Source organism: Nelumbo lutea, chromosome 3 (assembly GCF_056320005.1).
Source record: "Nelumbo lutea isolate HS-2025 chromosome 3, American lotus-T2T, whole genome shotgun sequence".
Taxonomy (NCBI): Eukaryota; Viridiplantae; Streptophyta; class Magnoliopsida; order Proteales; family Nelumbonaceae; genus Nelumbo; species Nelumbo lutea.
Window position 1 is genome coordinate 75,338,272 of NC_142686.1, and position 114,202 is coordinate 75,452,473.

General features: G+C 38.1%; 1 protein-coding gene across 3 annotated transcripts; it reads right to left on the reverse strand.

Annotated features, from left to right (window-relative positions):
* Nucleotides 1-4,694: 4,694 nt before the first annotated feature.
* On the reverse strand, nt 4,695-76,828 carry LOC148865505 (SIT4 phosphatase-associated family protein). 3 transcript variants are annotated; one of them, XM_088976130.1, is made up of 20 exons: nt 76,019-76,461; nt 69,180-69,282; nt 60,165-60,268; nt 49,819-49,905; nt 49,644-49,719; nt 49,422-49,496; nt 49,214-49,267; nt 33,496-33,555; nt 32,863-32,979; nt 26,178-26,272; nt 25,856-26,058; nt 17,742-17,839; nt 17,257-17,360; nt 17,008-17,173; nt 16,734-16,856; nt 10,179-10,261; nt 8,383-8,524; nt 7,002-7,031; nt 6,433-6,503; nt 4,695-5,941 (listed from the first exon to the last, which is right to left on the reverse strand). In XM_088976130.1, the coding sequence occupies exons 2-20, from the start codon at nt 69,240-69,242 to the stop codon at nt 5,308-5,310; spliced, it is 2,385 nt and encodes a 794-aa protein (XP_088832256.1). In that variant the 5' UTR covers nt 69,243-69,282; nt 76,019-76,461; the 3' UTR covers nt 4,695-5,307. The 3 variants fall into 3 exon arrangements, with proteins under 3 accessions (XP_088832256.1, XP_088832257.1, XP_088832258.1); XM_088976131.1 differs by lacking the exon at nt 76,019-76,461 and adding an exon at nt 69,439-69,544; XM_088976132.1 differs by lacking the exon at nt 69,180-69,282 and having other exon boundaries at nt 76,019-76,828.
* Nucleotides 76,829-114,202: the final 37,374 nt, after the last annotated feature.

The following is a 114,202-nucleotide window of genomic DNA, read 5'->3' on the forward strand; positions in this document are numbered from 1 at the left end:
CTTTTTGTTCTGTTTCCCACAGACAGTGCCAATTGATGGAGCACGATCTGGATGCTCCTAGTTGGAGGGCAGCTCAGATGTTGGTTGGCTTGCTGGCTAGTCGAATTGCAAGAGAATAGGGCTCAGAGGACTCAGGGTTGCTTACCCGGTGTGGTTGCTCCAACGCTTAAGTTAGTACTCTATGTGTTTGAGCTGAAAGCTAGATAGCAAGTAGGCTAGTGAGCAATGAATCATGTGTACCTTGTGTCATTGGGGTAAATGTCCTTATATAGGTGAGTTGTCATGGGTCTCATGAAACACCTTCGAGATCCTTGGCCTACGCTGGTAGGAGTCCACTCCGCACCAGGAGGTGGACTTTGTGATAGCCGATAAGGCTTATCGAGTCTGTCCGATCCGGGTGGGATGAGGACAAAGCCTATAGTCATGCGACAAGATCCCAAAGAGCTCGGAGATAGCTGACTTGCTTCTAGAAGTCTGCTACGTGTTACCTCGGCAAACCGGGTCATAACGAGCTACTTAGTCCTTGGTCCTGGCCGAGGTGCCCGAGGTACCCGAGGTGACCTGTCCTGTTGAGGTGGCAGGAAGTGCCTTCTCAATGTCCAGTCAGCTGGTCGCATCCACGTGTCTACCTAGTGTGTGGTTGCACAAAAAATAGCTGTGTGAACGACATTTTTATCAAGAGTATCCATATTGGGCTAGTGACATTCCTTCTAATCTTTATAAAGTGGAGGTCCATCCTCTTGATTCATGTGTTGCAAGACTTGCCTATTTTTCAATAATTTGTTTTCCAATTTAATAGAAACACTAATACAATCATGAAAATACTTGTTTTCCTATTGAATATCATCTTCGAAGGAAATTATACTATTTTCTTCATTTTACATGCAAACAAAACACAACCTCTTATTATTAGGGGAGTAAGTTGGGCTGGGCTAGGTGTGGTTGAGGTCAACCTTAACACAATCTAAGTTATGAAGGAAGGAGAAATCCATCATATGGATGGCCGAACCATGCTAGATGGTTGGACGAAATTTCAAAAATTTTCTTTCACCCTTCCGAGAATCGTATTCCTAGTTTTAGAAAAATTGCTTTTCCTAGGATCGTTCTTTTACCAAAACTATACCAGATCTGAAATCAAAAGAAAGGGAGAAGTATACATGATACAGATTCCATAAATGTAGCTCCCAAAGTGGTAGTTCATGCCCAAAGAGAGTTCCAAAACCATCTTCCACTAAAGATGGCGCAGCTTGAATTGAAGTAGGTTCAGCAACATAATTTTCAGCAAAACTGTGATCCAACGCGTTGGAACAAACAAGGGAGGTGATCACGAATTGGTTATGATATTTTCTTGCAAAAATCAGAAGTCATAACTGATCAATATCAGTCCAAGAACTAGAGGTTGAATTAGGGTCTCTGGGGTGACAAGAGCAGAGAAAGAGAACTGAAAGCATAATGATAACTGGAGTAGTTCGCCCTCCTCTTTTTATAAGCCTTAAGGATCACCACTCCTAATCGAATTAGGAGGTTCCTAATCCAAATATTTATTTGGATTTGGACTCTCTAAGTGGATAAAACTTATCATCTTATCCTAATGGCTAATCCAGACCCATATCCAAACCCAAATTCGCCCAAATCACACGACTGCTTAAGTTGTCATGTGATACCCTGACTAATCTAATTAATCATGGGTTTTAGGCCCAAAAAGCAAGTGGCTCACGTCCCTAGGTAGTTGCTGGCCCATTTGGTTCACTTTGTATAGTGTGGGACCCCAACAATGACTTCACATAAGCCCATATGGGTTCAACCTAGCTGAATTCTCCATCAAGTATAGTGAACCCCTGAGTCCATCAGTATGGGCTCTTAATGGGTCCAACATTTATAGTAAATGATCATTGAATTCAACCATCCTATGAAGGCCCAAGGACAATGGACTTAAATGAGATATAGCCCATCAGGCAAAACAACCCTTAATGATCTCTTACACTTAACCTCTCAGCCCATAATTATCAAACACTGCCTACAAGGAAAGACCTCTCCCCTTGCTACAAGGTGTAGTGTTACACTCTCTACTTGAATGGGTCACGGGAATTAAAACCTTTTGCAAATTTTTTTTCTCAAAACATAATATATATTATCATATAAATATATTTTGCAAAACAAATCTCAAACACGGTTGAAATTGATTGCCGACAGTTTTGGTTTCCATAAGAGAGAGTGCAGTCCCAATCATTCACTTTGTTTGACAAAGGGGCTGATCTTAGTCACTGTGATTACCCACTCGAGTGAATTCTCAGACTGCCCCAACATACCCAAGTTTTGACCCCCAAAGGATCTCACTGATTGGCATATCAAAAATAACCCAATCCGACAACCAATGGAGTACCATAATCGAGCCTAGGGGTTATGTGTAACTTTTTAGTTTTGCCCACTAGTCTCCAAGGTCCAAGGCATAACTGGAAAATGGTTCGGGTTCAGTGTTTTAAACAAACACACACTACATGTGCTTCTTGTCCAACCCTGTTAGTTGAGACAAGCTGCCATAATCTTCTTGGCAGCACACTAGTGTCAACCTTGGCAAAATAAACTTTCCTAAATCTACCCAACGACTAAGAACATTCTAAAGAACACGAGTTTCATAAGTGTCCAGTTTAAGGGTAATTACATAGAAACACACCAATTATAACATGAAACAATTATGTACTTTTACTCATTTACAATAAATGTATCAGTACATCAATTTGATTGGAGCTAAGGGCATACACTGTCTAACAAGTTATTGAGCCCTCAAACATAACCCTAATCCAATCTACCTTTTTAGATTAGGTTGGGCTTGGATTGGCTTCGGGTTTGGTTTGTTTCTTCGATCCATTTTGATGAAGTGTTCTTATTTCTTAGATTTAAGATTAGTTTTTTTTTTCTTCTTTTCTCCATATAACATACTCCACCTCAACGAGGAATCATGGGTAGGAGAGAGCAAGGTGCATGTGAGACCCATTGACCATACCACAGAGTAGAGGTAAGCATTCGGTTTATGCGGTTAAAAACCAAACCAAATAAACCAAAATTTAAAAAACAAAACTAAAAAATAAAAAACAAACCAAAACCGAATATAGAAAAACCAAAATTTTTTGTTTGGTTTTCGGTTATTTTGGTTAAAACCAAATTTTAATAATATATACTTTATTATATATATTATAACATATAATATATAATATATAATATATATTATGAAATCAAATTAGATTATATTATATACTATATCTTACATAGTCTATATTTTTTATAACATATAATAATAGAAAGTTTGGTTAATTCAGTTAACCGAATTTCTAATTCTAAAAACCGAAACCGAAAATCAAAATAGCCAAACTGATTTAACCGAAAACCGAATTGGAGGAAGTGCCAAGTGACCATCTTGACTACTGGGTTCATTGATTTTAGCAGTATTATGATGCTTTTGGAGCACCATAATTATATCATACTAGAAATTTTTTACCTTCAAATTAAAAATCATTAATATACAAACATAAATACATATGTAAGTACAACCAAATTTTTATATATGGTTGCGCAAATCGTCAACCCTAACCCTTACAATATACAGTATGCTTTTGAGTAGCTTGGTTGATTGGATAAAGGCTCTTTGTAAGTGGTTGTGGGAAGCAGAAGTCAGATGCTACAACGCAAAACAGAAGTTTTATTTGATTTTCTTTCTTTTTCTTTTTCTTTGATTTCCTCGTCGTGCTTACCATGTAATTAGTTCTATAGACATCTTATAACTTATTGAACGTTGCAGATTTCTCTGGCTACACTACCATTGCTGTTTGTAAGGTTAGAACTCCACCTTTGCTTCAGAAAAGTCATACCATCATAGAGAGGTATGCTTTATTTCACCTTGGCATGGCGTACGTATTTACTGTCCGGATGTTCAATGGAATGCTTCACTTAATCCTTTGTCAATCCCATGCGGTAGATTAGGGAAGATAATATTTCTATTAGAAAAAGGGTTTAGGTCTACATGGCATTTTTGTACAAATGAAAGGCCGATCATAGATGACAATCTTGAAAATCTTATTTGTACCCATCGCAACCAAGAAACGATACATCGCAATCAAAATCTTATTTGTACCCATCGCAATCAAAACCAAACCAAATATTGCAAATTTGCATGTCTTACCAAATGCAGCCTTATTACCCATAAATATAGACGTGGCCAAGTCCCAGAGAAACCCATTTCATGTAGTACCGTGATTCAAGTAGCAGTTCAGCCGGAGAAGCGGCTGCCCAAGAACCCAAAGCAGCAGATGTAGATTTGTATGATTTTGGAGCCCTTCCAAACCAAAGATATCACCTTATCAGTCGTCACAAAAGATATCACACAGACGGGAGCTGGAAGGCGTTATACTTCAAAACAAAGATATCAAACAAAAAGTTGTAACCTTGTCAGTCGTCACAAAAGATGTAGATATGTTTAGATTTTGGAATTTGGGCTGTTGTGAAGATTACGGATATGAATGCGAAAATCCATAATACTATACGCCTTCTAGTTTCCAAGACATTCTGAGGTTATCCTGCAACCTAGCGTGAAGAAAGCCACGAGGCAACGACGAGGCCTCGACACTGAATACCCTGAAGAAAGTAAACAACGCCTTTCAAACCAAAACGTCTAGGAACATCAAACTGCACTTCTAAACTTTGTAGTGAATGAATGAGAACTGCTATCTTGAACCTGGATTAGATTAAGATATATAATACAATGGTTGAGATGTTTACAATAACAGGTCGAATACCTGCAATCAAGACACTCAATTGAAAGGCAAATAAAAGACAATCAACCATACTCTGCAGTTTCTAAACAGAAATTTTAAAGAACGTAGAGGGTCCTTGTATCAAGGCATCCATTGACATCCGTTAAGTGACAGAAGCAGGATCACTGCCCATTTATGATGCACCAAAATGGAAGAGATCAAACAGCAAATGAAATGGAGAAGTCATCCACCAACCAACCTATCTGCGGTGAATCATGAAGAATCATATATTGCTCTGAAGCAGTATCAGAAACGAAACATGCCCCTTTTCCCCTTTTGCTCAAAGTTACACAGAGCACCATTTTTTTTTCTACTGTGCTTGCCGGAGTAGGGAAAAGAATTATCCACCTAGTTAACAATGAAGCCCTCAGAGATGTACAAAGGCTCTAAAGATACAGCAGTCACTAACTGACAAAGACCCCACCTGGCATCTTGCATATCCTTTTCCTGCCAGATCAAGCCCCTCAACTGGAGGTAGTCTACCAAATAAATTCATAAATTAGTTTCCTGCATTATCAACTGCTTTCTTCTCATGATCTGCAACCTCGGTGACACCCTTTTCGACTATGTCTACATCTTCAAATGCAGTTGAATCAATACTTGGATTTTTGTCAGCTGGTTCTGAATGCTCAGCTGGGCTAGAACTTGCATATGTGGGAACACCATCAACTATTACATCAGTAGATGATGGTGAGGGTCCAGTTGAATCTGTTTGGACACACTCAATGTGATCTTCTAAATCTGTTCCAACCTCGCCATTTGGTAAAGCCAGAGGTTGATCTGCATCAGATGGACCACAGGAGTCAGATGTTTCTCTCCACTGAACCCATTCTGGCTGTTTGTCACTTCCCAAAGGTCTTATTTCTTCCTTCAGATTCTCTAGTGAACCGTTTAGTGAAACTGCATTGCTGGGACCCTCTGGATTGGAGACTGGTTCAGTCACTTGAGTAGATACTGCTGTATCAACTAAGTCATCATCTTCACCAACAATGACTTCGTCATCACTACTACTGCTAACAAGACCACTCTCCTCAACATTCGATGATGGTGAAGCAAGTGAGCCAGTAGATCGCTCATTAGCAATTCTATCATCCTCAAAGGCAAACCAATTGGAGTTCGTAAAGAGAGAGGCACTGGAAGCACATGAAAGCAAGAATTGCAAAATTAGTCAAAACAGTTTTGGTTAAGCAGAAGTCTTGCATCACAAATGGAAGAAACAAAGAGTGCCAACATGGGCAAATTATCTAAAAGTTCAACATGTACACATTCTTTTATGAGTCTACTGAAGAATCCAAAAAGATACTAAGGCATTTAAGATCAATGCTTCAAAAACCAAGGCAGAGACCAAACCAGACAGATGGTTGGTTCATGATTGTCAATTTGTCATGGTTCAGTCACAGGTTAAACAAGTCAGAACCATCAAACCATTCCCCAAAATCACCAACCTGTATACCCTTCCGGTCGTTGCTTTTACCCATGCAACCATCAGGTCTGATCCAGTTTCAAAAACACCATTTTGGATGGATAAGCTCAGGCTGACAATTTATGGAGGCCTTCTGTCTGGAGCCCAGAGGTATTTTGTAAGTAAGAAGAAGATAAATTCGGAATAAGGGCTTTCATTTACCTGTCCTGATCATCACCAAGACGTAGAGAAGATATTACTACTTCTGCAGATTCGTCATCAAAGTAAACATCCTGCATAATATCCCACAGGGAGAAACAGTTTTTCTTATATTATTCATAGAATACCTACTTTATCTTTCTAAAGCAACCACATGCTGAGCTTAGAATAATTTACAAACTTCTTCCCAAGCTTTTCAAAGAAAACCTCTATTTTATGACAAAAATAGCTGTGTCCTGTAATGTACATATTCGGCCCAGTGACACAGATGGAGAGAGCACACTTTGAAGGCCACCCAAGAACCATATAAATAGGATGATCTCACCATCTGAGTACTCAGAGTACTGTAAACTGAACTTCTCTAGCCAGAAAAAAAATCAACATGGTAGGGTTCAAAGTTTATGGTTATGGCTCTGGCTAGATCTTCACGTTGATTGATATTTGAGCCATAGAAAGGATATAAGTTGAGTAAAGTTTTCATGAAGAAAATTGGATTCCAAATCCTCCAAACATCTCAATTTTTGTGCCAGCAATAAAATATCTGAAACTAAAGAAACCTACGTTGAACATACCTCATCATCTCGTTCAAGTGAACCATGAGCCTGCAAAAGATAACAATAAAAGTAAACTAAGGTTGTCAAAGCCTCCACAACTTGGTCAACTTAAGCTATGGTTATGTAACACTAAAACAATGATGGAAATGAAAGGTAACAAAAATAGATTTGATGACATTAAAGGACTGGATTATCTTGCATATCTACTGGTCAATGAACTAATGGATGGGTAGTCCGTGGTTAATGGATTAGTGGGTTAATGGTAATATTGCATATATTGAATTGAGATCCATCCGGACTATACAATATGGGGGCCCTTAATCACCAAAACATTGCCTAAATCAAGAACCCAGGTGTCCCTCTGATCTCTTAAAACAGTAATCATTGAGATGGTGAATCTTTTTGCTCTGCAGATGGTGAATCCCTACCCCATTTATTGATCTATTACCTTCTAGTGCTTTTTGTTTGCTCTCTCTTTGGTTGCAGGTGGAGTACTCCCAGGATGTAGGAAGCCTCTTCAATCCAAATTTTCTAAGGCAGCCAACAAAAAAGGAAGGGCTATGTAGAAATCAGTAAGGGCAGCAGTAGTGTAGACAATATGAGAGGAATGGAATGCAAGAATATTCAATGAGAAGTATAGGTCAAAAAGAGATCTAGTGGAGGCCATAAAGATAAAAGCTGCACAATGGGTAAAATCACTGTATCTCTTACAAAATTTCTCAATCACTGATATAGTACGAGGGTGGAATTAAGTGGCACACAGTGATGAGAAGAAACCCGGGGATGGCAAGAAATGGTGGTGTAATCAGAGATTCCAAAAGCAAAGTATTGCCAAGCAAGCTGAACTAATCTGCTATTCTGCTAGAAGGCTTAAAAATCGCCATGCAAGCAGATCTTAAGAACTTGGAGATAGAAGGGGACTAAAAATAGTGATATCATGGACCAATTCAAGTGGTAATGTTTCCTTGGATATCTATAGACATCCGTTAAGGAGGATAGTAAGCATAGAAAGGGAACTTAATGCCTCATTCACATGGATCAGGAGAACTGCAAATGGAATGGCTGATTCTCTAGCTAAACAGGAAGTTAAAGGGCAACAGCTTTTTTGGGCTTTATTGCAACTACTTCTGGTGCAATGTCTGCTTCTAGCTGCTGTAATTCTGTATTTATTTCACTTAATTGAATAAAATTATCATTTTTCTGTTCAAAAAAAAAAAAGGAGAACAGCTTACAGCCCCGCCAGTAATACAAACATTATATGGTAAAGCCAATTACAAATTGTATTAATTCTTATAGAAACGGTAAAGCACAAAGGTTTCTGGCTGGTATTGCATAGCCCTTCCAATTTTCAATAAAAAAATGAAAATGAAATGATATTTCATAAAATTTTAACTATTACCTCTTCAATGTCATCGTTACTGTAAATGCCATATCTGAAGGCCTGGCTCAAGTTATTTGCCAGTGCTGCCACATCATAGTCCCTGTCTCGGAAATCATCATCATCACTATCCCTAGTCCGGTCCTGTAATGCAGTTGGCCTCCTGCAAATGTCAATCAACATGCATGATTTCTTATCCCAGAAAAGTCCAAGATATAACAGAATGATTCTTATTTTGGTAGATAAAATAAATATCATAACATCCTCCTGAAAATGTCAATCGAGATGCATGATTTCTTATCCCAGAAAAATCCAAGATATAACAGCATGATTCTTATTTTGGTAGATAAAATAAGTATCATAACATCCTCCTGAAAATGTCAATCGAGATGCATGATTTCTTATCCCAGAAAAATCCAAGATATAACAGAATGATACTTATTTTGGTAGATAAAATAAGAATCATAACATCCTACAATACTTTATACAGTGACAAGACCATATAATTTCACATTTCATGTTGTACATACTTCAGTCACTTTCAAACTGCAGGAGAGAACCAAGTTAAATATCTTTATGGTACACCATTCAAATGCATACCTACCTTGACAGAATTCATTTGTTTTGACTACTCTACTAGCAGACTGAAGTGCATATAAAATAGAAAATTGCTTCAAAGTATGGAAGCCATGTCAAATAAACTACTGGAATGTAATCTGATGAGCTTCTAAACTTCAAAACTTTTTGATGTACAATCTCTCATTGTATATCAGATTGGATGCTCATGTCTAAGATCCTTGCTAATTATACTAATTTTCCACTTATAACAGACTTCTTTCAAAATAAATCAAGGGATTAATACATATTACAGCAGCTAAAAAAGGATAATACAAGTATGACATGTCATATATTGCTTCATGTCAGAATGGAGCAGACATGTGTTAGGGGTCCTGAACATTGTTTTAAAAGCTTAAGCCTCAAGGCGTGAGGCTTATCCTGAGGTATAAAAAGGCGTAAGCCTCAAGTATTAATGATTAATTAGTGATTTAGTGCAAAAAAAATGTATTTTATAATTTAAAACATATAGAAAAAGACACTTCAATAATTATGGGCCAAATAAAAAGGTAAAAATGAAAAATAGTGTTTCAAGAGAGTTCAATGCAAGAAGGACTAATCAAGTTCTTAGTTTCTTTTGGATAAATCAAGTGAGATTTTTCTTATTATTCTAAATGTAATGTCCCAAGTTGTTGCTATTGTTATTATTATTATTATTATTTACATGGATTAAATCAACTAAATTGTTTCCTTTCTATACAAGGCCAAATGGCACAAATCTTTGTGGTTTTATTGTGGGTTTTTAGATTGTTCTTTTTTCAACACAATTAAAGATATTGAAGATGAAAATAGGGTAGGAAGTACAGTCCTAACACCACATGATGTGGAGGAAAATATCCCTTAAAGGCTAAAACTCTCAATATAGCAAATCACATTGACAAGCAAGAAAAACTAACAAAATTTAAAATTCAATCATAGAACAATACAATTTGCTCAAATTAGGGAATGCATATGCCTCATGGCCCAAAAAAGACCTAGCATTGGTAGAAAATGCCGCTTTTTCTAGAGTACCATCTACTATGCATGAGAATGAAATAATCCTAGTTGCCAAATTCTAGATTTGTTTGAGATCCATCATCACCTTCTCATCCAGAGTGTAAGACTCAATTTCTGAAACAAAGCTATTGGAGAATCTTTTATTATGCATCCCTTATCACATCACATACCATTAAAAGTGAAAGCAAATTTGGGAAAAGACATACCCGCATGACCATTGGTAAACATTCTCCACAGCATTGCGCTTGATTAGGACATTTGCATGCCAATCTATCCACTCAGTGTTTTCCTGCAGAGGTAAACAAAATTAGAATAGCAGCAGACTCAACTCTGGACATAGCTAGACCTTTTTTACTAAGCTATGAGACTTTGTACCTAGAAGACATCTAATATCAACTTAGAAGTACCAACAAACATAAAAGTTGATGTAGTATAAAAGGAAAGAAATTAACAAGAAGAATGACTTTGTTCTTTTCCTCAATAAATGGCTAAAGATAACCATAGTACAAGCCCCTGAATAAAAAGGATGATGAAGGTACCCAAAACAACTTCTCACCAGAGCCTCCCTGGGAAGGCTGTCAGTTGTCAAGTTGATGACATTGAGAACCCAAAATGAACAAGGATTCCATATTTCAACCAGAGACCACACTTTAATAATCTGATAGTCAAGCCTCCAAGGACCCTTGGGCAAATTTTCCACCCAAGGATTCCACATTGCAGGAATGGTACAACGCTCATCTCTCAACAAGTTACTAGAACCCCATAGCATACAGTAGTAGCAAAATATTACATAATTGGAATCTCTGCATAATTTTCCAGTACCTGATGGACCTAGAATTCCAAATTAGTACCCATCAGAGACTAGCTTGTTTGTACCCTATCCAGGAGCCCACAACTGAGTTATCTTAGCTCTGGTAGGGCAACAATACACCACTTATTCATAATATCATCTATTTAGGTATCTCTAAGGTCTCCATGATCCTCAGTCTTCATTGATCAGTACACCTTTATAATAATCTTTCTCAATCCTGCTGATATCACTGATCTTTTTTCCAGAATGAACCAGTGTTTTAAAAGTGCAAGGCGCAAAATAAGATCTAAGGGAATTTTGCGCCTGCAGCATAAAATTTTAAAATAATTTCGAAAAAATGCAAAAAATGTAAAAAATCAAAATAAATAAGAAGTATTAATAATTATTAATTAAAAAAAGAAAACTTAAATTTTAAACAAAATGTTTTAAAAAGCCTATTAGTTCTATTTCAAATATATAAACATAACATGTAATACATATTCAAGCATGTCAAGCTTCCAAGTTCTCTATTTCTTTCCCAATTGCGTCATTTCAAATAACCAATATGATGTTAAACATCCTTCATTCCTAATTCTAGGAGAAGCCTCCAAGCATTACAAGACATAGATATATGAGGTGCTCAAGGGACAGGGGAGGCTGAGAGGCTACGGCTTTGATTAAACTGCTGCAAAGGCTGCACCTGTTGTCAGGATACCATGTTATGTATCCTTAACCCTAGTGGGTTTTTTTCTTTTTTTGTAACCTCTTTTTCTCCTTTAGATCCCCATGTGATGTTTCCAGTAGGACACCACATTGCATTGTCACCTTACAAATGTCCTCTCCGTAAATACAGTTTTGAAATCGCGTTTCACTTCATGATCTACTGCAGTTTTGGATATTTCTTCACTTTGTTTGGTGCTAGGTGAAGTGGCCTGTGAAGATGGACCAAAATTTCAAATGAGATTTCTTTCCCCTAATAACAAAAGGGGAAGTATCATAGTGAGATACACAGGGCTGCAATTGTTTGCTCTAGTTGGGAAGAAGGAAATAGTGAGATACACAGGTCACCTCTATTTGGGTTCTTTCCCACCAATAACATTATTAGAAATGAACAATTGACAAGAAGTGGCAATTTCTTCCATAAAAGAAAGGTCACTTCTATGGAATGGTGTGCCCCACCAACGGATTACTGATGCATTTAAATTGAACCTTGATAGCTGTCAGCTTTTGGGAGATTTCCTTAAGCTTCTGGACCAGTTCAGATCTCCTACCCACACCTCACTACAGCTGTACAGTAAGAACATCTCCTGTATTTGCATGTATTCATGGGGAGATGTTCCCAATGTACAGCTGTAGTGAGGGGTGGGTAGGGTGGGGGTAGGAGATCTGAATTGATTCTGGACATATGGTAATGGTAACTCAATTAGCACAGTGCTTCAAGGCTCAGGGTTGGCTCATTGCTAAATTCATCAAGGTTCAAGGTGGATGGAGATACAAAGGTGGTTATTCATAACTCAAGGTTGGTCCCAGCTATCTGGGGTCTTGGGAAGGATAGATTGTGTATGGTCCTCACCATTGGCATTTTTCCAGATGAAGTGGCTGCCTCAGACTCGAATCCTTATTCTCATCCTTGCCAGCCCACCTTAGTATCTTGTTAAGGTGGGAAAGGATAGCTAATATATTGGCTGAAACATATGCCAGGGATCGGGAAAACACAGATAGATTGTATGTGGAGTCTACAAATTAAGGCAGGTAGAAATCAGCCTTGCTCTAGCTAAAATTGATGAGGGAGTTTATGAGGCTGTACAAGTTTAGTTGTATAATCACATAGTACTTTCAAATTTTAATAAAAAAAGAAACTAAGAAAAGAAAAAAAAGGAGAAAAAAAGAGAGGAAAAGAAAAGAAAAGGTATAAGGAGATAGAAAAAAAAAGGAAAAAAGAGGAAAATATAAAATAAAGAAAAAACAAGCAAAAAAGAGAGAGAATGGACAATTTAAAAATTGTTTCTTAGAATATAAGGGGTTTATACTCAGGGTGGTAGCTGGGGGCTTTTTGAAGAAGTGCAAGCCTTCAGTTCTGTGCATTCAGGAAACAAAGATGGAGGCGATGACCAATAAGGTGGTGCGATCATTGTGGGGGGATGGGGACTGTGAGTGGGAGGCAATTCCGCCAGTGGGCACAGCTGGGGGTCTGTTAATTGTTTGGGACCCTTGCACTCACTCGATTCAGGGGGTGTGATGTTTTCAATGTCTTTGCTGTTCCAATCTTTTGAATGTAATTGCAAGTGGGTTATGACTGGGGTGTATGGGCCAACTGAGTATAGAAGTAGAGAGGACCTGTGGGCTGAGTTAGACGGGATAAGAGAGAGGTGGGATTTCCCTTGGGTAATTGAAGGGGGGTATTAATACAGTCAGATTTTCCTCGGAGAAGAGGGGCGGTAATAGTAAATGTAGGGGTAGACAAGGCTTTTCACAATTTCTGAGAAGATGGGAGTTGGTGGATTTACCTTTATTGGGGGCAAGGTATACATGGACAAAGCCACCTTTCAGATTTGAACACTTGTGGTTGGAAGAGGAGTACTCAGCAACAGGAACAGCAAGTCATGTTTTTTGTAAGAAACTTTCCTATGTAAAGGCTGAATTGAAACGATGGAAGAGGCAGGTCTTTAAAGGGGTAGAAAGGAGAAAACAGGATTTCCTAAAGGAAATAGTGGAGCAAGAGAGGAGTAAATTGGTGGAGAGACAGAAGACGGCAAGGGCAAAACTAAACTATGACAAATTATGTTTCCAAAAGGAAATTAAATGGAGACAACACTCCAGATGTTTGTAGTTAAAACAGGGGGATAAAAACACAGTTTTCTTCAATAAAATGGCAAATGGCAGAAGGAGAACTAACACTATGTAGAGGCTGGAGGAAGGGGGGAGGTGATTGAACGGGAAGAAAGGATCAGACAAACAACAACTAATTATTTCAAAAATCTCTATAAAGAAAGATGGAGAAGAAGACCAAAGCTGGATGGGCTGTCTTTCAAGAGTCTTTCTCAGCTTGAGGCCAGCCAACTGGAAGCAGTCTCAGAAGAGGAAGAGCCACAGTTGAGGAAATGGAAGGTGACAAAGCACCAGGTCTAGATGGATTCACAATGGAATTTTTTTAAAAAAGTTGGAGTTTCATAAAAGAGGAGCTAATTAAAGTTTTCCAGGAGTTCCATCACAATGGGGCATTTGAAATAAGCCTAAACTCTACTTTTTTGGCTTTAATTCCCAAGAAGAAAGGGGCGGTGGGCTTGAAAGATTTCAGACCAATAAGCATTGTTAGCAGTGTCTATAAAGTGGTTGCAAAGGTGTTACCTAAAAGAATGAGAGGGGTGATGGGTAAACTAATATCATAATCTCAGGGAGCGTTCATAGATGGGAGGCAAATTATCGATGGCGTTCTAGTGGCAAATGAACTCACTGACTCCAAAAGATGAAGTGGGGAGGAGGGGGTATTGCTCAAAGTGGACATGGAAAGGGCGTACGACCATGTAAATTTGGATTACATGCTTAAAGGGTTCAACTTTGGGAGGAGGTGGAGGAATTGGATAAAGGTGTGCGTAACAACAGCTAGCTTCTCTATATTGGTAAACGGAGTTTCTGCAGGCAGATTTCAGATCTCGAAGGGTCTAAGGCAATGTGACCCCCTCTCTCCCTGGTTGTTTATTTGTGTATCAGAAGACCTAAGTATGCTGGTGAATAAGACAGTGGAAGGAGGATTACTTGAAGGCTTCAAGGTGGGTCAAGAAGTGGAGGTAGCACTACTGCAGTATGCTGATGATACTTCTTTGTCAATGTGACAGAAAATCAAGTGGAAAAAATCTGAATGATTTAAATTTGGTTTGAAGTGACCTCTGGCCTGAAAGTCAATATGCATAAAAGTGAGCTAATGACAGTGGGGAATGGTCCAAATTTGGAAGTGCCAGCAAATATTGTAGGCTGTAAGGTTGGAAAATTGCCATCAAAGTACTTGGCGATGCCACTTGGGGGAAAATGTACTTTTAAATAGATTTGGAACACGGTGATGGAAAGAATGGAAAGGAAACTTGCCTCTAGGAAATCAAGATATCTATCAAAGGGAGGGAAACTTACACTTTCAAAAAGTGTTTTGTCTTCTCTTCCTACCTACTTGCTGTCTCTCTTCTTCATTCCAGCTAGTGCAGCTAAGAAGTTGAAGACAATGAGAGATTTTCTTTGGAAGGGATGGAAGGATGAGTTTAAATTCCATTTGGTCAGTTGAAGCAAAGCTTGTTAACCTAGAAAGGCGGGAGGCTTGGGTTTAAGGAATGTGAGAAAATATCTGGCTTGTCAAGTAACTCAAATTGGGACCCAAGGGAATCAAATTTATCTTTAGGATGTGTGGTCTGAAAGGGTATTCAGAAGTCAGAGAAGGATGTCAGACAAGGTTTAAGAGTGGAAGTAGGAGATGGTTCTAGAGTCAGATTCTGAAAGGAGGTGGTGTGGGCATCACCCTCTTAAGGACAGATTCCCAACCCTCTTTGATATTGCCATCAACAAGGTGTGTTTGGTGTCGGAGGTATTTTCTCCGGTTGGAGGGGCAGGTGAATGGTGTCCCAGTTTTAGAAAGAACCTGAATGACTGGGAAGTGGAGCAATGGGAGGAGTTGATGCATCCTGAGTGCGATAAGAGTGGAGAGAACAAGGGGGGACAGGAGGATTTGGGCAAAGGAGAAATCAGGTAGGTTCTCACTCGTCTTTTTACAGAAGAATTTGCAGGGAGGAGGAAGATAATTTTCCCGAAGACCTCATACGGAGGATGGTGGCTCCTCTAAAAGTCTCCTTTTGTCTATGGGTGACGGCCTTAGGGAAGTGCTTAACAGTTGACAATTTGACAAAGAGAGGTTGGGAAGTAGAACCAAGCAAATGTGTCCTATGTATCAACAATTCTGAAAATTTGGAGCATCTCTTCCTGCACTGCAGATTTAGTTGGGTAATTTGTATGAAAATGTTAGAGGTCTTTGAAGTTCAGCCATGCCTCCTAAGGAATGTATTGGATCTGTTACGAGGCTGGGGTCTAAGGGGTCTGTCCTCAAGGTAAGATTGTGTATGGAAGGTGTTGCCGGCAATGGTGGTGTGGTCAATCTGGTCGGAAAGAAACATGAGACTTTGAAAATCAGTTAAGATCAGAGGAGGAAGTCTTAAAGAGCACTTGGGGAAGGTTACATTCCTGGGTGGCAACACACAAACTGTTCATGAATTGTCCTTACAGTTCTTTTTTGGAGTACAGAAATCTTTTTGTATGAAGTTCTTTTTTGGTTTTTCTGAGTTGTACAAAGTGCTTGCCTTGCTCAGTGCCTTGGTGGGCAAGGCAGCATCTATTTGTCTTCTGTTAATGAAATACTTTACCTTTTCTCTCCAAAAAAAAAAAATAATAAAACTTTTGTATGTTAATAATCAAACAGATGGAATGGACTCAGTGTTACTGTTGAAATTCATATGGATGAGTAGCCAAGTTAGAAATGAGTAATAAAATGGAGGAAAGTGAACTGAGATACACAATTATGTGCATCGAGGAACAACAATGGAAAGAGCAAGCAGGGATTTTGGTACAAATGAAATGTTTCAAGAGGACAAGAAAAGAGCATAAAGGATGTGAAGAGGAGATGAAACAAGACTTTAGAGCTGACAATTTTACCAGAAAATAAGAACGTAGAGAACAATGGTGGAACAGGATTTGATCAAGTGATCCAATTGGAGAGGATGAGACTTTGACTTGAGTCAAAGGAAAGAAAATGTACAAACATATATTTAACTTGTTAGTTTCATTAGAATAACATGGCATTTGTCAGGGAAAATTAATTATCTAATTCCAGTTTCAAGCTTCAACAGCTCTCTAGAAACCAGAATAGTGCTTCACTTTTAGTAATTTTCTATGCAGATAATAGAAGAATTTGTTTGTAGGGATATAGGCATCTAACCTGCAGGTGCGCCTGAATTTGACTGTTATTATTTGCCATTTGAATGAGCTTGTTCGATATGTGTGTGAGGTGTCCAATATTCCCGATCCTTGGTGATGATTTTCCCTCAGCAGAAACTGTCGGCTGCAGAAATATGCCACCAAATAGTTGCATGTTTGAAACACACTTAAGACAGGCAACCGGCAGAACCTGTTGGTTTCAGAGCCCAGAAACCAACAGGGACAGGAAATGAGACACCAGAGACGTGATGAAAAGTACATGTAGAGGTGATTACCTTGTTAGGATCAGTTGCCAACGTGAAATTCTTTTCTGCTTCAAGTATTTTACCAACAAGATTACAATTTTGAAGAAGGTGTTCAATAAGTGGAGGTTTCTTGCTCTCCAGGCATGATATTATAATATTCTCAACATGATGATGCAAAAAGTTGTTGAATGGGTACCTACAGTCATCATGAGAAGCATAGAATAATGACTAGGAATTTTTGCGTTGTAAATATATAGAATACTCAGATATGTAGCTTACTCAAAGAACAAATCTAGAATGTGTTGTATGGCTCCTAGTCGAATCAATTCCTTCTCAGCAGCTTCACTCCCAATTGTCAGTAAGACAGAGATAAACTCCACAATCTGAAGAGTTACATATTCTTTTAATCAGACTATAGGATTAAAATAGTGTTTCTCTTACTGATAAAATAACAACCAGCTTTTATTTAGATTTCACCCACCTTAAATTTCTTCTCTTAATGTCAGCTAAATGATGATTATCATGAAAATGAAAAAAGGAATATAGCTTGAGCTACTCACAATTTAACAATGGATATGGCACTAAAAAGAATGGAATGAAAAAACAGGATTATAATGATGATGACGATAATGATATCGATGATGATAATGAGACATTCAAATTCCTAATAATGGTATTTTCAAAGGATCTACTAACTGAATCATAAATACAATATACCACCACATGTAAATAAATAAAATGCCAAGAATGTAAGATGCAAAAACCTTCAAACGATGTTTTCCAAGAGGTGGTTGCAATTTCCCATAAGTTGTTGGCAATGCATTATTGGCAGATGAGACATCCAAAAGCTTGAGTAAATCACCTGCAAGAAGTCAAATAATAGAGAGTAAACAATATTTGAAATGAAAACAGAGCTGTTACATAATTTTACAGAAAGAAAAGGTGGTTCTTTTCAAGCTTCTCTGTAGGAGACAGAAAGGCAAAATCCCTTTTATTGGAAAGTGAAATTAAAAAAATAAAAGTGCAGGTGGCAACTATAAATTGGAGAATACTTCAATACAAGGTTGGCAACACTGTTGATGATAGCTGTGATTGAACACACGACAAATCCAGTGGACCTCTATCAAATTCTTTTTTTATTGGTAGTGAGTCCCTATCAAATTAACGGTATGGATCAGCTACAGGATCCCTCCAAAAGAGGGAAATAGCTGAGGGCAAACAGGGAAGCTCCCTACCAAACTAGATTAGGAAACCTGTTTCTATGAACGTATCTTAAGCATAGTCCTCCAACTAGACAAAAAATGAAAATAAAAGCAAGGCTCCCCTTACACATATACTATCATAATCCACCTTTTCCTCAGAAACCCAACACCTCCATTAGAAGGCACAACCCAAAAGAACCACTAAAAGTCCCAAGCTCTACTCGCCACTGCCACATCTCTCCCTTTCCTCAAGTGTCTTACCACCGTCCTACCTCATCCTCCCTCCAAACAAGTAACCTGAGAAGTTTCCTCCAATTTGTTGTCACCAGCCTTGTTTTCTTCAATGGCTCCTCACTCTTTCTGGTGTGTCCTCATTAACCACAATCCTACCACCTACAGCCTCCAACTTGTCCCTATCTTCCAGACACTTGAAAATTCATTCAGTTGAGACCATCTCCTATTAAAAAGAAACCAATCCTTACCTAGTATCAATCATACATTTAAATGAATTTGTTACCATACTGTGGGCATGATTAATTTCAATAACCTTACCAAATAAAATATCCACTTTCATTTAGGACCTAATCTTGTCATTGTTAAAAGTACCAGACACGAACCCACTCTCTCCATCCACACCACACCCCCATTTCTCGACCAGTCTTATCAATTGTCACACCCAAAGACTGGCCCCAACCCACCCTCTTCTGCATGTGTATTTAGCAATCTAAGAAGAATTTTCCAAGTCACTGTCCAGCATAGATGCAGCCAATCCTAAGCCACCTATATTTCAAGGTTTTGTTTTGCATTCCACTTTCAGTGATTATGAAACACAAATTACTATAGAAAATCAACATTCAATATGCTTAAGGATTCTGAGTTCAAGGGATCTTGATTGCGAGCTACAGATAAGTTCTTGAAGCAAATCACCCATCCAACCCAGGTATTCCTCATGAAGATATCATTTTCTTTGATTCTTCATGCATTTAAACCCCAACTCCTACAACCTTTCCAACATCCAACTTATCTGATTCTTTTTTGAATCAGAAAGCTTCTCTTTTTGCTGCAAGGTGCCAACCAGATGGTTGGTAGCCTATCCCTGAAAGCTGAACTACTGTAGCCGAAGTAGCAGAAAAAAGGAGAAGAAGAGATGCTGGAATGTCGAACTGTACTAGCCAGTCAACCATACTATTATTTATATTTGAATGTAGTACAAGATACAAGAATTTACGGGAATGCCCCTGATTAGTGATGGGACACCCAATTAACTTAAAACATTAAACGGGCTTAAGCCCATTAACACAGGCCCAGTTACAGGATAACTCAAACTTAAGTATGGGCTAATAAGAAGACAAACACTCATACAAAGAGACATCATTCTAACATTCTAACATCCCCCCTTAAGCTAAGCATGGATATAAATCAAGTTTAGCTTGCCAAGTATGTCCCCGAACTTTGTTGTTGCCAGTCCTTTAGTCAATACATCTGCAATTTGCATCTCTGATGGAGTATAAGGCACACAGAGTTCTCTTGAAACAATTCTCTCTCTAACAAAGTGTTGATCAATTTCAATATGTTTTGTCATGTCATGCTGCACGGAGTTGTTGGCAATATTGATAGCAACTTTATTATCACAATACAGCTTGAGAGGACCCTCAGCCTTAATACCGATCTCATTAAGAAGAGTTCTGAGCCATAAGAGTTCAGCAACCCCATGTGCCATAGCTCGGTATTCTGCTTCTGCACTTGATCTAGCCACAACATTCTGCTTTTTACTGCGCCATGTGACCAGGTTTCCTTCCAAGAATGCACAGTAACCTGAGGTTGATTTTCTGTCTCCAACAGACCCAGCCCAAACAGCATCAGTGTAAGTTTCAATTTCAAGTTTGTTGTTTTTCCTGAATAGAATTCTTTTCCCTGGGCAAGTCTTCAAGTATCTGAGAATTCTTTCCACTGCTCTCATATGAGGGATTTTTGGTGAGTGCATGAATTGACTGACAACATGCACTGCATAGGCAATGTCTGGCCGAGTAAGGGATAAGTATATCAGTTTTCCTACCAATTTTTGGTACCTCTCTTTATCACAGTATTCCTCACCCATTGATTCTTGTAGTCCATGGTTCGGTTCTATTGGAGTGTCAGCTGGCCTGCACCCCATCATGCATGTTTCCTCTAGGAGATCTAGCACATATTTTTGCTGCCATATATAGATTCCTTCTCTTGATCTAGCAACTTCAATCCCAAGAAAATATCTCAGATTTCCTAGGTCTTTGATCTCAAATTCTGAAGCTAAGAACTCCTTCAGCCTCTTCATCTCTTCCACGTCATTTCCAGTAATCACCATATCATCCACATAAACAATGAGAGCCATAAGTTTGTCATCATGTCTCCTTGTAAACAATGTATGATCTGCACTGCTCTGAGTATACCCCACTTTCTTCATGGACATACAAAGTCTCTCAAACCATGCCAGGGGAGACTGCTTCAAACCATAAGTGCTTTCCTTAGTTTACACACCTTCTTTCCAACATCATAGCCAGGTGGAGGTTCCATGAATACCTCTTCATGAAGATCACAATTTAGGAAGGCATTCTTCACATCCAGCTGATGGAGTTCCCAAGAGAAATTTGTTGCTAGTGATAGTAGAACCCTAATTGTTTGAGCTTTGCTAATGGAGCAAAGGTTTCCTTGTAATCAATTCCTTCCTTTTGTGTAAATCCCTTTGCCACAAGTCTGGACTTGTACCTCTCGATTGACCCATCTTCCCTGTGCTTTATTGTGAATACCCACTTGCACCCAACAATGCCTTTCCCCTCTAGCAGGTCCACCAATTCCCACGTTCTTGCTTTCATTAGGGCTTTCATCTCTTCATTCATGGCTTCTTTCCACCTTGGAATAGGTGCCGCCTCTGAGTACCCGGAAGGGACACATATAGAGGAAAGAGTATACACAAAGGAGTGTTAGGCAGGAGATAAGTGTGAGTAAGAAACATAATCAGCTATGGGATGTCGGGTGGTACAAGAACAAACAGGCTTACAGAGAGCAATAAGAAGATCCAAATCCAAAGTGACCGAGTCAGAATTACCTTGGATTGCAGATACAAATTGGTTTGAGTTCAACTGGTTGCAATCATGAGGTTGAGGGCCCTTCTTCCTTCTGCCTATTGGAACCTTCAGGAGCATCTACTGTATTAGGAGAAGTATCTGGAACACTGGGAGCCTCGCTAGGTTGACTCGGAATGTCACAACTAGGAGTAGTGGAAGGTAATGAAAGGGGAACAAAAAATAAGGGAGAATGAGAATCCTCTTCCAACCCACTAGTCTCCCCTTGAAGAGGATTCTGAGAAGACTATAAATAGGGTTGAGACTCAAAAAAGACTACATCTCTGGTGACATTTTTTCTTGGAGACAGGATCATAACACTAATACCCCTTTTGTGTAGAAGAGTACCCCAAAAATATTCCCTTCCTAGCCTTGGGATCCAACTTGGTTTTCTTTGGATCCTTCACATGTATGAAGCATGTACAGCCAAAAACCCGTGGAGGAAGAGGAAATTTTGGAAGAGTGGGACACAAAACAGAGAAAGGAGTCTTCATACCCAATACCTTAGATGGCATTCGATTTATCAGGTATGATGCATTGACTAGGGCTTGAGACCAATATTGCTTGGGCCTTTGTGCTGGAAAAGTAGGGCTCGAGCTGTCTCCAATAGTGCTTGTTCTTGCGCTTAGCAACCCCATTTTGCTGAGGGGTGTAAGCACATGATGATTGGTGTAACATGCTTGCATCTTCCATGAATAAGTTCAGGGATCTTTCAAAGTATTCAGCTACATTGTCTGACTGGAATTGCTTAATCTTCTTCTCAAATTGTGTTTCAACCATCTTGCAAAAAATCATGGTTATCCGTGGAACTTCATCACGTCCTTTTAACAGATAAATCCAAGTGCACCGAGAATAATGGTCAATAAAACTGATAAAGTAACGGAAGCCATCAATAGAAACAATGGGTGAAGGTCCCCAAACATCAGAATGAACCAAATCAAAAGGAACTCGAATTTCATTACTAAAATTGGATACATTGTTCTACATTGATTTGACATTTGCCACACATCACAAATTAAACTTTGACTTGGAATTCCCTTACATAATTCGGGAAACAACAACTAAAGAAGAGAAAGACACATGACCTAGCCTAGCATGCCACAGGTGCAACCTAGCTATTGACTCCACACTTTCCGGACTAGTAGTAGCAGAAGCTTGTAGGGCTGAGCTGATGTCTGCATCAAAATAGTAGAGGCCCCCATACTCATGACCACTCACAATCGTTCTCCTCGTCAATCTGTCCTGGAAAACACAATGAGAGGGAAAAAAAGTTATATTGCAGTTCAAATTTTTTGTAAGCTTTGAAACAGACAACGGATTTGAGGTAAGATTAGGAACATGTAGAACTGATTTTAGAGAGAGATCCTTGCTTAGGTCAACCACCCCCTTTCCAGAGATGGTGGAGAGAGACCCATCAACCACTCTCATCTTATCCTGGCCAGACAACAAATGATATGAAGAGAATAAGGAGGACATTTGTGTCATATGGTCAGTGGCTCCGGAATCAATCCCCCAAGAGGTAGAATTAATGGAACTAGTTGCACTAAATGCATAGGATGTACCTGATTTGGCAGGAGAGGTGGAAGCTAAAGGATTGTTCTTCAGACGAGCTAATGCCCGGCTGAGAACCTCTACCTCACTAGTTGTGAAGCCCAAAGTACTTGGTCCAGAGGAGTCAACAGACTGCCCTATGGAGGAAGAGGACACTGTCGGAGTACTCTGTGAGTTGTCACTATTGTTGTTGGTGGCAAGATTCCCACTTGTTGTGTGACCCTTATATTGCCTTTTGTCCTTTCTCAAAGCAGTTGGCTTCGGATGAGGATACAAGACCCAACATTTCTCTTTGGTGTGCTTCTCACCACCACAATGGGTACACTTGAGGGACTTCTTGTTTGGATATCTATTTCCCTTAGTGGAGACTAGGGCTGAATGTTCTCCAGATAGTCCAGTTGGCTGTGTTTGGGAGTCAACTTGCATCTCCCTTCTCTTGACTTCTTCATTCCCCACCAGGTAATAGACATGGTGAAGCTCCGGGAATTCATCTCTCCCTAGAATTTGTGACCTTATACCCTCATATACTAGGTCTAGGCCAGCCAGAAACTTGAAGGCTCTGCTCTCTTCAATTTGCTTATCATGTCTCTCCTTGTCCCTGGCATTTTCCCAATCTAATATCAAGTGATGGTCAAGTTCTTCCCAAAGACTTTCCAGAGTTGCAAAGTATGTTGCAACTGTCATATCACCTTGCCTTAAGGCAGCAGTGTCTTGATTCAATCTGTAGATTATAGCATTGTTTTTCTTCTGTCCATAGGTCTTAGACACTTTTTCCCAAATCTTGGCTGTTGTAGGAAAGTGATAAACAATCTTGGCAACCCGAGGAGTCATAGAGGCAAGCAACCAAGACATAACTGTGGCATTCTCCTTGCGCCACACAGCATAATCTGCACTGCCAACATCAGGTTCCTTCTTGCTCCCATCTATGTAGCCTGTGAGGTCACGGAAAGTAATAAACAACATTGCAGAAACAGACCACTCCCTGAAGTTGTATTCGTCCGGTAGCACACTTGTAATTTGTAGGTTGTGCAGATTAGGGTTTTCCAAATTTGAAAACCTTGTCGCAGGTCTGTTATCCCTAGAAGAAACATCTCCGGATATTGAAGACATTTTGACTGCAACCTCTGTGTAGATGGCACTAATTTAAGACTAGCTGAAGCAGTTCTGAAGCAGTTCTGAAAGGCCGGATATTGAAGACATCATGACTGCAACCTCTGTGTAGATGGCACTAATTTAAGACTAGCTGAAGCAGTTCTGAAAGTTCTGAACCAGTTCTGAAGCAGTTCAGTTACAGCAGCAAATGAGGTGTTCTGGGCTGGTAACCGATCTGTGCTATGCAGACTCCACTTGAACTTCAAGTACTGCAACTGTAAAGAGGTTCCCCCTCCTTACGGCCAACACTAGGACTGCTGAAATCAGTCCTCAACTAGGTCTGTCCTATACAGACCTCTCTTAGTAGCCGAATAGCTGCTAACTACTAGAAACTAGTAGGACATCAGTTTCTGGGTCTTACCTCCCTTGCGCCCTACAACCAAGGGAAACCCTAGGTCGAACCTTGTGTTGTTCTCCTGCAACCCTAGGGTTTCACAGCAGCAACCCAGATAAAAAAAAAAAAAAAAAGAAAGACAGCAAGAGAGAGGAGATGGCGTCAACTGTAACCAGGAAGGTGCTCAATGCTCTGATACCAAGAAAGCTGAACTACTGTAGCCGAAGTAGCAGAAAAGAGGAGAAGAAGAAGAGATGCTGGAATGTCGAATTGTACTAGCCAGTCGACCATGCTATTATCTATATTTAAATGGAGTACAAGATACAAGAAATTACTGGAATGCCCCTGATTAGTGATGGGACACCCAGTTAACTTAAAACATTAAACAGGCTTGGGCCCATTAACACAGGCCCAGTTATAGGATAACTCAAACTTAAGTATGGGCTAATAAGAACTCTTATCAGCCGAACACTCATACAAAGAGACATCATTCTAACATTCTAACAATCCCCTCCTGCTGGGGGGCGGGGGGGATGGGCTACCCCCATTGTGTAGCCCCTTCAAAAAGATATTAAAAAAAAAAAACTTCTCCTTTTGCTTAGCTCAAAACCAGCCTCATTTCTCTTATCTCCTGCCCTACTGTACCATACATTCCACAGGTATCTCTTATAAGAATTACAATAGGACCCAAAATACCTACACTCATGGTAAATCAATTCTTTACCATCATAACTCTCTTTTCCCATTGTTTACGCTGCTTGAGTAAATTTAATCACCACCCTATTAATTCCACTTGACTCTTTCAACACCATGTCACCATTACTGTAGGGTGTTGTTCAAAGATAGATGATATTAGGTACACCATCAAATACTTACATGTGAACCATATTTCCACCAGCATAAATACCATAAATCAATATAGTAGGCATAACCGCATAATCCATCAACTGAAATCCAAACTTGGTAAAATAAAGATCAAGATAATACCCACTTACCCACTACATACAGAAGAAGGCTTGTTGTAATTTATAAAAGGTTTAAATTCTTGCAACATTTATCTGTATCTCTGCCCTTCTCTAAGTGTCTTAAATGCATAAGAATGATTGCAAAATCTTCAACAATTTTCACCATGACATACTTCATGGGGCAACAAATCTTCCCATAACTCATTAGTATATGGCAGGGATCAAGTACCGAACAACTCTAACATGAAAATGACAACTTAAACATGGAAGTGACCAAAGTCAAGTAGGTTGAGTCATCACTTATTGCTATATGCTCTGGTTATGATACTGACATCTCGTATACACCATTGAATCTCATATGGGTCTACTGTAGTTCCTATGCTTTGCATAATACCTGTATTATTGTACCTTACTATTACTTCCTTCTCCAATCTCAATTGCCTACAAAAAGCTGTTAGAAGATTTGGAGGTAACATCATGAAGCAGGAGTGGAAATAAAACTAGGCATTGGAATTTCAAAGTACAAACTTTCATGTAGGTGTGGAAATAGCAAATAGCAAGAAAGAGGTAGCTTACCAAGGCTCCCCAACATGCCTTCAACCGTCTCTGGATCAGCAGTTATAGCTGGTCCATGATTCATCTGGCGACTGTATGTGTGATATGGACCTAATGCTGACCTCTTAGGGTCTAATAAGGATATGCATACAGACAATGAATGAACTAAAACAGATTTTGGTCTTGAATCTTCCAATGCATGATGGAATAATCTTCCCACAAAACTGCAAGCAGACACACAAGAAAAAAAAAGATCTATTACCCGAAGGGGAAGAATGTACAATGTAAAATATCCTAACACCATCTCAGGCCACACAATTTGGTGTGAAAAATGAAAAAGTACCTTGGACTGGAGATTTTTGCAGCAAGTCCTGGAGGAGCACACCGAGTTATGGCACAGAGTGTTTCTGCAGCATTGGCATGCACTTCGGGAGAATCCTGTATAGATAATAATAATTAAAAAAAAAATTACTTGAGATGAGTCGAATTACAGAAATATTATCCCAAGCTTTACTCCATAACCACATGTGGTTATCACCATATGCATATCTTACTCTCTTTTTTCATCTCCCATTTGAGTGGGCATGGGGAAATAGAGGGAGAGAAACATCCAGCTCCCTCTAATCAACGATGATTAAAAGGTACCAATCCAAAGGAGCCACCCAGAAATCTGCAAAAAGACCTAATTTGGAGAGAAGTATGCTACATCTATATTACTATTAAAAGTGTGAGTGTGAGAGTGGAACTTTTGTTTGTTTGACTAAAATACCTCAATTTTTAAATTTGGTTGCTATCCAATTATAAGGACAAAAATGTAATCTGAACAATCACTTTTCTCCACATTCAAATCCCTCTCATTGCATAGTTTTCAAGGCGCCAAGGCAAGGCTAGGTGACAGAGGGGCGCCTTGTCGCCTAGGTAGGCACCTAGGCGTCGCCTAGGCAATGGAATTTTTATGTTAAAAACATAGATCCTAGGGTAGTTCCCTAGGTACCATAACCATATCTCCTTAATAATTATTCATAATTTTCAAAAGAAAAGTATAAAGTTCTCATCAACATGTTTATGAGAAGAAAAAGAAGAAGGAAAATAAAACTCAAAAAATATAGGGGTTGAACCCTTATTTTTGTTATAGGAAAAGAAGAAAAGAAAAAGTATTGGTGGTAGTAGTAGTAGAAGAAGAAGTAGAAAAATATATGGAAGCAGAAAATGTACTGATTAAATAAAATTTTTAAGCTCTTCCTTATTTGCTCAGGTTTTGAAGTCTTTGAGGGTTCAATAAAGCATTTAGCAATGTTTGTGTTGATTAAACCCTAATAAATAAGAAAATAATAAAAAGAAATTAGTATATAAAACACAAAATGCTTAATTTAATTTAATAATGTCTATTTTATGATTATAATCTCAAAAAAGAAAGAAGAAAAAAGTATTCTATAATAGAAAGTAAAAAGTACTTGGCAATTAGGCAAGGCAAGCCTCAAAGGGCGCCTCGTCACCTAGTGTCGCCTTGACAACTACGATTCATTGAATCCTATTCTTGACTAGAATACCCCTGTTTTTGAATTTGATCCCTCTATAATTGTAAGAGCACAAAATGTAATTTGAATTTGATCCCTCTCGTTAAGTCTTATATTTAGGGTATTAACTCTCATTCTTATATTGGATCCTATTTTAATTAACCATATTAAAGAAAAAAATAGTGTGATAAAGAATAATTGTTTTTATTGATGATAGTAATAAAATACAAATTTAAAATCATCATAAAAATGGAGTTGTTCACCTGTTTGGTGGTGAGTCAACAATTCAACCTTTTGGGTCATATGTGTAAACCATTGATGTCATAATAATAATAATTAAAAAAGATGAAACACACAAAAGTATACAAATATAAAAAAAAATGGAGAAAACTTTGGAAACATATTATTTACTATCATCATGTGCACACTTACTAGTGCTTGACAAATGGAAGAAACAATACTAATGTGTTTAACAGTTCCTGTTATGGCTATTGTGGTGTCATTTTTCAATAACCATTGAGTACTAATAGATAAGTCCAGGAGAGGTGTTGATTTTTCCATGGCAATGGAGGCCTTGGAAGTGGGGTAACTACAAGATGCTATGCAAAGCTATTATGCAAGTTATCATGTGGACATTGTTAACAGAACAGGATCTAAATTTTCGAAGGAACAGATGATAACCTCACTTGTTTCATGGGTTTTAGTCACGAGGTATTTATAGAAACTGGTTCTGGCTGGTCATCTCTGAATCAACTTTTTTGAAGCACTCCATCCTTCTCTCTTCACTGACAGGTAGTAGTATTGGATCAGCTTCAATATCAAGACCATTGATATTGCAATTCGCAACATAGTTGCAGTTCATTGAAAACCTTGGAGTGTCATCATTTAAGTATACAGCAGTTCCATCAGGAAATTAGGTTTGTCACAGGCTGAGGTTGCATCCCTTCTGACTGGATATAGGATTACTGGATGCCTCCACTTTTCCACTGCTTACGGAAGGGGCTACAACTTGGAGAATGCAGTTGGTTCAACTATAAGACTTTTTCAGGGCCCTTAGAAGGTAAGCTTCTGTCTCTCTTGTTTCATGTTTAACAGAGGGAGCATAGATGCATTTATACATAGTGGCATCCCACTTTGCATATGTGACATATACTAGGAATGGGTGTTACCCCTATGCGAAATACTTGATGGTTACATGTTTGAGAGTAATGAAGTCCATTATTTGAACAAGAAGTCTACTGTGACACATAGAATGCTGGCTCCAATTCCTTGGATGCTATTGTACAACAGAGATAAAGAGGTATATCCCTTCCCAATTAATGTGCCTTCACCATAACTGATGTGAGCTGCCCTCCCCTTTAAACCACCATTAGTCCCATGTATAGAGAATCTGGAGCCACTATTAAATGGGTCCAACAACATCACCAAACTAAAATTCAGAAGCAACATACAAGTTCCAGCCATTTGATATTGAATTATTTTTCGAATTCTGCTAATAGGCTTATTCACTTGTAGAAATCTAACTTTCTAAGATTGTTTAGAGTGGATCCATCTGATTGTGGACCCCTAATGCAAGGAAGTTTAAGGGTTCAATAAGGTCTTCTATCTAATGGAGGTGTTTGAGAATTTTTTTTATTTCTTTTTGAAGGGCTACACAACAGGGGGGTAGCCCATCCCCCAACCCAGGTGCAGGTGGGATTCGATCCCAAGTCTCTGCTACGACCAGCAGGTGACCTTACCAACCAACTAGTTGGCACCTTGCAGGTGTTTGAGAAATTTCATGAATGAGGAAAAGTTAAACTGGGAGTGAATGTTACTTTTATTGCTCTAATACTGAAGAAGCTTATGCATGCCATCCAAGACATGTTCAAGGTAGCTTGCATTGAAGAAAGAATGTGATGGTATGCTTCGTACTTGCAGAATGTTGGAAGAAAGAACTGCAGTTGGAGAATGTAGAGAACACTGATGTGGGCCCCACTGCAGTGGTCCCCACTGTGTTCCTAGGACAGCAGTGTAGTTATTTGTTTCAGTTATAGTAGTGTCAGTTTGAGTCAGTTTGTTAATTCAGTTGTTATTTATTTCAGTTTTTATTTACTTTATTTATTATGTAAGTACCAAGGGCAGATGTGTCCTTTCCATTATGTACTAAACATAACCTATAAATATTAAGAGAGTGGCGGCGGCAGATCTGTGAGAATCTGTCCCTCCTTTCAACAACTTGTGTTCTCTTGCTTCTCTTCTATTCTCTCTCCTTTCTCTCACTTTCTCTTCTGTTTTGCAAACCTAAAACCTTTTAGGATTCAAAACTGATTACAGTCTTGATCTTCTACCGAGAAGAATAGATTTCTACTGGAAGAATCAAGAAGTAAAGGAGCTATAGTCCTGAAAAGCAGAGTACAGCAGAGCAACAGTTCTGTTGGGATCGGAAGCAGCAGGTTTGCTCAAGGGATTCATGGATGGAGCAGTCCTAAAAGTTAAAAAGCAGGGATGGAGGAACAAATTGGTGAGGTAAGGAAAGAAATTTATAGTTGAAAAAAAAAGTAACAAAAACGGTTGGCTCATCATTCTCACAGAAAGCTATGGGTGAGGAAGAAGACAGTTGATTTGTATTCCAGAAGGTAAGGAGAAACAAGGTTGGGTGCTGACAGCTAAAATGTTAGAAGATTTTCTGATAAGATGTTTAGAACCAAGGAAACCAGAATGCTCAGATAACAGTGGCAAGAAACAACAAAAGGTTAGTGAAGGGAAACAAGGAGATTTTCTGATGGTCTCCACTTTAGTACCCAAATTGATTGGGGGAGGTAAGAAAACCGATTGGGAAAGGAAGAAGGTAGTCTCAACAAACCAGAGAGAAACTGATTGGAACGAAATCCAGGGGATAATTATGGAGAAGGTTCATAAGGAAAGACCAGAGCTTTTCCCCTTCGATGAGAAAAAGGCTGTTCTGGATTTGGGGGAAATCCAAGCTGAAATAGTGAACTTTGAATCAAGAGTAGGCCTGATTACTTTGGAGAACTGGGCGCCCTACTGTAATGAAAAGGAGCTTCCAGAAGGAATGATTACTGTCAAGATATTGGGGTTTCCATTCAACCTGTGGCAGGCAAACATCTTCAAAAAAATCGCAGGAATCTGCGTAGTACTGGAGGCCTATCACTTGCAGGATCATCATGCAGCAACAATGAAAATTTTGGGAACCCGAGAGAGGTCACACCGCATTCAAGTGATATCTTCACAGATGAAGGGTCATTCTGCTTAACAGGAACGAAGGAGGAAGGAGCTGACCTGGTAAATGGAGTACCAACTGGAAATCTTTGGCTGGAGCAAGAAAGGCTCAGGACAGAGGAAAATATTTGTGGAAATGGGACAATGGATCCAAATGCATTGTTGGGCCGACTTCCTTTCAAGGCTAACTATTTGAATAATTTTGAATTTCATCCAACGGTGTCAAAACCCTCTTAAATGGAGATCTTAAATTCAAATCCATCAGTGGGTGGTCAAATGTCAGTTGTTGAAAAAAGGAACCCAATGGGGGTATGCAGATGTCACTTAGTATCGAGGCTTAAAGGGGGTTGGCCCAAAGCTCGGACTAGGCCGGTAAGGTATGGGCCGAAGGAATTAGAGACTGAACCAGATATTGCTATGAATCACGTGACCAGCTTAAGCCCTGTTGCTTCGACAGACCCATTTTTTGGTCTATCTTTGTCTTCTCATGGGAGGCCTGACGAAAAGAAAAAAGAGAAGATTCAATTTGGGCAAGGTAAGACGGCCCTGTATTTGAGGTCCAGGAATTCAAATGGCCGCAGAATATCGATCAGTAGGAGGAATTTCAAAGGCAACGATTCAAAAAAAAAATAGGAATGCTGATGAGATTTGGGAATGGGTGGTAACAAAGTTCAACCAAGAACACAAGGCAATTAGTATGAATCTCAGACAGGAAAGTTCCCCTTTTGAGGATGGATCTCTTCAAGAGACCAAAGTGGCCAGAATTCACTCACAGCTTAGGAAGGGTTGGAGCAAGGGTATTTGGGGTTTGACTGCAGTGAAGAGGTAGAGCCTGATCTTCCATTGCCTATGTTTGTAGAAGAGATAGTGCCAAAAAATCCAGTTTTTGTGAAGCTTTCTCGTGGGAGCTTGAGGCAGCTTCTTTTTCGTATGCTACTGGGCTCTCAATGCAAGGTTCTGAAACCCTTGACAGAGACATTGTAAGTACTCGAGCTGGTAAGAATTCTGAGGAAAAAGGGATAGTTTTCTCTAAAGCCATTGTGGGGAAATTATGAAGAGATCTTGGTATGAAGACACAGGGAACAAGGAAACTTCGGTTATTGAAACAACATACTTCCTTGTCGAATCCATCAGTAATTTCTAAGAAGACGAAGAACACCAATACCGGGCATCTAATTCACATTATCAAAGTCTTCTCCAGGCTGAAAGATGGGTTCATAAGTACAGGCCCAAGTAGCAAATTCAAGGGAGTGTATAGAAGAAAAAATTGAAAGACAAAAATGTGTTTGATCAGAAGCACTATTGTTGAGAATCTACCTAGCTGCTTCCCAGTTGGTGGTGAGAAGGGAAAAGAAAGGGTGAATGTGGAAAAGGTGGTGGAAACTGGTCTCCAATTAAGTAAGAAGTTTGGTTAATGGTTTTAGGAGGGGAAGAATTCACTAGAAGAGCACTTCAGGAGTTAGAGCGACAGTACCCGCTGAATACTAAAAGCCCTTGATATGATTAGTGTCAGCTTTTGGGCTTTCTGTTTAGGGAGATTTTCAATTGGGTGGGCATATTGGCATTAGTTATCCGAGGGGCTGTGCACTTCGGAAGCAAGTTTATGGGTTAATTTTCTGAGATTTTCAATGTCAAAGTTTCTTTTTTGTCTCTGGGTTTGGGAGTTTTGGTTCTTCTCTTGGGTGCTTTGTCATTCTTATTGGGTGAAATCTCATAATCTATATTGCACCTCTTTCTTCTCTTAATAAATTTCCTTTTTTATCTACTACCAAAAAAACTGATGAGAGCACCCTCATTGTAGAATGCCTCTGAAAAATAGTGAATAAGAAAACTGAGAATTTACATTACAAGCTGATCAAATGTTGGTAGAAATGAGAGATACCTGGACCAAAATCACATTTATATGTTTTTCCATGTCAATGTACCCGATCTGGCTACCATGGATATTGTTTTTGTTTCCTCCTTAATCTTGCTATGTTAATTATATGTGGTTTTTTAATTTCTTAGGATTTTGGTATTATCCATGTATTTAAAATTTTCATTGATCATTTATCAAAAAAAAAATTATTGATCCTACCACAAGATTTCAAAATTGGTAGCGGCCCCAGTAAATTAAAAAATTTTACGCAAGTCAAGATATCCTATGAATACTCCTCAAAATTGAAATTGTGAACCTTCATGACAACTACAAACCCATATTGAATACTTCCAAATTGGTGTCCAATTATGTATATAAAATACGTAGTTGAATCTGTTTTCAAACCAGAAAATGACACTTATGATACTTACAGATGAGCTAAACTTATCCACAATCATCTCAAGCACATTTGTATCTTCCAACCACTGCATTGCATCCATGTAGTTTGTGTACATTTGTTCATCCGCACCAATTAGACGAATTAAAACCTGCTCAACAAGGGAAAACATAATGAGGCATAGGTTTTAGAGAAATTAATAGGTCATAAAACAACTGAATGAGTAGTAGTCTTTTTTCCTACTTTCTTGAAACGGTAAGATGTTGCATTGTACAACGGTATGGTTCATGTTTATAGTGACAATTATATGTCTCATGATCAAGGATATTTAAGATTTTTTGCTTATATGAGTTTTTCCAATACTTCTATGTTGGGATTAGTTACTAGTTCGGGGGGAATCCAAGCTCCAATGTCATACCAAAATGGTGTTTCTCCTAAAGTTAGTAAAAGAAGAAAATGAAGAGAAGATAATGTTGAATAGTTGGAAAAAGGGTATAATTATATTCTAGAAATATATAGAGAAGTATGGATACAAGGTTTTATACTAGGAAAAAAGGGTATAGGAAGGAAAAAAAAAACAACATTGAAAGACAAAGGCTGGCATATAGTGTGTCTCCAACAATTAGATCAAGAGAAACATAATACAAATAAATGATACAATACCAACCTCCATTATGGATGTAATCCCAATAAGATCAACAAGCTGGTGGAAAATTTCCTGATGAGCCTAGATGATCGCATAATATCAAAAAATAAGTTCACAAACATATAGAAAAGGGGATATTTTGCAAATTGTGTTGCTTTGCAGCATATGAATGAATAAACACAAAAAAAAAAACAACATTTAAAGTAGATTAACTGTTGAGTTTTAGAATGCAGCAGATACGGCTAAATTAGATATGACACAGACTTTGGTGGCTGAAAATGGCTAGAAGAATAAGTTTAGGAGTAAATATCAAGTAATTGGGCAGTAGTAAATAATTATAAATCCAAGTACAGAATTTAAACAAAGAACCTAGAACCAACTTATGGTTTTTTAATAAATACTCAGAAGAAGATTTCTTTAAATTAAATAAAAATGCACAAGAAGTAGTTGTGAAGGTTACAAATATAAACCAACTGTCCAACCCCCAAAATTACAACTAGGCGCAAAATATAGTGTCTGTGTACCCATGTTGGGCTAAACTATCCGCCAAACTGTTGGCCGATCTTCTAATCCTATTAATTTGAATCAACATATCCCTTGAGAGCCTTTTGAACCTCTTAAGGTCACTCCTTAGGAGCCATGAAACTCCTTCACCTTTCTTTCCACAACTTTTGAATCACCTTCAATAATTAGCCTCTCTAGATCCAATTCCATTGCTTTCTCAAGTCCATAGACAGCTGCTTAGAATTCTGTTGATGCAACACCATTTTGCCCAATGGACCCGAGAAGAAGGCACATATATTACCTTCATCATACCTGATAGCACCTCCAATTCCAGCGGGGCCGGGATTACCCACACTACTTCCATCAAGGTTCAGTTTAGCCAACCACAAGGGGGGGGGGGAGACCAGTTCACCATTGCAATCTATCTTTTAGAAGAGGATGATGCTATAGCCCCCCATGCCCTGAACAAATCATCAAATTTGAAGTCTGAAAACAAGTTGAGAGTCTTGACCCAGTGAGCCACTCTTAGAGTTATGACTTCAATCAGTGCTTCATAGTTCCTCTCCAATCCCCAAAAATTCTAGAATTTCATTCCACAACAGCTTACCCCATTTAGTAGAACACCTACAAATAGAAGGGTTGAACACCCCTTCCAAGCTAATAGGAGAGAACCACCTGCAACCAAAAAATGAAGCAAACCATTCCCAAATAAAGCTAAAAAGGACAGGAAATTAGAAGATGGACTGCAGTCTGACCATTAAGCTAACACAAGCTGCACCAGTTGGGTGACAAACACCAATTTGGCCTCTTCCTTTGAAGCTTATCACAAGTATTAATGCAACCATGATACACTTCCCAACAGAAAGCACCGACTATAGGAGGGATGGGAGAACACCAAATTTCTTTACAGGGAAAGAGGAAGGTGAAGGAGAGGAAGCTACAAGAGAATAAAAGAAGGATTTACAAGTGAAAGTCGCAGAAGACTCAAGGCTCCAGAACCAACTTATGGAGCACAATCCAGATAAATGTGATCAAAGGAATTAAAACAAAAGGGAGGTACGATCCAGATAGGGTGACAAGACAACGCCACTCATACAGCACAACCTGAAACTATTGAAACACACAATGCATCAGAAGAAGAAACAAGGGGTAGGAAGGGGTAACTTGTTTTGGGCTGTGATGTAAGATTGTGTTTTCTGCTGGGGAGGGTTAAGAGAGCTTACCCCTCCCCTCTTGTCTTGTATCTTCTAATTAGTTATTAATGAAATTGTTCTGTTATTGATCAAAAGAAAAAAGAAAGACACTGTCAATGTCACAACTTTGTGATTCTAAACCTCCCATAATCTTTCCCCTAAGTCTTCTTTTTTATTTGAGCAAATTCAGGATGCACCAATACCCAATCTGGAGAAACCTTGCCAATAGCCACCAATAGACTTCTTAAACTCCGGCACTGGTCTTCAAAGCATCTTCTATTTCTTTCCTTCTAAATACACAAATACACCAACAAACCGGAAATGGGATGCAGCTCCAAAACACATTAGCCTTCTTACTGCCTCTAATCTTCAGCCACATGGAGAAAATCCATGAAGGAACAAATACTGGCCAAATTGAATGATTAGGTGTTCACAAGGAATGAAACCAGCCACTTTACAAAGAATGAACAGATGATTCACAGATTCCTCTCGTTCTTTGCATAAGCAACAAATACTGGCTAAACTAAATCCTCTACTCTTGTATGATTAGCAGTTAACACACTATCCATAGCAAAAAGCCAAGCCAGAGCTTCCACCCTCAGGGCACAGAATTGCACTGCCTCCAGCCTGATTGAACTCCATTTGACTCTCATAAAGCTGAGTAAAGAGATTTAACAGAAAATTTACCATTGGAACATTCCTTCCACCATAGCTCATCTCTCAAATGGTCTGACACCTCAACTCTGTCCAACTTTTCCAGAAAATCAATACATTCTTCAACCTTTTCTTCAAGCAGTTGATCTCCTAAACTTTGGACACCAGACCAGCTGATCCACACATCTTTCATGGAACTGATTGATTGTGATATCATGATCAGATAGTCTGTAAAGCCTTGGACACAACTCATTCAGCTTACCCACCCCACTCCACTCATGTTTCCAAAACCTTATGACTACTCCTAAACATTGGACACCATACCAGCTGATCCCCACAGCTTTCATAGCACTGGCTGATGGTGATATCATGATCAGATAGTCTGTAAAGCCATGGACACCAATAATTCAGTAATACCCTTCCACACAAACCCCATAAGATGATCTAGCGTCCCTCAATTCCCAACCAGACCTCACCACCCCATACTACCCCACCACCACTCTCCTCCACAACGAATGTCTATCCTTCTCCAACCCAAACCTCCACAACCACTTCCCAAGTAGCATTTTATTAAAAGATCCCACTCTTCTAACCCCCCCAAACCCCTCCCTCCTTTAGTCTGCACACCTTATCCCATTTGACCAAGTGAAACTTCTTGGAGCCCCCTCCACCCACACCCTCCCTAAGAAAATCCCTTTGTAAATGTTAAAGATCAAATTAAAGGACAAAAGGAATTGACATTCCCTTTTCTCGCTATTTAGCCTCTACCTGAACAAGCAATAGCATTATACTAAAAGCAAAATATCAAAGTATAATTGACAAATTCTCTTAAATTAAGCACAAAATTTCTGAATATAATGAGGATCTTGCTTCTTTGTTTGGTTCAGCCAACTATAACTGGCCTATTCTCTAATGTTCTATTTAGCTCCTCTACTCTTCTCTCTTGTAAGATTCGGTTTATTGCACTATTAGAGTTTTTTCTCTTTCTTTTTTTTTTTTTTTTGATGAATTGCCAATAATAGAGTTGAGCAGATGCATCTTGGCAGAAAATGGAGGATTGGAGGAGAGTTTGTAATGACAACTCAAAATTCTCAATTATATAAAATGGGGGAATTATCGGGCTTATTCAGCAGCTCTAGGGGACTCAAACAAGGGGATCCCTTGTCCCCATTACTTTTCATTTGCATGATAGAAGCACTACCTCTTATTACAAAAGGAGCAGTGAAGGTTGGGGCATTGCACAGTTCCAAAGTAAGGGATCAAGGAAAAATGGATACACTATTACAATATACTGATGATACCCTACTCTTCTTCCTGGCAGACCCAAATCAGTTGCATCAATTCAAAGAGGTATTGGTATGGTTTGAAGCTGTATCTCGGCTGAAAGTAAACCTGAGAAAAAGTGGAGAATATTGAAGACTTGGCTGGCATTCTTGGATGCAAATGTTAGCAAAGAGCATATGGGACCTAGTGATAGAATGGGCAAAAAGACAGCAAATGGGACCATACCCCATACAATCTTCCCTTGCTTGCTAAGACCCCTGGTTTCCAGCTCCTAAGAAACAATTCAATTGTCTTTGATGATGCATGAGAAGAGTGAAATGGAGAAGAGAAATAGTTACGAAGAATAGCTCTCCTCAACAGTGAAATGGAGGAGAGAAGTGGATATCGAAGCTAAGAAGTTCTGTTTTGAATAAGACAGAAACAATGGAAGGTGGATGTTAAAAATCAGAGAGGAAAGGAGAGCTACCATATTAGTAGTTGAAGAGATGATTGGATGGTTTAAGGGTTTTATGGATGGAACAGCATTCTCCATTAAAAAACAAGGATGGAAAAGTACAATGAGAGTGGTTGATAAAAAATTTGAAGCGGAAATGAAGAGGAATGTGAAGGGTGGGTTTGTGGAAATTGTAGAAACAATTGATGATAACAGAAGACAGTTGTTGTGTGTACCAGAAGGAAGAAAGAGAACAGGGTGGTGCTTGTCTGCAGACTTATTACAGGAATTCTATTCATTCTGCAAGAAATACAAACTCCATAAATCTGCAATGGTACAGTGGGCAAAGTTACAGAGAACAGTTGGAATAAAAAAAAAAAGTATTCCCACAAGCTATCATCTGTAACACTACCAGAAGCCAGAGGATGTTCTTGGAACTGGAGAAAGGAGCCTGCAAGAAGAATGTGATCCTATCATCAGATAAAAGAGTTACTGATTGGGGAAGGATCTTGGAGGCGATTGTGCAGAGATTTAGAATAAAGGGCCCTGCGAGTATCAAGCCCTTCGATGACTCAAAGGCTGTGTTATTTGGAGTTGACGAAGACATTGAGATTTCCACTGCTGAAATGGTGGACCCTCCAAATGGCTTGGTAAAGGCGGAGGTCTGGCAAATGTCCTGTAATTAGATCCCCATCTCAGTAGGAAATCTTGCCATCAAGCTCATGGGTCTCCTCTTAAAACTCTGGAACGCAAAAACCATTGAAAGGTTGATACAGGTTCTGGGTGGAGAGTTGGTTGCTTATGATTTTCAAGATCTGCACACCACAACACTCAGAATTGTAGGATAGAAGCCTGAAGATGTTCCTAGATGAATCAGTCTGCTCACAGATGGTCTCTGGTTGAAGATATGAGTTCTGTTGGAAGTCAAAATGTCTCTATGGAAAAAATTCTCTAAGGTAGAAGACGGTGACTCTCTAGAGGGATGGTTCAAGGGCTATTGGCCAACGCTCGAAGGAATCTGTAGCGTCTACACGAAGACCTGATGAGAAAGAAATGCCTAATGAAGTCTGCAGTTCAAATTTAAGTGAATTAGGTGCAAAATCTTATGCTGAGGCTATTATGAGTGGTGCTACAACACCTAAAGTTTTGGGACCACATAGCTCTAAATCTACTGAAAGGTGGCCTGATCAAGTTTGAGTTCAGAAAACGGACTCGATGTCGGGCCCGGTCAGGCTAGTAAAAGAAGGCCATGTGATTACTTTAGTAATTACGTTACTCAAGGGGAAAGACCTTTGAGCAGGTCGACGAGGTGCCTCGTCTATCATCATCTCTCTCCGCCTTGGGGACCCGCTTGAAGATCGCATCTTGTCCAAGTGATGCTCCGGGCAAAGCTAAGGCTCGTAGTGTTGCACTCGGTGTTTTAAAAGCGCAAGGCACAAAAAAGGCGCAGGGATCAATTTGTGCCTGAGGCGCAAGGCACAAGGCGAGGCGTGCGCGTTTTTAAGCAAGGCACAAAAATTAAAAATAAAAAGGCTAAAAAACCAAAAAAATATATTAAACAAAATACTAATAAAAATACAAACTTTAATTTTAAAATAAATGTTTAAAAAACCTATTATCTAATATTAAAATACATAAATATAACATGTAAAGCAAATTCAAATGAGAATTTAAAAATAAAATCAAATATATAAAACATTTTCAAGCATATAAAACCCATATTCTCTTTTTCTCTCAATTGCATTACTTCAAGTAGCTAATGTGATGTAAAACATATTAGATTCCTGATTCTACAAGCTACCTTTGTACCACACCCCTTGAGGCAAGTTCAAACAAGTCCACGTTAGGTATTAAATTCTTAGTTCTCACACAAAAAATAATGATTATATAGTTATAATTGCTTTTTGAGAAGACATTTTAGTAGGATGACTGAATGAACAACATTACCAAATTGGCGTTTCTCGAAAGCATCAAAGTTTCAAAAGGTGCACGCCTGGGCTAAGGCACAAGGCGCAACAGGCCTGCACCTTTTGAAAGGGCTGCGCCTAGAACCTACATGAAGCACCTACCCTAAAATGCGCCTCGCTTGTCCACCTAGGCACGCCTTTTAAATCACTGGTTGAACTGGTTTTAGGGAAGGAAGAAAGATCAAAGGAGGAAGGACAGAGGTTAAAATAAGTGGGACGCTGATCAGAGTGCTTCAAATGAATGCAAAAAGAGTAAGGGAGAAATGTGGATTTGGTTGACCACCAAGTATGACAAGAGTGGTAAGAAGAGTTTTATTGGTGAAACAGGCATGAATCATGTGAGTAGCCCAACTACTTTAGTGAACAAAGAGTCCGATAGCTATCCTCTGGGTGGCAGAGGTGTTGAGGTACTTTGCGATTTCGTTGTGTCCAAGATTACATATGGGAACAGACAGGACTCTAGAAAGCCTGTTGCATTGAATTCGGTTGTGGATTTCCCTGTAGGTTTACAAAGGTTGGGAGGGGGGACAAGGAAGTTAGGGAAGGACGTGTTTCTGCTGGTGAGGAACATGAGAGAATGTGAGAATAAGAGGTAAGGGGAAACAAGTGATGGCGAAGGCATGGGGAGTTTGGAAGAGAGCTACACAGGACAATTTTCAATTCGAGGTGACGATAGGAAGATTGGGTGTTGATCTGGACCGATGGAGAAAGCTTGATGAAAAGGAAGAGAACCTGATAAACGAGGCGATCAACATAAAATCACGTAGCTTTAAAAAACATAACGCAATGCATGTGACGAAGATATTCTCCAGGCTAAAAGTTGGTCTGTTGGGGGTAGGACCTATGAAAAACTACAAATGGGTTTATAAGAGGATAAGAATAAGAGGCAATAGGACATCTAGCACTAACAATAGGGGGACAACAGTGCTAAGTCAGCCAGTATTTAAGGAAGGAGCAACAGAAGAACAAACTGAGTGATGTTGACACTACTTTTGGTAAGAGCAAGACAATGCAAAACAACGATGGAATCAACAACAAGACAAGGTGTGGACCTCTCCAAAATCTGGTGGATAGACAAGTCACGATTGGAAAGAGTCTAGGTTTGTGTTTCTGGGGTGCTGAGGAGTTTGCTAGAAGGGCCTTTGGGGAGGTTGAAAGAGAGAAAAGGAAAGAGAAGGTGAACAAAAAACTCATCGGGAAGGTGACACACGTTGGGACGAAGATGTTTCAAGCCAGGAGGATGGGTTCGTTGAGAAAGATTGAGGTCTTGGTCGTGGGGCAAGGACGGATTAAGTTTCACTTCAGGGATTGATTTGGATGTTTTTGCTCTCATAGGGATTTTCTGTGTTGTTTATTTAGCTTTTGCTTGAGATTGTTTTGAGAGAATCTTAAAGTTGCCAATTTTGGTTTTTTGGGTTTGTATGGAACTCTTGAGATCTTTGTTGGGTTCTTTGGGTTTGTTTCCTCTTCGGGTAATGTCTTATCACCTTCCTATTGTATTCTTTTTTTCCTTTTTCTAATGAATTTTTATTTTATTCTTCAATAAAAGCTAGCAATTTGCAATGCAAATATCTATCGACAAGGGCTTGACCATTGAGGATGGCAAGAGAATGACAAAATACATTCAGTGTAGTGGAGCCAAGTATGCATGACTGGATCAAAGGGAAGTGTAGGGATCAAGATAATGAAGTAAATGAATATCGCTTTAATTGAAAAATGGTTCTGCAGATTCAGTCCACAACCTCAACTCCTATGGAGACAGATCATTTTGAGAAGTTTGGTGCTAGAAACTTCAACTGGGATCAAGGTATTTTAGAAGGTCTTTACAACTGCTCCATCATTTGGAGAATAATTAGGAAATACTACAATAAATTCTTCCAAGGCATTCAATTAAAAGTGGGCATGGAGGATAGAATTCATTTCTGGAGAGATGTGTGGTGTGAAGGTAGAGCTTTGATGGAGAGGTTTTCCTCCTTATACATTCTGGCAGAGAATAGAGATGCTTGAGTGGCTAGCTCTTACGAAATCCAAGATGGCATTTGTCTTGGTGCCCAACACTAATAAAGAACTTAAATGACTGGGAAATAGAGTAACTGTATTCTCTGCTCAAGCTACTCGATAGGACTTGTTGAAACCAGATCAGGGGGATTCAAGAAGCTATAAGCGGGAGCAGTCAGGAAACTTCTCTGTCAAATCATTTTACAAGCAGTTAACCAGCAACTAAAATACAGTTTTCCCACACAAGGATGTCTGGATAATCCACATCCCTACCAAGGTTGCTTTTCTTATGTGGTCTGTGGTGCTAGACAGATGCCTCACTTGAGACAATTTGCTCAGAAGAGGAATAAACATACAATCAGAAATTTGTTTTGATCTGTTGAAGAGACAAAGAAACATCTAATCATCTATACTTGCAGTGTACAGTGGTGAGATAGATATACACTCACTTCTGTAACCTCTTCAATCTCTCCTGATTATTTCCAGAAAGGGTGACAGGTCAATTGTGCTCACAGAAAATAAGGGGACTAAGTGGAAAAGGAAGAAATTATGGAGTATTATTACAAAAGCAGTTACTTGGTGTATTTGGATGGAGAGGAATCAGAAAATATATCAGGAGCAAAGCTGTTCAGTTGATGAGTTACTCAAAGATTATGGGAACTCCTCATTCTTGGCTGGCTGCAATTGATCACTACAGTAATATTTCCCATAAAAAATATTTTGAACCTGCCACTTTATTTTTGTAATTCCTGGCAGAGTTGCTGCAGCATACATATACTATTTGTACAGTTGCTCACTATATATGATTATACTTGTACAGCTGTACTTGTTTACATCCTTTGAATGAATACAATACTTTTTGCTCAAAAAAATAAAAAATAAAAAATAGAGCCTCCCCTTGATATTAATCTTCAAGGACCAACGGCTAGATGTGATGGAGATTATAACCACAAGAATACCAAGGTTCCACCAGTAGATCAAAACTGAACTATGACTATGAAAGAGGATATTGAGGGTCTACAGAAGCAAATTGCACAGCTTTGTGCTAGGTTAGGATAGTCAAGGATCTTTTGTCCACCTGGTGCAGCTATAAGAGGAGAAAAAGACCAGCCCCACATTTATCAGGATCAAAAGGATATTACATTATGCTGTAGGGAGGAACCAACTTTAGCTCTCAAGGCATCACCTAGGCAACAAGGTGCTCTTGGTAGGGAACCAAGCCTGATATCAAAAAGGCTGCTATCAAAAGGTAGTCTGCATTTTATAACACACAGTATATAAAAGAGATTTCTTTTTTTATACAACTACTCTTTCTAACTCTTACATTAAGTAGAACAGGGGTTCGCCAATTGTCCTTTTTCTATATTAATTCCTATCTTAAATTTCTATTGGCGTACAAATAACAGCCTTCTCTAGCTTCTAATTTGACATGATATTGCTCTATTAAATATTCATTATATTACACCATTATGTTTGAATTTTTAAAAATATTGAAATTAATGTTATTAGTAGAGAGCATTGTTATTTTTTCAATTTATACACATACTGTTGGCATATAAAACTAAGAACTGACCTATAATTTAGTTTTTATCTTGTAAAATTCTATCACCTAGAATTAGACACTTCCTAAGAGACTAGCTGAATAGGCACTCCACTGTAACCTAGAATCACCTATGCAACTTAACTTCAGAATCAAAAGCCCAACAGTGAGTTGTTAGATGGGAAAAAATGGTTGCTATACTCTGAAAAGCAGCCTAGGATGAATCCTTGTGTTGACTATGGTAGGGATCCACAAGGGAAAGTGGATATTACAGAGTAAAAGGGAGCCAGAAGAAGCCCTGAAGTGTTTCCAAATGAAGTGCTCCTGTGTTTCCTACTATCTAATTGTTCATTGTTCTCACAGCCACTTTTACAATGGAACAATTTAACAAGAAAAATCAGGTTAAACAAATAAAGCACTGAAGTGGTTGAATGAGGTTATGTTAATATCTCAATAGCTACCCAACAACCAGAAAGTCAAGATAGTGGTATGCTTTACAAGTCCAGATGATGAAGGCAGATGCTAGAAAAGGCAAAACTCAGAAAAGGTCAAAGATGAGAAGGGAGTTTGCTAGGTCTGCCTAACTCAGAACAGCAATTTAAAAGGTGCGCCTGAGGCGTGGTGAAGCGCATTTCAGGGTATGCGCCTCGCCTAGGTCCTAGGTGCGGCCCCTGAAGCGCCTTGCGCCTCAGCCCAGACGTGTGCCTTTTGAAAATTTGATGCTTTGTTGCTTTTTTTTAACATAACGGCTGGGCCGGGGGCTCCGCCCCTGGACCCCCGTGTCGCGTCCCTCGAGACAAGGCCAAACAAGTCCACATTAGGTCTTAAATTCTTAGTTTTCACACAAAAAATAATGATTTTATAGTTTTAAGTACCCCCAATTTGGTAATGTTGTTCATTCACTCATCTTAATAAAATGTCTTCTTAAAAAACAATTAAAACTATAAAATCATTATTTTTTGTGTGAAAACTAAGAATTTAAGACCTAATGTGGATTTGTTTGGGCTTGCCTCGAGGGGCATGGCACAAAGGCAACTCGTAGAAACAGGAATGTAATATGTTTTACATTACATTGGCTATGTAAAGTACAGCAATTGAGTTGAAAAAGAGATTAGAGGTTTTGCATGCTTGAAAATGTTTTATATGTTTGATTTTATTTTTAAATTCTCATTTGAATATGCTTTACATCTTATGTTTATGTATTTTAATTTTAGATAATAGGTTTTTTAAAACATTATTTTAAAATTTAACTTTATATTTTTTTAGTAATATTATGTTTAATAATTTTTTTATTTTTTGGCATTTTTTGAATTTTCTGACACTTTTTTTATTTTTTAGTATTTTTTTATATTTTTGCACCTTGCTTCATAAAGGCACATGCCTCGCCTTGCGCCTTAGGCGCAAATTGACCCATGTGCCTTTTTTGCGCCTTGCGCTTTTAAAACACTGACTCAGAGACAATTCGTGGTGTCTGGCCTCCTGATGAAAAGAGAGAGAGAGAGAGAGAGAGAGCTCTTGAAATCATGTCTCCTCCTTGATATATGTAATTATGCCTTATATAGGCTTACAACAGAATCATTGTTCTGCTACAACTGATTACAACAAATCTTGGTTGTTCCAACACCAACTATTGTAGGCTGCTTGATATTCAATAGATCCAGTAGGGGACTACCCTTGAAAGATAGTGTGACAACATTTCTGAATGGATGTTGGGCTAGCTTGAGTGATACCAGAGGGGGATAACCCTTGAAGGCGTAGCTTAGAACCTTGGATTTCAGATTCCATTGTTAAGTTGGCCCAATCGCAAAGCACCAGGCCCAAGAGTCTTAATCACTGTATACCCAAGACTATATCAGTTCCACTAAATTCTAGTTGGTAGAGATCGCCAGGAAAAATATGGGACTGAATTCTAAGGTCAACCCCTGTTGAAACTCCTTCACATCTCAAGTTATTACCATTGGCTACATGTACAGTAAATGGTATGGTGGGTTGAACCGATAACCCCAACTGTTTCACCAAGAACTCTCATGGTATATGCTGAAGAAAGGCCTGTTAAGGCTTGAAGAGAGATTTCAACTAATTCAGGTATTGGGTCCCAAGTGGGTTTTGTGTCCATTGGTACTGGAGTCAGGTTGTCTATCAGCCCAAGAGGGTCAAACCCGTCTGTTTGTAGCATAAGCCTGTTGGACCTTACATTTATGGCCCAGCCCAAATTTCTCTTCGTAGTTAAAGCATAGCCCACACTCACATTGAGCTTGCATTTCGGTCCAATAGAGTCATTTTATAGGTACCGAGGTCTGGGTCTTAGTAGTAGGCACATTAACTTCTTGGACCAGAGATTTACCCAGAATACCCTTAGCCTTGGTCAATAGATTGGGTTTAAAGACCACTCTATAACCTCAAACTGCTCACCAAAGTCAGTCAAACTTCTCTTCATGTAATCTTGCTAAGCCTACAGCAGCCAAGACTATGTTAGACAGTCTTGTATGCCCTTAGCTTCAATCGGATTTGATGTACTTTTGTTATTTAGTGGAAATAAATTAAAGTATATGTTTGATTCATGTTGTTTGTTGTAATTCTGTGTAAGACCCTAAAACTGGACACTTATAGAAACTTGTGTTAGTTTTTAACGTTCACAGCCATTGGATAAGTCTAGGGAGATTTATCCTGCCAAGGCTAATACTGATGTGCCACCAAGTGTTGGGATGGCTTGTTTCGGCCATCAGGGTAAGACCCAAGGCACATGCAGTATGGGATTGCTTGAACCCTTGAACCGGACCAGATTTCCAGTAATGCTCTAGACCTTGGAGACAGATGGGCAAAACTGGAAAGTTACACCTGACCCCTAGACTCGATTATGACACATCACTAAGTGTCAGATCGGGCTGTCTTTGATGTGTCAATCAGTGAGATCCTTAGTGGGGGTCAAAACCTGGACATGTTAGGGCAGTCTGAGAATTCATCTAAGTGAGTGGTCATAGTGACAGGATCAGCCCCTTTGTCGGACAATGGTAATGATCAGGAATGCACTCTCTCTGATGGAAACCAAATTGCCGGCAGTTCATTTCAATCGTTGGAATTTTGTTTTGCAAAATTAATATATATATGTATATGTACGATTTCAAAAGATTTGCAAAAGGTTTTAATTCCCGGGATCCATGTGAGTAGAGAGTGCGGAACTGTTCCTTGCAGCCGAGGGAGAGGTCTTCTCTTGTCGGGCAGTGCTTGGTCATTAAGGGCTGAGAGGTTAAGTGTAAGACCATTTAGGATAATACCTGATGGGCTAATCTTGCATCTGCCCACAGTCCCTGGGTTTTTATAAGATGGCTTGGCCCAAGGACCACTTAATGTAAGTGTTGGGCCCATAGGGTCCATGTGATGGGCTCAAGGGGGTCACTGAGTCTTTCAGTGAATTCGGCTGGGCTTTGTAATAAAGGCTGGGCCGAACCCATGTGGTTGGTGTGTAGATCAATGTTTGGGTCCCACGCCATACAAAGAAGCCCAACTAGGCAACATGTTGGAAACTAGTTAAACACTGAACACTTAATGGGCCAAAAGCCCATTTCGAACTTGGCTGATATGATCACCAGTTCATGGGATGAATCTGAGATTAGTGATAGTAAAAGGATTGGGTCTTTGACCTTATCCACTCTAAGAGACCAAATTCAAATTAGATTTGAATCTGGTAACCTCCTAATAAGATCAAGAGTTAACTATTCCAAATACCGATTTGGATTGGGATAACTCCCAAAATATTGGGAGGTTTCTTAATCAAAAAGAAAAAGGAGAAAACCCTATGAGAAATATCAGATTTTGAACTAAGGGGTTTGAGAAAGCAAGAAACACATCCTGCAATCTGAGATTTGATCTCTCACAAACTCCTGAGAGAAGAGACAGTTCTGCCCTCTTCGTCCCTGGACTTCTCCTCCTTCAACCATCACCACTACCTGTTGGAAGATTGGATCTTTGCAGCAACAGGAAGTCAAGAAAGTAGTTCTTGACAATAGTCTTGCAAGATAGACAAAAGGATTCAGTGTTCCAGGTTTCCAGAGGGTTCTTGTGAAGAATCCAGTGTGTAGGACGCACCCTGCTGGTTCCGTTCCATCCACAGTTGTGTCATCTTCAGCAGGAGCGGATCTTGGTTACTTCTTTGGGCGTGAACACCAACTTTGGGAGATATTATTTCTCCGGATCAGGTATAATCCTTCGTGTTTCCTTTTGGTTCAGATCTGGTTTGTTTATGGTTCAAGTAGGATCCTTGAATAAAGTATTCTAAATTTGGGGAATATGATTCCCAGTTGGAAGAAGGTAGGAAATTTTTTTGAAATTCGCCCCCCATTCCGCACCCTTCTTGGCGTCCAAAGAATGGATCCTACCATTCTTTCAGACTATATAGAAGGTTGCAGGGCTTTTACCTCTAGATGTATCTCATCCTTCAGGCCACCAACGAAGCACCCAATGAGCAATTTCTCCGGTCAGCCGTGCACCCATGTGGCCAGGCATTCAAACTGGATCCGTTAGTCCCTTACAGACCCTGTCTGCTAAAATCATGACAAGGCCTCGTCAAAATCATCAAAGCTTGATGGACCAAAGAAAATACAGAGGGCTTCAATGAAATCTTCCCAAGTTGGTTGGGGATGTAACCGTCAGTACCATTGGATGGACTCGCCTTCAAGGTAGATGGTTGTAATCACTACCCCCTGCACTGGCAGCGTCCTCTAGATATCAAAATAACATTCTTGCAGATCTAAGGGGTCAGGTCTTCCCCAGCATACAACAGAAAGTCAAGTTTCCCTGGTTTCCAATTGTAAGCTCCCATTCTCCAATTGCTACCATGATGTGATCCTTCCTCGTCAAGTTCTTTTCCCCTGTTCTGGTTCGCCTAATCACATCAAACCGCGATTACTGCTATGGCCTCCTTGATTTATTTCAGGCCATTCACCACCTTGTGGAGCTCAACCTCAATTCTACCAACCAGGTCATCCATGATCGAAGCTCTGGCCATGAGCATGCTCTGATACCAGAATTGTTAGGTAACTACCCAACTCAGAACAATTCGAGGTGTATGGCCTCCTGATGGAGAGAGAGAGAGAGAGCTATAGACCTCATAACCTCTTTCTTGAACAAAACCTGACATACCCTGGTTGCCCTCATGGCTATTCCCATGGATCTAACAGAGTTATGTGATTGATTTCTTCCAGTCAACTGTGAAAAGGTATCGTTCCAATAGGGTACCAGCACAACTTGGGCAGGATGAGATGAATTTAGGGCCAACCCAGGCCTAACCATTAGACATGGACCTCAGCCCCCAGCCCAGCCCAACTCAAGGTTAGCCCAAGTTAGCTTAGCTAACCCAATAAAACAAGGATTAGGGTCAAGCCTGAGCAGATGTTGGAATCTGATGGTTACTCATTAGTGATTGCTAGATTCCCACTCAAAGTGCACCTTCGAGTGTGTAAAAACAGACCACATATTATATTTACGAGGCAATCTGTACTTACACAATGACAGAAGCATGGAAGAGGAACAGGAGCAAACTAGGGAGTAGGGACACAGTAATTATGTATCATAAGAGGGTGCAACAACTAACCATCATGAGTGTGGGATTGGAAGAGCTAAAGTACCTACTTAACACTGGTCCGAGTTCAAGCAATATCACAAATCATGTAAGGAAAAATGCTTTCGCAACATTTAGGACACAGTACATACAGCCATATTAAAGAAAAAACAGTCAAATCAACAAATATTCCAAACTCTAGAACATGCTGGTACAGAGCAAGTCATATGAATTGATCAAAAAAGCTCAAGTATTTTTACAGAACCAGATTTCATTATTCAACAGCTCTAGACATGCTGCCAAATACTTGCAACATAAATAGACTTTGTCCCTGGAGCACCAAAATAAATTCCGAATGACTTGGGATTTTCAAATGGTCTAGTTTTATCTGGAAAATATAACTAAACAACGAATTTGCTTAACATATTTTCAACTTTTTTTCTTCAGTTAATAGCCATTTTTGGATTGGACACATTCACTAAGACAGAAGAAACTAAACCATATATTTAAAACATATATACCCTAAGAAAGTTACCACTATCATTTTGGAGCCTGTTAACATGGTAATGAAAAACATTTTCATCAAATGAAAATGACTTAAGGACTTACTTGAACAAAATTCATAAATGGAACAGTTTTCCGCAACATCAGGCATACGACAACCTAGCAAAATGTAGCAGTCATCAGTGTCTTCAATTTCCAAATCAAATATATAAAGAAAAACTGGCTTTTTCTATATTTCACAATAATCCTGTGAAATTTTAAGCAATTTAGTGGTTATTATCATGCATAATAATAAAGCTCAAGTATCAAATACCTTGCTAAAATACCCAGCTAATAGCGTGCTATGAGAATGGTTAGGTTGCAAGAATGAGAACAACAAATTCATCAACTGCAGAAGTAGTTGAAAAGCAGACAAGCAACAACATTAAGCTCCATGAAAAATCATTATTTTCTTTAGAAACTTGATCCAACCATGAGGTCATGTTAAGTTACCAATTTCACAAGCGATGGTAAAATGACTGGCCAAACTACTAACCTCCTCATCCTCTACCAATGTTTTGAGTATGATATCAACCTCACAAGTGAATATCTCACACGCAATGAAAGGAAACCTATGTACCAAAGAAGTTAACAATCACAAAACATACGAGCTGTATATCATACTTTACTTCTCAGCAGCAAAATTTACAAAGGAGCCCATGGATAATTACTTGAAAGTGCGTCTCTTTTCAGCATCCTCAGGAGCTTGTTCAACAATGTACCGAAGCAGCTGCTCCACCTGAGCCCTTTCTCTCAGGCTACAAAAAGACAGAAAGTTAAAGAAAAGCGAAGAAAATAATATAAAGCAAGAAGATATAATTACTAGAGAGAATAAAAGTAGAAACAGTGTTAGGTTAAAAAAGAAAAACCTTCTGCACATATTCACCAATAGCAAACATGTACAGAAAATCACAATAAGTTGCAATACTTCACTTTCATTCAAATTTCCAGAAAACTAACAACATAAGATGTAAGATAACCATCCAAAACAAAACAAAATGTTTAAGTCTCAAACATTGACTTGCAATCAAGATGGGAACCTCATAGCTTAAGGAAATTACTTTTCTTGTTCCAATCTTTTTATTGTATGGTTCTGTTTCTTGTCTCATCAAGATAAATAAATGAAACCTGTATTTCATAATAAAAGAAATCTTTATTAAAAAGAGAAAAAAGGAAGTATACTAATAGTACACGAATTATTACCCCCAACAAAAAGAACACAGAAGGTAATACAAATGAATCCCTGTTGATGTTTTCTTGGACTTATACATTGTGGACTTCTTTAATATTTTTTCCTTTCTGTTTAGTATCAAATTCTCAGAAATGAGAAACAACAAAAGCAAAAGAAACTATGAATCCTCAAAAATAAATGAACTGTAATGAGCTTTTTTATAACTAATAACTTTATCGAGGAATGATAAAGAACAGCTTATGTACAAGTTGCAAGAAGCCCCAAAAGAGGCTGGCAATAGCCACTATCTCACTCTTTCAAGATTAAATTTCATTACCCAAAGTTCCATATAGTTAGGATAAGACTTGGATGATGATGATGATGATTTGATTACCCAAAACTATGAATCTCAAGTTATTGCATATCTTAATTTTTTATCAATAACAGAATAGCTTTCATTAAAAAATAAGAGGTACAACAAGATGGGGGGGGATAAACTCTCTTAACTCTCCACCAAAGGAAATACAGAACAAATTAAACAAAGCATCTCTATTTACCCCTTGCTTAGATAACCCATCCACAAAAAGATTTGCACTTCTTTTGAGCCAATTCAGCTTGACTTCAATATCCCTAGTCAGCCATTTAAATTTCCTCTTTTCATTGCCGTAATTGCCAAAATCCAATTGCCTCTTCCTTCCTTCAACCAGCCCACAACTTAGAATCTCCCTCTATGACGAGTTTCTCAATGCTCAAGTCTTTGGCCCTTTGTACACCTTCCAAAGCCACCAAAATCTCAGCCCGAATAGAGTCACCCTCACCTATTGAGATAGAGAAGAGAGAAATCACATTCCCATCCTCTTTCCTTAATACTCCCCCAAATATCCAAGGGCCCTGGGTTCCCCACACTACTCCCGTCAAAGTTCAACTTAATAAACCCACTAGAAGGGGCCTGAACGTTTACAAAAGAAACAGTAGGTGAAGTAGACGATGCAACTTCCTTCCAATTCCTTAACGAATCATCATTTTAGAAGTCATTAAACAGCTCCAAAGACTTAAGCCAACAAACCACTATGAATCATGTCCAAGATGGAATGTACCCCTTTCCTTATCAGCAAAAGTTCTCAAGTTCCTTTCTTCACAAATCGTCCAACATGCTGCAGTCCTTATACTTCTCCACATAATTCTTCCCCTTTGCACTGGCCACCTGAAAAAAGAAGCAGCAAACAGACTTTGCACATTCGACGGGGGAGCCCAACTACAACCAAACAATGAAAAGATCCATTCCCAAATACAATTGGCAAAATGGCAAGAGATTAATAAGTGATAGCCATTCTAACCATTAGCTTTGCACAGAACACACCAATGAGGAGATAAGCAACTTTTAGGCCATTTTTTCTGAAGCAAGTCACAAGTGTTGCTTCATTCCAAGAAAGCTTCCCATCAAAAACCCCCAACCCAAGGAGGAATAGGATTATACCATACTTCCTTAACAGAGAAAGCCAGCCCAAGAGAAGAGTAATGTTAAGGCTTTAAAAAGGGAGGCATGAGTGAATTGCCCAAAGGCCAAAAGAGACCAAATCCTACAATCAGGATTTGTGGGATCCAGGAAAACCCCATCAAGGATACCCTAAAGGGACAATGTGCTACTTAACCTTGAATCCCTTAAAGCCCCTCTTAAGCCCAAATTCCAACCAAATCCCGAGCCCTTCTTAATTTTAGAATGCCAAATCTCCCAACACAAATCTCTAAGTTTGGCTGGAACTGATGATACTGATCTGCTCCTGGCCTCTTTCACTACGAAAAGCTAATGATAAACTAGGAAAAGGGGAAAGTGTTTTAAAGAAAGAAGCACAAGAAAAAGACCCAAAGGCTTAAAGTAAACCAAACCCCACAGTCAAAAACAAAGGGATTCAGGATCATGTTATCTAGAGATTCGACCAGAAGAAGGGCCTCCAGGATTCCAACTTCTATAAGGCCCCTCCTCAACCCCAAATTGAAAACCCCAACAAAGAAGATTGTGGAGTCACTTTGGATTTAAAAGAAAACAAAGAAAATAAATGCAGAAAGACATCTTGAAATAGTCTATATCCCACACCAAAGGGCATCTCAAAACAAGGTCAAATATCAAGAAGCTATATTAGACATAGAACAAAAAAAGGGGAAGTAAGCATGAAATGGCTTTCCAAGGTGAAGCTAACATTACTTTTGAATATAAGCCAACATCCCAACAATTTGTAGTAGTCCATCGATACCAACCACCACATCATGCCAACGCTTGTTGGGTTCCAAAGGGAACCTCCAAAACTATTTTCCAAACAGTGAAGTGTTCCTCAAGAAATTCATCATTATCTTCTCTAGCCATTTGGTTGTCAAGGCAAGCATCCTAAAAACATAGAAGTAAACTACTGGAAGGTAGGGCCAAGGTAGATTAAGTCAATGTGATGCCCGCCCCCCCCCCCAAAAAAAACCTTGGAGAGACGTAATTTCGGTACAAGGTAGACATTTTATTATTGAACAAATCTACATTAAATTAAATAAATAAAAACAAAGGGAAAACCTGAACCCAAGGAAAGGAGCAAAATAGAGAGAAAAAACCTGATAACCCAAGGAAAGGAGCAATGAATTGTTTAGATTGGTTCACCCCATGTACGGGTGGGCAAATTTGGGTTTTTAGACATTAATTTTGGTACAAGCCAATGTCCATATTTAGGTTGACCCTTAACCTAACCCAACCCACCTAATTTACACCCTACTACTTTGTTAGAGAGAGCCAAAAGGGATTAAGAGATATTTAAGATAAAAATAAGGATTTAATGGGGAGGGATTTATTACAGAGTATATGAATTTTATGAGAGACAATAAATACTCATGAGGTTTTTAATGATTTAATATAAAAAGAAACACGCAAATGTTTGAGATAGCAGAAGAGGAGGAGGTACGTGTGAGCTCTGTGGTTAGAAGACCCTCACCTCCCCTCTTTCTTCTTTCTACTTTATATATATATATATATATGGTGTCTCAGATTTTTTCCAGGCATCAAGGGATCTTAGGCAAGGAAACCCAATTTCTCCTATGCTCTTTGTGTCGAGGTGCTGAATAAGGGAACATGTTGCTAGAAAGAGTGTGCAGTTGGGTTTGATTGAATGTTTGTGGGAAGAGATGGTCTATGTATTTCTCATCTGTAGTATCATTGTTTTAAAAGCACAAGGCGCAAAAAAGCCGTGGGGGTTAATTTGTGCTCGAGGAAGGCACAAGGCGAGGCATGCGCCTTTTTGAAACAAGGAGCAAAAATTTTAAAAAAATGCTAAAAAATCAAAAAATATTAAACATAATATTGATGAAAAATATAAACTTAAATTTTAAAATAAATGTTTTAAAAACCTATTATCTAAATATAAAATACATAAGCATAACATGTAAAGCATATTCAAATGAGAATTCAAAAATAAAATCAAACATATAAAACATTTTCAAGCATGTAAAACCCACAATCTCTTTTTTTCCTCAATTGCATTACTCCAAGTAGCTAATGTGATGTAAAACATATTACATTTTTTTTTATGAATAATAATAAGTTTATTGATTCGTAAGCAAATTAGAGTGAGTTCATACATCATCCCAACGAGAGGCGCGAGCTAGCCCCTCCTTGAAACTATTACATTCCTGACTCTACAGGAATGTAAAACATATTACATTCCTGACTCTACAAGCCGCCTTTGTGCCACGCCCAAACAGGTCCATGTTAGGGCCTTAAATTCTTAGTTCTCACACAAAAAATAATTATTTTTTAATTTTAATTGTTTAAGAAGATATTTTATTAGGATAAATGAATGAACAACATTACCAAAAAAACAAAAAAGCTCTAGGCGTGCGCCTTTTGAAAGGGCTGCACCTAGGACCTAGGCGAGGCACCTACCCTAAAATGCACCATGCCTGTGCGCCTAAACACGCTTTTTAAATCACTGTGCATTATGCAGATGATATTTTGATTTTTCTGGTTTCATCAGTGGAGCAGGTATTGAATTTGAGAGCAATTTTGGCAAACTTTGAACTGTTAACAGGTCTGAAAGTCAACCTCTCAAAAGTGTGTTGATAGGAGTTGGGGAAATTAGAAGGGAAATTTTGTTGGAATGTGTTGAGGCTTTTGAATGCATAATTGGGGAATTCCCACTCTCTTATTTGGGTATGCTGGTTGGGGGAAACTCAGCTTCAGGTTCACTATGGAAACCAATAGTTAAGAGAATTGAAAAAGGGTTGGATGGGTGGAAAGCAAAATATCCTTCCTTGGGGGAGGGGGGAATAACATTAATTAAGAGTATTTTATCAAGTTTACCAACAAATTACCTATCTTTACTAGGGTGCCATATTTCTTATGGGAAGGTACAGAAGGGTGGGGGAGAGGGAAAGAAGTTTCATTTTGTCAAATGGGGAAAGGTGAGTAGGCCAAAGGAAAGGGGAAGGATGGATTCTTAGAGGGGTGAAGGTTTTCAAAAAGACATTATAGGGAAGTGGCTGTGGAGATTTGGATTCGGGAGAGAGGAAAATTCATCATGGAGGAGAGCAGTGGTGGAGATGGAGCAAAAATCAGGTTTTGGGAAGATGATTGGTCATTGGTGTGAGGTTGAAAAGTTGAGTGAGTTGTGCCCAAAGCTGTATAGGCTGGCCAAGGCTGAACAATTGGTTTGGTGTCCAAGATTTAGAAGGCCTTTATTGGATAAAGAAACTGAAGAATGCATTGCATTGTTGAAGAAATTGGAAGGGGTGAAAGTTTCGGCTCAGTCAAGGGATGAAGCCTTTGAATGGCTTGTAGCCATGGATAGCATCTTAACTATGGATCACTTGAAATTTAGGGGCCTCAATATGGCTAATATGTTCTTCCTATGCAAAGAACATGAGGAATTTGTTTGCCATCTGTTTATTTCTTGCAAAATAACCGGATTCATGAACTTATTAACAGCTCTGTTCAGGGTAAGAGACTTTCAGCCAAGGCTCCTTGCAGAGATTTTTTCATCATTGACAATGATAAGAAGAAGCAAGAAATCAAGGCTGATTTGGAGTTGTATTCCGTTCGCAATGTGCTGGCACATCCAGAAGGAAAGAGAAGAATTTTTGAAGACAAAGCTTGAAATTAGGATAGGATAGGAGCAGCTGTTAGCAAATCTATTGCAGATTGGGTCTAGTATTACAAGAATTTAGACAAATCACCAAAGATGACCTAGGGGATATGCTTGGGGAAGTTCTGGGGTTTCAAAACTGTAATCTGGATAATTTATTTGGGTTTGAAACTGGGACGATTTTGACATTTTAGTTTGTAAGCTGGTGTTGTCTTAACACCTGGTTAGGTTGCATTATTTTTTTCTTTTCTAATGAAACTTTAATTTTACTATCAAAAAATATCATTCATTAATTAAAAGTGGGGGGCGAGTTACCATTTTGGGGTCATTGGGGATTGGATTATTTTTTTTAAATCAATAAGATTGCCTGTTACCAATCAAAAATATGTTGATGTTCTATATAAGTCTACACATTAAACATGAAGATTATTGATAATTACTAGTGAAAGATGACTGTTCATTTCTATGGAACCTAGGGGGTATACCTTACGACTCAAGATTCTTATTTTTTTTTTTAAATGCCCTAGCAACTAAGTGACAAGGCAGCCCTTTGTCACTAGCATCACATTGCACCACGAAAACTATGATTGCAAGTTTACTTATCCTTGTAACATTTCTCCCTACCCTCCACCCATTGAACAGCCACAGTTATCTGCTTTCAATGTCAGTCTGCTCAAGACATCCAAAAACAAGGTAAAGAAGAAAATAAGATATGAATGGATGTTGTCATAGGCCCCATTTAGGCAAAAAGAAACCTTTAATAATCCTATTCACCAGAATTGAGTAATGGCATGTCCTCAAACACCACACAATCCACATAAATCCAACTCACCCCAACACCAAACCTCCCCAATACCTACATTAGAAATGATCAATCCATATTTTTCATAGGCTTTTCCACATCTAGGTAGCAAACTCAACCAATCCTCATCTTTCCATTTCCTTTAAGAATTCAGAATTCATTAGGAATCAAGCTTTGATCCAAAATTTGACTTCCTTGAACAAAAGCTCCTTGAAACTATGAAATCAATGACGGTGAAGCCTCCTTCAACCTAAGAGAAAGAGTTTAGCTATTATTTTATAGAGACTGGGATCCACCAAACTAATTCGTCTAAAATCCTTAGAATAATTGGAATCTGGCTTCTTAGGAATTAAGGCTGTAAGCAAGTAGAGTCAAGAGTGGAGACAGTCTATGTAGTTCTGAAAGTTGGACACGAAATGCCAACCATGAAAGGGTTTTGTGGTTAAGACAGTGGAGGAATAGTTACCAGAAAACTATGTCAATGGGAAAACTACCTGATAATGTCTAAAGCCCTAAAAGTGCTTGAAAAACTAAAGGTTGGTAAAGATCAAAAAAAGCCCCCAAAATAAAATTCAGGTTCCCTATTTATAGGGAAAGGCAATCTTTTTTTATCAACAAAGAAAGGACTTATTAACAAAAACAGGAAATATACAGAGAAGATTCCCAAAAGAAGGTGCAGGATGCAGCCTCAGAAGCAACTCAAATTACAATTGGGCCCAAAACATATGTTCCCCATGCACCCCTTGCTTGGCTAAGTACTCTGCTATCCCATTAGCTGACATCCTTAGCCAAAGGATCCTTACAGTCACATTATTTGTTAGCCATTTATATCTTTTCACAACTTCCGTACAATTCCAAATAACAGTCTGTATTGGATTTGTCAACCACCCAACTACCAGCTTAAAGACTCCCTCAATTACCAATCTGTCCACATGCAGCTGTCTTGCAAACTGCACCCCTTGCAGTACTTCTTGGAACTTGGCAAAGATGGAGTCCTCCAATCCAAACGAACCTGAAGATAAAGCAACAGAATGCCCTTGCACATCCCTGAAGACACCCCTATTACTGCTGGCCCTAGATTTCCAAGGCAACTGCCATCAAAGTTTAGTTTTATGAACCCTTCTTCAGGAGGATTCCAGGTTGGATTAGCCCTGGGAAAAAAGTTTTAAGGCTTTAACCCAAAGCACAGCTCTTCTAATGAGACATTCCCAAATAGCCTCCACCCTTCTTTTTTTTCTGAAGATAAAATAAAAATTTTAATAAATAAAAAAAAAGCAATTACAAAGGAAGGTGATAAGCGATCACCCAAGAGGAAGCAAAAATACCAAGCAAAGAAACCCCAAGCCCGCCAAACCAGTCCAAACAAGAATCCTTGTCCGGCACTCCGGCCAAGAACTCAGACACAGCTATTCTATGGATTTCCCATGGCAACATCTAAGGGGTCCCTCCACTCAAAGGCATCCAAATCGAATATCTCTTAAAATATGGCCTATAGAGAAGAGATATACAAAGTTATTGATCTCTCCCCCTATCTTATGCTACTGGTCCTTCCTTGGCTAATATACCCAAGCTGTATTCGAAGTTTGAGAGTAGGTAGCATCAATGATATAAAAGGTGCACCTAGGTGCACAGGCGAGGCGCATTTTAGGGTATGCACATTGCCTAGATCCCAGGCACAGTACTTTCAAAAGCCATGCGCCTGGTGCACCTTGTGCTTCAGCTCAGGCACATGCCTTTTGAAAATGTGTGCCTGGTCCAAAAACTCCATGTATGCTAATGTTGCTTATTCATTAATCCTAATAAAAGATGCTTAGAGTAATAAAACCTTTTTTATGGGATTAAGAATTTAAGACCCTGATATGGACTTGTTTGGGCTTGCTTCAATGGGTTTGGTACAAAGGCAGCTCATAGAATCAGCAATGCATAATGTTTAACATCACATCAGCTATTTGAAGTAATGCAATTGGGAAAAAATAAAGAGATTCAGTGTTAACATGCTTGAATATGTTTTATATGTTATGCTTGATTTTATTTTTAAATTTTCATTTTAAATATGTATTACATGTTATGTTTATGTATTTTAGTTTGAGATAACAGGTTTTCTAAAACAATTATTTTAAAATTTAAGCACATATTTTTTTAATTAATATTGTCTAATATTTTTAATATCTTGCATTTTTTAAGTTTTTTCTCATTTTTAGCATTTTTTGCATTTTTGCACCTTGCTTCAAAAAGGTGCGACCCTTGGCCACAAAATGCCCCTTGTGCTTTTAAAACACTAGGTAGCATTAACCTTATCTAAGATATCTTTAGCTATGGACGCATGTAATTGTGATGTAAGGCTACATGAAGCAAATCAGCTATGACATAAGTAACCAATAGATTTTCTAGCTCCCATTGGGAATATGACAGATCACCTACCTGGCGTCCCACCTCTTTCCCAATAAGATACCCCAACTTACCCCAGCCTCCAATAGACAGCTTGATCAAATATGCCACACCAGAAATTACTACCATTCAACTTCACAGTTATTATTTGAACTGTGGAACTGTCATCAATTTCACATAACTGCTATTTATAGATACAACTTTGGAGGCAGCCATTTCCAGAAACAAAATGGGCCATACAATAGAGTAAAGCACAGAGCAAAGTATGCTTCACAAAACACCTATTTGACCTCCAACAATAGTCACAGCACACAGAAGAAAATATAGAGACCAACTGGTGTCAGAAATAAATCCCCCAAAAAAGGAACAAATAGGGTTGGCATGAGACCACTTACTGCTCTCTCCTAAAAAATCACAGGTATCAGACTATAGCAGCCAAATACATCTAAAACTGACACATCATCAACCAAACCAGAAAACCCTTACTGTATTTTCTGTGATTTTTCCCTTGTAAAATGCATAAAAATAATATTGCATCAAATCACCCCAAAGCTTACACCAAAAATCTTCTAAAATCAAGCTCGACCAGCAATGACCTTCATCTTCTTAGGTCACCCAACAATTGATAATTTCTGGTCCTCCAACAATTTAGAAGAAACGAAACAGCTTAATTGATTTGATTTATACGAATAAAAACAACAGAGAAAATACATCCGCTAGGAAGAGAAATTAATAAATTAACAAACTTGGGATGTTAGATTTATGGTCAACCAAGTATGTAGAATAATTAAAAAAAATACACATCATTTAACTTTTTTATCAGCAACAAAAATACACATCATTTAACCAAGAATCAAAGGAGACATACGAAGGTTCTTCTTGACCCTTGTTGTGTTGAATTCTCCTAAAACACCAAGAGAAACAAAGGGTCTATTTGATTCACAGCCAGAATTAGAATTGGAACTGAAATCAGAATGGCCTATTCCTCCCGCTTGTTTGGCTCAGACGGGAATTGGAATCAGCAGGAATGGACTCTCATTCCCAAGGGAGGGGGAGGGAATGCCTATTCCCTCAAATGGGTGAATGTCATTCCAACAGGAATGGGAATGGTATTCCAATCCACCCAACCAAATGGTTGGAATCAGAATGGACCAATCTGATTCCAATTACAGACGTCTACTCCCGCTAACCAAACAGATCCTAAGAACTTGATTTGCCCTAATGGCCTTTCTTTTTACTACTTTTTTTTTTATAAATAATCATTGTTTCTTAAGGTTTACACCTCACAGCTTGAAGCTTGAGTTGTATGCCTCTTTCTGACAAGCGCCTACACCTCACATCAAAGTTATGAAGCTTAAGCATTGAGGCAAAATCTGTGCACTTCACCAGTCACTTCAAGTTGTAAGCCTCAAGCCACCAGGCTTAAGCCTTGCAAAACCATGTATGAACCAGATCAATTACATCTAACACAGTAATGTATCAATTTGCCTCAAATGACTAGCCATCAGAAAATATAAATAAAGGGGATATTGAGAACATTACAAATTGATAAGCCGTCCATTGAGAGCTTTGCATTCTTGAATTATTTCATCTTCATCAAGAAGCTCCTCCAATGTAAAGTTTTCTTTATCCAAAATTGTCTCCACCTAAGATACACACAAACAATACGAGCAAATATGAGTAAAGATACAAGAATGCAAGGTAAAAAAAAAAACAAATTAATTCCAATTCCTCCTATTCTTTTTTTTTTTGTCGAATAAAGAAGAAATTTTATTAAAATAAAAATCTGGAGGAAGTTAACTTTTAGGATTTGGTCTTCATCAATTTTATCTTTTTTTTGAGTTACTTTCTAGTTTATATTTGTTGTTCCAATGGATTTGAATAGTCCACAAAAGCTAATGTTGTTAAAAGATTCCATTTTTTGGTAATTAAGAAGAGTTTTATTAAAGAAGTGAGGGTAAAGGCCCCAATACAAAAAGAAAGAAATATGCTCAGCCATTACAACAAGCAATAGACCCATCTAACAATAAAAAATAATAGACACCACCCCTTAAAGAAATTGAAATATCATATACATTTTTTACAATTGAATGAGCTTTAGTAATAACCAAAGAGAAGAGAGTACAAACTTCCCAAGGAGAGGCACGAGATGCGACCTCTTCACATTAGTTCATTACAGCTTTCCTAAAACAAGTTACAAGGTAGCATAAAAAAGATCTTCCCTGCAAACCCCTTGTTGTCCAAGGAATCAACCATAGGATTTGCCGACTTGCTTACCAGTTTAACATCAATTCTCATATTACTAGTTAACCACTTCACTTTTTTGAGGTGGTCTCTGTAGCCCCAAATGACACCATCCAGGTTTAAAAGCCACCCTATTACCACCTGAGAATCCCCTTTAATCAGAAGATGTACCACTCCAAGCTGGTTTGCAATCTGGATCCCTTGTACAGCAGCTAGTATTTCTTCCCTTGTAGAATCTCCCACTCCCACCAGTCCTGAGAATAAGGAACTAATGTTTTTTTTTTATAATTGAAATAATTTATTAATCGGCAATAGACAAGAGTACAAAGTCCCCAAGGAGATGCACGAGATGCAACCTCTCTGGGCTAGTTAAGTACAGATTTCCAAATTAATAACATCTTACATAGAAGCACAAAAAAGATCCTCCCAAGAAACCCCCTGTTTGGCTAAAGCATCAGCCAAAGAATTAGCAGACCTACTAACCCACCTCAACTCTCATATTGCTGGTTAACCACTTTACTTTTTTGATGAGATCTTTTTAGCCCCAAATGGCGGTATCCAAGTTTAGGAGCCACCTTGTTACCACCTGAGAGTCCCCTTCAACTAGGAGATGCTCCACCCCAAGCTGGTTGGCAATCTGAATTCCTTGTACTGCAGCAAGGATTTCTGCCCTTGTGAATCTCCCACTCCCACCGGTCCTGAGAATAGGGAAATTATGTTGCTGTCCTTATTTCTCGGGATACCCCCTATACCTGAAGGCCCGGGGTTGCCTTGGCTGCTTCCATCAAAGTTCAGCTTGATGACACCTTCCAAAGGCGAAATCCATTCTGACAGAATTCTATCCTTCTTTGTTGAAGTGTTAGCTATTACTAGCCAATTCCTCCACAAGTCATCAAAGGAGAAGTCATCAAAGATATCCACAATTTTCAGCCAATGGATTGGTCTTGTTAGGATACAATCCTTCATTTCATCTAACCCTCTTTCCTTCTCTAAGAAAATTCTTGCATTCTGTTCCTCCCAAAGAGTCCACAGAGTGTCTGGCCCATATAGTTGTAGCAAAGGAACAGGAGATCAACAAATGGAAACAGTCCTCATTCTTGGCCTTACACAAGGAACACCAATTTGGGGAAAGACAAAGCGAGGGTCTCTTTTTCTGTAAGTTTTCCAAAGTATTGATTTTCCCATAGAAGACTTTCCAACAGAATACAGCAATTTGGGGGGAATACGTCGCGTCCAAACTTCTTTGACAAGGAATCCTTGGGAAATGGGGTTAGAACTGAGGGATTTTATAAAAGAAGAGCAAGTAAAAGTACCTTTTGGATGAGGAGTCCAAACCCTTTGATCAGAAGAAGTGGGGTCCAAGCAAACGAATTCTAGTAAATGAATTAGCTCAATAACACAACTCGACTCACCATCCCTTAACCCTCTACGAAACCCAAAGTCCCAGTTTAAAGATAAGGGGTTTAATGGGCTCGAGACTAAAGTTGCAATTGGCTCATGTTTGTGAAGGGAAATGGAATAGAGCGAAGGGAAAACAATCTTTGAGGGGTTGAGTACCCACCCAAATATCCTCCTATAACAGAATAGCATTACCAAAACAAGCATCATACCTGATGAATCTGAGGAAGCGAGGGAGAATACCATATATAGCCTTCCAAGGTGTAGTAAGATAGTTCGGCGAGATATCCCGAAATCCCAACTATTTCCTGTACAACCATGAATGCTTGCCACCACCTCATTCCATAATCTCTCTCCCTTTCTCGGGGCCATCTCCATAGCCACTTCCCTAGAAGGGCTGCATTCTTCAGCACTATGTTCCCTATCCCTAAACCCCCTTCTTCCTTTGGTTTGTTAACTATCTCCCATATGATCAAGTAATCCTTTTTCACCTCTCCTAGTTCCCATAGAAAGTCCCTCATTCTCTTCTCCATTTTCTTAGCCTCCCTTGGAGGAATCCTGAACACTGAAAACAAGTAGGTTGGAAGGTTGGCAAGTGTAGCCTTAATTAAAGTCAGCCTACCCCCTATTGAAATGTAATTCTTTTTCCAAACCGCCAAGCACTTATCAAATTTCTCCACAATAGGGGCCCAAAAACTACTTTCTTTAGGACTGGCTCCTAAGGGTAGCCCTAAGTAAGTCAAAAGCCAAGACGAAATATTGCAAACTAAGCATTCTTCAATGGATTCAATCTCCCTATTCTCCAAGTTTACTCCAGCCACACAACTTTTATCAAAATTTACCTTCAAGTTGGATACCCTCTCAAAAATACTTATTAAAATCTTAAGGTTCTCCACTTTGAGCAACTCATTCCCTTCACAGAAAATAACAATATCATCAGCAAACTGAAGGTGAGTTACTGGAATGCCTCTGCTCCCTATTCTCCATCCCTTTATTTGGCCCTCCTCATCTGCTTTGGAGATCATCCTACTAAAGACATCAGCAACAAGTGTAAAGAGGAAAGGGGAGAGTGGATCCCCTTGTCTTAAGCCTCTATTGGCTGAAAAAAAGTCCTTAACCACCCCATTCACCAACACTGAATAACGACAAGAGTTTAAGCATCCTCTTATCCAATTACACCATTTATCCCCAAATCCACGTCTTCTCGACATCTCTAACAAGAAATTCCAATCCACTAAGTCATAGGCTTTCTCCAAGTCCAGTTTGCAAACAAATCCTTTCCTGCCCGATCTCCTTATCTCTTCCACATTCTCGTTTGCAATAAGGATCTGATCTGTAATTTGGCTATCTTGTATAAAGGCTCCTTGTGCTTGGCTAACGAGAGAGGGGAGAACTACTTTGATCCTCCTAGAGAGCACTTTTGCCAAAATCTTATAGATGCTTGTCACCAAGCTAATTGGCCGAAAATCTTTGGGGTGTCTGGCATCATTCTTTTTGGGAATTAAGGCTATAAAGGTGGCATTGATTCCAGGACTCACAAAATGTTTATCCTCAAATTCTCTAAATACTCCAATTAAGTCTTCTTTGACTATGTCCCAACAGTCCTGATAAAATGCCATTGTAAATCCGTCAAGACCCGGTGCCTTAGCCCTATCCATAGAAACAACAGCTTGTTTAATTTTCTCTTCCTCAATCACTCTTTCCAGCCATCCCTTATCTGTTTGGTTCAAAGTTGGCCAATTCTCCTCCCCTACTATTAACCGATTCTCTAAGGGTCTTTGAAAGATGGATTTGAAGTGATCCACAATCCTACTAGCAATCTCCTCTTGAAAGGTTATCTCCACACCATCGACCTCAAGCTTTGGTATCAAATTTTTCCTCCTTCTCCCATTAGCCAAAGCATGATAGAATTTGGTATTCCCATCCCCTTCCTTGATCCACTTATGTCTGGATTTTTGTCTCCAAGAGATCTCCTCCCTCAACAAAGTCTCCTCTAACTCCTTTTTTAGCTTCCTCCTCATTTCTCTATCTTGCTCATCCATCATCCCTTGGGATTCTTTTGCATCTAACTCCTCAACCTGAACCAATAACCTAGCTTTTACCTCCTCCACTCTTCCAAATTGAACCTTGTTCCATTCTTTTATTTTGCCTCTTAACCTTTTTAATTTTTTGTGGAATCTAACCCCATCCCATTTCACTTCTCTCATCTCTTCACTCCGCCATTCCTTAACCTTAGGCAAGAAGTCTGGGTGTATCAACCACATATTTTCAAACCTTAATGGTCTAGGTCCATTACCAAGAGGTTCTTGTCCTACATCTATAGGGTAGTGATCAGAGGTTATCGTAGGTAGGGCCTTAGCCACCAAACCTCTCTAGTGGCTCTCCCAACCCTCATTAAATAGGAATCTGTCAAGCTTTGAGCAGGTTGGGTTTTCTTGGAAATTGGACCAAGTGTAGGTAGCCTGTAGTAAAGGAAGTTCCCGTAACTCACAGGAATTTATGAAGTCATTGAACTTCCTCATACTAGTTGTAATGGCCTGTCTATGATTATTTGACTCATTTGTGAATCTTATTGCATTAAAATCACCCCCCCCCAAACACCAAGGACCTTCCCACAAACCTTGAATTCCATGAAGCTCCCCCCATAACTCATTCCTTTCTTTGTGATTATTTGGACCATACACATTTGTTAGCACCCAAGTAAATCCATCTTCCACCACTCTGAATTTTAGGGATACAGTGAAGTTTCCTATTAGCTCCTCTACTAGTTCTCCGAAGTCCTCCTTCCACAAAGTTACTATTCCCCCCAAGGCTCCCCACGACAGAGCTTAGCACCATCTTACCCCTCTTATTTTCCAGATCTCCCTGACCCACCTTCTATCCAGTTCAGCTAATTTTGTCTCCTGCAACATCACAACATCAGGTTTTTCACTCCTAAGTATATCCTTAATCGATCTCCTTTTTCTGGCACTACCCAAACCCCTTACATTCCAGCTTATTATCTTCATTACCTCTCAAGAATTTAGCCCTCTGATATAGTGTTCCTTCTTTTAGAACCCTTCTTTCTTTCCTCTCTGCCACTGAACTCGATATCCCCTTCAATGTCCATTATTAGTCTCTCTACTTCGGACTTTTTCTTCTTTTTTCTACCCTTATTTCCCACTGACTTCCTATTCTGCCCTTTATTTCCTAATTCCTGTCCCAATCTATTGGTTCTTGCCTCTAATTCAGGGTTTTTTGGAGCCACCTCTATCATTTCCTCCTGTTTATATTCCTCCAGCAGGGCACAAATCTGCTCCTAAATCCATTCTAACTCCTCTTTTTTCCTTCTAACAACCCAACTCCCTTCTCTGATAGGACTCCATCATAATCAATCGCCACTTCCCTGCTACCAGTTGGTCGGTCCGGTCGGGATTTCAGGACATCTATTACAGGCAGAGAACCCGAGTTAGTATTTAAAACCAAATGGGCAGGCTTACCTGGAATTAGCATAGATGGTTGCATGTGGATCGACTGCTGGGTATCAATTCTTGGAGTCAGGACTAGGCCCTTCCCCTTTTCCGGACTTAGCAGTGGAAGCGGACTAGGTATAACCAATACTTCCTCACCCTCTACAGTCATAGAAACTTCACTTCTCTTTCCCTTTGCGTGAATCCTTAGGTAAGGCTCCAGGTTTGATTCCTATCTCTCTGGCCTGATGTCCTGACTAGGCTGCACATATGGGATGGACTCGTTTATTGGACGGGATGCACTCTGCCTTACCTCTTTCAGTGTTCCCAACTCCACCTGTCTTTTGTATAGCATACCCTGTTAGGGAAAGATCTGTTCTCCGCTGCTAAGGCTCACTCTTCTTTGCATTTTGATAAACCAAAATCTTGCGAATTCGTCTCCTCTAGGAATAACAGTTCAGTGTTTAGGCTACCCTCTTCTAGTATATCTCCTGGCTTTTGGAGGTCAATACTTCCAAAGCTAATGGTTTCTTCCAAATCCGAATCGGAATCAGAAAGTTCTTCATCGTCTGTCAATCTTTCCGAATCAGAGTCGAAAACCTCACTGCTCTTCACACTTCTGGGGTTACGGCGATCATGTTCCTTATGCGGCATCTTCTTCGAGGGTCTCCACTGTAACGAGTTGGAGACCTTCGCTGAACTGTTCGAACGAGAGAAAGAGCTTGAGGAAGACGATGGTAGACGGATTTTACCATCTACATGAGGAGTCAACCTTGTCACGTGCTCCATTAAGTTGTCACGCACCCCCCCCCCCTCACTCTTAGGTCTTTTAAGCATAGCCCACTTAACTTTTCGGGCCTACTGGGCCCAAATTACAATTTAGAGATGGGCCTGCTGGTTGGACTCCCATGCATATTCCTAAGGCTACCAATACCTCTGCCCTTCCTTCATTTGAATCATTCAAAATATTTTGGCGCCACAAGCAGCTACCTGAGCAAAGGTTCTATTGGTTGTCAAACCTTTACCTTGTGTCACACGTCTCCTAATATTCTCCTGACCCAAATCTTTTGGACTGCCTAAAGGTAGAGTTTCCATTTCAGTGAAGCTTCCTTGTCTCTTGTTTCCAACCAACTTCAAGCTGCCACGTAACTCCATTTCCTCCACCTTTTCGTCTTCCTCCTGCCTTGCCTCTCTCCAAAGGTTAGCTTCAATGGAGGGCACTAACCAAACTGGTAAGAACAGTTCATCCACAATTATGGTCACCTTCCTCGGTATATCTTCTGGTTTTACTCCACCCAGTAGAATGGCTGCACTTCGTAGATCTTCCCAGAAGACACCATCAAGGCGAGCTCCACACAGCAAAGCAATTGAGTTTGCAGTTTCTTGATTCCAAAGATGGAATGGTAGCCCAACCACTCGGACAGTAACATTATCTTCCATTAAGAGCACTTTTGAGTTTGAAGAAAAATACCATTTATAGACTGAAAAGGTCCCCAGAACATCTTGAATAAGGAACTAATGTTACTGTCCTTGTTCTTCAGCACACACCCTATACCGAAAGGCCCAAGGTAACTTTAACTGCTACCATCAAAGTTCAATCTAATGCACCTTCTGGTAGAGGCCCCCACTCTATCACACTACTATTCTTCCTAGCGGAGGTATTATCATTGCTAACCAATTCCTCCAAATATCATCAAAAGAGAAATCAGCAAACATGACCAAGGTCTTCAGCCAATGGATTGCTCTTGTTAAGATATAATCCTTCACTTCATCAAAGCTTCTTTCCTTTTCTAGGAAGATTCTAGCATTCCTGTCCTCCCAAACAGTCCATAAGATAGCTGTCCTGATACATTTCCACATAAATTTACCTCTTTTTATGTGCCACCCGAGAGTAGATGGATTAAACAGCATACTTACATTAGACAGCAAAATCCACATACAACCAACTAAACTATGGCTGCAACTCAATAAAGCTGCAGCAAAGGAGCAGGATATCAGTAAATGGAAGCAGTCCTCATTCTGGGCCTTACACAGGGAGCACCAGTTTGGGGAAGGACAAAGAAGAGTGTTGATTTTCCCATAGCAAACTTCCCAACAGAACACAACAATTTTGGGGGGAATAGGTCTTCCCAAATTTCTTTAACCGGGAACACTCGGGAGTTAGGGTTGGTAATACTATATACCTTTTTTGATAGCATGCATTATTCAAAATTCTTGGGTTGTTCAGTGTGGAAGGGAATTGAGAGGGATTTCTCAGGTTTATCGAAGGAATTAAGATTAAGGTGGGGGAAGGAGAACACGTTTTTGGTTAGATCCCTGGTGCAGTGAGGTTGCTTTGATGGAAGAACAGAGATGTTTTGGTTGCTGAGTAGGTTGACTGGATTGGAAGGGAGGGAGTTTGGGGCCCAACTTTCAGGCAACAACTTAATGATTGGGAGATTTCAGATCTGATAGGTCTACTACAGTGACTCCAAAGCCACCAGCTTTCCCTGGAGAGGCAAGATGAAAGAGTGTGGAGATGGTCCAGAGATGGTAAATTCTCTGTCAAATCACTTTATAATAACCCAGCTCCTTCCTTCTCTCAGGGTTTCCCTTGGAAGGAGGTGTGGCTTTCACACACCCCATCTAAGATAATTTCCTTATGTGGTCTGCTGTAAAAGGCAAATGCCTTTGGAAGGTTCAGTTAGAGAGGAAGGGGTTGTTGCAGGATTCTCTGGTTTGTGTTATGTGTGGACAAGAAGAAGAATCAATTGATCATCTTCTTGTACACTGCAAAGTAATCAGTTTCTTATTTACTCATTTTTGTGGGCTGTTGAATGTTAGCTGGTGTCATCCAAGGAGTTTGTGGGAGCTATTGCAGTCCTGGAGCACAGTTCCCCTTTCGCAGGCAATGGCATCTATACATTCCTAGTTATCAGCTCAAGATCTTTTCAGCAGAATCCACCATAATCAGTTTTTTTTATCACAGTAATCTTTTGGCTAGCCAGAGAGGTTGTCAGAAATTCCTAGCTTTCAAATTTAGTCTTTCGTCCTTGGAAGTGTACATTGAAGATTTCCATTGAGATTTGATGTATAGTTTCTGGCTGTACATGTTGCATATATGTTCACATTGTACTCTGATTTTACAGTATCCTGGTAATACAATAATACCTTACTTTTTCTCAAAATAAAATCTTTAATCCGATCATTCTTGATAGTTAAAAGTGTATCTAACGATTAGAGCTGATGAAAGAATCAATCTTTAAATAGACCCAACCATGGTCATCTCTTCCCTCCAAAGATTCTACTGTTTCTCTCTTTCAAAAACATCAACAAATGGCAGGAATTAAATTCCACAAGTTGTTCCTCTCTTTTACAGAAACCTCTTGCTGGCCATGAATCCACCAGGCCCACAAGATTACCAGGAATGACCCATTGATCTTCAAATAGCCTTAACAAAGCTCCACCACACACATCAAAAACTTACAGTGAATAGAGGGTGCTGAACAGTCTCCAGCGATGACTCACACAGCACACATTCATTTGCCATGCCCTTGCAATCAGACCGTCAGTAGTCAAGTTCAAGTAAGCTGTCCAAATGGGAAAAAGAAAACACCTTGGTAGGAATTTGAGAAGACCAAAACCACTGCCAAGTAAAGGAACCATTCACACTTGCACAAAAGCTTTAAAGAAGGATTTAACCATGAAAGATCAAAGACACAAAATCCAAATCCTTTTGTCATCACCTCCAGCAACAACCTTGTTGTCCTTAATCTAGTTATGCAAAGACAACAAGGTATCAGCTTCCCAACTGGAGACACAGATTCAATTAGAGTTGAGATGCAAGCTGTCCTACAAGGCCCACAGATTTGCATAAAATTAAATCTTTTTTTTTGAAGAGTAAAAAGAAATTTTTCATTAAAAAAGAAGCTTAATACAATCATCAGAGGGTGATGAGGCAGCACCTGGATCAACAAAATCCAAAACAACAGAAGAGCATCCTCAAAAAGATAGAGATGGAAATATTACATAGACCTCAAGAGAAAATGATTACATCTCCACAAAGCATGCTAAATCACCAGCACTACTCCCTTTTCTCCTAGCTGACTGGAAGTAACCTCCTCGGCCTTCTTTTCTTTAGCAATTCCACCCCCATTTCCTCTTGCTCTCTAACCCAGCAGTTGGCTTTAGAATTTCCTTGGATACCTCGATCAATTGAGTCACCACCCCTGCTGAACCTTGGGACTTGGTAATTGGTATATATGTTCTCCCCCTCCTTTGAACCTTTGAGTTTTAAAACTTTTTTCTTATGAACTCTCTTGTATTTGTTTGTTGGACCATCCCCGAACAGGCGTTCTTTCAGTCTAGAAAAATTAATATTTGCAACCTAGGCAATCTTCAATGCCTCCTCCCCCACATAACTATCAGGATTCACAAACTTCCTTTTCCTACCCAAATCAATGCCTAGTCTTCCCACAACCACTTCAAAATTTGGGAGTCCCACGCTGCTTCCTTGCAGGCCACACTCTCCATCTCTGTTATCACCCTTAAGACCAGAACCATCTCCCAATCTTCTCCCTTCAACCCTTTCACGAAGTCCCTACAGCCCCTCTTTCTTTAACACTCCCTTCCTCCTTCACCCCTTCCACCACTATTTCTCCCATACCTGCGACCTCTTTCTCCCTCCCTTCTTCTAGCCTTACAACAGCTTGAGAAGACGGAGCACTCCTCCCCCTTGAGAAGAATCCTCTTGAATCTCAACCTAAAAGGAGCAAAAGCTTAAGACGCAACCTAACTGTCGATTGAGCTCCGCTGCGGTCATCTCATTTTTCCCAACGCAAAGCACATTTGAAAAACTTACACCAGCCTGCACCTCGTAACAGACCTTCGATCTTATTCCAACCCATCTCGGTTGTGAATCGTCCTCAAGAACACTTCCTTCTTTCCAGTACTGTCAAACCTAGCAACCTTCAAGACCCAGTCCTCGTTCTTCCTTCTTCGAGCTTTAGGTGAGTCTCTCCTCTCCACATGTCCCACTATTGCCTCCCCCTCGTGAAATTACTTCCATACCCCTTTTTCTTTTCTCCCCATTATCTTCAACCTTCGACAAACCTTTCGTCTTTCCCTGCTTCTCAGACCCTTGCACCTCCAACCTCCTCTACTTCTTCCCAGATTTCTCCTCTTCAATCATACCTTAGCCCTAAAGAAAGCATGTTCCTCTTTTTTTATCAATAACTCAGGAAATCAATTTGATTAATATTAGAGAAACAGTACAACCAGAAGTTGTGAAGGAAACAAAGAGGACACCAAATGTCCAAACCCCCCAAAAATTACATATAGGCCCAAAACATTGATTGCCTTTGTACCCCTTGTTTAGCCAAACTGTCTGCCAAAGTCCACTCTGCATCCCTTCTGCTGTGGAACATAAATAAGAACAAACCTCCATTCAGTTTTCTGATACACCGAAGTCTGTTCTTCCCCCATTCAAATCCCGCACAAACTTCCACTTTTTCTTCTTCCAGATCCAGGCCAATAAACCTTCCAACTATACTCGTGTTAAGGACCTTCAGCCTCTCCACCATCTTCCTTGACTGACTCGCCTCAATCTGCACCACCTTCAGCCTCTCCACCTTCTCACCTCACAAGCTCTCATATCTACAGCTCCTTCATCTGAATAATATAAAGGTGGAAGGAAGCACCAAAATTTTGATAGGAACATGGCAGCACAACCATACTTCAAGACAAGCTAAACAGATGGATAGAAAGTTGAGAGTGACATGGTCATGGACACATATAATAGCAAACAGTGTCAGTGATTCACTTGCAACTTGCAGGACAAGAGGTGAATGGGGATAAATTGTATTGGGGGACAACAACGTAATTATTTCTCCATGACCAAAACAAAAGGGCGGGTAGCATTTCTTAGACTAACTAATTAACTCTATACACTTCATAAATAACATTCTTTTGCCACATTTAATAAAGTTCATGCTGTAAGAGTTGGGGTGACCTCTTGTCACTAAATCATTGTATTTTCTGCCTGATTGAATGAATTTTTTTCTTTATTGATCTTCAAAACAAAAGTTCATGTTACCAATCAAAAAAGTTGATTGTATTATGTTGTTATCTTTTTCTTTAAACTTTTTTTTCTATTTACCATTAAAAAAAGCTATACAGACCCAGCTGATTTCAGGAACTCTTTGATGGCTGAATTGCTTGCTCTTTTTTAAGCACTCAAACAGGCATGTTCCAACTACTCAAACTTGATAGTAAAAGGAGACTTCCAGTTGGTCTTAAATTGGCTTTGCTCCCAAATGGAAGGCCTCTAGTCTTTAAGATTTTTAATAAGAAAGGCAAATATTTTAGCATCTGATTTGTGCTCAAATCATTACCAAGATCAGCAGTTAGTCTTGATTTGTTACCAAGAGATCTCTTTCTTTTCTCTTTTCTCTTTTCTCTGCCCAGCTTTAAGCTGTGAATATCATATCTGATCCTCACAACCCTATTTATGGGTACAATGCTTTCTTTCAAGATTTAGTAAAAAATCCATGCAATATTAATGATAAAAAAATGGGATATTATTATTAGAAAGATGTAACTGCAATCACATCAGTTTTCTTGCAGCCTAGGTTCTAGGGTTCAAAATACACTGGTTCGACTTGACTTTGGCATCACATCACTACATTTATGACACACAGATAAAGGAAATGGTGATGCAGCTACCCATTCCCAAAGATCCTGGACACAATTACAGATATCCCATTTAATATGCTTACTAGGTAATGACCAGCCCATACAAAGTATGGGGCATCTATGTCTATTCTTCTGTTTGAGATTGACCTCATTTGGGTTTCTTATTTAATTTAGAAAATTAAATCAGGTTTAATTTCTAATTGATGACCTATTTCATCTGAAAGGGTGGGACCAACACCCTTGAAAACCTTTACAGTGAATCTTTTATGTGAATTAGGAAACTGAATTAGAAATGTTAGTTTGGGTCCAGCATCATTTGAAGGTGGGTAGTTTTTTTGGAGATAGTTAGCCACGTATCTGAAGTACTTTTTATGAACATGAAGTGAGTACTTTTTTTGAGAGTGGAGTTAACCATTACTTTTTTCCCGAGAGTGAAAAGAACCGCTTCCAGATACTCTTTCTTGAGAAGATAAATAGCCAGAAGGAATGTTTGTAGGACAATAACCAGAAGGAATGTTTGTAGGAACATCAAGAGATGTCAGGACTTGAGAATGGAACCAACACCCTTGAAAACCTTTACAGTGAATCTTTTATGTGAATTAGGAAACTGAATTAGAAATGTTAGTTTGGGTCCAGCATCATTTGAAGGTGGGTAGTTTTTTTGGAGATAGTTAGCCACGTATCTGAAGTACTTTTTATGAACATGAAGTGTACTTTTTTTGAGAGTGGAGTTAACCATTACTTTTTTCCCGAGAGTGAAAAGAACCGCTTCCAGATACTCTTTCTTGAGAAGATAAATAGCCAGAAGGAATGTTTGTAGGACTATAACCAGAAGGAATGTTTGTAGGAACATCAAGAGATGTCAGGACTTGAGAAGACACAAGAAAAGGCCTTTCTTCAGTATTTTCAGCTACCTTCTCCTGCAAGTGATGCACTAGAAGGGGAAAACAAAATAGTTTTTTATTCGAAGATATCAGGACTAGAGAGGCAAAAAAATATGGGCATCCATGGAGTAAACTGTAGAGATGGATGAATACTCCTCTACAGTGAAATGAAGAAGAAAAAGGGACATTGAAGCTAAGAGTTTTTGCTTCGAAGAAAGCAGATACAAGGATAGGTGGATGCTAAAGATCAGAGAAGAGAAGAAGAGGGCCACCATTTTCATAGGTGAAGTGGTCGGATGATTGAAGGGCTTCATGGATGGGATGACTTTCTCCATTAAAAGAATGGGACAGAAGAGTGAAGTGAGTACAGATGGAAAAAGTTTTGAAGCTGAGCTGAGGAGAAACATGAAAGAGTGCAGGGTGGAGATTGTTCGCAGATTTATTACAAGAGTTTCTGCTGAACATGAAAGAGAAACAAGTTCAAAACAAAGAAGGGACCCAGAGGTCTGTGACAATCAGAGTTTCAGAGAAAAATCGAAGGAAGGAAAACAAAAAGAAGGAGATCCACAAGCAATAGTATGTAGTAATATTAGAAGTCGAAGGAGGCTCCTAGATGTAGAGAAAGAAACTTGGGAGAAAAAAATCAGACAAAAAAGTGTCAGATTGGGGAAGAATTGTGGAAGCGGTTGTGGAGAGATTCAACATAAAAGGAATCATGAGTATCAAACCTTTCAATGATTTGAAGGCTGTGTTACTTGGAGATGGTAAAGAAGTTGTGATACTCGGTGCTGAGATGGTAGAATCTCCAGCTGGTAGGGTAAGGGTGGAGAGCTGGTATATGTCCTGTAACCAGAATCATATCTCTGAGAGAATCCTTGAGATTCAGCTAGTAGAGCTCCCATTCAATTTCTAAAACAAGGAAATACTTGAAAAGCTGGTTCAAACGATGGGGGGAGTTCTGGTAGCATTCAATCTTCAAGACCCGCATGCCGCAAGAGTAAGAATTGAGGGTCTAATTCCTAAAGAGTTCCTAGATGCATAAACCTGCTCATAGAGGATCTCTGGATTAAGGTTTGGGTTCTTCTGGAAGCTGAAATGTCTCTGTGGATGAAGTGTTCGAAGGAAGAATATGATGACATCAGCAAAGGCTGGGTTACACGTGAAAAAGAAAGAAAAGGCCAGTCCTGAATGAAATTGAAGAGTCTCCATGCAGGTTAGGTGTAAAGACACAGAGAAATAGAGCTTGTAGCCCAAATCTCTTGAAAATTGGAGAGCAAGGGTCAGGTGATTGCAATTGCACAGTAGAAGTCAAGTTACTAGTTAAGATAAAAAGTTTCATTATAGATGAATCAGGTCTCTAACCACAATGTAATGAGATCAAATATTGGGTTCAAACAGCAACTCAACCAAAACAGAACATCATATGTGCCAATTCAGAAAGGACTCTAAAAGTTGACAGCTAAATGCTTACTGATTCACTTGCATAAAGGAACTATATTAGAAATCCTTGTTTCAGAATTCAGTATTTAAGATGAGTCAAATCAAACAAGTAGACTTATCAAAGGAAATGAGTCAGCCATGTAGCAAAAGTTTCAGCCAATTTTTAACAAACAATAAACTTGATACATTCAATTGGCAAATGTATACATTTTACTGACCAAAAATAATGACAAATTAATACATTCAAATGGAAGAGTGCATGTTCATGGAAAAATGTCTTACTTAAATATGAACTTAGTTTCAAAAAATTTTAAAGGTTACCAAGAAATACAATAACAAGTATTTATCAAGAGAAAGAAAACAATAACAGGCTGGAAATGTAGATTTATAAACCATATTAATCTCATTTCAATTTATAAATGAGAACTCAGTCATTTTATAACTTCATATTACACAAACTCAAAAAAAAAAAAAAAAAAAAAAAGAATCTATCCAAAGGGAAAAGTTATAGAAGACTATAAGTAAAATCATATGGAATACGACTTGGATCTATCTGGGAATACTGGAAAGCCCAGATATAGGCATTTGGAGTGAGAATCATTGAAAAAGCAGTATACACCTAAGAGACTCCAAGACAGTTCTATGAATCCAATGATATTGCATTTCCTATAGAACACTGGACGGTATTATACTAACTAAAAAAGATTCCACCTGAAGTAGGATTAATTTCCCATAAATGCCCCAAATAGCACTCATTCTTACAGGTGCCCCAACAATTTTCCTGTCATCCATTAAACCCCATTCCAAGACAAGAATACTGAAAATTGAAAATTAGGTCTTTATACCACAACGATAATATTAGTTCAATCTTTTTTCTTCAAAAACGTGCTCTTCAAACCAAACCAAATATGACTTCTATTCAAGCTTCACGTCCATTGAAAAAGGAGGTAATGAACCAAAAAGAATAACTAATAAAATTGCATTTCAATTTTCAATCACTGATTAAAAGAATAGCTCAATCCTTCGGGGCCCAGAAAGTGGCAATCTGGCCAAACGTAGCATTTACAAGTAATAAACGGAATTTTTCTATTACAAAATTATCCATTTCATGAGCATAAACTGACGGGCTAAAAAACCAAAAAAAAAAAAAAAGAAAACATAAGCAATCAATTTGTATAGCTTGAGAACAAGAGAAATTCCTCCCAAAAATAATTTCGCCGTTAGAAAAAAAAAAAAGAAAATTAAAAAATTCAATCAAACAACCAGAAGATTAATCTAAAGAAATGAAGGTTTAACAACGCCAACTCACAGGAGACGCGGTGGACAATCCCGCCATACGCCAAAACATCTTGACAGGCGCAATTGAACTGCGAAATCGCCTCCACGAGTCTCCGAAAGTCAGATCTGCGAATACGAAGGACCCAATACGACCAGAGCCCTCGAAAGTAAGCCTCCAAACCAACCAGAAAGGAAGCCCAAAATACAACAGGAAGAAACCCTAGAAATCTCAACTCCCTTGGAAAGATTCTCCGTGGCGAATCTGAGAAACCAAATGAGAGATCAAAGGTCGAACATGCCCTTTATTGAGAGGATATTTTGGGGATTTGCAGAAGATTTGTGTCAATGGAGGATTAGTTCGATTCGATCGAGGGCTCCGAAATGAAAGAAAAAGAAAGAAAAAGAAAGAGAGGAGGGATGGAACGAACAAAGCCCTGCAATCGCGGGACGGTGGAGAAGGACTGTTCAGAGAATGAAAGCCTTGGGTTTATAAGAAGGTGTATAAATGAGAAGATTTATTTATTTAGTTAGATTAGAAAGTTACAGCTTATATTTATTTATATATTTTTTAGGGATAGGTTGAAATTGGAGAGGGATTAATTGAGTATGATTTTTGGCTTCTATGATATGAGATGACTTACATTTTAGTTACGCTCTGAGTTGGTTAAGTGATGCCAAAATTGGGACATTCATGTGCCTATCTTCCCTTGATTAGCTTTTGTTTTACTTTTCTCTCTGTATGTGATCTAGGACAACATTTAACGAAATAAATTAAGTAATAGCAAAGGGAAATGGGTCATTAGCATCAACTCCTTGTGATGCATACCACCACTTTGGTGGCCTTTGATTTGAAAAAAAGTTGGGATTTCTGCCTTCATTAAATTACCAATTAAAGGCTGTAAATGGGTTGCGTTTGGTATGCATTTATTGGCTCATAAGACATCAGCCCTGTGCTTATTGCGGGGAACCATTAATTAGGGCCCTGTTTGGCATGTCTTTCTATGCAGTCTTTTGGTTATGTATAAATTGGGCATACTATGCTGCGGCATTTTTCCATTTGCTTTGTAATAAATTTAGCCATCAAAATTCAATGTGCTGAAAAGATGTGAGAAACTCATTTCGTGCTGAATTAGGGAAGCTCCAAATGGAGATTTTCACATTTTTCTTGCTTTATTCTTGCGTGGAAAGACACGAAAAATATGCATGGTAGCCAATGCCTCTTCTGATTGTCAGAGCTACCATAAGATCTTCCCAAAAAGACTTGCCAAACGGCCCCTATATTTCTTTAGATTGGCGAGAGATTAACTTAGATGGTGCTTGTCCAATTATAATGTATATATTTTCTAGTGTCAAAACTATTTGGAAATAAGTTGCATTTGGGATTTAGATGAATCTATTTTTATTTATAAATTATTTTTTTAGGCAAATCTATATGGGATTTAGTCAAATTAGATGGAACCAACATTAAGTAATAGCCTCATCTATGTAATATTTACTTTTATACAAATTCATAGATATCTTAATCAATTATTTTTATAGGAAAAAAAATCAATTTTGGATCTTTTTCCTTCTATTGAAAAAAAAATGTCATTTATTAGAACACCCCCATAGTTTATGGTTTTATTTAAACCTACCCTTTCATTTTACTAAAACACCCCTTATAGTTTGCAACTTATTTACTTAATCAACCTTTTGCTAATAAGTGTTTGTTTTGACATCTACAAATAGTAACATGATCACCTAAATTGAGTGAAAGTTGTTTAAGGGTATGGGCCCATCGTTGTTTACTCCAAAAGTACCTCTTACACTTATTTGTACCTAAAACAAAATTGACCAAATAGAGTCAAACATAGTGGCTTTTAGTGCTTAGTGTCTTGCTAGGGGCAAAAATTGGCATATTGTTTTATTTTCTTTTGATTAAATTTATTGAAATGAACATTGGAGTCAAAACTATCATTTTCCATTGTCATCAAATTGAAAGTTGATTAAGTAAATTGATTGCAAACTATACGGGTGTTTTAGTAGATGAAAATTATAGGGTAGGTTTTAGAAAATCCATAAAACTATTGGGGTGTTTTAAATGACCAAAAAATCAAATTTGAATATATGCAATACATATTTGTTGGGAATCAGATCAAGCAAATATCTCCTGAATACTTGTTGGATCAAGCTTGGATATACCCCTAAACAACTTTGATCCAATACATCTTGCAACTCTATCTATATACTAATAAGATTACAAAACCCATTAATAAATCCATGGCTTATTTATTCAATTATTTATATAAATAAACAAATCACTTGTGAACATATTTTAATAAATTTATAAAAACTTAATTAAGATAGTAACTTAATTAATAACTTAAATAATTAAACTTAATGTCTACTTACTAAATTAATGAGTTAAGTTGTTATAAAATATATCAATCCACTATATTTAATTTAAATGAACAAAGTTAATAAAATTTAATCTTACTAGTAAAATTTACAACGATTAATATAAACTTATACATTAAAATTATAACGAAGATAAGAAAAATAAAATGGGAAATTAACTAAATTCACTAGGGATGCAACTTGGATGGTGGTTAAATCGACTAGACATAACACACAAAATAATATTCAATTTGACTTAGTTTGGCTTGACTCAATTGAAATGTTATAGGGCTGCTTTTCTTCAATTTTTCTTAATAAAGCCTGAGCATCTCACAAGTCCCTACTAGTTTTTATTCGAAATAATGAAGAGATTGAGAGCATGTGAGACAAAGAAATAAACCTTATGACTACATAGCTTTCCTCACTATTTAAACTAATGAAACAAATAAATATATTCAAGCAAAGAAATCTCTTGCAAAACTTTCTCTCTAAGAGTTGTACAATATATACAATGTAAGCTCTTATGGATTTTAAACCAAAACCTCTTATTTATAGAGGTTGAGAGCATGTAACAATTTTTTAGCCGTTAAAAATAGTTTAATCCTCAATAGAAAATGTTTTAAACTTGTTCCCAACAAGATATAAGGCATACTAAATGTGGAACTAGTCGTTATATCCTATAATGGTCACATTTTTATCATAGTAGTAAACTAGGATAAGTTGATAACCGACTACTATATAAAGGAATGAATCTTTTTTCTCCTTAGGTCAATCGCTTCCTCCTATCAATCGATCAGTTCAAGTTCATTATGTTGGCTATGATTGTGAGAGGTAGTCAATTATAATAGTGCCGGGGAATTTTCATGCCTTAGTTGGAAAGGTAGCTGATTTTGCCAAATTGGGTAATCAACTATTGGCTTACATTGATCTCTATTGCCAAAGGTAGTTGACTATAAATGGATAGTCAACTGACGACAACTCCAATACTTGGAAACCTTGGAAATTTCAGTCCAAAAGTTTGGGAATCTTTCATTTTGCTTTCAAAAGTGGTCCTTATCATTTTAATTCTCTTTTTAAGTCCATGAAACCATTGGTTTCTAAGATTGGATCAATCGAATCTAGTATTGTTGAACTTAATGTGTTGTGCATTTCAAATGAACGATTGCATTAAAACCCCTAAGACACTTAAGGACTTTATGCTTTATTCCTCATTGTTGATTTAATGTAGCAAAACTTCAGAGGTTGCTTCATACTTCTTGTTTTTTGTAGACCCTTGTCTTCCTTAGAGCTTCTTTCTTCTTCTAGATAGGTAATGATGGTATTCAATTGCTCTACAGTTAAACTTTAAATTTCTTTATCACGATGAATTTAACAAGATATGGCCAAAAGAAGCTTACTTGGACTGGTTATATTTCTAGTACACCAATAATATTCTTAATTGTTTTATTATCACCAAAATACACAGGGTCAAATCTCTCACCTCTCTCATGCGTAAAAAAGTAAAAACCAATCTCAAATATCAAAAGCTAAACATCTTAAAGAACTACAAAGTAGGACTCTTATTGTTGTGCCATTTCATGATTATCATTCAAAATAATTTATTAAGACAAACTATTCACGCATCTTGTTTTATTCAGATAACCGTTTAAAGTAACTAAACTACAAAACAACTACACTCTACTTAAAAAAAAAAACTTTTTTTTTCTTGATTGGTTTCACTTAACTCAATAGTCATCCCAACAACATTAATTTGATTGGAAGAAATAAATGAAACAAAGTCGAACTGACCTATGTCAATGGCAATATTTGACATGGGTTAGGCTCTCCTTTTTGGTTTGTTTTATAGATGCATTTTTAGGTTGACAAGGCATTGGTATCTTATACATCGAAGACTTACAACCAATTGTTTAGACTTAGGGATGTTTGACGATAAATATAATATTTTGTTTTTTAAATTTCACTATAAAAACTCCAAGCACAAAAAATTAAATGAAATCTTAGTTAATAAGACATTTTTTGTTGCTAATATTTAATACACTATTTGTTAATCAACTTATTGGTAAAAAAGATTAAAATAATGAAAATGGGTGAAATTGTCACGTTAAATGTTTTTTATAAAGAATGTAATTTTAGTATACTTCATTTTGGTTCTTATTTTATACTCATGAACATGCTTATATTATTTTATGTTTACACATATACCACTATACATTTTGCTATATTTTTGTCAATTAATTAATTTAATTTGTTATTCATATATAGGCTGCTTAATTTAAAGATGCATATTTATGGTTGTAACAATGTAATACACTTTTTAAAAATTTATTAGAACAATAGAACTTCATTCTCATGATGACATCATTATAGAAATAGTGGACACCTCATTCCATCATGTTGTCAACATGCTTGAAATACAAAAAAAAAAAAAAAAGGAAAAAGCTTTATTAAATGAGCTTGTTTGTAAATGGAACATCTAGACAAGCTCACACATTTTAGGTATGCATATGAAATTTACAGTTCTAGATGTGTCAATGATATTAAGAATACCTATAAGGAAAACATGTTTATTAATAATTGTCATAAGTATGCACCAACATTCATGATAAGGTTCAAAGTATTGACACGTATCCGCCCATATCGATCGATATATATCATGTCGGTGGCTTCCCGATAAAGGGGTTGTATCGGGTAAGACCAAGGTTTAGAGGGTAACTGAGACATCAACCGACCTCTCTGAACCAGTTTTGAAGAATAAATAAATAAAACATTAAAAAAACACTAACACAAGTCGATACCTGTGTATTGGCATGTGTCAATATTTAGAACCTTGATTCACAATAAAGTTTTTAGCAAGGAAAATGTTGTGCAATGGAGCGATGTAAAAACCAAGATTAAATGTTTGATTAACAATAGATGAATGGCATTAGATAATTACATCCCCCATCTTTTGATTTTATATATATATATATTAGCATAATTCCTTTATGGTCAAAATTACCTATAAATTGGTTCAAAGTGGTTTAAAATTCTAAAGATGCTTGAAGACTTAAGAGATTAAGATTGATACACATGTATATCCCACTACTAATTAATTTTGTTATTTCTACATGTTAAATGAATATTGATACTACTTGCACATTGTGCATAAACAAGGTTTATAGCTTTGTTGTATCATGTTATCTAACTCTATTATACTATAAATGAAAAATTTAATGTTTGGTTCAACATATTTATCCATATTCTCAATGAATTTCATTAGTGAAATGTTTATATGTGATGAAATTAATGTCTATATTAAAACATATTGACTACCACCCATATATTATATATTATCATATTCATATAAACATAAAATAAATAAATTATTATTTAAGGAATTCATAATAATATTGTTCTTTTTGGGTAGACAACAATAAGTGATTTACAAACAAGAATACAATTACATAGACATGTATTTTGCACAAACTGTTAGCCAGTGCCAAAATATTTTATTAAAAATGAATTGGTTAAATACAAAAGTGTCACATTCCCACTTGATGACCTTGTAAATCGTTGATTTGAAGGGCAATAAATTTTCTTGGTATTCACAAAATATGACCACTAACCATTCACCATTTTGCATTAATGCTTAAATGATTTAGGGCCCCCAGAACATGCCATGTTGTATATAAAATGTTCATAAGATTGGGAGTCATCATTAACTAGGACCTTCCTAAGAGAGGCCTTATACCAAAATTTAACCTTATTAAATATATATAAATAAGCTATATCATTTGTGTAATTAGAATATCATTCAATGGATGTTTTGATCAAGAGTTATATCCTATTTAGGACCAAATAAGAGTTTGGATATCCCTTATTTTTTGCAGTTATTTAAATAATAAGTATACACAATAGGATTTTGCCCAAATTAGCATGAAAGCATTCAAAATTGGTGATTCCATTTAATATAGTGTTTAGATTGGAATGAAAACCAAATGAGATGAAAAAAAATGATTGACATATGCACCATTTTTTAGATATATTGATAAAAGTAAATAATAAATAAATAAAATGATTCTTGGTAAAGTAAACCAAAGTTAACCTATAAGAGATAATTCATTTCCAAAGCACCACCAAAGACAAAAACAACCATCCAAAAAAAACACAACAAAAAACAAAAACAACAAATAAATAAATAAAGAATACAATCCCACACTAAGATAGCACACTATGCAAGTTTAACAAATAATATTGTAAATAGCATCGTAGCATTCTGTTAATAAAAAATTACTATATTATAATGACATTTCTTGGCCAAATCATGCATATTCAAATATAACTTTTCTCTCAGACTGAAAAATAGTTTTCATGAATTGGAAAAGCTTTTTAATGTCTTGAATCAAATAAGACGATGTCATGAGAAAAAGAATTATCACTAGTTGTGAGCGTTGGGAGACTAGGTTCACTTGCCACTTAGCTAGAAATGGAGTCGCCACCCATCATGTTAGGAGATGGAGGTGATGGGACCTCCGGGGAAATGATTTTTTAAAATATTTTGTTTTAATAGTGACTCCAAAGCCTAAGGCACCGGTCCAACCAGCATAGGTAAGGTTCAGATGGGAGAGGGAAGGGGTTAGGCACCCCTTTTCTGGGTCTAATAGGTGGGGCCCACATGGTGTCCCATGACGAGAAAACAAAAGATAGGGATAAAATATCTAACTAATCTGAATCAGTCAGGAACAAATCATATTAAAGAGAATAAACCAAAAGACCAAGAAAATGCAACTAATCAATTATAGAGAAGTTACATATTAACTATTATTCCAGCTAATGAAATTAATCGAAAGCAAATCTTTTAACCAAAACTGAAATAATATAAAAGATAACTAATCGGTGTAGCATCAAAATAAAAATCATAAATATAAGAAGAAGAACGTGAAAGAAATGAACATGGAAAGATGATCGGTATGAAGAAGGGAAAACTAAAAATAGTCATGCGAAGAACTTGCTACTTGATTATCTTCTTTGCATGATAGGAAAGCTACCGAAGAGAATGCACAACTATAAACTATCTAAAAAAGAAATAAATAACCGATTAATTAAACTTGCTACTAAGCAGCCTAGAAAATGCATTGGAAAGGCAATGGCTAAGCATGCAACAAAATAATGGCATAAATGTAAAGATAAGAAGATAGTGGAGATTCGGTAAATGCACTAGAAAAATAAAAGAAAGTAAGGAAAAGTAAAGACGAACACAAAAGTGGAGTAACCATCTAACAGTGAGATTTAAACTTAATATAACATCAAAGTAATTCAAAATAACATGAAGACTAACAGAGGAGCGAATAGCCAACAAAAACTATCAAAACGGATGAGAGAATAAATTATCATAAATAAAGAAAAGAATATCAGAAACTAACGGAAATAGAAAAAGACTATCAGGAGCAAGGAATTAACAAAGGAATAGAACTAAAGTAGAACCAATAGAGAATCAGCTTATCCTTTCCCTCATTCTTCGACCATGCATAGATAAGAATCCAGAATATGAAAATGAAAGCATGAGAGTAGGGATAACAAGTTGAGGGAATATTACCTACTCAGGCTTGCTCCCAAAACGTAGTCGATGTAGTTAGATACCTTGATGGGGCAAAGAATGATCTACTTCCAGATTTCAATGAAACCTAGGTTATCTGGCCAAGTTGAGATCAATGTTGTAGGTGCGCTGTTCAAAAGAAAGTGTACTCTGGTTGGGTCTGATAGTCGATGTAGAAGAAGGGGTAAAGAGGAATGAGAGGGAAGAAAGGAAGGTACCAAGCAAAAACGTATGACAGAGAGGGTTAAATGAGGCGTCATTTTGCTTTTCTATTAAGACAGGGAACATTTCGTAATTTTGGAGAAAACAAAGGTGTTTTGGTAATTTTCAGCAGGTTGGGTTGAACCAGATCCAAAGATTGAACTGGATCCTTCGGTTAATGATGGGTGGTTCTGGGTCAAGAATGGAGGGCTGAGATGGGTCTAACGGTTGAGAAGGGTTTTGATGCGTGGGCTAGTAAGATTGGTCGAGATGAAATTATTATTATTATATTTTTTTTTATGGAAGGGTTAACAAGGGAATTTTTGGCTGAAATTTTGTAGGGTGGGGTCTTCAGACATTCTGGGTTGATTAGCGAGGTCAGATTGGCCCGACTGGGCCTGGATTGGGCAGATCTAGAAAGGGTTTGATTCATTTAATAAAGGGGCTCAAAATGGAATCTTTGGTGATAAAGGGGAAAATAAAGGTAGTTTTGGGTGAAAATTCTCCGGATAGGGTTTTTGGGTAGTATGAGATGACTGGTACAATCAGATTGAGCCAATTGGGTCAAGATCGGGCATATTTGTAATTCAATGAATCTGGAACCTTGAAATGGAATCTTGGTATAATTGAGGGTAAATGGAGGTGTTTTGGGCTAGAATTTCTCAGAAAGGGCTTTTGGGTAGTCTGAGATGATTGGTAAACTCAGATTGAGCCAACTAGGCCCGGTTTGGGCAAACTTGGAATTTGGTCAATCTAGAGCCTCGAAATAGAATCTTTATGTGATCAAGGGTAAATGAAGGTGTTTGGGGTTGGAATTTCTCAGGGCAGGGTTTTTGGGAAGTCAAAGATGATTGGTAAACTTAGATTGAGCCAACTAGGCCCATATCGGGTAGACTTGGAATCCAGTCAATCTAGAGCCTTGAAATGGAATCTTTATGTGATCGAGGGTATATGATGGTGTTTTGGGCTGGAATTTCATATGTATGGTTTTTTTGGTATTTTGGGGTGATTGGAAAAGTTTGATTGGATTAGATGTGTTCGGATCAAGTGGATATGAGTCGTAGGTGAGAGAACGGTTGAAGTTGAATCTTTGTTTGATGAACGGGTGAACAAAGGAATTTTGAGTTCAAATTTCATTGGTAGGTGTGTTGGGATGTCCCGGGTCTAACGGTTGTGTTTGATCTAATGGTTAAGGTGTAAGTGAGGGTCGATTGGGGTTATCAGATAGGTATCGGACAGGTTTCACAATGGATCTAAGGGCTCTCAGGGTGAAATTTGGGTTTTCTGGGTTTTTGGATGCTTTAGAGAGGTCGAATAGGTTTGATCGGATGTTTGGGGTGAATTGGAGGTTCAAGCAGTAGACTAAGCAAAAATCGGGTGCTGACACTGGCTACAATGGACCATTTTGAATCTAAGACCATAAAGTGTTGATATAGCTATCAACTTCATTTACGATTCTATTACAAGCATCATATAGTGGATAAAACTAACAATGGCAAGCCTTAAATAACTAAAACTTCACCTGATACATGATGAAAAAGGGACAAATATACACTAACCTATCATTCTAAAATTAATAAATGTTGAAATTGTTGTCCAATTAGCCTAACCCAAGAGGGGGTCAATTGGGTTCGAAAAGATTTTCCCCCAACTAATGCATTCTAAAGCCTTAAATGCAAAGCTAGTGAAATCAAAGTTTGTGTGTGCAATGCAATGTGATCTAATTAATAAAGTAAATAAGTAATTAAGTAAATCAACTACGATAAAGTAAAGCACACAAATGTTTGCAGAGGTTTGGCCAAACCCAAGCCTATGTCCTCTCCTTAGGCAAGTTTTTGTGAATTTTCATTAACTTGGTTGGACTTTTAGGTCCAAACAAAACATTCCAATATATAGTCAGACTTTTAGGTGCTTATAAGACCTTATGTAGTAGTTAAACTTACATGCACAAACAATTAAGACCTAAACAATTGAGCTTCTGGGTGTCAACTAAACCTAAATAGTTGGACTTGTGGGCACCAACCAAACCTTTGTTGGTTTGGTTGAACACCTTAATATAACAAGATGATAAATAATGAAAATCACAAATAATATAATGCCTTGTAAGAGGCTAATAAAATTGATACAAGCAAACTATTCAAATGTAAGGGTATTGATAAATGCTGTAAGCTTAGTTACTTGAAGATATTTGGGAAATCCTAGTGAGAAAATAATATGCCCAAAGGCTACAAAAGTGGTTCTAAAATGCACTTTTTTTTTCATCTAGAAATTTTCACAAATTAAGCTCTTGAGTTTTTTCAATTGAAAACAACTAAGTTACAATAATAGAAAGTATATGAGTTTCAACACCCGTTTTTTGCTCGGCCCTCTCTCGAACTAGGGGTGCATGTCAGGCGGGTTGGGCAGGGTTTATGGTTAACCTGGGCCCAGCCCTAAAGTTTGGGCTTAAGGCCCGAGCCCGAATTGAGCTCGATCTTCCCAACCCAAGCCTAGCCTATAGTGTAATTTAATGCACTCAGGTTGGTTAATGAACCCACTCTAAAAATATACATATATTTATGTATATATGTATGCAAAATATGTATGTATATAGGTAAACATGTATACGATATATATATATATATATATATATATATATATATATATATATATATATCAGTTTTGAGCTGGATTCGGGCTACCTAAGGGGTAGGCCCGAGCCCAACATGTAAAATTTTGAGCAAGGCAGGTTTGAGCTCGGGCTAAGCCTGCCCAAGTTGCACCTCCTATCATGAACACCCCAATACATACTTTCAACACCCAATCAAACTATTCTGATCTCCCTAAAACACCAAACAAACAACATAAAGATTGCATATATTATCCAAAAAGCCTCAAAATTTGTTGTTGAACTTATTTAACCCCAATCTAATAGCCTTGATCAAACCTCACACCATAAACATTAAATCAGATACAATCATTCTATTTAAAACCCAGATATACCCATTCATACTAGATTTCATAGTTGGATTCTAAGATCTTACTCTCCCACTAAAGATTTCATTTCAGCAATTCTAATTGGACAAGACCTTTAAAGCTTAAAATTGTTGAACCACATCTCACCAATCACTTCAAACATTGCTTTCAAGCTCAATAGCCCATAATCAAACAACTTGCAAGATTTTACAATAAAAACTCATTCATTTAACCCATAAACAATAACAGATTCCATTTTAAGATTTTAAGCTAACTAATCCGATATAGCCTAAAATGCTTTTAGCGGTTAAATTTCCTATTCCACCCGTCGAAATGAAAACATGTATCTTCTATCAAATCATAGACACCTTCAAACACATATTCAAAGAATTTCACTACTGATCTCCACCGCCTAGCCTTCTTTAAACCACTACTCAATTTTAGTTAATCTTCTTGGCCAAAACCTTCAATCCCCAAATTTACCCTTTCAATTGAACCCTAGATTTAATAGACACTACCAATAAATTTCAAACATCTCAAAACACCTACCTACCAAATTCTACCCTCAAATTCCCATGTTTATGCCTTCATTAAAGAAAAATTATATTCTAGGCCTTTTCATTGATTTAAACACTTGTACCTCCAAATTCCTTTGATCCTTACATCTTTGAACCAGCTACACATTGTCAATTCATCCAGTACCTTCAAAAACTATAGCCAATTATTTTTTAGATCAAAATAACTTTATTTGCGCATCCATTTGACAAGGATTCCATTATGGGTTTTCTTATGGGTAGGAACATTTGTACCTTAGATTCCCTTTATGCAAGTATCATGTCAATTTTCAATCAAAATTCCTCAGTCTACCCATCTATCAGGTAAGAAATTTATTTCGGGCTTTCTCATAGGTCGAAAGACTTATACCTAAAATTCCCGTGATATGAGCATGCTTATGCTTTGAGCAATCAGACAACACTAACTCATCTAGAGTCCTCATAAACTTTACCCAATCAAATTCTATCTCATAATACCCTCATTTTCTTATTTATCAAACAAAGATTATATTTCAAACTTTCTCCTTGGTTAGAATGCTTGCACTTTATTGTTCCTTGATCCAAGCACGTTTGAATGAATTGGACCATGCAAACGCATCTAGAGTCTTCAAAAACCCTACCCTATCAAATTCTCCCTAAAATATCCTAGTTTGCCCTTGGCCCTTTGGCCTAGGGGAGAGATTTCACCCCACCAAGTCTAGTGAACATTAAATGTTTGGTACAGTCGTTCTTCTCAACCTAATCACAAAAGGAGGTTTAGTTGTCATGTGCCTAGTTTCTTTAATGTGTTTGGTAGGTTTTTTTCTTTTATTTTTTGGTACTAGATTAAAATTCAGTATAAATTATTCATCTAGTTGGTTCAGCATTGCAAATTCGTTGTTATGAAAAATAATTTGCTTGTGGTCAATTTTATGTGTGTTATGATAACGAATGGAATGACATTGGGTAGCGACATGCTTGTGCCTTCTATCCTTTTGGTCAGTGACTTCGGTGCATCATTGTTCACTTGCGTAGCGACATGCTTGTGCCTTCTACCTTCACAATGCAGGTTTCTCCATTATCTACTAGGTTTGTGCTTCTAAGGCATGTTGGGTTCTGAAAGATCTCTATTAATGATCTTAGCATTGCTTGCTCCGTTACCTCAGTGGCATCATTTTTCTTGGAGAATTTGTTCAGTTCGATGCTTCGTCGAAATTGTGATACCAGTATGTCAGATAGTGGCACTAGGGTGGTTGACTACTCCAACCATATTAATACTTCCCCCCTACTGATTGTTGGAAAGGAACTTGGTTTCTACTTGTGCTGGTTTCCTCTTCAAAAATTCATTCATCACATTGTGTGAATTGTTATTGTGGAACTCACACCATTGCTAGGCATAGAAGTCCCTCTCTGGGTGGATGGGGGATGGGAGTGGAGCTGTTTTGATGACATCATCTACTATTAATTTATTCATCACATGTTTCTTCTCCTCGGGCCAAACCCACGTCCGACATCTTTCCCAAAGTTATGCTACTACTTGTATATTACATAACTTCCTTAATAGTGGCGTTGAAAGTTTTACATTGTGCATGCCTACTATGTCATGGGGAGGGTTTCTATATGGCTGGTTGTCCTTTCTGTGCACTTCCAAAGTTATAAAAGAATGGCAAAGCATCGGATGCCTGTCACTTTTGCAAATAGATTGGCCACTGGAAGAGGAATTATCCTCAATATCTGGAGACTAAGTATCAAGGTAATTTCGAATATTTTATCATAGGGAACAATTTGTTGGTCACTTCTCCTTCTTGGTGTATTGATTCTGGGGGCTTCAACTCATGTGTGTAACTCATTACAGGGGTTCAAAATAAGCAGAAGACTGAGTGATGGAGAAGTGACGCTCTACTTGGGGACTTCTGCAACAATTGCAGCTACAACCATAGGAACTGTAGAACTAGTTTCCAGAGAGGGAACAATTGTATTTAAATATTGTCTTTTATTACCTAATTTAAGAAGAAATATGATTTCTGTCTCAAATTTGTGCTTGTATGGTTATTCTATCTTATTTAGTAATGTGGTTACCATGAAACAGAATAACAAATTCCTCGCATATAGAGAACTTGAGAACAATCTCTATGTTCTTCATCATTCTCTAGAAACAAAAATTACTAAAACTACGTCGAAAATAATCCCCAAGAAGAGGACTTGTGATACGGTTAATCCCACGTGCTTGTGGCATTACCGATTTGGCCACATCAACATAGATCATATCACAAGGTTGGTAAAAGATGGTCTTTTAGATTTTATAACTGTAGAAAATCTTCCAATTTGTGAACCTTGCCTTCAGGGTAAGATGACGAAGCGACCATTTATGGAAAAGCCTAAATGATCTACATGCACCATTGACCTGATACATACTAATGTGCGTGGTCCCTTGAATGTTAGGACACGTAACCAGCATGTCTATTTCATAACCTTTACCAATGATTATTCTCAGTATGGTTACGTGTACCCAATGAGACATAAGTTTGAATCCTTTGAAAAGTTCAAAGACTTCAGATAAAAAGTCAAGAAATAGTTAGGGAGAGAAATTGAGACCCTTTGATCAGATTAAGACGGTGAGTATCTCACTGACGAATTCAGGGACTACTTAAAAGAAAATGCCTCATGCTACAACACAATTAAACGGTGTGTCAGAGAGGAGAAATCAGACTCTATTAGATATAGTTTGATCACTTCTCATCCACTCAGAGTTACATACATCCTTTTGGGGTTTCACATTAGAGAGTGCAATTTACGTGTTGAACCGGGTTCTAATCAAATTCGTTCCTAAAACTCTATATGAGCTATGAACCGGTAAGAAATCAAGTGTGAGACACTTGAAGATTTGGGGTTGTCCAATGCATGTTGAAAGAGCAAGTGTTGACAAATTGGAATCCAATACTAGCCGCTGCCTATTTGTAGGCTATCCCAAAGGCTCTGTAGGTTAATTGTTCTATGATCCAAAAGAGCAAAATGTGTTTTGCAGTAGAAATGCCCAGTTCCTAGAGAAATATTACATCCTAGATAATCATCATCGGGAAGTTGTTCTTGATGAGGAGAGCCAGGGTAGAGGGAGATGTCCCACCAGTTCCAACCAACCTAGAAGATCTACTTAGGTTTCCAGGCCTCCAGTTCGTTACGGCTATGACTAAGAAAGTTAATTGGTGGAAGCCATGACCAATGAGGAGGATCCCGTGACTTATTTGAAAGTTGTGTTGGACATAGATTCCTTGAAGTGGGTAGATGGCATGAAAACTGAGATGGACTGAATGGAGACAATGGAGCCTGGACTCTGAAAAATCAGCCCCCTGGGGTAAAGGCAGTTGGTTGCAAATGAATCTATAAGAGGAAAAGGGCCCCGATGGTAATGTTGAGACCTACAAGGTTTGTCTTGTTGTGAAATGGTACTCAGAAAGAAGGAATCAATTATGAGGGAACCTTTTCACCTATGGCCATGCTTAAATGCATTAGGATCCTACTAGCTGTAGCAACATACCATGATTACGAGATTTGGCAAATTGATGTGAAAATCGTGCTCCTGAATGTAGATCTTACTGAAAGTATCTATATGCAGCAACTACAAGGTTTAATAGTTCAGGTCAGAAACACATGGTATGTAAACTTAACCGATCCATATATGGACTGAAGCAAGCTATAGGAGTTGCAACATCCGATTTGACTCTATCGTCAAACAATTTGATTTTGAACAAAATCCGGATGACCCATGTGTTTGCAGGAAGACAGTGGAAGATAATGTTATTTTCTTGGTTCTGTATGTAGATGACATTCTACTCATTGGGAATGATGTATGAATGTTAACTACGGTGAAAATATGGTTTTCACAGCAATTCTCCATGAAAGATCTTGGAGAAGCCTGTTATATCTTGGGACTTCGACTCTATAGAGATAGATCGAAGAGGATAATAGGATTACCCTAGCCTACTTACATTGACAAGATAGTCAACAGATATAGTATGGAGAACTCCAAAAAAGGAAATGTTCCTTTTAGGCATGGAGTCACACTCTCCAAGGGTATGTCTCACAAGACACTTTAGGAGATTGAGGGCATGAAAGAAGTTCCCTATGCCTCTGCCGTAGGGTGCATCATGTATGCCATGTTGTGCACTTGGCCAGACATTGCTCAGGCCGTGAGTGTGGTAAGTAGATACCAGTCTAACCCAGGACAAGAGCATTGGACCATTGTGAAAATCACACAGAAATACTTTCGAAGGACAAAAGAGTTTTGTCTGGTATTCGATGGTAGTTCACTATAGATCGTCAGTTATATTGATACCAGCTGCCAGTCATATTCAGATGATAGAATGTCTACATCTGGTTATATCTTCACGATAGGGCCCGGAGTAGGATAAATGGCAGATACCATAACCTAAGCCGAGTACATTGCCGTAAATGAGGCTATCTGATGAATGAAGGTTTTCATTCTAGAATTTGGAATTTAGCACATCACCCATTCCACTATCGTGTGACAACACTGGATCTACAGGAGATTAATGTTAAAAGGTAGCTTCAGCGGAGAATGTGGCAGAACCATTGACTATGTCTCTAATACATAATGTGTTTGAGAAACACGTGGAAAGTATGAGACTCTAGTTGTACCCGGTTGGACCTAAGTGCAAGTGGAAGTAATTAGACAGTGTACGCCCTTAGCTTTAATCAACATGATGTACATTATGACATTTATTGTAAATGAATAAAATGCATATTTGATTCGTATCATTGTGGTGTGTTTCTGTGTAAAACCCTTAAACTGGACACTTATGAGACGTGCTAGTTTAGAATCTTCATAGTTGTTGGATGGATCTTGGGAGATTTATCCTGCCAAGGCTGAAACTGATGTACCGCCAAGTTGGTTTGGGTGGCTTGTCTCAGTTGCTAGGGTGAGACCTGAGGTACTTGCAGTGTGGGTTTTTTTTGAAACCCTAAACTGGATCAAATCCAGTATTGCCCTGGAGTTTGGAGAGATGGGCAAAACTGTAATATCACACCTGACCCCTAGACTCGATGATGGAAATGCACAAGGTGTCATATCAACCTGTCTTTGATATGCCAATCATTGAGATCCTTATAGGGTCAAAACCTGGGTATGTTGGGACAGTCCGAGAATTCATGTGAGTGGGTGATCATAGTGATAAGATCAACCCCTTTATGGGACAAAGTGAGTGATCAATGATGCACTCCTTGGGTTCTCATAAGGTGGCTGGCCCCAAGGGCCGTTTAGTATAAATGTTGGGCCCATTAAGAGTCCATAGTGATGGATTCAGAGGTTCACTATCTACCACAGTGAATTTAGCCTGGCCTTGTAACAAAGTCTGGGTTGAACCCATGCGGTTGATATGTAGCTCAATGTTTGGGTCCCACGCTATACAAAGAGAGCCAATTGGGCAGCAGGTTAAGTGGTTAAGTAAGTACATAAATTTAATGGGTCTAAAGCCCAATTCGAATTGGGCTTAAGTTAGTTAATTAAAATGAGACAAGATAGGATTTGTAATCTGATTAGGGTTAGCTGAATGATAAGATAAGTCTAATCCATTCAAGAGTCTAGATCCAAATATTAGATTTGAATTAAGGAACTCTCTCCTAATTGGATTAGGAGGCTGATCCTGAGAGAGATATAAATAAAGGGGTGAATTCCACAGTAAAAATAACACAACAACTTGCAAAGCTCTTCCCTGTTCTTGCCGCCCCTACCCAGTTTGATCTCCACTTGTGGGAGTGATCAAGAATTGTTCTTGATATTGCTTCTTGGCAGAAGAAGCAATCTGAAGTCATGCTCACTAGCCCTCTACTACACACTGTGTCATATTCAGTGGAAGCGAGTTTTGGTTTTCTCCTTGGGCGTGAACATCTTCATTGGGAGTTATTGTTACTTCGTATCAGGTATAATCTCTCCTCCATTTTTGTTTTAGATTTAGTCCGATTTTGGTTCAAGATTGATCCTTGAAAATACAATTTTCTAGAGTATGTAATGCGATTCCCATATGGGAGAGAGAGAGAAATTTTTGAAAATTTGCCCAACCTTCCTACAGGGTTCGGCCATCCATGGGATGAATCTCTCATCCCTTCAATGACGACTCTTTAACATACAAGGGCCTGAGGAGTTTTGCAGTTTGAGAGCCTAGGTCCAAGTATTGCATCTAGCTATAACTATTCCAAGTGTTTTTTTACTTAAATATAAACTACATAACATAGTGGGGGGGGGGCATGTGATGGAAATGCATTGTTAAACAAAATCCAAGTTGAAAGACCCATGTGACATTATCAATTTGGTAAAGCCAAACTGATTAAATCCAAGTATTATTTTTGGGTTATGTTTAGTAGTTTAATTTTTTTAAGTAAAATTATTTTTTTCTAAAAAGACTTTTAACTAAAAAAATTCAAGGATTCATGTCCCCAATGGGGATCCTGTCTTTGTCAGGGATCAAGGATGGGCAACTTTAATCATTGGTAGGGATTGGGGTTGGGGATGGTGACTTGTTTCAAAGTCACGGTCTTGGATGAGGAGGAATGGGGATGGTCTACCCCCATTGTGTAGCCCAATGAACCAAAAAAAAAAAGACCTTGGGCCAAATTTTGATAGTGTATTAACAATTTTTTTTAAGGTTGCCTAGCCTATCCCAACACACACCTCATGCCTAATAATGTTTGTCTGGACCTAGGACACGGACAAGCTTGCCTTTGTTAATTATAAGACTATGATTATTTTACAAAATAAAAATTTTATTTAGTTTTGATCTATTTAAAATATACATATGCATATATATTAATATTAACATTAAATTATTTACCTAAATATTACATAATAATATTTACCATATATAAATATAACTTCCAAGTTGAACTTTGGAGTTGCTTAACTTGAGCCCTATCTACGAGGGTCATCATTGGACTCTAAAAGTTTGATACTCAATTACTTAATAAAATAATTATATTTTCATATTATCTGTTTGTGTTCTATTTTATTTATCTTATTTTTATTAATTATCAATTTTTACAATTTTGTAAATACCACTTAAATATTTGCAATACTTAAAAATTAGTAATTATGTAAAATTAGGCTATATTCATAATTAAATTAATCTATAGTTAACTTTTTAGTCATAATTAAATTAATCTAAGCCCGAACTCGAACTCAAGACTTTGGATTAGGTTTGGATCGACCCTCATCCTCACCCAACCCATCCAGGTTAAACACACAATAACCTTCGTAATTGGACTACCCAAACCGAGTACAACCTATGCATGCATTATTTTATTTTTTTAACTATTTTTAGATAATATTGAAGCCAAAGGAGCTAGTGGGATGGGCTACCCCCATTGTGTAGCCTAATTAAGCAAAAAAAAAAAATGGTGGGCCAAATTTTTGCTGGTTTTGTATTAGTTTTTTAAGGTTGCCTAGCCTAGCCCGACCCACAACTCAAGTGAAATAATATTTGTTTGGGCCTAAGACAAGGAAAAATTTACCCGTGTTATTTATAAAACTTTGATTATTTTTCAAAATAAACTTTTAATTAATTTTTGTCTATTTAAAAAAATATATAACACATAGATATATATTATTATTATTAATTTTCTCTAAATATTATGTAATAATATTTACCATATATAACACTAGGGTTGTCATTGGATTTTGAATCTGATTATTCCAAATTTGGTTGTTAGAACCTACATCTGATTAATAATTCGATTGGATGTGGATTTAATCCCATCCGAGATTATTAAAATCTGCATGTAATAAAAATATTATTTTATGTATATATAGTATAATTATTTATGCATATAGATATTATGAGTAATTATATAAATTTTATAAGGGTAAATTTCTTAAACTACCCCTACTATTTAGCTAATTGACTAAGTGTACTCTTATTGTATGAAAATTGATTAATACTACCCCTACTGTTTCTCACAATTGACCAATACTTCCCTTACCGCTAACTCCTATTAGGATGAAAAAGACTATTTTAACTTTATTCTTCTTCAAAATTTCAAAATAAAATAGGAAAAAGGGGAAAGAAACACGGAACTCTAATTTGTAGACGATCTCAATACTTACATCCTATCATTTTTGAACTAAACCCCTGATGCAGTATTATTGTATTCACTATTGATAATATCGATCACACTCATTCAAAATCCATATCTATATATAATACATCTTCTTTTGTGTCTTTTGACAAGCACCACCGTCATCCGCCGAGCCAGCAGGTTCTCCCTGCTACCACCGACTCATGGCCAAGGGTAGCGTGTTCTTCCTGTCAGCACCTACTAACTTCGAGCGGCAATTTTTGGACTCAAGTTCTGCTTGCTGGTTTGCCGCCACGGTGACATCTAGCTCTAGTTTGGGAGTTTGAAGACGATGGTGAAAAAAGACCGAGAAGATGAGAGAGAGAGGGAGAGAGAGAGAGAGAGAGAGAGAGAGAGAACAAGAAGGCAATCTGCCATGCTCAGATCCGTCGCTGCAACGACGATGAACCTTTTTTGAACGAAAACAGATGAGGCGGTGAACCAGTAGCACCCCTCCACCCATTCTCTCCCATTTCTCTCTCTCTCTCTCTCTCTCTCTTTGTGTTCATTCCTCTTTTTCCTCTTCTTTAGTTCCCAATAAATCATCTAAAATCGACTGTTACAGGACCTTTCATTATCGACCTCTACTCGTACCAGAAACAACCATGGCAGTTTTCTCTCTAATCTCTCTTATTCTCTCACACTTTCTCTTATTTTTTTTCTTCTCCTCTTCTCTCCACCGCACCCTCTCTCTCATTTTATTGTTTAACCATCGCCGCCGCAATGAATTGCAGCGGCGGATCTTAACACGGGGGAGTAGACGAGAAGAGCGGTCTTCATTCGGACATTGAGACCAAAGACACGGGTGTCGACAAGCGAAGCATGCGCATGATAATGACATGAGCGATTTTTAGTTGGACACCGAGATCAAAGACGGGAGACGACTATTGAGCAGTATACTTGTTCATCGGTCGGGCCGGGTCGGGCTTTCATTCTGTATTAACATAATTTTTTAAGGCCCGAGCCTAAGCCCGGCCCGACCATCGGGCCTACAACTTGGGCCTGAGCCCGGCCCTCATAAAAAGCCCAAAGCCTGGGCCTATTCCCGAGCCCAAAATTTAGCCCATACCATTAGCGGTTGAATAGAGAGAGAGAGATTATAAAGAAAAGAATAAAAAATGTATGTATTAAATTATAAATATATATTTTAATAAATATTATATTATTTATATATTTTATATAATATAAAATACATATTATATATTTTATAAAATATATAATACTGAGTCAGGCCGGGTTGGGCTTTTTTGACAAATCCCGAGCCCGGCCCTAAACACAGTCGAGCTTACTTTGTTAGGCCCAAGGTCTGGCCCGTGGGCCTAATTACATGACCAAACCCGACCGAGGTGTGGGCCGGGCCATCGGGCTACCCGGCCCATGAACAAGTCTATTGAGCAGTTGTAGTACAAATCCACATTGTTCATCTTTTTAATCTTGCGAAGAAAACAGAGGCGACAACTGCATTTTCTATCTCCGATTTCTTTTCCCTATTCTCTCTCTTCTTCTCTTTCTCTCCTTCCACTTCTATTTCTTCTTCTAGAGAAAGAAGGGTAGAGAGAGACCAGAGGCGGAGGGGGAGGTCTAAGAGAGAAGTAGAGGCAGAGGGAGTGGTCTAAGAATGGAGAGAGAGAGAGAGGGCTCAGGGGATGAAGATATTGGGTTTTGAACAAAATTTATAAGTCGCGTAGGGTTACATGTGTAGAGATCGTAACGGAGCCTTAATGGATGTTAACGACTTGGGTATAGTTAGTCAATTTTCAGAAACAATATGGGTAGAATTAATCAATTTTCAAACAATAAGGATACACTTAGTCAATTAGCTAAACTATAAGGGTAGTTTAAGAAATTTACCCATTTTATAATTAAACAATTTAATATTTTATATTTGTATGCATTTTTTATATATATATATATATATATCCAACATAATAAGAATTAGATGTGAAAGAAAATCCAGAAATTTCATAAGGGTAGTTTAAGAAATCGGATGTTGATGCGAATATAAGTGGATATGATTTGAGTCTGATCTATTGAGACTCCTATTGCCCACATTATGTATAGGCTTGCTGTAGATTTGAGCTAGACCTAGGTCAAAAGAAAATAGTTGCATGAGCTTGAAATTATATAGGTCTTGCTATGTTGAGGTAAGTTATAAACGATTTCTAACATTTTATTATTAATTTTAATTATTCTATCAATACAAAGTTTTTTTTTTTTAATTTTTAATACTTTCTAGATAAAACTTGATAAAGTCTACTAACCACATTATGTGTGGGTTTGATGTAGATCTAAGCTAGACCTATCTTAAAAGAAAATAGTTGCTTCGACGTAGAAATTATCTTAATTAAAATCTGTAGGTTTAGCTGGGTTGGGCTAAGTTATAAATGATCTCGAAATAATGGAATCTTATGACATTTCTAATTGGGTTATTAATAGTTTTATGATTTTAATTAATTTTATAATTTTTTATGCAACGCAAATGGTTTATTATATTATTTTTCATAGTTTTTTCTTTTTATTATTAATTTTAACTATCCTTTTAATTATTAATTATCATAAAATATAATTAAATTGTATTATAATTTTTCAAATTATGAACTACTAATTTTTTTAAATTTAGTAAATTATTTTTAACTATAGTTACTATGTTTCAAATTATATATAAATTGTTGTTGTTGTTATTGTATGTGCTAAAAAATATGTTGTCTCATGTATGATATGTTACAGGTTTCCAAATGAACTAGATCTGTTTTCAAAAATGGGTCAACACATACACGTTTAACTCATCTTGTTTGCCCGAGTGATAAAACATGTTCTACAATTTAAAATTTTTTTAATTATTTTTATTTTTATATCAATTAATGGATGATTTGTTTTATATATGTCCCTTATGTATCATGTGCATTGTGTACAATAAAGGCCTCAACTCATAAAAAATATTAATTTTAACAATATTATTAACTAATTAATTAAAAATGCATTAATGTAAAGTTACCTAAATAAAATAAACAGACTAAGTACAACAAAATACAACATTAGAATACAAGTTCTATGTGCAATATATTAAACCCATGTTTAAATCATAATATAATTAAAACTATCAATTAATATTCTTTGTATTTAAATTTCTTATTTTTGTTAGTGTTTATTAATTTTGATTTTTAACTGAAGTTTAAATGTTTTTAATTAACATTTTAAGGAATCCAAATATAACTGTATTTTAATTTTTGCTAATTTTGTGTTAATAGTTATTATTTTTAAGTGGAAGTTTAGTGGATTATTAAATTAATAATTTTTTTTTCATTTTTGTTGTTTTATGTTTGATTATTTAAGCTCAACCTATTTAGGTTACTTGATTTATTAATATTTTACTTTATTATAATGTATTATTATGAAACCCTCCACTAAAATTGTGCCATGTGGCACGTCCGAACTGCTTTATGACAACTTAGCGCCACATGTGGTTGGACCTCACCCAACTAGGCTTGCGCAAACCAACCTCTATGAATCGGACCTCAACAAATGGGAGATTTATAGATTGCTCGACAAGAGTTTGAGTACCCCACCTTGTAGGTGTAACTTGATAACTTAAGCAATTGACTTGTCTTCCTGACATGGGTAATTGATGACCTGCGTGGTTAGTCAACCTACGGGGTACCAATCTGCATGATGCATCCAACCCCATCCACTCACCTCATCTATTAGTTCTGAAGCACATGATGACATGTCGCCTACCTGGAAGTGATGAGCCTGGTTCCATCCGCTTCGCGAATAACCAGATGAGGTATTCAAGATATCTCGAGCACGCCTCTGGGGTACCAATCTACTAATAAGGCTCATTCTTCCTGTATATATTGAACATGCATATTAGACCACGATGCCTATATAAAGCGACTTTTATACTTTCACAAGGTATCCATGATTTTGTGCAAAAATTGCTCTCACTTTCTTCCTTTGCTCTCTGCTCTCTTAGAAACCTTACTGAACTAGGCTAACTTAAGCATCAGAGTGTCCAACCCTGGTACTCTGTTGTTTACTATTTTGTAGATTCGGTCTATCAATTTCAACACCTTGTCTTACGAATGACAATCCAATAGGGAATCAAGGTAGGGTCGTGCTACAATAATTGGCGTCGTATGTGGAAACTAGGGGCAAAAATCCAGTCCCTACCATTCGATACCATGACTTCACCAAAGAACAATGAAAATCAAACAGAGGGAATCTTCATGGGTGGGAGGACCTTGTCGACCATACCTATCAAGCCTTCCATAGTTCCTCTAGGGGTGAATAACCTGCAGTTCTAGGAGCTGGTGCAGTGCATGAACGACAACAACCTCAGAATGCAAAACTAAGAGAATCACTTGGTTGCATTGGCATGCTAGCAACCACATCTTATGGTGAACCTACAACTTCCACAAAACCAAATTCTAAATCCCAGCCAACATCTAATCAGAACCATAATCGACAGGTCCTCCTATTGGATAACTTTAACAAATCACACGATATCTCTAGAGACCTTGCCCAAACTCGCACCTCAAAAGTGCGGGACCCTGCATATGTCCCCGACGATGAGGGAAGCAAGAAAACATTCTCATTTGGGTTGGACAACTTGGTTTCCACAGAAGGGTCTAGGAGGAGTAGGTGCAGGACACATGCTTGGGGAGAGCCCAACAAGAGCCAGCTTAGACCAAGGGAGGAAGGTCATCGCACGAGCCTGGCGAAGGATCAAGACGCCAGATAATTTGACACCTCGAGTGCACCCCAGTTCACTTAGGCATTGCCCATATCAGCAAAGATCATCGTCGAGCCACGTCCCAATGACTTTAAGGCCCCGAACCTAGAGACCTATGATGGAATCGATGGCCTGGTTAACCATGTAGACAACTTTTAGGTGATGGTGCAACTGCATGAAGTGAACAAGGCTAGCTTGTGCCTTGCCTTCCCAACTAGATTTTGACAAGTTTTTTGGATCTAGTATTCAGGCTTGGCATCAGGTTCCATTAAGTCTTAGGACCACTTCATGAACCTTTTAACCAACTCAATCAACCACTAGTTGACATCATCCGAAGACTAACAAACACCCCATGACTGTCTACCAATGTTCTGACAAAAAACTCCAACAGTACTATGAAGGTTCAACTTGGACACCCTGCAAATCCAAAACGACGACCTTGTCATTCAAATGACTACAGCAATTCATGGCATCTTAGACCCACACCTAAGGTTTTCATTGGCATGGAAAAATTTCTCAAGTGGTCATAGAAGTACATGAATGCCAAGGAGTTGCTCTGTGCATAAGAAGAGCTAGCTAGAATGGGAAAAACAAAAGAAACCGACGATGATCGAGGTGAAAGCAGTAGCAAGAAAAGCCGACAAGACAATAGGTTGTCAAGGCTTTATAGGTCACTTTATCGTCGTTCCAGGTCATCTCCTAGGTTCTCTATGTCGTCCCCCTAACACTCCAAACTCCCCTAGTGAAGTAAATAATTACACCACACCGAACACAAACAGGTGAGAGATCTTGATGCAAATAAAGTTGGTAGACTACCTGAAATGGCCACCTCGCCTGAAGGGGAACCCAATCAACCTAAATCAAGATAAGTACTACCAATTTCATAAAGCAAAAGGACATGACATGAACAACTATTGTAACTAGAAGGACGATATCTAGGAGTTGACCTGATGAAGGTGTACTTGAGGCAGTTCGTTAAGAAAGACCAAGGTACCGACCCGCGGAGGAATCATCCACGGGTCCTATCGGGGAACCAAGCCCAAGAGATTGAAGTCCCATACGTCGGGGTAATCAACATGATCACTAGTGGGTCAATTGTGGCTAGATGCAACTCGTCGTCTGGAAGAGCTGTAGCATGTGATCTAAATAGAGAAGAAGAGAACACTTTGAAGAGGCCAAGGACCAATATGGTGATTTACTTTACTAAAGACAACACATGAGGGGTTCATTACCCCCATAGTGACTCTCTTGTGGTGAACCTGATCATCCATAGCTATTAGGTAAAGTACATTCTGGTCAACAATGGAATCTCAGTAGACATTCTCTTCCTCGGAGCTTTTGAAAAGGTGAATTTGGATAGAAAGGACCTCGTCCCTACCGATGTACCACTGGTCGATTTCAGCGGGGACCTCATCTGCCGGTAACAATGAGAACCGCGTTGAACAAGATTTAATTTAATCATGATTTTCTAGCCATTAAAACACCATCATCATATAATGCCATTCTAGGTCGCCTTGTTCTACATGCCCTCCGAGCCATGGTATCTGGCGATGAAGTTCCCTATCAAGCAAGGGGTCGGAGTACTATGGGGGATCAGCTGGAATCCTAGAAATGTTATGTGGCAACCATGATAGATAAGTGAAAGCAATGATTCGAGGCAGACCTTGAGCCGCTCCCAGTGCTAGTAGAAGAATGAGGATGTCCAATTGAGGATGTAGTCTCGAGGCCGCTCTTAGAGATCGAGCCCGAGAAGATAGTGCAGATCGAATTGTACTTCAAATAGCCTCTATGAAGTAACATGGTAGGATTTTTACATTTAAATTCTGATGTTTTTGCCCGGTCGGTTGTTAACATGCTTGACATTGACCCTTTGTTATAACCCATAAACATAACATAAAATCCTTTGTTTGACCTTTAAAATAGAGGAAAAGGAACTTCACTCTAAAGTGGTGGAGGACCATTGATGAGGTGGTTGGGAAGTTCCTCAATGTTAGATTGATTAGGGAAGTAGAGTACCTGAGCTGGATAGCAAATATGGTGCTCGTCAAAATGGCAAATGAGAAGTGGCGCATGTGCATGTATTGTAGCGACCTAAATCGAGCATGGTCAAACGATAGCTTCCCACTCCATAGAACAGATAGACCAGTAGATGCCATCTTGTGCTTCGATTTGTTGAACTTCATGGGCACCTACTCTGGTTACGACTAAATCCAGATGGATCCTACTCCCTAAGAAAAAAACCACATTTGTTACTGAGCTTCTTGAACATCAACTTTGGTTGCAAAATAAGGTTTTCAAATTTTCACATTATTGATTTAACAAAAGAATTTTAATGTTTTAAGAAAGTAAAGCCTGAAGCTCAGCCCAAACAAATACATGTTTGACGTCATGTTGGATAAGTTCCTCAATTGCATGGTTACCCAACATGGCATCAAAGCGAACCCAAGAATATCCATGCAATCTGGGAAAGACCTATTCATGGGATGGGTAGTCCGATGGGATGGCCTGGCCTGACCCATCCTAAGTTGGGCTTGAACAAAATTTTAAGTCTGAGGGCTTAGGCTTAGGCTTTAAAAATCGGGCCCAACTATTTTTTGGGTCAAGCTCAGGCTTTCCCAAATAAGCCTAGCTCGATAATATAAAATATATAATAGAAATATGATATATGTCTTAATAATATTATATATATATATATATATATTATAAAAGTGAAATTGATAGGCTCCAACTTAAGGTCCAGGCCCGACGGTCGGACCGAAGTCGGGCTCGGGCCTGGTGATTTTCTATTTATAAAGAGGCAAAGGGCGGCCTGAACCTAGCCCAACCCATCTCATGACAAGTTTAATCATGGATATTTAACCTTGTGCTCGGTAAAAGAAGTAAAAAAACTCACTACCCGATTTATTGCACTTAGTCGTTTCATGTCCATGTCAGATGGACATTGCCTACCCTTCTTCCAAGCTATAAAAAGGCTAAGGACTTCTAATGGACCGAGGAGTGCCAACTCTCTTTCAACAAGCTGAAATAATACCTTAGCTCGCTACCATTCTTGCTAAGGCCAGAGCCTAGGTACGAACTCCTATTATATCTATAAATACATGTTATCTATCATGACTACAATTACAATGAAAGTACCAAACTTACACAAAGTGAAAGTACATTTTATCTATCCTCATTGTGATTACAACGAAGGTGGCAAACTTACACAAAGAAACACCAATGGCGAAACACAAGCCAACGCAGGCCCATGATGAGTGATGGAACTGCAGTGAACTCGAAGCCATCGTAGTCATGCGGTGGACGAAAACACCATTAAACCAAAATTGCCTATAGCAAGACACCTAGTAGAACCAAATAGGAACACATTAGATTAGTTCTGATCCCACTCATGCCACGTTACTATAAGAAAGTTCATCTTAAAAAGATCTCATGAGACACATGGTGAACCCCTACCAGTGCTCCCTATCAGCCAACACTGAATCGAAGATCCCCTTTCCAAATAGGAGTCAAGCCCCTTTTGGCTCATTCCCTTCAAGAACTCCGGATCTCCCCTTATAAAAAGGGGGTGCGGATCATAACAGGACACAATTCTATTAATATAAGCTCGTAGCCTATTCTTGCTCCTAGCCTTTATTCACCATTCAAGGAGACCATCACACTTAGCCTTACTACATCACTTACATTAGAATCTCTGGTTCGTCCTTGATCGTGGAGAAGGCTATTCGTAGAATTAACATTTCCCCTATCCCAAAAGGACATCCCAATAACCTTGACAATACTAACCCAGTTGTCGAGGACTAGACTGGCCTGGAAATCACTGACTAGGCTGTTATTGAGATATTGGCCAACAAGGTATACAACTTTGAAACTCGTTTTAACCATCTGGAATAGATGCAAGCCGAAATGAGAAACAACCTACAATTACTCCAATAGAAAACAATGGCGGATGAACACTTCCCAATCATTCTTGTTGCCCTTATGCGCCTATCCCCGCTATCCATCCTAGGAGTCTGAACCCTGGAACAACGGAGCACCCATTCGGAGCCAACCTTTCACCTGCATCGGACGTGACGCAAAGGACCCGCTTCTCGCTGTCGAATGACCTCACATAGTCCCACCATGTAGTGCGGCGGTGGAGGCATCCATTATTCGAATGGAGATAAGGGAATACGCCCGGGTTTTAGTGGAAGAAAGCTAGAACAGAACTTGGCCCACACTTGTACTCTAGAAAACCTTACTCTAATCACACCCCATACAAGCTATATCCCTCTGGTTACGTTCCACCGCAACGGTGGGCACAATATGATGGGCAAAAGGGGAGCCCACAAGAATTTGTGGCTCACTTTGGATGGAGACCTAAAGGTTCGAGAGTTCTCTAAATCCTTGACTGGGCCAACATATTCGTGGTTCATCAACTCGTATGCGGAGTAAGAAAAGAAGTTCTTATCCATGTGGTTCACCCTCGAGTTGAGGTTGACGATGGCGGACCTACACAACACGGAAAAGTGCGTTGAGGAAGACCTTCTAGCATACATCATGCGATTTTGAAAATTGACACGCTCGGTCATCGAAGAGCATGCAACAAAAAAGGAGTTTGTTGAGCATTGCATCCATGGGATGCACCTAGCCTAACTGATTGGGATCGAGAACATCGAAATCGAAACCTTCAGCTTGCTCTATAAATGTGCTGAGAGAACAACGCGGACTGTCACCACCCTGGCATCACGACCAGCCTTATCAGGACCATAGTATGACAGAATGAGACATATATTGTCGGTCGCTGACCCAGAACACCAGAGAAACCAACCAAGGGCCCTACTATCCCGATGGCAACCAAAACTGACAAAATGGCCCACTTCCACCACCTCCTCCTCCATTCCCCTACACCAAGAGCGAAGTGATTATTATCATGAACAAGCTTGTAGAAGACCATGTGATCAACCTGCCCCCACCATCGGAAGGTGTCAACCCCAAGAAGGAGAGACACGTGGGAAGATGGTGGAACTATCATCAGTCACTAAGTCGTGACTTGATGGATTGCTTCACCCTTCGATCACTCTTCGCACAAAAAGTGAAATTAGACGATTTTGTTAATACAACGGACTTGTTAATACATTGGTTCGAGGAGAACCCAGACCTGTAGTAGTTCCTCAGCAAATAGGGGGCCAGTGGCGGTTCGCTATTAGGGCAGTAAGAGAAGCTTTCAGGAGACCACTTAAACCCCACTACATCACTAAATCCCATGTGGAATTTACATGGGATGACATGTTGGCCATGGACCCCCATCACAATCGACCCCTGTATATCGCAACCAAAATAGAAAGGTATGAGATGTGGCACTCATTTATTGATCAAGGAAGCTTCGTGAACTTGATCTCCCTCCACACCCTAAATCTCATGAACATACAAAAGGAATCTATAAGAGAGTTGTCCCTGGAGGTCATGGATTTTAACAGAAATGTGTCTATCCAGGAAAATGACATACCACACACTGCTGAGGCGACCATGATACATGGCCTGGCATTAGTCTTGTCCACTTACCACTAGTGCATAAAGGCCAAGCACATCACCATCAGATTCTGGTCACCCACATCCCATTCGATGGACCAGAAGCACATGTGCAGGATTCCATATACTACACAGAGCTTGCTGAAGAAGCAGAAACTCAATTAGCCAAAGTGGTAACCGCTTGACTGTCGGACCTAGTCAATGAATCTCTAACAGCCTCAAAAGGAAAGTGATCTATGTGCATGCGGGTGACAAACGAAAGTGGAAAGAGTTACTACACCATCATGGAAGAATGTGAAGAAGTTGATGCCCCAGCTGTAAAGAAAGTTGTTCCGGATATATGATTTGTCTTACTATGTCTCGTCATTTAATCATTGTAATTGGTTTGCTTCTACAATAAAAAAGAAAATAAGTATACATATGCACTCAAAATATTGTTTTGATCAGAACTACTGTGTTAAAGGACCAATTACGAAATCACCATGCAAAGATGTCGCGATGCTTTCATCGCAATCAGAACCTGAACATACACAGCAAAACATAACGCAATGAAGGTACCCGAATTAATATCCTTAAAATATATGATATTGTTAGAAGAAATATTGAAATAGTACTAATAATAGGACAATTCAAAGGAAGCCATGTAGAACTATGATGAAAGTCACACGTCTCCTAAGCACATGCAAGATTCAAATGGCATCGTGGAAGAACCCTTGGAAGAAGTTAACATGGTTGCCGAAGGATGGGAAAGTAAGTCGTTGTATGTGTTGGCCCGGTTAGACACTTGAGAGATGGCAAAACTATTGAAACTCTTAAAAGGTACTAAATCCCATTCTAATCACAAAACTAGGAGACTTGTCCAATGCGATTGAATTGTTTCTTCTCCCATTAACAGAATTCTAGGATGTTTTCGCTTGGTTGTACGACCAAATGCCCAGACTAGACTTAGCATTGGTCAAGCATTCACTTTGCATCAACCCCAAATTTAGACCCGTGAAATAATCGCATTGTGTCTTCAAACCAAAAATAGCCCTGAAGATAAAAGAGACTAGTGCATTGACTTCCTTCCACTCTTACCCTAGGTGTTGTGTAGACTTCAAGAACCTAAACAAAGCTTGCCCTAAGGATGAATTCCCGCTATTGAATATGGAAATTCTCATTGATGCTACAATCAAGAATCAACTATTCTCCTTCCTGGATGCATATAGTGGTTATAATTAAATCTATATGGACCCTATAGACGCACCTCATTCAGCATTTTGAACGCCAATAGGGAAATCTTAATACAAGGTGATGCTCTTCGGCTTGAAAATTTTGGGGACACATTCCAAAGAGAAATGACTACTGTATTCCATGATATGATCCACAAAGAAATAGAGTACTATGTGGATGACACCATATTCAAGGCCAAGAAGAGGGAAGATCATTATGAGGTATTAAGAAAAATATTTATGCGATGTCAAGTCCTCAACTTGAGGCAGAATCCACTTAATGTGCATTTGGAGTGCAATTTAGGAAAATTTTTGGGGTATCGAGTCATTCACACTAGAATTCATCCATATGAGAATAAAGCGAATGCAATCTTGGACCTGCCACCCCCGAGCACTGAGTCACAATTGAAAATATTCTTAGGGATGCTCTCTTACTTCAAGAGGTTCATCCCCGGTCTAGTACACGTGGCAATACCTCTCTTAAAGCTCACTAAGAAGTCTGCAAAATACAATTGGTCAACACAACACCAACATGTTTTCAACCAAGTAAAGCAAACACTACCCAAAGACCCAACCATGTCCCCTCAAAAGGGTGGTTCAGAATTTAGGATATTCATATTTTCCAACTCGAAAGCTATTGGTTGTCTTCTAGCTTAGGAGAATGATGAAAAAGTCGAGTGCCCCATCTATCATGCCAGTAGAACTTTGAAACCAACAGAGAAGCATTACTCACACATGGAGCAACAGTGTCTAGTGTTAGTGTTTGCTGCACCAGAGGTACATGCATTACATTTTAGGCCAAAAGGTGATACTGATAGCAAGAATTGATCCAATTAGGTATGTCATCGAGAAGCCCCACTCTATGGAAGATTGGTCAAGTGAATGATATAGCAGAGTGAGTATAGTATTTAATACACCCAACACAAGGCAATGAAGTGTTAAGCGGTCGCAAATCTCTAGCTACTTTCTCCCTAGTGATGACTTCCCCATCTTCGAAGAGATACCCGGAGACCTGCTCCTCATTGAGTAATAGAAGGGGTAGATTGGGTTTAACATTTGATGGTAGTAGCACTAATTCTTCCATGGGAGTCAGAGTTTCATTGATTTCTCTTATCGGATATACTTTAGCCTATTCCTTTGGGATACAATTTCCCTACTTACACAATATCGTAGAATATGAAGCATTGATGATAGGTCTAACAATAGCAAGGGATTTTGAGGCAAAGAAAGTAAAAAGTCATAGGAGATTCTAAGCTAGTGATTGGAAAAATGGGAGGTGACATGATGGTAAAAGAATTAACAATCTTGTCATACAGAACACTGATAAAAAAACTGACCAAAGAATTGGAAGTAACCTATGAACACTAGAATAGGGCCAAGAACTAATATGTTGATGCTCTGACCACCCTGGAATCTAAGATACAGCCGAGTAGCAAACCAATCACCATAAAAATCTAGATGTAGTGTGAGACATCAACAGATATTGGGACACTAGGTTGAGACAAGAGATGATGTTAATGAGGGTGATTGGAGGTATGGCATAATAGAAAAACTAAGTAATCCAATGACAACAATACAAGATGGCAAGGTGCTTTTGCAATTCTAACTAGTGAACGGGGTACTGCATCACAAGATGTTAAATGGGGTGTTGGTGAGATGCCTATGACCCGTTGAAGGCAATGCATTAATTTAGAAGTGATGCCACGATGGCAACCGCCTCTTTAAATGTTACATCATCTTTTTGAGCCACACGCACGAACACAATGCATTTATATGGAGACGACAGTTACAAAGAGTCCAAATGATGATTGCCACATCACCGACGCATAACAACTTTTCCATCACTTCAACGGTGACCGAATACGAAAAGCCACAAAGCGAAACACTCCCAACTTACACTATGTATTCGCAACAGGCATTACATCGACAAACACATGGGGGGTTGGAAACCTATACTTCAACGTTTAACACTTGTCTTTTGACAATTTGCTTCCTCCCATTAGGCGTGGGGGCTGAGAACTTTGATAACAAACCGAGCATAAAGTTACCTACTGATAGAAAGCAAATTGTCAAAAGACAGGGGGGCAAAATCATAGAATGAATGGAAAACTAGCCCAAAACAAACACCCTAATTGCCTTCCAAAGTTACCGATAAGCCAAATGTAAGATTGCTTATTGACTGGTTTGCAGCTTATCAACAAGCAGGGGGCTGACAATAAATCTAAATGAGTTTTTGTTTGATGGCAAAATATCCAACCAAGATGGGGACGATCACCAGATTTAACGCACACTGATCCCCCTCTATGTTACTCCATCACAAAATCTCAAGACAAATCCGAGGACCAAGATGCTTTTCAGTAAGATTCAACTTACCAATAATCAGGGGGGCTAATGTAGGTACATAGTGATTGCTCAGACCATCTGAGTGTAGAAGATTATGAATTAATACCACATGAACGCTTGCGATGAGTTCATGACTCATCAGACATCTGTGATGAGTTCATAACTCATCGCATGATTGCGATAAACTCGCATCAAAAACGAGTCACGATGAACTTTAGACACGTACAAATTTACAACATCTTTAGACACACACATAGTTGTGATAAATCCAAAGTTAATGTAGATTCGTGACAAACATAGAAACATTGTGGGACCGGAATAAATATTAGTTACACGTGCATCTTTAAATTACGTGCATGACAAGATGTCTCGTGGGCCTTTTAAAGGCATGCCCACTAAATGATGACGTTAACCATGCCACGTCGGTTAAATGGGTCACGAAAGGAAGTAGCAGACCTAGATTATGAGAATCCTTGGACAAAATGAAAGTTCATCCCAAGGATATCTCGTAATACTCGTAATACACGCGGTGAAACCCTAGCAATGTTCCCTGATGACTCACAACGAATCCAATATTCCATTTCCTAGTGGGAATCAAACGCTTTTGGCTTTCAATAAGACCCCCGTACGTAGCCTCACCACCATACTTACAATGTTATTTTATTTTAATAATTTATAATATTGGTTTGCTAAATGTAATTTATATTTCATGTTATTTTTTTTATTTTTAGTTTTAATTGCTAATAATTATTTTATTAATTACTAATTTTTAAAGGGATTCCAAATGGAAATTAAGGTATGGAGTAATTACTAATTACTTACTAACTTTTATTATTCCATTTAATCATTTTAAATTGATTTACTAAGCTTAAAGTATAATTCATTAAACTACAATGGTTAACTACGTTGAACTAAATGCTTAAATTAACTAATTATATAAGTTTGTAGCTGAGTTGGCCTAACCTGAGCATAGACTAACCCAACTCGAACCTAGCTCAAGCCCAAACCAAACCAACTTGCCTCATTTGCAGTTTTTATATATACAAGTTGAAGGGATGGGAGATCCATCATATGGATGGCCGAACCATGTAGGGTGGCTGGGAGAAATTTCAAAAAATTATTTCTCCCATCCGAGAATCCTATTACCTAATTTAGAAAAACTGCATTTTTCAATGTTCGTTCTTGAAACAAACCGGACCAAATCTAAAACAAAGATTAGGGAGAGGAATACCTAATATGAAATCCACGCAAAAAACTCCTCTCAACGTATGTGTTCATGCCTAAAAATGGTACCAAATCCTTACTCCACTGAATATGACACAACTTAGGGTGAGGCAGAATCAGCAAGTGGTTCTTTAGTAAGAACCTTAGATTCCCCAGCAATAATAGAACAGGGTAGTGAGCATAGCTTCAAGATTTTTTATTCCACCAAGAAAGAATATCAAAATCCAATCTTGATCTCTCCAAGAGTTGGAGATCGAACAAGGTAGGGCACCAAGAGCAAAGATAGAGAGAATTTGAAGTATAAAGTAATAAAATTGTGTGTCATTTTCCAGTTCACCCTCCTCATTTATATAGACATTAAAAAAATAATCTCCTAATCTGATTAAGAATTTCTTCATCCAATTCTTTATTTGGATTTGGAATTTTAAGTGACAAGGCTTATCCCTTATCTTATCTACAAACCAGGATCAACTTCTCCTAATCCAATTAGAAGTTTCCTAATCCAAATATTTATTTGGATCTGGACGCTTTAAGTGGATAAGAGTTATCCTCTTACCCTTATCTGTTGATCCATACCAAATTTGCCCCCTATTTAATTAATCAAATTAACTTAGTTCAAAATAGGCTTTAGCTCCATTAAGCTTTTAGGCTCACTTCCTTTTAATGCTAGCAAACTTGGCTCTCTTTGTATAATGTGGGACCTATCATTGATCTCTACATAAGCCACACGGGTTCAACTTAGCCTCTGTTACAAGGTCTGGCCGAATTCATTGTTGAATACAATGAACCATTGAGTCCATCAGTATTTGCTCTTAACGGGCCCAATATTTGCATTAAATGGTCCTTAGGCCTACCCATCTTATGAAGGCCCAAGAGTGTAAGCAGATGTGAGATTAGCCCATCATGTTTATTATCCCTAAATATCTTACACTTAACCTCTCAGTCCTTAATGATAAAAAATTGCCCTACAAGAAAGGACCTCTCCCTCGGCTGCAAAGTACAGTGTTGCACTCTCTACTCACATGGATCATAGGAATTAAAATCTTTTGCAAACATTTTGAAACCATAATATATAAATGTATATCTTTATATAAATATATTTTGCAAAAACAAATTTCAACGGTTGAAATCAATTGCTTACAGTTTAGGTTTTCATTAGAGAGAGTGCACCCCCGAACATTCACTTTGTCCAACAAAGGGCTTATCCTGTCACTATGATTACCCACTCGGATGAATTCTCGGACAGTCCCAATATACCCAGTTTTGACTCCCTCTAAGGATCTCACTAATTGCCATATCAAAGACTGCCCAATCCGATACCTAGTGCAGTATCATAATCGAGTCTAGGGGTCAGGTGTAACATTCCGGTTTGTCCATCTATCTCCAAAGTCCAGGGAAATACTGGAATTTTGGTATGGTTCAGGGTTTCAAGAAACCCACACTACATGTACCTCGGGTCTCACATTGGCAGCTGAGACAAGCCACCCCATCCCATTCGGTGGCACATCAGTATCATCCTTGGCAAGATAAATCTCCCCAAATCTATCCAATTGCTGTGAAGATTCTAAACTAATACGAGTCTCATAAGTGTCCAGTTTAAGAGTATTACACAGAAACACACCAATATAACATGAATCAAATATGTAATCTATTCATTTACAATAAATGTCATAATGTACATCAAGCTGATTGTAGCTAAGGGCATACACTGTCTAACACAAGTAAAACAGGCCTACCTACTTAGTTAGATTCTTTAGTTTGTAATGTTTTATCTTTTTAATGTATCCTTTTTTTTTGTGCATTTATCAAAGAATTGAACGAGAAAAGTAGTTCAACATACAATTTAATCCTCACAATTAAATAGGGGTTAAATTTAAAAATGAGTATTTTAGTCAAAAGTCCACAATCTTATTCATATTTTTAATAGTAGTATAAATATAGAATTATAGTTTTGTTCAATTTTTTCTTTAACTTTTTTTCCATTTCTGTGTGTAAAAATAATTTCGACATGTCAAACTAACTTTTTTGTTTAATATGATATTATACATGTGCTTGAATGTTTTTTGTAGCATTTATGTACATTTTCATTTTTTGCATTTTAGATTTTATTAGTTTTTTATTATTTATTTACAAAATTAAAAGTTAACACATTTGACCCAAAAGTTGAACTATTGATCTTTGCCACACAGTAAAACAATGTTATTTTTTGTCAATTCTAAATTATGTAATTCATTTTCATTACTAGTAAAAATAATTATTGTTTATTACACTTATTTTTTAATTTGATTAATACAAATATCATAAATGTGTCTATTTTTTTATTTTCTATATTTATTTTTATTTTAAAATTTTTATTACCTATCTATGGCTTCATAGGTTGACCAATTTGATTCGGATGTTTGAATTGCTTTGCCACCACTTTGATAAATAATGGTTTTGTTTTTAGTTAGTTTTATAATATATTGTTTATATTGTTAAAAATATTGACATAGATCTAATTATAAGCATTTCTTAATGAAAAATACCTTAAATATATGATTTAATAAGAAAAAAGATAGTTAATACCTTAAGTATTAAACTTAGTGAGAGGGAATTAAACAAGGTATAAACTTATAATTGATGTTACATTTTCAACTTTTACAATTAGAGATGGTGTTAATAGAGAAATATGGACATTTTAGTAGCCATTAAGACTAGCATTAAAGCTATATTAAAATGACTTTTATACTCTTTGTCAAACAAAAAAATAGATAGCAACTTTAGTCCGAAAAGACTTCTACTCTACATCCACACTTATATAGTATAGATAGTAGCGAGCATTTGTAGGATGTATGAGCTTTGTTAAGTAAAAAACAAAATAATATAAACTTTGAAACATGTAAGAGAAGACAATTTTTTTTTTATATTTTAACTTTTAAAATAATTAATAGTTGTTTATCTTTTTTATACTAATATTTGTATAATATAAAAATAAGAATATTTAACTTTAGCAAAGAGAGTAGTTATTGGATGTTCGGTTTGGTTGGTTTAAACCGAATCGAGGTATCTTCATTTTTGCTTTAACTTATTCTTTGATTCTTTTATATTTGCATTCTTCTCGAGACTCCCAATGAAAATGACTGATGACAGATTTTGTCTTAAAAGAAAAGTTGTCGTTTAGATTCTATGCAGTATATTTTATTAATTGTTGTTTGTTGGTGATAGAGTTAAAATATGTACGAAAATAACTTTCGTAAGTAATAAAAAAATTATTTGATTAATTGGTATTTTATTTCAAAAATAAACCATAAAGCAGTAAAAAAACTATTAAAAATAGAAAAAAGGATATTAGAGGAGCTTAATTAGTGTTTAATAGTGGATAGAATTTAATGAGTAGTTCATATTTCTACTTGGGAAATGAGAGAGAGATCATTAAGCATTGGGAGGTGAGAAA

Coding starts and splice junctions, on each gene's coding strand:
- LOC148865505 (XM_088976130.1), bottom strand. CDS start 69,242: ATGGCAAATGAATGTGTGCTGTGTGAGTCATCGCTGGAGACTGTTCAG. Junction 33,556..49,213: donor CATTTATGAATTTTGTTCAA/GTAAGTCCTTAA, acceptor GCGATCATCTAG/GCTCATCAGGAAATTTTCCA. Junction 26,059..26,177: donor GCAAAAATCTCCAGTCCAAG/GTACTTTTTCAT, acceptor GTCTGCTTGCAG/TTTTGTGGGAAGATTATTCC.